Source organism: Mus caroli, unplaced genomic scaffold, assembly GCF_978045245.1.
Source record: "Mus caroli unplaced genomic scaffold, Mus_caroli_1 scaffold_4, whole genome shotgun sequence".
Taxonomy (NCBI): Eukaryota; Metazoa; Chordata; class Mammalia; order Rodentia; family Muridae; genus Mus; species Mus caroli.
Window position 1 is genome coordinate 95949365 of NW_028227259.1, and position 119621 is coordinate 96068985.

Genomic DNA, 119621 nt, shown 5'->3' on the forward strand with positions numbered 1-119621 from the left:
TTGGAAAGAAGTCTGCATGTTGTTCAGAGTTGGATGAGAAGCCAGAAGAGTGATTAGATACACGACTCTCCATAGATCCCATCTCTCCTATGTTGAGAATTGTCTGGGGCAGAGGTCATGAACTCAAGAGACCATATAAGAAGCTATTGCCATGGATCAGACTGTATTTAGCGGTAAAGAAGTTTAAAGCGGTAGGGGTGGAGATGCACTCTGCAGGTAGAGCTAAGAGGACTTAAAACTGCAAATATCTAGGGGATAGAGGAGGAAGAGAAAGAAATCAAAACCAATTCCTGGAAAGGGCAACATGGTTTGCCGAGTTCAAGATGAGAGGAGCAGGTGATGAAAGGCTATGTTTCCTGTGGTCTTGCTGACCCTGAGGTCCAAGTGCACATGCTTATCTATAGGCACGTTCCCCTGGGAAACAGATGTGGTAATCTGGAGTTCCTGGAGCCAGAAAAATATATCTGGTAAACAGCAATGCAAGGAAGTTCAATGTTAAACATGGGCGGCTTCTTATCCTTGGAGCCCCAAAGCACAGCTCTACAGATATGGAATGGATTGACACAACTTGGAAACAAGCAAGGTAGTGAGTCTGCAATGTTCAAGTATCTCCTGCACACCCATTGTCTGCTGAGTGCTGTACTCTGTTGACAAGCAACGGTGGTTGTCAACCAAGGAGCAGGAGGCATGGCCCTGTGTTGCTAGCTGTGTGGTGCTAGATTCTCACTAGCTTGATGATGTCAACAAACCTGTCAGATGTGCTCATAGTCTGGTTTTTATCACAAACACTTTTTTCCTAGACTAGAGAGACATCAATTTAAAGCACTTGCTCTCACACGGGTTCAGATCTTATCACCAACATAGTAGCTCACACGCATCTATAACTCCAGTTCTGAGATATTTGACACCCTCTTCTTATCTCTGAGGGAACCAGGCATACATGTGATAAACATGCATACATGCAGGCAAAATACTCATAAAAGAAATCTAAAAATTCAAAGCAGGAGTCATTTACCCTGCTGACCTCAGCAAGTTAGTACTGCAGTTCAAAGTGTTCATACATGGGGAATATCATAGGCTAATGTTGATTTTCCTTGTTTCAGAGAAGTGACAACCCATTATGTAATCAAGAGATCTACTTTTTTTTTTTAAAGAGATCTACTTCTTAAATGAGCTATTATACATAAATGTATCTAATATGTGATGAGGATGATGGGATTTTGAACTAATGTCACATATCTAAATACCTTCTCATTTTCTCACATGCGGTCTCTTTTAAGAACTTCTTATATTTAACGATAATGCCCTCTTCCTTCTCCCCCATCTCCAGGGTTTCCTGCTAACTCATGAACTGTACCAAGAAAGAGGAAACGCAGCTTCAGCAAGCAGTTAATATCTAACCCAGCACATTAATACATAACCAAGTGGTTGGCAGCAATTGAGGTCGCAGTATAGAGAGGTGATGGACCACATGCTTTCATTATTTCATGATTTCATTATTGACCCCTAGCATCTCCCCATATGGTAATCAGGAGATCTAATTCTTCTCATGCCCAGGGCTTTCTGCAGCTTAGTAGCCCAAGTCAGCTCCTCATGGTTGCCTGGCTCACCTCTGAATGTTCCTATTAAAGCCTTGGAACCAACAACCCAGCAAGACATTTTAAGCCTTTTGATACTCATCTGACTGTGGTTTGGAACAGGTTGGTGGGCAAATTGTTGTCAGAACTAAGTTTTCATTGAGAGAGAATGAAGTAACCGAAGCAGCCAAACCAGGGCCTTGTGTTGACTGAAGCACATCACCATAAATAACAGAGGACTTGTGATTTATTCCGCTCCCACAGTTCTGAGAGACTAACAAGGATGAATTCTGGCCTGAGCTATCTTTTTCAGATTCTGGGGAAATGTCTGTCACAAAGTGAAAGTAAAAATTGCACTAGCAAAGCCATGAACACAAAGGCAAGGCGAGAGTGAACCAAGCATTCCCTTGGGAAAGGCCAGGAGATTCTGCACAAATATTCCCACAGGTCCTTGCCATGTGGGAACCCAACTCCTCAGGCCTTGCCATAAGTCAAGTGTGACTTGCACCACAGTCATGCACCTTTCCAAAGTAACAGCTTGGCCACCGACAATTTGTCATGTGTGTGTGTGTGTGTGTGTATGAATGTATGTATGTATTTTGGTCCCTGGGACTTGAACCAAGGCTTCCCCCACACCCTACCACTAAGCTGCATACCCATGGTGCCCCACCCATCTGTCTCCTATTAATATTCTGGAACTCTTTCCTCCAAACCAGCTGACAACTTCCCGTAGGTACGACCCTGAACTTGGTTGCCTAACACATTTAAGCCTATTCGGGAAAGTGACCTTGAGTACAGCTCACAGCATTGTCTTCTTGGCAATTACCAAGTTAAGCTAGCTGAAGAATGTTATATGCTGGGAGCTAACTGTGTGCCATGAAACTTGCAATTATGGATCTTTGCGTGGACAGGAATCTCTATGGAGGTGATAAAGCTGTCGAATGAACCCAGGTATTGCATTCCTCCTAAACAGGTATGGGCTTAGGGAAGCACAGGCTGAGTGACGGAAGCCAAGACACTGTCCATATGTAGCCACCAAGCCTCTGGATGGAACATGGGTACTAGGTGCTAAGTATTGTTATCTCACATCCCTCTATAACAGCGGTTCTCAACCTGTGAGAAGTGATGGTGTGGAGGTGGAACAACCCTTCCATGAGGGTCTCAAATCAATCAGATGTCCTCTATATCAGATATTTACGTTAGGTTTCATAACAGTAGCAAAGTTTACTGTACAGAAGTACAATGAAAATAATTTTATGGTGGTCACCATAAATGAGGAACTGTATTAAAGGGTCACACAGCATCAGGAAGGTTGAGAACTACTGATTAGAATGAAGTCTATTGTGCCATACAAGTTTGATTGAAAGAACTGCTGACCATTGTTGGTAAAATAATTGTTTTAAGGGTTGATACTCAAAGCCTAACGTCAATTTGTCTCCTACCTTATGGCCAGAAGTGACTCACAGCCATGTGCTGGCCTAAGCGCTATTAAACAAATCGAGACCAGTGGGTACCTTGCCTGATTGCAGTTCACTCATGGCAGTGCTTGAGTAGAAATCTCTTCATGAAGTGCCTAGCTTTATGGGAATGAGGGATTTGTAAATGAAAAGTTTAAGTGTGAGAGGGAAACACAGAGCCCTGGTCTGCAAGGACATGGGCTAGGAAGCCATGTGTGCCCATATGGAAGGCATGTGCACAGGGTATAACAGAATCTACTGTCAAGTCTTCACTTTCAGCTCTTTGCCTAGATGCAGGAGGACCAGCACCAGAAAGCCCTACTTACTAGTTGACCTTCCTGTTAGAGAATTATGTCACAGGCCAGACAGGTACCTCAAGCACCAAGGATTCATTCAGCTTAGACTTCCACCCTGCTGTTCATCACCAAAGGAAGTCAGTGCAGGAACCCAAGCAGGGCAGGAATCTAGAGGCAGAAGCTGATGCAGAGATCATGGAGGGATGTTGCTCAACTGGTTGGCTTCCCCTGGCTTGCTCAGCCTGCTTTCTTATAGAACCTAGGACCACCAACCCAGGGATGGCGCCACCCCCAATGGTCTGGGTCCTCCAATTGATTACTTATTGAGAAAATGCCTTACAGCTGGATCTTATGGAGGCATTTTCTCAACTGAGGCTCCTTCCTCTCTGATGACTCTAACTTGTGTCAAGTTGGCATAGAACCAGCCAGTATGATTACTTTCATACTTCAAGAGGGAACAACCAGGGCATAATCAATGTGAACAAAGCAAAAAACCCAAACCCAAACAGTACTAATATCTGGGGTTCACTCCTGATCATTTGTACTCTTCCAAAAAGCTTGGAAGTCTCCCCCACTGACTCCTCCACTCTTCAGGCATGAGCCCGTTTCCTCCAGCTGAGCTTCCAAACACTTCCCAGAGAAGCCTCTGAATCCTTCATGAACGGCTTGTGGTGACTCCGCATCCCAGAGGGACAGATGGATGAGTAGACTGTTGACATCCTTCACAAATGATGAGCCACGGCTACTATTACTGTACCCTTCCTGAGAGATAGACTCTGTGTTCACAGAGATAGAGGAGACAAGTCACCAGTGATTGCCTTTTTGCTTCATGGGCAGATACAGAGAGCCCTTCCCTCCCAACTGAGGCAAATTTAAATGCACATCCCCTTGACTTTATACATTTAAATCATAATTAAAGGAGTCAGGATGCCCTCTCTGTTTGCTAGACACACCCCATGGAGTCTGCTCAAGGCCTTGAATGCAGGGGTGAGACATCCTCCCTTTACCCACCGCATTCTACAGCATGGAACGTAGGCTGCCCTCTCTGTATTGCTATTTCCATTTTTGTTCTGCATGATGGAATCCCTGATTTCTAGCTAGACCTTTGATTAGGAAGAAAGGAAGAAAGGAAAAAGGGAAGAAAGAGAAAGAAAGAAAGAAAGAAAGAAAGAAAGAAAGAAAGAAAGAAAGAAAGAAAGAAAGAGAGAGAGAGAGAGAGAGAGAAAGAAAGGAAGAAAGAGAGAAAGAGAGAAAGAGAGAAAGAGAGAGTAAGAAAAGTAAGAAAGGGAGGAAGAAAAGACAAGACAGACAAATAAACTATTTCCTAATTGCTTTTATTTTCCTGATTCTTCTACAAAGACCTGGTAATGGTGGGAGACATAATAAATAAACAAATACTTATATATTATATAATTATTATTATTATAGTGTGCTTTTTAAAGATTTATTTATTTATTATATGTAAGTACACTGTAGCTGTCTTCAGTCGCACCAGAAGAGGGCATTAGATCTCATTACAGGTGGTTGTGAGCCACCATGTGGTTGCTGGGATTTGAACTTTTGGACCTTCGGAAGAGCAGTTGGGTGCTCTTACCCACTGAGCCATCTCACCAGCCCCTATAGTCTGCTTTTTGTGCTTGGTAAAACACTGATCAAAACCAGCTTGGGGAAAGAATTTGTATTTAGCTTACAGGTTAGAGTCCATCACTGAGAGAAGCCAAAGCAGGAAGCTCATCGCAGGAACTTTGGCAGAGATGGTTGAGGAAAGCTTCTTCCTGCTCGCTTCCCTGGCTTGCTCTGTTAGCCTTTTTTTACACAGCCCAAGTACACCTGTTATATCACTATAGCATCACCCACGGTACATGGGCCGCCTACATCATTTGAATCAAGAAAACACCCCCACAGGCATCTGCACAGGCCAGTCTGATGGAGGTAATTCCTCAGATGAGATTCCCTTGTCCTATGGCTAGAGAGATGGCTCAGTGGCTATGGACACTGACTTAACCACTTAATGATGGACGCAGGTACAAATCCTAGCACCCACATGGCAACTCACAATTGTCTGTATACTCCAAGACCTAACACTCTCGTATACATGCAGGCAAAACAGCAATGCACATAAAATAAAAGTAGGTGAATTTTTTAAAAAGAGAGATTCCCTCTTCCTGAACATGTGTAGGTTTGGGTCAAGTTGACAAGACCTGCCCGACACAGTTACACGGTACACAGTGTGACGTAAGCTTTTTATTGACGCATCATGTAGGAAGGAGTAACTGTGTGTGGTACAAGAGCTGGAAGCATGATCCGACTGTAGCATGGGCACTGTGTGGGGGAAGAGGCTTCTCTGGGCTGTGAGGAACCCTACTATCTCGAATCTCCCCGCGGGAGTAAGAGGACCCCCAGTCAGGGAAAGGTCAGCTTCTGTTGTGAGTGGAAATGATGGGACCACGGTAGTTCTTCTGTTCCTTGGTGGCTTCCTCTGATAGAAACAAGAATCAAGACAGAAATGCACTTATAAAAAAATGATATATAAAAATCACACAGCTAGTATATGTATTCATAAAAATGACATGGCTATTTTGTGTAATAATGTTTTTAAGTGATATATATGGGAAGGGTGGGAAGAATTCTCAACAAGACCAGACTCTTTTACATTTTGTTCTCCTCTTACTAACTTCTGCTTCCCACATGTGGGGTAATAAGATCCATCTTATCTGTGTGCCGACATGCTGCTGTCAGAAGAGGCCACTAGGCGTCCTCCTCCCTCCCTCTCTGCCTCTCTCCTTTCAGGCAGGGATCTTTCCCAGCCAGGAAGTCATCTTCCTGTCCATCTACCCGGGATCCTAGGCGACAGGTCTGTGGGGACACCCTGCTTGTCATGTGGGAGCTGGGACCCAAAGTCTGGTTCCTCGGAGTTGCAGTCAGAAGAGTGCATCTGATCGTCTGGAATTGGTGTTATGGATGGTCATGATGGCTCATGTAGGTGCTGGAGACCAAACCTGGATCCTCAGCAAGAGCAGCAAGGGTTCTTAACTGCCGGGTCAAGTCTCCAGGTAGGTCCCAAACAAGAACTTTGAAAACATAGTTTTGAAGTTTTTTTGTTTTTGTTTTTTAATTGTAATTATGAGATTTTAAACAAGTGTTCTCTTTCTTTAAAAAAAACCCTCAGATATTTTCATAGATAACAATTGAAAGCCGCCTCCTTTAGCATTTTCAAGAAACAGTATGGTAGTTCTTTATTTGGGGGGGAGAGGTAAGTATTTTAGTTGCTAAATGATGGTTTAGGGCTTTATGAAAAAGAAGCTATGGGTTGGCAGAGTGTCCAAAGTCATCAGATCCTTCTACTCCCCACCTTCCGCTTTATCTCCCCCAAGTCTTCATCCTCTCTGAGCACTAGAGAATAAAACAGAGAATAAAAACTTACACAGATTTTAAAGAATTCACAGAACCTCTGGCAGTGCTGCAAGAGAAGGAAAGGAATGGTCACAGCTCAGTTGATTGTTAGCGACTCTAAGTTTAAGTGTGTTTTGCTTTTGTTTGGTTTTTCAAGACAGGGTTTCCCTGTGTAGCCCTGGCTGTCCTGAAACTCACTCTGTAGACCAGGCTGGCCCCAAACTCACAGAAATCTGCCTGCCTCTGCTTCTGGAGTGCTGGGATTAAAGGGGTGCGCCACCACTGCCCGGCTAAGTGTATTTTCCAATGTTTTGAAGAAAGCTCTCTTAAGAAAACATTTACACAGATTGCTTCAGGGTCATCATACAGAAGTGGAGGGGGCTGGGGGTTAGCTGGGCAGTGACGCACACTTATCTCTGCTCTTCTATTTAAAGTATGAAAGAAGAAGCCACTTGGTAGCTGTCTGAGCATAGTAAGCATCCTCGGGAAGATTTGAAGCATCAGGGGACTGCCAAGAGGCCACCACCTATAGTTTAAATTTGAGTCAAAGACAACAGCTAAAAAAAAAAGTACAGCCGGGCGTGGTGGCTCACGCCTTTAATCCCAGCACTCGGGAGGCAGAGGCAGGCAGATTTCTGAGTTCGAGGCCAGCCTGGTCTACAAAGTGAGCTCCAGGACAGCCAGAGCTATAAAGAGAAACCCTGTCTTGAAAAACCAAAAAAAAAAAAAAAAAAAAAAAAAAAAAGTACAAAGGTGGCTGCCAGATTTCTTGACAAAAAGGGAAGAAAAGAAAAGAGGTTTACTGATTGACATAAAGTTCTCTAAAGGAAACATATTACGTGCAACTTTGAGAGGGATTTGAACATCATAACAGATGTATCTAAGAAACCTAGACTATGAGGCGTGAGTATCTGAGAGGAAAACACAGGTAGACATTAAAGATGTCAAACAAAACAATTTGCTAATTTCTGACTAATTAGTTAGTCACTTGACTTCTGTTTGTTTGTTTGTTTAGTGTATGACAGTGTGTGTGTGTGCCTATGTAACAGTGTCTGTGTGATCCTTTTCTCTAAATCATATCTTTCTAAAGAGGAAGGGAAGAACTGATGCCCGGCGGGGCGGGGGGGGGGGGTGGACTTTACCTTCCAGTTGAAGTAAGGATAGTAAAGGACAATCTTGCCAGGGAATCTTGATACCTGTGGAAATGGAAAGCACAACCACAGTGTCTTATCAAGAAGAATGAGAATCCTCTCCAGACGGCCAGCCCCCGACACAGTCATCTGCAAGTGTGTTGGGCTGTATCCAGAGCTGCCCTGAGACGCCCCAGCCCCCTGACACAGTCATCTGCAAGTGTGTTGGGCTGTATCCAGAGCTGCCCTGAGATGCCCCAGCCCCCTGATACAGTCATCTGCAAGTGTGTTGGGCTGTATCCAGAGCTGCCCTGAGATGCCCATGGGCTGCGAGCCTCGGATTGGACACCACTGTGAGTCTGAGTGACAGTCTCTCTCTTCTTTCTCTGCAGTGACAATAGGGGCTGTATGGTCTAGACTGCCCTGCCTCAGGCTCGCTCCACTCCATGTCCATCACTGAGTGAGTGTGCGTCTTCCTCCATGGTCCTCAGCCCAGCCACCAGTGGGAGAGTCACCCAGGACCTTGTGAACCTCCAGACACTTGGCCCCAACCCCAGACCAGTCAAGCCAGATTCGGGGAGTGGCACCCAGATGTCAGAACTTTGTGAAGTCTCCCAAAGGTGTCCAAAGGGCAGCCAAGATTGTGAACCACAGCTGTGCCCTGAGGCCGGGAGAGCTTCCTGTGTCCATGGCTACATACTGCTCTTGGTTTTCTAACAAGGTCTTTCCAAATAGATTGAAAGATCTACTTCCTTATAGGTCCAGAGAAGCTCCTAAATAAAATGGAGGTGCTGCTTTGCTCTTGGGGTGGTCTGTTGTCCTTATTTCAGGACTGAGTATAAGTAAAGATTCAGGATGTATGCGGTAAAGCTCGTTTGCAGACACGGACATTTGTTCAGAGGTTACTTACTGGTACACAGTGAGCTGTGAGCACAAGAAGAGCCATCAGAATCACCACTTTCATTTTTCTTTATCTACAAGTGAAGCAAGCGTACCATTGTCATCAGCTGAGATTAAGTCACACCAAGTAGCTCAGGCTAGCTGAAGCTCAGGATCCCCTCTCCGGAGGGCTTCTGCCTCCTGACTGCAGGTGGGCGTGTCCAACTCAAGAGCACTACTTAAGAAATGTAGAACAGCGGGGCGGTGGTGGAGCCTGCCTTTAATCCCAGCACTTCGGAGGCAGAGGCAGGCAGATTTCTGAGTTTGAGACAAGCCTGGTCTACAAAGTGAGTTCCAGGACAGCCAGGGCTACACAGAGAAACCCTGTCTCGAAAAAACTAAAACCAAACAAACAAACAAAACAAAACAAAACAAAACAAGAAATGTGGAAGGACTGGCAAAATGGTTCTGTGGTTAATAGCATTGACTACTCTTGCCAAGGACCCAGGTTAGATTCCCAACACCCACATATCAGCTCACAACAGACTGTAGCCCAGCTCTGGGGAATCTGATGCTCTCTCTGGCTCCATCAGGCACCAGGCATTTGTGTGGTCCAAAGAATACATGCAAGCAAAACACCCATACACATACAAAATTTTAAAAAAGCAAAATAAAGGGACACACTTGTTGTGACTTTTCCTGTGTACCCAATGCCAGGTCATGGAAGTGGGCTGAAGATCAGGCTGTTGTGAACCACAGCATACAAAGATAGAAGATTTGTACACTCTGCAGGATTTTACACAACTGGAACTTAGATTCTGACTCAAGTGCCTTAAGAATAATGTGTATCTGTGCTGGTGAGATGGCTCAAGCCTGCAGGCTTGAGTTCAATCCATGGAACCCACTTGGTGGAAGGAGACACCAAACTCCTGTATTGCAAGTTGTCCTCTGAACTCTCCACACATGCAGTGTGGCACAAGCACATTTATATGCACATACTCATACACATCACACATATGTACCCTACACATACACCTTACACACACAGCACATACACACCACACACATACATTACACACACACACAACACATAACATACACACACATGTACCTTATACATATACACACCACACACACACCACACATACACCACACACATGTACCTTACACATACCATATACATATCCCATGCACATACTTACACATACCCATACACACACCACAGACACACACCATACATACACATACACTATGCACACACATAAACATACATATACCACACACACATAAACACACATACACAAACATAGCACTGCGCACACACTCACACACACACAAACATACATACACCACACACACACAATGCAAAAAGAAAAGGTAATGCATATTTCTAATTCAGGATCTGCATGGTTCAAGTGCACTATAACCTTTAAAGTTTGTTAGGAATATTTCCCCAGTGAATTTAAAAGAGGACCACTGCTCACTTCTGTCATTCTTGGAAACACAGATGTGTAATATCTGTAGCTTTGCCTTACTTTTACAATGACCTTGATATGAGGACATTGTTAGAGTAATGCCCTCATAAGGCGGGTATTCATCCCTCTATACAGTGATGTTGACTATTTCATATATCAATAAATACACGAAAAGGGGGCCAAATTTTCTGTTCTCTACTATATTGTGACAAATACTATTCTAATGTGGCAAATTTAAAATGCCAGTGCCTAGTCTTACTATAAGTTGCTATGCCATGTTTGTTTGATACCCCTTGGAAGCCTGCCCTTGTCTGAAGAGAAGGGAGGAGGAGGAATGGATCTGGGGGAGAGGTGAGGTTGGGGGGGGGGGGAATCAGGCTGGGAGGAGAGGAGGGAGGGGTGTAATGTGTGAGAAAAGAATAAATAAAAAAAGAGAACAAATTGTCAAAGTAGGGGCTAATGACATGCGTGGCTCAGGGGTTAAGAACCTTTGCTGTTCTTAGAAGACCCAGGTTTAGTTCCCAGCATCCACATGGTGGCTCACAACAGTATAAATCCAGTTCCAGGGGGGGTGGCACCCTCTTCTTGTCTCACTAGACATCGGGTATACATGTGGTACACAGACATACATGCCAGCAGAACAGACTCACATAAGTAATAAAAATAAATTCATCTGTTAAAAAAAAACATGTTGTCTATAGAGTTCTGTGACTGTTCTATGCTTTGTTTTTAGTAATTAACTCTTTTCTTTTTTTTTTTTTTTAGTAATTACTTTAAAGTTCTAACATAACCTAGAATCATTATCAGAGTAACATATTAAAATACATAGCAAAATAAATAAAAACTTAAAAAATATAAATACATGAGAACATATAGGACAATATTTAAAAAAACAAAACAAAATACTAAGGCTGGTAAAGTAAGCTAAAATGTTACTGGGTGAATTCTTAAATTTGAAGTCATATATTTTATAAGACAAAGAAAGTTATTTATGATTGAAAAAAGAAAGGTTACCAGTATGACCAGGAAGGACGGAGTATCTGGTAATCTTGAGTTCTTTTGAAGTCTCATTTAGACAATCTGGATACGAACATATATATGTGTTTATGTGTGTGTGTGTGTGTGTGTGTGTGTGTGTGTGTGTGTGTGTGTGTGTGTGTTTGTGTAAGATCAGCACAGTAAAAAGCTCTGATGACCCTTATTTACATATGATGAGATGGGTTCCCCGCCTCATTCTTTAAGGGGCTAAGACGTTGCTTCCTAGCCGGGCGTGGTGGCGCACGCCTTTAATCCCAGCACTCGGGAGGCAGAGGCAGGCGGATTTCTGAGTTCGAGGCCAGCCTGGTCTACAAAGTGAGTGCCAGGACAGCCAGGGCTACACAGAGAAACCCTGTCTGGAAAAACCAAAAAAAAAAAAAAAAAAAGACGTTGCTTCCTGTTTGGTTAATACAACTTTGTGGTTATTCATGACACATGAATAATTGTTTCATTGTATTGGGTTTTGTTTATGAATAATTAGAATTGCAACAACTAGAAAATTATTGTAATGCATGAGTAGTTCAGACAGGGGTTATACCTTGAGAATTTCAACCAAAAATATGTAAAATATTTTTTACCATGTTAAATATTTCAACCATAAAATATGTACAGGCTGCATCTGCATGGGCTTTGCCCTGGGTCTCACTGGGTGGGAGACAGAAGCTTGCCATAGATGTATAAGCCTTGCACAAAGGCTCCCCAGTCCCGTCCAACCTCAGCATGGTCTTGTTGCCTCAGGTGTTGGAGGGGTCCCATCCCTACAAAGATCTCCAGAGCTCTCCCAAGTCTAGGCCCTAGCTGAGTTCCGGCCACAAGACTAAAGGCAATGTGTTCTCTTTCAGCAAAATCTCCTTCGATTCTCTGTAGACTTGAAAGGATAGTCACTTCCTTTGTCTTGGTTCTAGAGTCGGGATCAAATGAAGCCTAAAAGTGAGGTGGACTGATGCATGCACTAGCTAACTTTATTCAGAACATCAGACAATTTATGCTCTAGGGGTTAAGCAAGGTCATACAGGCAAAGTTCACACAACATCAAACTGTATACAAACTTAAGAACGGCCATGCTTGGAAACATTTTTGATTAACAAGTATAAGATAATTGGTCATCATAAGTAAACTCACTACCCCTGGAGGGGCACAAAAGCACATTCCAAAAACAATCCCATCTTTAGAAGAAATAGACGTCACAAGACCCCTGTCTTGTTTCCTTGGAGTTTTCTCATAAGCTTTCAGAGTTCTCAGACAGCTTCATTCTTGGTCCGTATTCTGACACCTTTCAGAGACGCCTTCCCTCCACGCTCCACTCTTCCAACGGTCCCTGCAGGTGAGTCCAGTGTCTCCCACACTTTTCTCAAAGTTTAGTTGGGACACAGCCGAGTCAGTAGCCAAGTAGTCAAGCCTGACTCTTCTTCACGGTATTTCCTTCAGAGGAAGCTAAAGCACCCGCAACTATACACAGCTAGATAACGGGGTTCTGGCCCCCAACCCAGGAGAGCATTCCCTGAGTCCTCTCCAAGAGGCAGCTGTGGTGGGATCAGTGAAACTCAGAGCTTGGGTGACTGAATTTTTCAGTTTTAGAGAAATTGAATGGGACAGTCTATACTTAGTCACTGTGGGTTTTTGTCAGAGACCATCCCGTGAGAAAGTGATCCCTTCACAAATCTCTTTAACAAATCAAATGGCCTTGTGCTAAGAGCTGGTTGCCACCCCCTTCCTCCTTATTCCCTTCCTAACACCTAAGGCTGTAAAGTTGAATAATAGTCCCCTCTTCCCTATCTCTTCCTGAGTTCCCATGACATCCAAGGACATGAGCTATGCCTGAGCCCAGCCTAACACCCAAGGCTGTCAAAGAGGATCTATGTTCCAGAGATAAGATGCAGAGTGCCGGCTGTTTGGCGCCTGACTTCAGCCCCCATGTCAGCAGATGCCCACTCCTTTGTTCTTTGTATAATTCTCCCTCCACCCCTCCCATATTCCTCTCGATGTATGCTTTAAAAGAAGGCACCTCAGCATAATTAACGAGACCTCGATAGGTATCCTTCCTGGTCTCCGGCTCTCTTTCTTTTCCTCCCATCTCCTTCCAGGTTTGCGGTCTCCCTCGCACCCACGAATAACTGAATCCCGCGGGACAGGATAGGTTTTCTTGGTGTTTGTGAATGAAAATGAGGGCATGACCGCTCCTAAGTATGGTTGCGGAGAACGTTTTATTGTAGATACTAGGGAAAGAACAGCCAGAGGCTTTTGGAAGGGACCGGACTGGACTGAACCTGGCCCTGGGAGGAGGAGGAGGAGGAGGAGGAGGAGGGGGGGGGCAGGGGGAGGGAGAGGGGGAGGGGAGGGGGAGGAGAAGGAGGAAAAGGGAGAAGGGGAGGAGGAGGAGGAAAGGGGGGAGGGGGAGAGGGGAAAGGGGGAGGGGAGGAGGGGCAGGGGGAGGGGGAGAGGGAGGAAAAGGGAGAGGGGGAGGAGGAGGAAAGGGGGAGGGGGAGAGGGGAAAGGGGGAGGGGGAGAGGGAGGGGAAGGAGGAGAATGGGGTGAGGAGGAGAGAAAGGGACGGGGGGGGGGGGGGGGGCTGGTAAATGGGAAGGGAAGAGGCAAAGTTTGGGGGTAGAGGGCGGGGTGAGAAGTGCTGGGTGGAGCCACTGGTACCAAGGGATGCTGGGAGAGCTGGCCAGCGTCTGCTTTGATATGCTAGTAGACTCCTCAGGCATTTGTTAGGGATGGGGTAGGTTCATTTGAGACTTTATAGTTTGGTTGGTTGCTTGTTTGTTTGAGACAGGGTCTCACCAAGAAACTCTGGTTGGCCTGGAACTTGGTGCGTAGACCGGTCTGTCACTCTGAAGTAGTGGAATTACATGCTTGTGACATGCCAGACTCTCTTTGGGTTGTTTGGTTTGGTTTTGCTTTGTTTTCATGGATCTAGAATGGCCGCTGGGTGCTTCTTGCAGGGACCGGCAGGGAAGCTCACTTTCTTGAGGCTAAATGGAGAAGGTTATTAACATACATTACCTTCAAGATAAAAGAAAGAAACACGTTCAACTTTTGAACAGAATCCAGTAAATGATTTTGATTAATTTTTAAAAATTGTGTGTTTCTGTGTGTGTGTGTGTGTGTCTGTCTGTCATGCATATGTGAGTGACTGTACTCTTAGACACTGGAAGAGGGTGTCAGAACCCCTGGAGCTGGAGACACAGACATTTGTGTCTGGATAAATAAATGTCACCTATGCACACAGGGTATTATTCCCTCATGAAAAGGAGCAAAGTTTCAACATGTGCCACAACACGGCTGTTCCTTGAAAACATTGTGCAAAGAATTAAAACCACAGGACATGAAATCTCACATGGCCCGTGGTTCTGTTCCTATGAAATATTCAGAATAAGTAAGCCAGGAAAGGGAGGGGGGAGCTGGGGAGAAGAGAATGAAGAACTGTTGGTGAATTTTGGATTTCTTTTTTTTTTTTAAGATTGATTTATTTATTTATTTATTTATTTATTTATTTATTTATTTAATGTGAGTCCACTGTAGCTGTACAGATGGTTGTGAGTCTTCATGTGGTTGTTGAGAATTGAATATTTTAGGATACCGCTCGCTCCAGTCAGACTATGTTTGCTAAGTCCCTGCTTGCTCCGGCTCAAAGATTTATTTATTATTTTACATAAGTACACTGTAGCTGACTTCAGACGCACCAGAAGAGGGCATCAGATCTCATTACGGGTGGTTGTGAGTCACCATGTGGTTGTTGGGATTTGAACTCAGGACCTTCGAAAGAGCAGTCAGTGCTCGTCCCTGCTGAGCCATCTTGCCAACCCCAAATTTCGGATTTCTTTTTGGGTGGTGGAAATATTTCTGAATTGTTGAGAAAGAATATGTGCCCCTATGGATGGATGTTTTAAAAACCATTGAAAACTAAATAAGCAATGTGTATTGCTAAAGAACGCATAGATGCTTTGTAAATACTAATTTTAATAGTTGTTAAGCAGTTTGTTGGTTGATCTGGGGGGGGGGGGGAGGGAGGCCAGCACACATTTGTGACCAAGCACCCTGGAGGCTGAGGCAGGAAGTCATCTTTGGCTACACAGTGAGTCGAGGGCCAGTCTGGACCGTACGAGATGATATCAAGGCAAGCAACAAAACCAGAGTGCAGTGTGAATCCGGGCTACACAGTGAATTTCTAGGCCAGCCTTGGCCACACACTGGGGCTAGCCTGGGCCACACACTGAGAACTGTCTCTAAAAACAACAAAAAGGCCAACTGGCTGAGAGGCAAGAATGGAGTAGAGGGGAAGAAAAGTGTCTTAGAAGGCAGAGACAAAGGACAAGGAGCGATTGATTTACAGGCTCCCAGAGCCCACAGTCTGTGTCACGTGGTTCTTACAGGGGAGGGAGGAGGTGCTGCCCGCTGAGCGCTGAGCATTACAACAGGGAGAGCCCTTGGGGCATCCTCAGAACTGCAGAGCTAAACAGAAGCAAGGGCCAAGCTGTGGGAGTACCAAAACCCACTATGAACAGAGCCGCAGAGTTCAGATTAGACTTCCATTAGTCTGTGTGGCGGCAGAATGGACCCGGAGAATAATCCACTGGATTCAGCCCGACATGGTGGCTCACAACCATCTGTGATGGGATCCAATGCCCCCTCTTCTGATGTGTCTGAAGACAGCTACAGTGTACTCATATACATAAAAGAAAGAAAGAAAGAAAAAGAGCCTGCAACTAAATTCTATTTACTTGCCTAAATAAAGAGATGCCCCTGCTTTGATGCAAAGCACTGGCGCCCAGCAGCAAGACGCTGAAGGCAGGAGAGATTTGCATTCGATCTAGATGGTGGTGGTGTAGTGCTGTGGACTGTTGCTATGGAGATCCCAGAGACCAGCCAGCCACACAGAACACTTTACACTCTGGAGCTCAGTCTGAAAATGATGGTAGAGGGTCATTATTGGCAGGCAAGGCGAGTCTCAAAACATGACCTCTGAGTAAGCACTAGCAGTTTCACCAGGGAGCTTCCTAGAAATGCTACCGAGCGTGTTAAAATGGTTTTATGCCCATAAAGTAGATGTAACATAATGTCTATCACTTTCAAGTTAACACTTCAGCGGCATTAAATGTATTTAGGGTTTCGTTTTTGTTTATGTGTGTGCAAAATCATCCCCTCTTGAGAACATTTTCATTTCCCAAACTGAACCCTAATCAGACCTGGAAACAAGTCCTGCGGGTGAGTCACAGGCAAGTTCCAGGCTAGGGGACTTCTGAGTGTGATTAACACAGCCGAGGCTCACAGCTCTGCATCGCTTACCCAATTACTTCATGCCTCAACTCCTCCAAGCTTGCCAGGAATTGAGGAAGTGGCTCCTATCACACACCCCAGGATCCAGTCAAGGGAATGGTCAGGCATTTTACTCAAGGTTGCAGGGATGCAAAGGGACCCTTTGAGCTTCCGTCTGGGTGAAAACGTCTCACCCAGGTGTCCGTCGCATTTGAGGAAGAGTAACCCTTGGATAAAATAAGAAATACTTCTCTCCTTAGCTTCCCAAGGCTTGTGTAGTGGGTAGAGCCTTGGCTGTGAAAGTCTGGACTTTCACAGTGTCTATCTCTCTAGAAACTCTATTCTCTTGCACAAGGCTTTTGTATAGTCCAGCCCAACATAGTCCTCATTTGAAACACTCTGGAGTAGACGGAGTCACCAAAGAGGAAGCTGAAATTGCAAAGCTCTGGGCAGGGTGTCTGGTGTGGCCAGACTCCCTGCTGGTGTCAAGGCTCCCAGGTTCAAGAGCTCTGTGTGACTCAAGTGTATGAGTTCCAAAAGCCCTTGGCCTGGAGTGTGTGTGACTCAGGAGCTGGGCTGGGGTCTACATCAATTACAGAGGAAGCTAAGAGCTTTACCAAAGCCAAAGCCTAGTGTAACCAGATGGGATACAGCCCACAGAGGGCACAGACACACACTGGAAAATTCCACTGGAGACATCTGAAATGAACTGGCTCTTGAGTCAGCAACTGGCAGGTCAACTGCGACCAGATGGGTACAAAGATGAACAACTGACCAGAGCCTGCCCTTCCAGAACACCTGAAGAGCACATCCAGACACTGAAAACTGCTCATACAAGAATGAGCTAAGTGCGAGTGTGTGTGTGTGCATGTGTGCATGTGTGCATGTGTGCTTGCGCGTGCGTGTGTATCCCATGCCTGAATCCCAACACTTGGAAGCTAAAGGATCAGCTTAGTCTAAACATATCTGATCACATTTAAAAATAAAAAGAATGGATTTAAACAAGCCGGATCTTAATGCCTCCGAACTACATAGACCAAAGAGCAATCACATAGTTGACTATATTGCCTAATGGGTAGAACCAGCGCTTGTGATATCATTTACAATTCTGTTTGTTTGTTTGTTTTTGTTTTTGTTTTGTTTTTGAGACAGGGTTTCTCTGTATAGCCCTGGCTGTCCTGGAACTCACTTTGTAGACGAAGCTGGCCTCGAACTCAGAAATCCACCTGCCTCTGCCTCCCAAGTGCTGGAATTAAAGGCGTGCGCCACCACTGCCCGGCATCATTTACAATTCTTGTGCCCAGGACATATTTGAAGAGATTCTGACCTACTCAGTCTAGATAACACTCAAGTCCTGGCATTTTTTAAAGTTCTCTGTGATTGAGAACCACTGAATCAGACAAAGAAGGGCAATCAAGTTGCATTGCTTGGTCTAACCCCAGAGCTTCTCTAGTTAGCGTGCTTGCTTGCCTTCATTGGCCGCCTCTGGTCAGCTAAAGCTCTGGCTTCCTTTAGGATAGACAGGTGTAAAAAAAAAAAAAAAAAAGAAGTCATTTGCTTATGTTTGCAGAGCTAAAGGTTAAGGTCACTCATAGGCCCTGGCCAGCGATGCTTAGGGATCCTTCCCTGGACCTTGTATGCATAGTAATTTACTTTAACAACCTTCCTGACTTCCCTGGAAAATGGTTTATGATAGCCTCTTTCCAGGTGAGGGAATTTTTGCTTAATGAGATTAGGTGCTTTTGTAAGGGTCATGATTCTAAGAATGATACCCCAGACTCAAATAGTATGTAAACGAAAAGAATGTTTTATTCTGCAGAAGTCCAGCATGCTGGGGTCTCTCAATACCAGAATAGAGAGAGAACCAAGTGAGCCAGGCTTGATTTAAAGCATATCAGGGAATTCGGGGTAGGTGACCTCTATGTTAATGTGTTGGGTCCATCTCTATGGACATTTCATTACGAGAGTGTGGGGGCTGGAAACTTGCTGGGGAGGTCTGGAAACTGATGCTGAGGAAGTCTGGAAACTGCTACTGACCCATTGTCCTTGCCTCAGGTGAGGTGTTGGGGCAGCTTCTGAGGCCTGGACTTGCTTGGAATTGTTCAGTTCTTGGAAACAGAGATTTAGGCCTAGTCTCCTTAAGTGCCAATTTGAAGCCTGTCCTGGAATCAGCCTAGCCAATTCACTTTTTCTACTGAAACCCAACCAAATTGAACAACAACAACAACAAAGGTCTCTGTTCAACTCTTGACCACACACAGAGGTTTAGTGATCATGATGGACCCCACCTGGTCACAGCTGTGTCCTGAGGAAGTTTGTACCCCCCCTCCCCCCGTTTGATTTAGCAGGTGTGCTATTTTCTTCTTTCACTCTACATGGAAATCTTTTTTTGTTTTTTTTTGTTTTGTTCTTTCAAGACAAGGTTTCTTTGTGTAGCCCTGGCTGTCCTGGAACTCACTTTGTAGACCAGGCTGGTCTCAAACTCAGAAATCCACCTGCCTCTGCCTCCCAAGTGCTGGGATTAAAGGTGTGCACCACCACTGCTCGGCCTCTACACTGAAATCTAATTTTCATATTTTATTTTATTTTTTTAAGACAGGGTCTCACTCTGAAGTGCAGGTTGCCCTAAAACTAATGATGAGCCCAGGCTGACCGCAAGCTCACAACCCTCCTGCCTTCTCCTCCCAGGCACTGGAATTACTCTTCACGTAACACCACACCTGGCCCTGAAGTGTAAGTTTTAAAAAGTATTTTATAGAAAAATTCAAATGCAAAGCTCCCTCACATAGCTTCTTGGTGATCCAGTCAGGGCAAGCCTGGCTTTGCTCCCACCCCCATCTATCAGTCTCTATTTTGGAACAAATCCCAGCATGTATTTCAGTGTGTATACACACAGTGACTTAAAAATGACCCGGAATCTCACCATGTCTAGAAGAAGAAAGAAGAAGAATGAAGAAGAAGGAGGAGGAAAGAAGGAGGAGGAGGGGGGAGGAGGAGGGGGGAGGAGGAGGAGGAAGAAAAGAAGGAGAAGGAGAAGGAGAAAAGAAGAAGAAGGAAGGAGAAGAAGAAAGAAGGACAAGGAAGGAGGAGAAGGAGAAGGAGAAAGAAGGAAGAAGAAGGAGGAGAAAGAAGGAAGAAGGAAGAAGGAAAAAGAGAGAAGAGAGAAGAGTAGCTGGGCTTCTCTCTCTGTCTGCCAACTCTTGGTGGGGGGAGATGAGAATGGAGCTCCCAAGTTCCCTTCACTTCCAGGCCAGCCCCACAGAGTTCGCCTCCACAACTCTCTGCCCTGGTGCAGTTCCACCAGCTCTGTCTCTAGCTAGCCCCCATCCCCGCCCCCAAAGCGACCAATGGTGTGCTTCCAGTTCTGGTTCACTAGTCTCCCGAGGCCCTGGTTCCCTCTCTCCCATAAACCCCTGCAATCAATACTTCCACATCTCAGTAACCCAGTAAACCAAAACTCTAGAAGCTTATAATTAACAAGTCAGATAATTAATAAATTCTCAGTTCACAAGATACCAATACAATAATTTCAGACCCAATTGATAATGATAAAAGCTGCCCACCTAGATTAGACAAATTACCCCAAATAGTCTACCTTTTATGACACCATAACTACCTGTGGCTATTAAAACCATGCTAGATCTGGCTCTCCTTCCTGTCCATCCATCTTCATCTTGGCTTTCCCTCTCCCCAAGACAGTCTGCCTCTCCAACTCTCAGCACTGCCTCCCTTTCCCCTGTCTAATCACAGGCCTCCTGCTGCACTAATATTTTAATGTAATTGGATAGGGAAAATCCTGTTACAGGGAACATCCATTCTTTTTTTTTTCAGGAAAGAAATGACTTATTAATTTGGATGTATTACTATCGTCATGAAAGGAAGTCAGGACAGAAACTGAAAGGGGCAAGAATCTGGAAGCAGGAGCCAATGCAGAGGCCACGGACAGGTGCTGCTTATTGGCTTACATCCCATGGTTTGCTCAGTCTGCTTTCTTATAGAACCCAGGATGACCACCTGCCCAGGGGTGGCCCCACTCACAGTGAGCAGGAGTCTCCCACATCAATCACTAAGAAAATGCCCCACAGCCTGAGACATTCTCTATACTCTCTATTGGGTGTGTGCACGCGCGCACGCACACACACACACACACACACACACACACACACACACGAACATCCATTCCTTGAGGATCAAATTGTTATGTCCTGTAACAATTTGAGACAGGGTCAGTTGCAGACCAGCTGGCCTCCATGGAACAGGGGTCTGCCTGCTCCTGTCTCTCCAGTGCTGGGACTGAAGGCGTACTACACTACAATGGCCTCCTCATAAACATTTGAAAGTCTGTGGTTGTCTCCTTGCTCTCTTGATATTCCTCTCCTTGGAGTTTACTTGCTGAAGAAGGCTCTCTCAGCATCCTCACAGTCTGTGCGTCTTTAGAAATTATAGTTTTCCTCAAAACTTTACCTCCATCTTTACTAGTGTGCCATTTATATAAAAAGTGAAAGCCCCACCCACCTCAGTCCCAGTGTAAAGCCAATAGCCCACAACAGACCATTCTTTTTAATGGTTGCATAGCATTCGATGGGGTGGAGAGAGAGTAATGTCTATCCCGTTATGCCTCAGATAAAGTAGGCAGCATCTTGGGTGGGGGTGTGGTGGGGGGTATGGACTCATGGACCCCATTTCTGCCTGTTTCATTAAGTCACACATTCAGAAAGTTCTCCTTCACTCACAAATAAATAAAATGAGGGAGAGGAGACAATTTGGCATTAGTCAATGAAACATACAGTAAATTATAAAAGGAACACTATTCATTCACTTCTAGAAAAATTTGAAATGACACCACTCAAGTTGTGAATTTGTGGTAAAATTCACTTGAGAGGTAAGTACCAGAGGATTGGGCGTTCAAAGCTATCCTCAGTCATACACTGAGTCTAAAGGCAGCCCTAGGTCAGGTAAAAGGTGTGTGTGTGTGTGTAGTATGTGTATAGCGTGTGCAGTGTGTATGTTATATGTATGGTGTATGTGTATGTGTGTATATATATATATATATATATATATACATATGTATATATATATATATATACATATGTGTGTGTGGTATGTGTAGTGTGTGCAGTGTGTGGTGTGTGTATGTGTGGTGTATGTATGGTGTGTGTGTGTGGTGTGTGTATGTGTGGTGTATGTATGGGGGGTGTGTGTGTATGGTATGTGTGTGGTTAATGTGTGATGTCTCTACCTATGCCTCTCCATACTTTTTGAGACAAGGACTCTCACTGAGCCCAGAGTGAGGCTAGGCTAGCCAGCCCTTACCTTCTAGCACTGCGTTTAACTTTCCCTGTGAGTGCTGGAGGTCAACTCAGGTGCTTGTGTATGCATGGCACGTGTGCACTTAGCTGACTGAGCCATCTCTCCAGCCCCTTGCCAATTCTATAGAATAAATCTTGTCTATAGCCTATTGTTTCCCCTGAAATGCCTAAATAACACAATATTCTTTACCAAAACAACCCCATTCCTGAGATTTGTATCCTAAGAAAACATTATTCAAAAAATATTTTTACAAATTAGGCATATGAAAAACTAAACAACATATCTGTTTATTAATTGGGAACCAAACAGATTATGGTACATTAATTTGAAAGAAAATTATACAGCCATTAAATGATAGCTCTGAAAATTATATAGTGGCAAGGAAAAAGTATGTATAATTAAGTGTAAATTTATTTAAAAATGAGAACATAAAATCAGAGAAGCGCTATAAGTACATAATGAAAAAATGTATATTTGGGTCATAGGATTATATACAATTAAATTTTTCTTTTACTGATGACATTTTAAAACAATAAATAAAATATATGAAATAAAAACATAAGGATGTTAAATTATCAGTGATAACTAGAATAGATTTGAGAATTTAAACATTTCTACACCTGAGTTCTACTTTGTAAAGATTCTAAAATGAGGTTGGGACCACTATCTATTCACACACACACACACACACACACACACACACACACACATATGCACGCGCGCGCATGCACATCCACCCACTAGCAAATACACAGGTAATTCTTTTTTTTTAATTATTTATTTTATGTATATGAGTTCACTGTAGCTGACACTGTAGCTGTGTCTTCATACACACCAGAAGAGGCTGTCAGATCCTATCACAGATGGTTGTGAGCCACAATGTGGTTGCTGGGAATTGAAATTGAACTCAGGACCTCTGGAAGAGCAGTCAGTGCTCTTAACCACTGAGCCATCTCTCCAGTCCAAACAGGTAACTCTTGATTTGAATGCTTTGTGGTGGCAAATTCTCAGGATAAAGTCCAAGTCCATGTGGAGTCATAAACTCGGCATCGCCTTAGGCACTTGGAGTAATAGACCAGGCTATCCTCAGCATGGGCCTGGACTGCTATGGCCACTCTCAGCAGTGTCTGTGGACTGCAGGCGAGCAGAGGCGTGGCCCTCTAAGCAGGACTGCTCCACGAGGCGGAAGGCCTCCAGGAACTCATTGATGTCGATGTGGCCATCCTTGTTGAAGTCGATGCTTCTGGCAAGGTCACAGATGCCGTCATCTGTGATGTCGATGCTCATGTGTGAGCTGAAGAGCTTCCAAGTCTGCCTGAACTCATCCAGGGAGATGAATCCTTAAGGCAGAGGGGAGAAGTCAGTCCCGTCGTCCCCCCATCCCCCCCACCCCCCGCCATCTAGTTTTCAGGGCTAACACAGTCTGTTTTTTGTTTTTTTTGGGGGGGGGTTGGTTTTGTTTTTTTTTTTTTTTTTTTTTTTTTTCTTCAAGACAGGTTTCTCTGTGTAGCCCTGGCTGTCCTGGAACTCACTCTGTAGACAAGGCAGGCCACGAACTCAGAAATCCGCCTGCCTCTGCCTCCCAAGTGCTGGGACTAAAGGCGTGTGCCACCATGCCCGGCTGGCTAACACAGTCTGACTTGCTAACAGGACACCCGTTCCTCATCCAGTGAGCAGACACAGACCCCAAGGCTCCCGGTGACATATGAACTCCCAAGGGGACCACAGAAAAGCGTGACTCATGAAGTGCTCTTCAGCTGGGAGCAACCAGAAGATGAAGGCCAGGGATACTGCTTAGTACCATAGCACCATATGATGCACAAAAGGAACCCTTGGAATACATTATCCAGTCCAGAAGGTCGTAGGGGACGTCTTCTTATGTCAAGTCATCCCAGATATAAGCGTACTTATACTGATTACAAAATGTGTTTAAGCTGGACACACTGGGGCTGGAGAGATGGCTCAGCGGTTAAAAGCACTGACTGCTTTTCCAGAGGTCCTGAGTTCAATTCCCAGCAACCACATGGTGGCTCACAACCATCTGTAATGAGATCTGATGCCCTCTTCTGGTGTGTCTGAAGACAGCTACAGTGTACTCATATACATAAAATAAATAAATGAATCTTTTAAAAAAAAACAAAAAAAGCTGGGCAGGCTTATCCTAGCTTCCCTGGACTGAGGTCAGGAGTTAGACACCAGCCTGGAGAGGTGACGTGAGACCTCACAAGCAACTAGATCATAATAGAGCAAGAGCCCTTGCATTGTGCACGAACAGTTGGCTGGCCAGAGTTCATTTTCCATTTGGTTTTCTGCAGTTCTGCCAGGGCCACTTTATCCTCAGTTCATCTCAGCAAGGTTTCACTGTAGTTACTAAAAGTCGTGTCTCTGTGCACACATATGCATACTCACATCCATGTGTGCCACAGGAAGCATGTGGAGGTCAGAGGGCAACTTTAAGGAGCCAGTCAGTCCTCTCCCCCCTTCCACAGTGGGCTCTGAGAATGCTCAGGCTGTGTGGCATCTGTTTCTTTTACCCACCAAGCTATTTCATTGACCTTGAATTGATTTTTTTTTTTAAGAAATCAAAGGACCAAGATCACCCAATGAAGTCAGGAATGGTGGTGCATGCCTTTGATACCAGCACACAGGAGGCAGAGGCAGGCAGAGCTCTGTGAGTTCTGGGCCAGCCTGGTCTACAGAGTGAGTTCCAGGACATCCAGGGCTACACAGAGAAACCCTATCTCAAAACAAAACAAAACAACAAAGAGAGTAGTTTTTCTGACACCGTTGGCAACAACTCAACAGCTGCGTGCAACTTGAGAGGAAAGAGTTGTGAAGGAAACTATGGGGTCTGAGGCAAAATAATTCCTATGCAGGGAATGTGAAGGGGGGATGGGCGAGTTTACCTGAATGATCGCTGTCTATGATCCTAAAAATGGTCTCCAAGTTGGATCGGTTTCGATAGAGCTTTTCCAGCAGACTCGACTGAATATTCTGTAAGAAAAAGAAAGAAAAGCTTCTCTCTCCGCCCGAGTCCCCTTTTTCTTTTCCCCACTGCAACTTCCCTGGCCTTGGTCCTTGGGGCCAGTGAACTCACCCACCGGAAAGAAAAAAAAAATTAAAGAAAAAGAAAAAACCCCTCATTCTTGCCAAGCCCATATTTTTGCTCTACTGCATAATGAATACACTGTAGGAGGCCCAGCAGCAATGGGTGTTCGAATCCCTGATACTTCCTCCCCGAGCCAACCTAGAGTAGCTAGAGATGATGGATCAGGCAATGGAGTGATCCAGTGAGAAAGACACAGCGCCACATCTGGCTACTTGAGAGCCAATGAAAGGTTGGGAGGCGGGGCGTATAAAGGTTTGCTCAGTTGCAGCAAAAAAAGTACTGTTTTTGCCACTTGCCTGTCACTGACTCTGCGCCTTCTTACCCCTGCCCTGGAGGATCTTGGTCAGGGTCGCAAGCAACAATACATAATGAACTCTGATAGTTTTACATTGAACAAGTTATTCTTCCACCTCGCTAGAGTGAAGTAGGAAGGTCATTGGTGGTATAAAAACAAAAACCCCAACAAGCAAAAACCCATTCAAAAATAGAATTTGAGCTAGGCGGTGGTGGTGCATGCCTTTAATCCCAGCACTTGGGAGGCAAAGGCAGGTGGATTTCTGAGTTCGAGACCAGCCTGGTCTACAGATTGAGTTCCAGGACAGCCAGGGATACACAGAGAAACCCTGTCTTGAAAAAAAAAAATTGGTAGATGGTTGCATATATTTGCAAATATAGTCATCCCTTTATATCCCTAGGTTCAGCATCTGTGGTTTAGTTTTGGATGAAAACTGTGTCAGTACTGAACGTATACAAACCTTCTCTATTATTATTCCTGCTACAATCCAGTATTTACCTAGTATTTGCATTGCATTAGGTATTATAACCTAGAGAGTAAAGTCCGGGAGGATGTGCATGACCATGCTGTTTTACATAAGGGATTTGAACCTCCCCAGACGTGTGAGTATTACCCTCATGCTAGATACCGAGGGACAAACTTATCCGAAGCATCACTGAGTTGAGTCCTTTCAAGTGGGTGAACTACATAATGTGGGAATTATGTTGCAGTCATGTTGCAATAAAGATGTTTTCCAAAAGTACTTAAGGAAAAGTCTCACTTAACTGGCCTTGTCAGCAACTATTTATTGACTCATGTTTTAAAATAGAGGAATCATCAAGGTGTTGGGAAAAACAAATGGGATTTACAGTTAGAAGACTTGAGTTTGGTTTTGTTCTCTTTTGCTGCTGGAGGTTGATCCGGGGCTTTAAGCACGCTTAGCATAGGCTTTTTCACAAAGTACACCCTTAGCCCAAGCCTGAGTCACCGATGAGAAATTCTATAACCCCAGGCTTATGCATTCTCAGGTCTAAAAGCACAGGTAATGCCTACCTCTAGGTTGTTTGCGGAGATTAACAGAGGCAGCTACACAAACCCCTTAACACACAGTCTGATATATAGGAATGTAACAAATAGTTGCTTCCAGCTTCCCACCCTAGCTTTGGGGCCCTAAATAGCTGTTTCAGAATTTCGGCACCCCTTCATAGGGTTCAGAGGCCACTGTGTGCTCTCAACCACCACCGTCACACCCTCACCTCTCGGCTCAGCTGTTCTTTGGCCAAACTGTCCAACCAGGACCTGTATTCCAACACGTTATCCGCTGAACTATTCACCAGTTGTGGCCGCAGCATCCGCCAGGGCAGCCCCAGGTGCAGCACAGACTCCACGGCAGTCGCCCAGTCACTCAGGGTGATGACACCTGCGGGAAAGACCTGGCTGTCGGCCTGCCACAGAGCAGTCTGGTTTCCTGTCCAGCAGGGTGTGCATGCAGGACATACATTTTAACGCTCGCGTCCTTTAAGTATTGATGGGTAATAAGAATAAAGGCCGTTACCACTATTCTTGTTGGTCATGGCAAAGTTGACTGGAAACTAGGCCTTCCAAATGATACACAAGATGGCTAATTAAATTGGAATTTCAGAGAACAAAGCATAAGTGTATGTCAAATGTGATATAAAACTTTATTCTTGCCCATAATTGAAAATTATGTCTTTTCATGTATTAAATTTGGGTACATTAAGATTTTTGTAAATACCATAAAACAATGTATGTGTGTATGTGTTTTTATGTATATGTGTATATAAGTGTATGTTTGTTTGTGTATGAGTATATATGTATATATATAGTTATATGTGTGTGTATGAGTGTATATAAGTATGTGTATGCACAAGTGTGTATATATGAATGTATATGTATGTGTGTGTATGTCTTGTGTGTATATGTATGAGTGTGTATATGTATGTGCATGTATGTGTATATAAGTATATATGCATATTTTATCTGTATATGAGTTTATGTATATCTATGTATGCAAGTGTATGTGAGTGTGTGTGTGTATGTGGTTGTTTTAAAAGATAGGTGCTGGTATAGCTTAGTACAGAGCACCTGCCTAGCATGTACAAGGTCCTAGGTTCAATCCCCAGTACTGAAGAAAGAAAGAATCAATGTTCTACTTTCCTTGGAATATATTATTCATTTAAACACTTAATAACATATATGGATATATATAGGGCTGCAATTAATCAAAGTTTGGTTGGCTACTCCATCAAGTTGAATAAAAACACTGTTTAGCGTTGACAGTAGAACATGGAGCTGAAAAGCTCAGAAACAAGCAGTCACTGGGCCAGCACCAGCGACTCAGCTCCTCCGCTCACTCCTGCTTGGTTCTGGGTCTGACCCTTCCCATGATTCCATTGCTCTCACCACCTGCATCTGGCCAAGTACATGCTCTGCTATAATCTTAAGGTTTAAAAAAATTACAAAACCGGCGGCAAGCTGAAGCCACGATGTCACGAGATGTCTGCCCTTCACCCCTAACCAGTGCTCCGGCTCAAGCCCCTAGAGGCTTCTAGGTCGGTTTTACTTTGTTCTCACCGCTCTCATCCAGGTCGCGCTTCCTAAACTCAACAAGCAGGTCCGAAGAATGAGCAAATAATTTCTGTCGAAGGGCTCTGAGGGCCGACTCCTCCACCCTGCTGATCCTGGAGCGGGAAGAAGAGGGGTTTGTGAAAAGCTGAGTCTAAGGTAAGTCCTGGGCTCTAGCACATTCTTCCTCATTTTCAGTAACTCAAGCCCAAGAGCTCAACTTTGGAAAGAAGTGTTCCATCTCGTTTCCCCTCTGTGTCCCAAGGCAGCCAGTGGCTCACGGCTAGAGAAAGATCTCCTCTGTAGTCACGTGCTCTACGCAAGCTGTGCCTCAACTGTTCCATTAAAAACAGGTTTAAAAGACCATTGACCTCACAGGGTGAAAGTGGATTAAATAAATCCGTAGTGAGCATCTAGCAGGAAGCCTCTGGCATCCACTGTGTACCATTTGTTGTCATAATAAACCATGTTTTCCTCACAGTTTATGGTTATGATAAGCAGAAAATGAGATTTATATAAAACACAGAAATCACTAAATCCATCTTTTAAATTACTTTTTGATGGGTAGGGGGTCCTGGGATCAAGTTTTGTCCATGCTAAGCAAGTGTTGTAGTTACAAACTACAATCCTAGCCTAATTTTTTCATTTTTTGGAGGGGCGGGTCAATCTCATGATTCTGGGCATAGCACTTGGCTCAAAATAGATATTCGATAAATTGAAACAAGAGATAAAAAGGAGATTTTAAAAAACCAAATCTATTCAGTTTGTAATATTTTATCGAAGGCCAGCCATTCTATAAATAACGAACAGCTAACCTGTCTTTTCAAGTGATAAAGTATTTTTTTTTTAAAAGCATGTTGTCATGTTTGATACAAGTATTTATTGCAGGCCAGAGGTAGTGAGTGGAACTTGCCTATAACCCCAGCACTCTGGAGCCAGAGGCAGACAGTTCAAGGTCAGCCTTTGCTACATAGCAAGTTCAAGGCTAGCCTGGACTACGGGAGACACTCCTGCTAACAAACAAAAAGCAAACAATGGTGTTTTTTTTTTTTAAAGTTGAAAAATGTTCATTGTAATTTATGTTAACTAGTAATGCATATGTAGGCTCCATTAACCTTTTAAAAATTGTGTGAGCTCTCTAAAGCTTGGTCCAAATTGCACAGGTATACGAGCACACAAGCTTTGTCTAGAATTTGTTCCATCAGAAGCTAACAGAAGTACTGATGTCCTTGCAAACACCAGTCATTGATAGTTATGAAAGGCCCTGAGGTAGCAATGCCTGGACAACCTTCTGGATGGATACGTTTCTCTGGAACTATGCATGGAGTGTGTGTGTGTGTGTGTGTGTGTGTGTTTGCCTCAGCAAGAATGTGTTAATCAGAGAGAATTTTTAAGGGCTGATTCTCTCTGATCTCACAGATTCCAGGGGTGGAACTCAGGGTGTCTGATTTGTGTATTGAGAACTTGGTCCTCAGTGTGGTGATGGGAGTTTTAGAGGGTGGAGCCAAAGACAAGGTTCTTAAGTCAAGACCCCCCATCTCCACCCCCTGCCACCACTGCACAAGCGATTAAGGCAGTTTTCTTGGACTCTTGACTGAGTTCTGTGAGGTCTGCCTACCATTTTAGGATGTGATCTTCCCCTTACCCCTGATGAGACGCCATCTACAGTGAGGTCCTCACTAAAGGACAGACTCAAGGGGCTGCCCAGCCTACATGTCCAGCCTCCCACATTATATGTTAAGTAAGCTCACTTTCTTTAAAAATACCTTGCATCAGGTATTTTATTATCATAACTGCAAACGAAATCAGGCAGGTATGGTAGTGCCCGCCTGTATACTCAGCTCTTGGGAGGCAGAGGCTGGAGGAACAGGAGAGTGAAGGCCATCCTTAGCTGTATGTGAGGTCGAGGCCAGCCTGGACTATGTAAGACATGAGACCCTATCCAGAGGGGGGGGGGAGAAGGGGAGGGAAGAGGGGGAAGAGGGGAGAGAGGGGGGAGGGAAGGGGGGAAGGGGGGAAGGGAGAAGGAGAGAGGGGGGAGGAGGACAGAGGAGAGAGCGGGGAAGAGAAAGAGGGGGAGAGGGGAAGGGAGAGAGGGGGAGAAGGGGGAGATGGGGGAGGGAAGGGGAGAGGGAAGAGAGGGGGAGAAGGGGAGAGAGAAAGGGGGAGAGAGGAGAGATGGGGAGAGAGGAGAGAGGGGGAGAGAGAGGGGGAGAGGAGGGGGGAGAGAAAGGGGAGAGGGAAGAGAGAGGGGGAGAGGGGAGAGAGAGGGGGAGAGGGAAGAGGGGGGAGAGGGGAGAGGGGACAGAGAGGGGACAGGAGAAAGAGGGGGGGAGAGAGGAGAGAGAGGGGAGAGGAGAGGAGGGGATAGAATAGTGCTGGGTTTAATCTCACATTTTTAATCTTAGCATTCAGGAGGCAGAGGCAGGTAGATCTCAGCTTGGTCTACATAGCAAGTTCCTGGCTAGTTAAGGCTACACAGTAAGACCCTGTCTCAGAAGAAACAGAGCAACCAAATAAACAACGACAAAAAGACCAATACGGGGGCTCTCGCATAATGTCTATTCTAGATTTTAATACCAATATAGCTAAATTCTGAACTGTCCTGTAGAATTTGAATAACTATAATGACATCTAATGTCTCTAGCCGCTGACATTCATGTTCTGATAGCTACTCGCTGAAAAGTCTTGCCTTTGTCTCATGGTTAGCCTGTGGGTCGTCTTGTTAGCTTGATACTGCACGATATGTGGAGTCAGGGCTGGCCCTAGCTTGACGTAGGCTCCTCTGTTGCTGCCGACTTCATAGTAGTTGGAGGCAGAAAAGATGGTTAACACCTGAGTCAAAGCAGAAGAGACAGGGCATGGAACGTATGCATACTGACAAATCTCCATCCTCAACCCCACAGGCCGGGCCAAGCCCACATCGGGCTGCTTCTCACACTCAACATGGGCCTCCCTCCCTCCCTCTTTCCCTCCCTCCTTCCGACTCAGTTTCTTCTTCAGTTGTTCTCCACCATGTTTGTTGAGGCAGGATCTCACCAGTTCATCTAGTCTGGCCAGTGAGCTCCAGGAGTCAGCCTATCTCTACCTCCCCAACTGCTGGGATTACAGATGGACAATGCCTTGAACCCAGCTTTTTATGTGGGTGCTAGGAAGCTGCACTCAGATAGATCCCCATGTTTTATGTGGCAAGTGCTTTCCTGACAGAGCAATCCTCTCAGACTTTCTGATCTTTTACTTTTGACTTTTAGGACCCTTTGTTTTATTTTTTTGAGACAGGGTTTCTCTGTGTAGCCCTAGCTGTCCTGGAACTCACAGTGTAGGCCAGGATGGCTTTGAGCTCATAGAGATTTGCCTGCCTCTGCCTCCTGAGTGTTAGTTTTAAAGGTGTCACCACAGGAAGCTTTTTGTGACTTTTTAAAATAAAATTTGATGGTAGCCACTGATTCCCAAGAGCCTGAGAACCCTTTTGATTGATGGATATAGGAAGTTAGTGATTACCCAGCCAAATCTTCCCTCTCTTAGTCACATGGTTGGTGGTTGCTTGTCTCAAACATCCCTACAAGGCACTGGGTTTTACATTGTCCAGGCAGATAGTCAGGTTCTGTGTGTATCTGGACATCTCCAAATGTAACAATGTTTGACTTAGTCGATGACAAAGGGTGGGACTCTGTGTTCCCAGAATCCTCTTTCTATGGGAGAACAATGGGTTCGCAGTCAATTAATAGAAGAACCATTTGGCTAAGTTTGTGTTTCCTGGTTGCAAGGCTGAAAACGTTTTCTGCCCTGTGTTCACTGTATGTCTTAAGGAAGAGACATCAGTACAGCACCTCCCAGTGCATCAAGAGCAGAAAGTCTCACAGAGCATCTCTGAGGTACAAAGGCATAGAAAACCCTACTCTGGGCCCTGGAGAGACAGCCCAGCAGTTACTGTGGCTCTGGTTCTGAGGAACCTGACACTCACTTCTGGCCTCTGTGGGCCCTGTACACACACACACACACACACACACACACACTCACGCACACATGCACACTGGCACTCCCACACTTATAAAGTACCCAGCTGCCTCGGGCAAGTGGGTAGCACCTCCCAGGAGCCCTTTGGAACCACTCCTGTGATACAGATACAGAGACAGCTGCAGCGGCTCAACCCACCTTGCGGTTGTGACAGAACTCATAGCCCTCGGGTTTGCATTCATGCGATCGGATCAGGAGTTGCAGCTTGTATTTCTCCATCAACCGTTCTGTCACATCAGGCCCAAAGTAACAGCCTCCTCCTCGGACAGCATTGGCCTTGCAGCCCTCCTGAGCTGTGGGATCACTCCACAGAATATCTACAACCTAGGAAGAAGAGGAGGTTCACATCCACTCCACCATTCCCAAGAACACCAGGAGGGTGGGTGGAAGAAGCGGGTGAGGAGGAGAAAGTGGAGGAGGGAGGAAGAGAAAGGAAAAATAAGACAAAGTAAAAAAGTCTATATGATCAATATTTGACCCATGTTTATATTTTGAAGTTTTTATTTTGTTTATCTTTGTTGTTATTTTTTAAATGTGTATGGGTGTTTTGCCTGAATGTCTGCTTGTGTACCGTGTACATGCAAAGAGGTGTTAGGTTCCATGGGACTGGAATTACAGATGATTGTGACAGGTATATAGGTGCTGGGACTCAAACCCAGGATCCTATGAAAGAGCAACCAATGCCCTTAGCCACAGGGTCACCTCTCCAGCCACTGTGTTTATATTTTGGGTGCTAAAGGCTGAATTTTAAAAGATTTGCCACATCCTTTTATTGTTTGTTTGGTTACAGTTTTGTTTGGTTGAATTTTTGTTTGTTTTGAAACAGAGTCTTTCTAAGCAACCCAGGCTGTCCTTGATCTCACCGTGACCCTCCTACCTCAGACTCCCAGTGCTGCAGATTTCTTGCTTGCTTGTTTGTTTTGAGGCAGGGTCTTGTGTAGCCCAGGCTGAGAATGACTCTGAACAATTCATCCTCCTGCCTCTACTTCCCAAGGATGGGGATCAGAGGCACGCAGCTTACAAATGTTCTATTTCACAAGTGAGTGTGTGCGCCTATTGGCTGGCAAGAACATATGTGGTCTCTTGGTGAATTTTACATGAAAGGGCAGCATGGGATAGAGGTAGTGTTGCTCAGCTGTGCCCAGGGTTGATACCCTCAGTCAGAGCCTGTACCCCAGGCCCCTGCCCCCTGGCTCCAAAATGAAGGCAGAGATCCTGAAAATAGCAGACATTTCTGCTTCATCTCCCCATGGCTTTATACATTTAAATCACAATTAAGAATCAGGATGCCCTCTCTGTTTGCTAGGCACACCCCACGGAGTCTGCTCAAGGCCTTGAATGTGGACAGGTCCTCACTTCACCCACCGCATCCCACAGCAGAGAACGCAGGCTGCCCTCTCTGTATTGCTATCCCCATCTTTCTTCTGCATGATGGAATCCCTGATTCCTAGCTAGACTTTTGATTATGAAAGAAAGAAAGAAAGAAAGAAAGAAAGAAAGAAAGAAAGAAAGAAAGAAAGAAAGGAAGGAAGGAAGAAAGGAAGGAAGGAAGAAAGAAAAAGAGAGAGAGAAAGAAAGAGAAAAAAAGACAGAAATAAACTATGTCCTAATTGCTTTTATTTTCCTGATTCTTCTACAAAGACCTGGTAATGGTGGAAGACATAATAACTATATGTTATTGTTCTAGTTTGTTTTTTATGCTGTGGTAAAACACTGAACAAAACCAACTTGAGAGGAAAGAAGAAGATCTGAGAGTTCTCGGGCAGCAGTTTGGGTTCTAGCCTCTTGTCCATACTCAGGTTAACGACGTTGCGTGTCTGGCACAATGAGGGTGCAGAAACTGTGGACTTAGGATGATGATACAGAATACCTTCTTAATGGACTTTTAAGAAAAATGCAATTGATTTATAAGTATCTGCACATTGGTGGGTCACAGGTTGCAAAACTTCATTTTAAACTTCAAGTATAAGTTGGTCTTGAAGCCCAGAGCAATAACTCTCGGAGAATGTGATGTGTGCTTCTTGCCCTCCTTTGTCCAGACAGTGGCTACTTCTGCCCACTTGAGCTCTTAAAACAGCCTGAACTCTTTTCTTTATTGGATGAACCTTATGAAACACCATTTTTATAGATGACAAATGACTCCACCATCAAATTTTTATATAACTGCCCCCAACCACCAACATCGTCTCCAACCTGGTTACCAGGTGTGCCTGTATTTTTATGTCAACCTGACACAAGCTAGAGTTCTCAGAGAGGAGAGGACCACAGTTCAGGAAATGTATCAGTAAGATTGGCCTCTAGGCAAGTCTGGACTGTTGTCTAGACTAACAATTCCTAAGGGTGGACCCATCCCACAGGGATTGACACCTTTCCTGGATAGGTAGTTCAGGGTGCATTAGGAAACAGTCTGATCATTCCATCAGGAGCAGATCAGGAAGCAGCACCCTCCATGGCCTCGCCATCAGCTCCTGCCTCCAGGTTCCTGCCCTGCTTGAGTTCCTGCCCTGAATTTCCTCAGTGACAAACTATGATGTGGAAGTGTGAGCAAAATAAATCCTTTCCACCCAAGTTATTTTTGGTCATGGTACTGCAGCACAGTAATAGAAACCCTAACTAAACAGCCGCTGGGTATGGTAAATGACATAGTTTTAGAGATCTGGGGAAGCCCTTATTTTTCTGAAAACGGGACAGAAGCTACTGACTAGTTCTGATCCTGTGCGGGAGCTGCCAGCTTGCTGCGTGGGAAAGAATCCATTAAGTGGTACCTAACTTGCATCCTCAGCTGAAGCCAAGTCCCGAAACAGGTATTCTTGGGCAACAGTCCCTAGCAACCTCTCCCCATTCATAACAAAACGTCAACATGAGTTATTAAACAAAAGTTAATGTCCTGGGGTTTTCTAATTCCTTATAGAAAGTGGGGCCTCAGGAAACCACCTGCATTTATACAGGAGTTTTGATCTCTTGCCCCCCCCCCCTTATCGCAGACAAATTCTCAGAAGCAGCACCTGGCCACACTCACCTGCTTCCACTCCTCGGGGGTGGGCTCCAGCACCCCTCCCGCATCAGCAGCACAGTCAGCATCTGGGGCCAGAGGCAAGGACTCCCTCTTCTCTCTGATCCCCAGGAAGCCGGCTTGCTGCCGGCACTGTTCCAGTTCCAGGTCCACTGAGCGCAGCACCTGCCCCCGCTGGGATAGCTCCTTGCTGTTAGGGGAGCCACAGGGGATGCTGCAGGACCTGCCGGCTTTGTAGGCCTTAAAGCCAGAGCCCAGGTGAAAAGGCGAAGAGGGCAGAGAGCGGCTTTGAGGAAGAAACCACGGAGTAGGTTTCTGTCCAGAGCTTGTCTGGTTATCTTTTCTCTTCTGCGCCTCCCGATTCTCACTTTCCTTTCTTGTTTTGCACCTCATGGTAGAAACAATCTAAATGTGTCAAATAAATAAATAAATAAATAAATAAACAAACAAATAAACACACAGACGGACAGACAGACAGACACACACACACACACACGCACACACGCACGAGACTTACAAAAATGAAATGGTAAGTCCTTTTAGACTACTGTTCTGGGATCCAGGTCAGTCCTAAACCTCTGCTCTGTACAGATTTCCAGGGCTATGACAAGCTTGATGGCAATCCTTAGAACTTTGCACAGCAATTCCACCTAGCCACCACATTCAAACACGCAATTGGCAGGCTGATATTTCATGCTTAAATTACTTACATTTAACATATTTTTGCAAAACACATAGTAACATTTTTGTATCACCAACGGAAAATTGAATGCTATGCGGGTCACTCCTGTGTGCAGAGCATCCACGCTGTATACACGGCCTTCAGATCAGTCACATAACCTAGGTTTTCTGATGGACAGACGCAGCATTACCATGCCGTTTTTAAGGACCCTTCTGCTTAAAAAAAATACCCACAAATGGAACGGTAGTGATGTAGAGTCGGGACCTGGGCATGAAACATGGACGGGAAGATCATGATTCTGACAGGGTACCCAGAGAAAAACAAAACATCTAATTTACGCGGGTTTTGGCGCCATCTGCTGGAAGTCCTGGATTGCATGGATTGCTAGATGGGTAGTGTAGAATAGGGAAAAGCAGGCAGGTAACCGGAAATGCTTGACCCGTGACCCTACCTTGTAGCAGAGGGACAGGGGAGAGGAAGCGGGAACCCTCTCAGCTGGAGCCCCACCGTCTCATCGTGGCGCTGGAACCGAGTTGAAAAATAAATACAAAACATTCTGTTCTCGGGAAAGACAGCAATCTGGCACGGAACTGCGTGGCAATGAACACAAAGACAGTAGCCGGGCTTGGGCTACAGGGAAAGCTGAGAAGGCCATCTTTGCAAGACCAGGCATGCACACAGAATGCACCCTCCCCGTCCCGCAAATAGATCCAGAAACTGTGAGGTACAAAGAAGAACCACCCCTGGGTGGGCTGGCCTAGGACAAGAACAAAGAAAGGTCCTGGAGAGGGCCCACGGGATGAATATGTCTTGGAAAGAGACACTCCGTGTAGGGACAGTGAGGCTATCATTTCCTAGCAGTTGGAAGAGAGAGACTGCGACCACCTGGTTCCTACTCAGTCCCTCCTCACTAAAGACTCACAGCAAAAGCCAGTCACCAGTGACACCCCTGTCACCTCTCAGGAAACTCTAAGGATTCTGTCATCAGCTCCTAGCTCTGAGTCACTAACTTTGATTCTTTTTTTTTTTTTTTTTTTGGATTTTTCGAGACAGGGTTTCTCTGTGTAGCCCTGGCAGTCCTGGAACTCACTCTGTAGACCAGGCTGGCCTCGAACTCAGAAATCCGCCTGCCTCTGCCTCCCAAGTGCTGGGATTAAAGGCGTGCACCACCACTGCCGGGCTCTAACTTTGATTCTTAAAGAGACTCCGGATGCTGGTGTATTGAGCCTTTCTGGGGAGGTGCCACGGTGCACAATTTCTGTAAGTCAACCTACTTTCTCACCGGCTCCTAGTGCGAGAGAGAGCTTCATCATTTACAGACAGCCAAGGAATCTGAGGCACAGCGATACCAAGACTCCTCCAGCACTGGATCCAGTTAGTCTGACTGGAGCCCCATCTCTTTCTTTGCACTCTTCCCTAGGGCTCCCCAGGTTATCCAAACTGCCGTGCCAGTGCCACCACAGAGCTTTGCTCATTTAGGACGTTAGCTCATCCTAAGCCATGAAAAGAAATCGTTCCTTCTGCTCTTTTCAAAGTTCCCCACCCCCACTCCTTCTATGTTTTCACAACTACACACGGGTCTCCCGATGAGATAATTGGCTCTCCTGTAGCGTGCTGTCTCTACCTCCAGATGGAAACACTTCTGAACAGAAGGTTTGAGCTCAAAGTTTGTGAAACATCGAGCTTAAAAAAAATCAAGTGCCAGGCAACACGCAGATTTAACAAGGGAAGCACCACGAACTGGTTTTAGGTGTTAGGACCCTATACTCTCAAGATTATAAGTAGGGGTGGGGGCAGAAGATGCAGAAAGGAGAAGAGGGCCAACTACTTACTTTAAAAATTAAGTGTGAGCTGGCTGTCAGTGGCACATCCTTTAATCCTAGCACTGGGGAGGCAGAGGCAGGTGTGGGTCTCTGATTTTGAGGCTAGCCTGAACTACAGAGTAAGTTCCGGGCAAGTCGACACAGAGAAACCCTGTTTCAGGAACAAAACAAAACAAAACAAAACAGAAAAATGTGGAGGCTGAATCGACAGCAGCTAGGAATGAACAGTCTTGCTGTTCTTGTAGAGGCCCAGAGTTCAGTTTGCAGCACGCCCATCAGGCAGCTCACAACCGCCGGTAATTCCAGTTCCAGGGGATCCAATGTCTTATGGCCTGCACAGGCACCCACACCCCATAAAGTCTGCTAAACATCAACGGCCCCTAAGTACAGATGCAAATACTGTAAGGAAACCTGTGACTTTAAGGCTGAAGCTGGGCATGGTGGTGCGCACTTGTAATCCCAGCACTTCAGAGGCACAGTGGTGAAGATCACAAGTTCAAGGTCAGCCTTGACTATACAGTGAGTTCTAGACCATCCCTACATTTTATATATATATATATATATATATATATATATATATATATATATAAACAAATAACACATGTGACAGGCTGAGATGTCCAGAAGCAGAGAGTGAGCCAGGGAATGAACAGAGCTCTCGCCAGCATCTGCCAAAAACCTTACCCTTTCCCTCTTTAGAACATTGAGTTTGGGTATACAGGGATGTGTAACTTGTCCCTGGCCACCGAATCATATGAAGCCACACCCTACCCTGATTGGCAGGACCTGAGTACAAAAATCTTGGACTCTGAGGCAAGGTAAATCCTGAATGAGTCCCATATATACAGCCCTGTGCCGTGAACTTGGTTCTGTGTGTTGTGGAAGAGTGCGCACACAGAAGCCAACATTGTAAGCTAGCTAAATTGGGGTGGCCACCCTAACACACCCCCCTCCCTTAGTAATGGGCATGCACCCTGGGATACCTGGGATAGAGACTGCATTTGCAAACTTTCCTTTCAGGTAAGTATAGCCATTTGAATAAATTCTTGTCAAGTAGGTAGGAAGAGAAACATTGAGTGCCACCCGCTGTCCATAAAAGAAAAGAGCGTAACTTTCTCCTGTCCTTTTTAATTGGCTAAAATGTGGCCACGCCTGGAACTCGAGCAGCCATCTTGGATCATAAGCATGGCGGCAGAGAATTCCCAGTTCTTAAGATGTTGCTATAGAGATCCATTCACTCAAGGAAGGCGTAGGCATTAAACACAGTCATCTGAATCTCATGTCACCTCAAATGTGAGCATGGTTTCATAAGCCATGTGTGACACATTTGACATATTTACATTTAATCTCCACAATGCCAATAATAGAGTTTATTCATATCCCCATTGTACAAGTGAACTCTAAGGTCATACTAAGTTAGGTTGTCCAAGGTCACAAACTCTAAGCAACGGAACCAGGATTTTTATCCCTTTCCGTCTCACTTCTCAGGCCAGGCTTTGTCAACCCAGAAAACACTTTCCAACATGAATATGTCTGTGACAAACACTATCACCCCCCCCCCCCAGAGCTGTCTTCCAATTCTTTCTCACAGGTTGGCCAACCATATACACCCCATTGCCAGCCTCCCTTCAAACATACTCGCAGTCTGATGAGGTGGGTGAAAGTGGACACTTGGTGAGTTCTGGATTGTTTGAAAGGAGCAAGAACACTTGCCTTCCTCTTTCTTCCTAGTGTGCAGAACCTGGGCACAGCAGCTCCTTTTCTTGGCAATACAGATCCAGGCTTGGAGGGGACAGCCTAGGTGATTCCCTAGACAATGTCACAACACTAAGTTGCCATGTCATCTGATAACTGACAACTGCAAGCCTCAAAGCCAGTCCTTATTCTAAAACCACGTGCTGTTGTGTATGTTCATAGCCATTGAAGTCACTCAGAGCTGGGGCTGCTTGGCTTACAGTAATAAGTTCCGTGATGTTGAAGCTTCAGGAAAGAGCCAAAACCTCTTCGATTTAGCAGAGGTGGCCACAAGGGGCAGTTGGAAAGGGGATGCATGGGCTACCATGAAAAGTCAAGAGTCTAATATAAAAAGAATGCGAAGCCTTGGTTTTCCAGGTCTCTATTTCTAAAGTCGAATGGACAGTAGAAAGTTACTGTTCATCACCTATACTCCATTCCCTGTCTCTCCATCCCTCTGCCAGCACGCAGCACTGTTATAGACACCTGAAGGACAGACACAGTCTCTGGGTCCTTTTCATATCTCCTTAGTATCAACTTTGCATGTGGCAAGAGAGCACCCTCCCTTGTGATGCTGAACACACATGGGTTGAACTTAGATAAAGATGATTCGATGCGAATCATTTGGGAAGTAGGGGCTCTTTGGGAAATGGTGCTAAAGGGCAGTGATTGGAATTATCTAGATTGGGGCTGTAGAGATGGCTCAGCAGTTAAGAACACTGACTGCTCTTACAAAGGTCCTGAGTTCAAATCGCAGCAACCACATAGTCGCTCACAACCACTGGTAATGAGATCTGACACCCTCTTCTGGAGTGTCTGAAGACAGCCACAGTGTACTTACATATACATTAGTAAATCCTTTAATGTATATCTAGGTCAAGGATGGCAAAAACACAGCACTAGCTCCACCCTCCTCTTGTGTGTCCATGGCAGACATTGCTAGTGGATTACAGCACACTTGCTCCCTGAGGCCAGCTGGGAATCCTCAATCCTTTCCCCACATTCTCACCAGTCAGCATGCATAGTGACTTCTATTTCACATGGTCAGTGAAACTAGACAGAAGGTGAGATTTGTATTAGCTCATGAATCAGTACCTTGTGCCTGTCTAGTTTTGCCAGAAGTTCCAGGTCTGTCTTGTCTGAGACTCCACCATGAAGAACAAGGACTTTCTCATCAACCAGAGTGGCCAACGGAAGCCAGCAGAAGACATCTTGAAGTGTCCTTAGGATTTTCTTCCCATGTATCTAAAAAACGACAACCTATTCAGCTTCACTGAACTGTCTGAAGGGAGGGAGTGCCAGGCTTTGGAAGGAGCTCACCTTGTATTTATGCATCACTTCCTTGGTGAAGCCATATCTGGACACAGAGGCAAAGCACACATGAAGATGCATTTAGTGACAGATGTCGTGGAGCGGTCACATTTCATAAAAATGCTTATTCTAGTTTTGTGCCCTTAGAATATGTAGAAAGAGATAGAAAGGACCATCAAAAAGTTTACAATTTCTTTCTTGGGTAGAGAAATGATGAGACATTCAAATTCTATTCTTTCTCTTTATCTAGAATTGCTACTTTCTCTTTGTGGATCTTTATTGTTTACAAGCTAAAAATATTGATAAGTAAAAATGGAATGTTCTTATCACAATAGTAAAATAACATGGAATTTAAAAATCTTTAAAAATATTATATACCGTGTATTCTTTCAGAAATTAGAAAACTTATGTTTTGACTTGTACTTGAACCCAGGCCCTTGTGCATTCTAGACAAGTACTCCACCACTGAACAACTCTAGCCCTAGGAAAACTCTGTTTAAAAGACATCTAAAGGACTGGTGAGATGGCTCAGTGGGTAAGAGCACCTGACTGCTCTTCTGAAGGTTCGGAGTTCAAATCCCAGCAACCACATGGTGGCTCACAACCATCTGTAACAAGATCTGACTACCTCTTCTGGAGTGTCTGAAGACAGCTACAGTGTACTTACATATAATAAATAAATAAATCTTTAAAAAATAAAAAAAAATTTAAAATGTGAAAAAAAAAAGGCTTTAAAAAAAAAAGACATCTAAAGCAAGGAACACTAGAGGAAGCACCCAACATCCCGCGAGTCTGGGCTTGTACCGTAGGTTCACTAGATGGTCCTCATGGTTTCCTCTGTTAAGATGGAACTCCTTGGGGTATACCAACATGAAGGCAAAGAGAACCATCAGGACCTCTACAGAGTCCTTGCCTCGATCCACAAAGTCACCGTTGAACACGTATGCTCTCTCTGGTGATGGTAGACCGTTCTTCCGATCGATGATGAGTTCAAAAGAGGCAGTGGGGGAGGGGAGAGAACATCAGGTTAAAGGCATCAGACATCTGACTGCTAAGTCGAGAGCCACAGTTCCTCTACACTGAAATATCGGCAAAAGGGGAAATGTTTTCTGTTGTCTTACGTTTCCTTTCCAGAGACGCTGAGGTTAGGAGATGCTCAGCAAGTCTGGCATTTGATGTAGAGACACAACCATGCGGTGTGACCAAAGGATGCCGGGCTTGTGATATGGAAGCCGCTTTTAAGTTCCAGGTTCATAATGACAATAACAATAATAGTCGTGTGACTGCCATGAACTCATGGGAATTAAATAAGGTAATACCAGGCTGAGCCTGATAGCACACATCTTTAAACCCAGCACTTGGAAGATGGAGGTAGGAAGGATCAGGAGTTCAAAGCCAGTCTGGCTACATAGTGAGTTAGAAGGAGGCCATTCTTGTCTACATAAGACCTTATTTCAAAAAACATTTTAAAACGGAGAATACATATGCATACACACACACATATGAATGATTTGGGAATATATCATACACACAAAGTAATACTGTACTAATAAAATATTGTGTACACACTTGTTATGTGTTCTACTTATAGGTAAAATGGATATAAACAAAGTTTGGATGCCTCCATAATAATCTTCTTTATTTGGAAAAAATAGAAAATCAATTGCTAAATAATGGTTCCTGCTGCTTATCAAGCTGACATTTAGATTTGCCTAAAATTTACAAAAATAAACCGGACTAGAAAGCAAGGCTGACTCTAGACCAGGTGTTACTGTGGAGATACACATATAGAAACCCAAGCAATCGGGCGTGGAGAGACGGCTCAGCAGTTAAAAGCACTGACTGCTCTCTTGCAGACAACACAGGTTTGATTCCCAACACCCACGTGGAGGCTCATCACCATCTGTAACTCTAGCTCTAAGGGGTCCATGCCTCTTCTGACTTCCATGCACTGTGTACATGTGGTGTACAAAAATACATGCAGGAAAACAAAACAAAATATAAGATAAAATTACGTCTTTTTTGTAAGTCTAAGCAACAGTTAGGTATTTGTGCAATCGAGGGTATATCTTATATCTGAACTTTTAAATTAAGCCTCAGAGCAGGAAAGTAACTTAAATTGGATGTTCTTACCTTATAAAATATAAATATTAAATCATCCAACTGGCCATGTAGATCTCCTAACAGAGAAAAGGATGTTAGTTCATACTGACCCATAGTTTAACAAGAAAAACAGTGTCTGGAAGAATGGGACAAGGCTAGAAAGCAACAGTTGCTGATTTAGGGAGAATCACTTTGATCTCCTACCTCATTGCAGATGTAGTTAGTACTGAAAAGCAGAAAACACTGTTTTTGTTTTGTTTTGTTTTGTTTTGTTTTGTTTTGTTTTGTTTATGATTATCACAGTTAATTAGCTACTCTGTTACTGCTGCAAAGACCGGGCAATATAATACAGGGCAGTAATGGGAAGAGAGCTGGGGAGTTCACCCCACCTAAGTTAGAAGTTGTCACTCGTGGACCAGTGTTGGGAGACTGTTCAAGAGACGTTACAAAATCTAACAAGAAATCCCCTCTTCGGGCATTGAAAGGATGATTTTTAAGTTTCAGGTGTTTACAGGGTAAGCAAGGCACATCCGCTGGGCCAGTTCCCACCTGCTCCTCATGTGCTCCTCCCTCAGCTGGGGAGTGGGCTTCTGTCCACACGGATGCTACTGAGCAAACGCAGAAGGCTGGCCACTATGATTCTCTACATGACAGGCATGTGTGTGGATGGAGATAAACACTCTGTAAGCCTTGAAATTTGCTGAAGTACCAAGAAATAAAATGTCAAAAGGCTGGGGTTTCTTTGTTTTTTTTGTGTGTTGTTGTTTTTGTTGTTGTTATTGACTGTTGTGTTGATTCCGTTCTCAGTACAGAATGTGTGAATTTGCAGTCACTATGAACTGCTTCTCTGAACCATGTCTCCTTTAAGTAAATGTGTGACGAATATGGAAACAGTCTGCTGAAAGGGAGCTGATGAGACCTGCTAATCGCCAGCCCCCCTGGCTCAGTTCCTGGCTCCTTTCTATGGCAGGGTTTGTATCTGCCCAGGGAAGGCAGCTCCAGCCAGCACTTACCACACACTGTGACCTCCTCGCTGTAGCAGGTGGAGACTCGGTTGATGTTGGGCAGCTGGGCCAGGTGTTTTCTGGTCTCATACAAAAGATTCAAGACATATCGAGCATGGAGCTGCTACCAGGAGGAAGGGGTGGGATGCCATAAAAAAACACGGATGACCTCACTTTTGCTGGCAAACCTCCAGCCACCCCAGGCCCCAGAAGGAACCCAGTAAACTATAGATCCTCTTCGCGCAACTCTGCTTTCTTCCCTCCTCTTTGAGGTACACCTCCTCTTTCCTGTCGAATCTATAGAATTTTTCTTTGCCCTTAGGAAGTGCATAACTGCAGTAGTAGCAATGTATGAACTGATGGTGTGGACCAAGCCTGCCATTATCAAGAAACAGCTACCTGTAGGCTGAACGAACAAAACCACAAAGGTTACGCTCTTAGAAGCTGGCTGCTGGGATCACAGGAGCCTGGCTAGATTTCCAGGCTGGTTTGGCCCGCCTTTACTCATAAATACAAGTAGGTAGGGACCCAGGTCCCCACTTAAGCTTACTTGTCGCAGCCTGAAAGCTTCCACCAGGGCAGTGGCATGGTCAGGAAGAAGGGGGAAGGAGAGGCGTGGCCCCGTGTAGCTGTCTGGCACCTCTATGGATTCAAAATCTCCGCCCTCCTCTGTCTCCACATCCTGGGCGAATCTCTCCTCGGTGAACATGCGGTTCAGGAAATCTCCTAATTCAGACACAGAGGGCGAAGGCAGGCCAGCTTAGGAACCAACCTTGAAGGACCGTCAATGCTGTGGGACCCTGCCAGTCCGGCACTGGCTTCAGCCCAGGATAGGGCAGAGAAACTGAAGTCAGGTGATTGGGGGGTGCAGGAGGAAGGTTATGTTTCTGTGCTTGTACAATCATTAGTTGGTCTACATTTACTTTTTAAAAAATCACCGGAAACGGGAGATGGAGAAATAATGTCTCTGCTGTTAGGAGTGCTGGCTGCTCTTCCAGAAGACCCGAGTCAGATTCCTAGCACCCACATCTGGCATCTCACAGTGACCTCTAACTCCAGCCCCTGGGGACCTGACACCCTCTTCTGGCCTCCTCAGACACCGGCATTCACAAGGGCACACACACACACACACACACACACACACACACACACACACACTTTTACACATGATTTAAAATAACTATTCTTTTAAAAATCAAAAGATCGGTCAGAGGACGTCCCGACAGGCAGAGTTGAGCAGGGCAAAGCCAATGAGGAAAGGATTCTAGGCCGTTCACCTTGCTCAGTGGGTACAGCAGAGGCTCGCACCATTTCCAGCGTGGCAGCCTTCTCCAGCTGCCAGGCTCAAAAGGTCTAGGCCAAGGGTTTCCCTCCCGGACCGCGGAGGATCATGGGTAGCAGAACCAGAAAGGCTGCGGAGTCAACCACCCTTGTATCTATCACACAGATGCCTTCGACCAGGAACTGGTATCTGGAGGTTCATTCTTTATTATTTCACAGGCCCCCCTGAGCTAGCCTTCGATCCTCCCGTTTTCCGCATCTCTCTCCACCTCCTCCATTTCTCTCCACTCCTTTCTTCCTCCAGAAAGGAGTGTTTCTTAGTAAACCAACTCCTTGAGCCTAAACGCTTATCTCCAGGGATGTTTGTTTATAGGAGAGCCCAGGCTAAAAGTTAACTCGGCCATTCATTTGCCAACCTTCCTACACAATCCCAAGCTCTAGGCAGAGTCCCAGTTACACTCCCGTGGTGACCCTACCACACGGACACTACGGTATTAAGCCAGGACGGCATAGCATGGCGACTCCTACTCACTCTCATGGTGGCTGCTGGGAGTGAAATGGTCCACAAGGTAGCTGAAGAATTCATGGAGCTGTGGAAGAACCAGACGAGGCTAGCTTTAAAAAACAAAGGAAAGAGAATCCGGGAGTGGTCCCATCAGCTGCACCTTCCCACACCAGGACTGCTGTCCTCCCGCTTCCTGTGGCTACCGCCACATACCTTGACCTGATCTTGCTGTCCAGCATACTCTATAGACTGGAAGATGTTCCAGGTACATCGTCTCCTCATCTCGAGGCGGGCCACGTAGCGCCGGTACCATCTCTGGATCAGGGCCGCTGCCTTGAAGGCTGTAACACAGATGAGAATGCGAACCTGTGAGCTGGGACTCCCAAGATGGGGCTGGAAGCACGAGAGGTAGGTGTGTGTGTGTCTGTGTGTGTGTGTGTGTGTGTGTGTATGCACGTGCGCGTCTGTGCGTGCTGTATGTGATATTTCTACAATGTGACAGTGAGATGAATTTCAAGAGATTGGGTTCCTCTGAATTGTCCTGCCAAACTGTGGCATCAACGAATGAGCTTACACCTTAGCATCTTCATCTGGACAAGGAATTAGACTCAGTGGAGAACAGGTACTCTCTTTATGCCACACAACAAGTGATGAGTGTTTCCTACAACCCAGCCTTGTATATGTCACTGTCCTGGCTAGGTTTTTTGTTTGTTTGTTCGTTTTTAGGATTATTTATTTATTTTATGTATATGAGTATAGTGTAGCTGTCTTCAGACATACCAGAAGAGTGCGTCAGATCCCATTACAGATAGTTGTGAGCCACCATGTAGTTGCTGGAAATTGAACTCAGGACCTCTGGAAGAGCAGTCAGTGCTCTTAACCTCTGAGCCATCTCTCCAGCCCATCCTGGCTAGTTTTATGTCAACTCGACACAAGCTAGAGTCATCAGAGAAAAAGGAGCCTCAATGGAGAAAATGCCTCTGTTAAGATCTAGCTGTAGGCAAGTCTGAAGGAGGTTTTCTTAGTTAGTAATTGACGGGAAGTGAGCCCATTGTAGGTGGGGCCATCCCTGAGCCAGCCATGTAAGCAATAAGCTGTGTTCCTCCATGGCCTCTGCATCTGCATCGGCTCCTGCCTCCAGGTTCCTGCCCTGCTGAGTTCCTGTCTTGACTTCCTTTGATGATGAACTGTGATGTGGAAGCACAAGCTGAATAACCCCCCTGCCACCTTCCCAACTCGGGTTTCTTTGACCATGGTGTTTTCATCACACACAAGAGGAACCCTAATGTCGACAACGTTCTCATTTTAAGAATTACACTGAGGGCTGTGGTGGCACACGTTTTTAATCCCAGTACTTGGAAGGCAAAGGCAATCAGATCTCTGTGAGTTCGAGGACAGCCTAGTCTACGTAGTGAGTTCCAGGGCCACATAATGAGACCCTATCAATAATTAATAATAATAATAATAATAATACATTTGTTCTGTAAGGGACTTGGTTACATCTATGCAAAAGTAACTAATAGAGATGATGTTAGTAGCTCTAAAAATTAATTTCGTTCTACTCTTCAATTCTTTTTTTCACAGAAGCCAGGAGAGTGTTCTGAAGAGATAAAAATACTGTTTTAGAATTCCTTATTCTGAATTCTTTCATCCTTCATGCCTGTGGAATGAAGTTTAGAATCCTACAGGAGATTACTGGATGTAGCGGTCCGAGACTACAGTACCAGCACCTGAGAGGCAGAGGTAAGAGAGTTGCGGCAGGTTTGGTTCATAGCAAGCTGCTGGCGCCAGAGATCCACAGCGAGTCTCTGTTTAAAAGACTCCACACAAGGGGCTGGAGAGACTGAGCGGTTGTTAAGAGCACTAGTTGCTCGAACAGAGGTTGCTGAGTTCAATTCTCAGCAACCACATAGTGACTCATACCCATCTATACTGGGATCCGACGCCCTCTTCTGGCATACGTGCATACATGCAGATAGAGTACTCATAGGCATTAAATAAATAAATAAATCCCAAACGAACAAAATCCTGTAAGGTTTGGCTTCTGCCAACCTCCAAAGCTCCACTCCTTCGATTCTCCACCTTGTTCTCTTCAGACCTATGAGTCCCATTCCCTTTGAGGGTCAAAAGTCCTAGGGCTGCGGCTGGAGAGATGGCTCAGCGGTTAAGAGCACTGACTGCTCTTCTGAAGGTTCTGAGTTCAAATGCCAGCAACCTCATGGTGGCTCACAACCATCTGTAATGAGATCTGATGCCCTCTTCTGGTGCATCTGAAGACAGCTACAGTGTACTTACATATAACAATAAATAAATCTAAAAAAAAAAAAAACAAAACAAAAAAAAAACGTCCTAGGGCCATCAGAAAACACAGATATTTATATTACAATTCACAACAGCAGCAAAATTATAGCTATGAAGTAGCAACGGAATACTGTTATGGTTGTGGGTGGCCACACGCTGAGGAACGGCATTAAAGGGTCGCAACAGAGGTTGAGAACCGCTGGTCTACCCCACTCGGCTCCACGAGTGGGCGTTAGTTCTTCCTCCCGCTGACACTGGCACGGTGGACCCTTTACACAGAATTTTTCGCTTCCCTCTTTATCCAACATCATTTTTATCCTCTTGTGTGCAGACTGGATAAAGAGACAACAGCGACTGCTGGGAATAATTTATCAACTCAGATGGTCTACTGAGCACTGTGGTAGTCACTGCCAAGGAGCAACCCAGTTCTAAGAGGCGGCTTGAGAGCAACTGAGCGGCTTTCTACTTCCATCCTAAGAGGTCCCGCCCTACGCAGCAAGGGCTTTGGGTACCAATGCTAGCGCTGAAGCAGAAAAGCACATACCTTTCTCAGCGTTCTGAAACGCAAAGTGGTGCTGGGTGGATGAGCTGCTTCCCATGGCTGAGGGACAGAGCTCCTGCAGGACATGGACGGCAGCGGCGGATCCCAATCCGAGGGAACGGAGAGGTTTGCTGACAAGAGGAAGGGGTGTTGTCAGCGGGAGGTTCACACACAGCATCAGTTCAGGTGCAGCAACTGTCTGTGAGCCCCCACGGGATCACCCCGCTCCTCTCTGTTTATTCCCTGAGAATTCCCTCCCATGCTGTCCTGTCTCCCTCCGAGCGGTTGCTCTTTTCGCCTGTGTGGACTAGAAACACACCTATAGTTTTTGTGGCTTCAAAGCTGCTTTTCATAATCTCTGCCATGCTTAAGCTGCTACCAAACTACTGCTCTGCTTCCTGTTTTTCAGGAGAGCAGATGACATGTTCTCTTCTTAGATACTATTTGTTTTATGGTGCTGGGATTAAACTTGGGGTCTGGGATGTATTAGACAAATGCTCTACTGTTGGACCACATCCACAGGCCCTTTTTATACTTTGCTTGGAGACAGGATTGCTAACCTCAAACTCACTGTGTAACTGAGGATAGCTTTGAACCTCTGACCATCCTGTCTCTGCTATCTGAGTGCTGATGGCAGACAGGCTTGCACCGTTGATGTCTGGTTACGTGGTCAAACTCAGGGCCTTAGGCATGCTACTCTGGCACTCTACCAACTGAGCTACATCCTAAACCTCTTTTCATGATCATTTTCAAAACGCTAACTATCCCAGGCTGGCCTCAAACTTGTGACCTTCTTGTGTCAGTCTCTGAAATAGCTGGGATTACAGGTCGGTGCCACCCATACCTGACTTCTTAGATGCTCCCAGAAATACAATTTTCATCCTTGTTATTGATCAAAACATTTCATGCTAATGTCTCCAATAACTTCACCTTTTCAGTCAGTACCTTGCCAGAACGGCGAAGCCGTCTGGTTTTGCAGGTCCCACCTGAATTACAGTTCTGCCCTGGGGTCTCAGATGCTGGCCAGTTGTGTTTGCTCCCGCCTCTCTAGGTTCTCTTGAAGTTGTTTCTCCCTATCTTTGAAATGCCAGTGTGTGCATGTGTGTGTACAAGTGTGTGTGTGCATGCATTCTTCATGCTTGTATGCATGTGTGCATGCATGCATGAATGCATGTATATGTGTGTGTGTGTGTGTGAGAGAGAGAGAGAGAGAGAGAGAGAGAGAAAGAAAGAAAGCACGCATGCACTCATGTATGTATGAATGTATGTATGTATGTATGTATGTATGTATGTATGTATGTATCTGTATTCTAGTCCTAAATCTCTCCTCTTCGATTTGGTGGTTTAAAAAAAAAAGATTTATTTATTTATATGAGTACACTGTAGCTGTCTTCAGACACACCAGAAGAGGTCCATGTGGTTGCTGGGAATTGAACTCAGGACCTCTGGAAGAGCAGTCAGTGCTCTTAACCACTGAGCCATCTCTCCAGCCCAAATTTATTTATTTATTTTTATATAGGAATACACTGTAGCTGTCCTCAGACACACCAGAAGAGGACATTGGATGGCATTACAGATGGTTGTGAGTCATCACGTGGTTGCTGGGAATTGAACTCGGGACCTCTGGAAGAACAGTCAGTGCTCTTAACCTCTGAGCCATCTCTCCATCTTAGTGGTTTAATCAGCTCTTACATGCTCAACTATTACCTCCCAGCTCTCAGAGCTATACCTATTTTCTAGATTATCACTAAACTCCAGTCTATACACCTGGCTGTGTGCTAAGCAGCTACACTGGGGTGTTTGGTGTATAGAGTGGAGTTTTGTGATACTGTAGTATACACGTGTAGATTTGAGAGGTGGGAAGTGATAGCTGAGCATGTTAAGAGCTGATTAAATCAACCCGGTAGTGGAGGCGCACGCCTTTAATCCCAGCATTCAGGAGGCAGAGGCAAGTGGATTTCTGAGTTCGAGGCCAGCCTGGTCTACAAAGTAAGTTCCAGGACAGCCAGGGGAACACAGAGAAACCCTGTCTCGGAAAAAAAAAAAAAAAAAAAAAAAGCTGATTAAATCACAGAGGGAAAGAGGAGTGAAAGGAAACCATTTTTGGTGTGTGTGTGTGTGTGTGTGTGTGTGTGTTGCTAAGGATTGGACCCAGGGTCCTATACCTACAAACACATGATGTGCCCCAAATGGAGTAGCCATCCTTGGGCAAAGCCCCAACCTTGCACCATTGTCTGGTATTTTATCTCTCTGCCATCACACTGTGGGCTCCTTCAGAGCTAGGCTGTATAAAAATTCATCCCCAGGGTTTAGCACAAATGCTTGGCCCATAGCAGGGATTCAGTACAGACTAAGTGAATAAGCTTGAACCATGCATTATTATACAGCCTAGAGGACTCCAGCTCTGTCTCCAGGAAACACTGTGGGGTTGTCTAGCTTTCCCCTGTGTTTATTTATTGAGCGCAGCACTGTGCCACATACGGGCACTTTCCCACAAGTACCCACTGCCCACTGAGCACACTTCCTGGTCCTCTATTCTTTCCTTCCCCGACTTCCCTCTAAATTGGTCCCCTTTGTCCCTCTGGGAGGTTTAACTTTTCTTTACAAGGCCATGTACCGTGTCACTGAACCATGAACCAACAGCACAGATACTGGTCGCCGACGCTCCGGGATTATAATTGATTAAATTCTTGCTCTAGCAGCTTATTACCTATGAATAAGTAAACCCCAAAGGGTGGTGGGAGAAGATGATCTTAAATAATTTACCCTATTAAAAAACCCAATAGAGATCAATAAACAACACTGCTCCAGAATGAGAAGTAATAACTCTCACGGGTCAATAAACAGGGTTGAAAGCAATGCTGTCTTCCATCAGGTGGCACATCTTATTGTAACTAATTGTGTCACCGTGGAGAAAGGGGATGTGTGTCTACACAGCACATGGAAGGGATGAGGGGGTCCCAGCTGTCACTAGACCTACAAAGGGACAGACATGTATCCCTACTTGGGGCTCCCTGGCCTCTCCTGTGTTGTGCATACGTTACGGTAACTCCACTACAGGGGTGTCATCAGTGAGTGAGGTTTGCAAAGGCTTACCACTGTCGTGAAAAGCACAGACTAAGCTGGGCAGTGGTCGTGCGAGGCAGAGGCAGGCAGATTTCTGAGTTTGAAGCCAGCCTGGTCTACAGAGTTAGTTTCAGGACAGCCACGGCTATGCAGAGAAACCCTGTCTTGAAAAATTAAAACAAAACACATAAAAGAAAGAGAGAGAGAGAGAGAGAGAGAGAGAGAGAGAGAGAGAGAAAGGGAAGAGAAGAGAAGAGAGAAGAGAAGAGAAGAGAAGAGAAGAGAAGAGAAGAGAAGAGAAAAAGAAAGAAAAGAAAAAAAGAAAAAGAATGAAAAGAAAAGCACAGACTAGGAGTTTTCTTAAATGACAACCTCAACAATTTAGAGCATTAGAGCAGGGCATGATGGTATATGCTTGCAATCCCAGTACTTGAGAAGACCACACACTTGAGGCTAGCCTGGCCTATAGTGAAGCTTCAACTCAAAAAAAAAAAAAAAATCTAATAAAACATCTCTCCCCATAAAATGAAAAGTGCTTTAGGTAATTTCCATACAGAATCGACCAGATACATTATGTCATAATAAAAACAGTGGCGACCTATGCCACATGATATGCTGTTTGTGTAATATTTGTGCATGCTCTAAAAATGTCCCCAGATGAATCACACAAGAAACCTGTATGCCCAGTGTGCTCTCATCAACATATCACAGACCAAGCGTGCGAAGACCAGGCTGTACACCCCCAACCCCGCTCTTAAACTGATAAACGAGTCTGAGGACTGAGATAGCTCTGCTCCCTCCAGCTGCCAACTCCCCCTCCTCTCCTCTTCCCACCCCCAATCTCCCCTCTTTGTTTCTTGACTGGGTCTTGATTTGTACTCCAGGCCAACCCGCAGCATATTCTTCCTTCCTCTGCCCTGAGTGCTGGGATTAAAGGCATGTGCTATCACACAGTTTGAGACTTGGGCTTTGCCTACGCCCGTGCCATCTTAAATGAGCCTGGTTGGATCTGACCTCAAAAGCTAAGCAAAAATGAAAAAAAATGACCCTGGTTACTAAGTGGGAAGATTTTAATTTTTAATTTATGGATATTTTTAAAATAACCTTTATTAATGAGATCAACACATGGTATATTTTCAAATTTTTTACATGGGAAGAAAAATAAGAAAGGAACTGTAACTAATTTAGGTCCTACGTTTGGTTACTCAAGAGAAAGTGATGTCACATAGACTAACAGAGTGTTCTAGAAGTCACTAAAAAATATAGACAGAAAGGAAAAATAAAATAATTTTCAAGAGAAACAACTTGAGAGTAAAAACTGCAGGCTGAGGAGATGACTCTGAGGTAAAGCACTTGTTGCCAAGGCCTGAGGGACCTGAGCGTGGGTCACCAGCACCCATGTGGGTCACCAGCACCCATGTGGGTCACCAGCGCCCATGTAAAAAGCCAGGTGTGTTGGGTGCTTCCTGAGAGCAGAGACAGGCAGATGGCTGGGCTTACTGGGTGCATCTTAGGTGAGACAGGAAGTGCTAGTAGGTTCAAGAGAATCTCCGTCTCAAAAACATGAAGTTGAGAATGATTGGAAAGATTGAAGGAAACAAATGATGCCAACCCATAGCCTCCACCACATGTGCACTAACACACACACACACACACACACACCACATACCATACACACCATACACACCACCCACACACCACACATACACACACACAAGCACACCACACATACCACACATACCACACACACACACAAGCATACCACACATCACACACACACACACACACAAGCACACCACACATACCACACACATACACCACATGCACACACCATACACAAACACAGACACCACACACACATAACACACACACAGACACCATATACACCATACACACCACACACACTCACACATCACACACACTCACACACCACACTCACACCACACATACAATGCACCACACACACACACACCACACTCCTGGAAAATGAGGTTGAAGGAGCCTCACAGAACTGAACTGGCTCCTCTCACAGTGACTGATAGCTGCCACGCCTGAGGTTGCTGTGACCCAATCTTTGTAAGTCATAAGTCACGGTGACTTCCACATTATGCCACTCTGTGAGGGAGGTTCCCGTCCCTCTGGAACTTGACAAGTCAGCCAGACCTTACCACGTTCTTTTCAATCTGTTGCTCTGTTCACTAACAGCCTAATTGGTAGAGGGAAAGCAGGTTATCAGGACTTGAAATCCAGAAAACACGAGTGCAGCCTCTCCAAGAGAGGCTTTCTCTGATTGACCTTCATCCCCAAACCAAACGGAAGCAGGAGGGAAAGACAGAGAGAATGACAGTGATAGGCAAAAATAAGTGTGGGGCAGGTGACAAGAAAATGGCCTGTGGTCCTGGGGCCTGGCTTGCCTGTCCTTCTGATTGGGTCAGGAAACTTCTAGCGTCTTTGGTCTGCAGCTGCCTAGTAAGGCACTCTGTGCTTTCCACAGACCTCTCACAAAAGGTGTTGGAGGCAACAGAGAAGCAATCCTTACTCAGGCCAAAATGATACATGAATTCCTACAGAGATCAAGGGTAAATAAATTGATTTATGTAAAACCAAAGCGACCTATAACCTTGAACACGCCCTGAACAGTGCCTCTTACAAACCCACCTTATAACTTTGTTTACTAAGAAAAAGTCTTCAATATTTTGTCTTGTTACAATACTCTTTGGGCAGTATTGAAAAAGTAGTTGAAAAGTGTGTGGTGTGTTTAGTGGACCAGGGTTCAATTCCTGGCACCTCCTCCGCCCCGTGGTGGCTTACAACCATTTATAACTCCAGTGTCAGGGAACCCAACACCCTTTCCGACCTTCACGGGCACCAGACATGCACAAACATTTATATATGTAAAGTAAAAGTGTGCGCGCGCGTGTGTGTGTGTGTGTGTGTGTGTGTGTGTGTGTCTGTCTGTCTGTCATTTGTCCTGGGGGTATTCTTAGCAACCCTTAGAGAGATCACTTGAAAACTACTAAAATCCTATATAAACCTGCTGTAAAGACACTTAAGTTTGACGCTCATCCACAAGGCTACAGCCATGCATGGGAGTGTCTCACTGTTTCCCCACAGTGCCTCTCTCTATTAACCCCTGGGCCTAATATGTACATTAGAAATGTACTTACTATGCAACTCTGCTTATACTGGTTTTCATTCATGGAAGCCACACATCCTGGGTTTGCCTGGATGGAGGTCCCTAGGGCCCAGGGAACCCTTGAGGATGCTCCAGGAGACGGAGGGAGCTATGTTTCCTTCTCTGTTGCCCACAACAAACCTTTTCCCTCCCATATTAAGTTCACTGGCTGACTTCATGGTCTCATCCATTTCTGTCTCACGGGCTGGGAAGTCTGGGCTTACCTTCCAGGAGCTTAGCTGACTCTGAGACACGAGGAGGCAGGCACCTAACCCATGTGTCTGATCACCATCTGTCTTCACGGTTGGTGGATGGAACTGCCTGCTGGGGTCAGGTCTAACCTTTGTCTGATGTTGTCTTCTCAGGGAGCAGGATGACACCGACTACCCTGGCAATGCATTTCAAGTGCCATGTGACAATCACAATATCCACCTTCAAGCCATGGGCAGCAACACCCTGGGTCAAATGAGGCCTGGGGACTGGAGGCAAGTCTGCAGAGTGTGGCATGGCACTTCTCATTGGGGGTGGAGGACCCCTCCCCCCAGTCCTAAATCTTCTTACTCTTCTGGATTAGGAGGTACATTCCCCAAGCCAGCCTGACAAGCCTGAGCTCCTTAACCCAGAAACAAGAGAGTGCTGACCCCACAGAGACCAGCTGCAGGGCGCCAGATGCTCCAGCTGTTCTACAAGAGTCACAAAGGGTGCTTCCTTCAGCCCACACGGAGGCTCCTTCTGTTTGCAAAACTTGATTGAGAGATCATGTCTTTTCAAGGGACAGAATCCCCTCAGAGTGTATACCCAGTTCCCTTTCCTACATCCAGTAGGAAATATAAATAATAAACTATATGTAAAAGCAGAAGCTCACAGTTTCAGGGTAAGCAGGCAGAACACAACACTCAATGCCTTGCAGATTTTTTATTCTCCCTGACAGCGTATTGTAGTGAGAATTTTGTAATTCCGGTTTCTTTTTAAAACACAGCAATATTATATGGATAAGTTTTTGTTTTCACCCTAGATGTCGGTGTTTTTTTTGTTTTTTGTTTTGTTTTGTTTTGTCTAGACTCCGCCCCACAGTTACCTGGCAACAGCCAGGTGTGCCTGGCTCACTATAAAAGGGGCTGCTTGACCCCTCTTTTCTCTCTTGCTCTCCTGCTCTTGCTCCCTCTCCTTACCCCATCTCTCCCCATTCCCCTCCCCCCTCTCTCTCCATGTGTTCATGGCTGGCCTATACTCCTCTATTCTCTCTTTCTCTTTCTCTCTCTCTCTCTGCCTTTCCCTGTCCTGCACAGGAGCGCCCTGCCCCCACACCTGACGACACCTCCACCAAACACATTCCTCCTCTCCTTATCTTTTTATAAAACACAACACCAGATGTTAGGATACAGGGCTGCTTTGTAGCAGACGACTATGATTTGCCTCATGCCCTAGCAGAGGCAGATTTTCTGTAACTGTGTGATGTTTGGAATTCTGGGGACTTTTTAGAGGATATATAAATTCGAGAGCCTGGAAAGGTGGGTTGTTAGTTGACTGCTTGGTTGTGGCTTGTTAAGTAGAAACAACAAGAAGAAATTAGATATCCTGACAGCAGCAAAGGTCAAACTTGCCCCAAGGGACTTGACACCCGTAATCAGCAGGAAGTAGTCTAGTGATAACATCACCCCTTCCCCCTCTATCCTTTTCTCTCTCCTATCTAGTCTTTAGAGGGTTGAATGGTGGAAGAAAAAAGAACCCACAAAGTAGCCAAAGTGCAGCTAGCATTTTTTTTGACGTTTTATTAACAAACGATGACAGGATATTATTTGGTGTCATATACTTTTCAAAAGTAGTAAGAAAGTAGTTTTATTTTTAATAAGGCCCACATTAAAAAATACATTAGAAGTTTACAAAAAATTAGTTTCTACTAAATGGGAACACAAAATCAAAAGTCAGAGTTCATATCTTCAAGAAAATTTTACTCAAATTAGAGGTCTCGGCTCTTCAGAGAAAACTCTCATTCATCTATCTATCTATTTATCTATCTATCTATCTATCTATCGGCGCAAACCCTGCCACTAAGCCTCACCCAGCCTTAGGAGAAACCTGGGTTTGTCCACATGACAGCCATCTTGTCCTGTCCCTTCTTCAGTGGACAAGCAGGAGTGTGAACATAGAATCACAGGACACTTGTGACTAGTTGGGTGCAGCCTGACCTCTGAGACAGTTATGCGAGTTGTTCAAGCCAAGGTGGGCTGTTAGTGAAGCTCAAGGGGACCAGGAAGTCAGGAGGATCAAGACAGGAGGCTGTGCTCCTCTTCCTCCAGATGTGTGTGCGGAGAGATCTCCTCCTCCACAGGCAGAAACGCTCTGTAGGGAGGGAGCCTGCGTTGCTCAGGAAACGGGACAGTCCTTCCAGTCTTAGACTTCTAATGCAGCTTTTTGACAATACATCACCTGGTAGGGAAGTAAACGCACACACGCTTCAATTCAAACAGGAATGATTTTTACATCCCCGTGATAAAAGACTGGCCTAACCATCAGGCCAGGCTTAACAATTCAGACACTTGAGCAGAAGAGCCCTGACAACTGGTGCTGTCCAGAGGTGGCGTTCAGGGACACAGGAAAGAGATGCTGTCTCCTTAGTCTTTCCCTTCCCCGTGGGCTCCCTGGTGCCTTCAGGCAAATTCTATAGGGGTCCTTTGCCTTCAGGATCTGCCTTCTGATGCTCAAAGACACTGGGCCTCACGGTTGCTCTGGAGACACAACAGTCTTCCTAAATATTTGCCCCTCCCTCTGTCTATGAGCAGGTGACAGCTGGCCTTGGGAGCAGGGTTTGTTAAGGGGCGCTGGGCAGAGACGCTGAGAGAGTTCAGTGTCATATAAACTCTTTAAAATAAAATACCTCCTGACTGGGCATCATATGCTAAATGCTTGTCAGAATACACAATGTACTTTTAAGTCTTAAGGAGGTCACCACTGTCTGTGAGAAGCATTTGCCACCCCACCCAAGCAGTGACAAACTGTCAAATTCTTCACAGCACGGGCACACTCATTCACTTGCTCACCTTCAGCTCGGGTTTCTGATCATGGTCAGGTACTTGTCGGGCTCGGCAGCGCTCATCACTGTAGTATAAATTGTGTAGCTGAAATCACAAGACAAATTCTTATATATGAGTCACATTTGCTAATATGATGCTCTCCCGAATCTCCTGGGATGCAGGACAAGGTTGCAGGGTAAGGATGCAGGGTAAGAATGCAAAGAGGCAGAATGTTTAAAACATAAACCAAGAGGTCTAACTGGTTTGTCTTCCTATTTTGAAACACCATTGAAAGCCAAATCAGACTTCTAGATTCTGATTCCTCAAAGTTCACGCTATGGTAGTGAGTGGCAGTCAGCCCATTTGTGGAACTACCCCTAGCAGGACCGATGCCTGTTCTTTGCTTGATAGGGGTCCCTCCCAACTTCTTGCACAGCCGCCCTTCAAAGCAAACCAAGCTTCCTGTGGCCTTCCCTTTAGAAGAGTATGTGAGTAAAATCTCCAGGCCAGAGAAGCCCTAGCTCACACACTGCCACAGTCAAGACCACAGACTAAAAGAGGGAGGAATAATAATTACTAATATCAACAATAATATAAAAACAATATTTCTTAAAACCTTTATTATTGTTTTGTTTTTGAGACAGGGTTTCTCTGTGTAGCCCTGGCTGTCCTGGAACTCACTCTGTAGACCAGGCTGGCCTCGAACTCATAGAGATCCACCTGCTTGTGCCTCCCAAGATGTGGGCTACCACCACCTGACTAACAATAGTTCTAAAAACCAAAAGAATAGATACATGAAAAGAGAAATATGGCAGTGAGCTGTCAGCAGGAGGGGAGGAGAGAGGAGGAGGAAGAGGAAGAGGAGGAGGAAGAGGAGGAGGAGGAGGGGGAGGGGCATGAGAGTGGGGAGCAGAAACTAAGGTGACAAACACTTAGTCCTAACAGGGACTCATGAAGACAGTCCCTGTGCAGATTGAGGGGCAAACATGCCACTGCCCACCTCCCCCCACTATCCAGGTCACCCCATCCTCTTGGCTTTGGTTAGTTTGCTTGAATTCCTCCTCTGATTGTGATAGGTTTACCTGCCCCTCCCCCTCCTCAAACTAGAACATCTGTCCCCTTTGCTTTGCTCACTATTGGCCCCCTCCAGGATATCTCTCTGGGCCCCGACCCCTATCCCCACCCCTACTTCCCCATAACCACCCCCTCCCCCAAGCCAGGAGGTTGTGTGTGAGGTTGTAACAAGGTAACTGAAAAGTAGTCTAAAGCCCTGCAGCCCGCTTTGGACCACTGCTCTCTACTGCTCCCCTCTGCGCACAGGCACGTTCATCTGTCAGGGAGTGCCCATCTAGAAACTGGCGCTTACCTAAGCTATCAACACGCTTCAAGGTTTAACCCTGCAGAACCAGAATGGGGACAGTGAGCAGCCAGACCATGTCCTCACCAGGAGGAGCTCCTCTGGATATCCATTCTTCCTCTATGCAGCCTGCAGTCCCTAGAGGAGCAGCTCTGACTCACAGCGCCCTTTACTGTCGCCCTTCCCAGTGTGCTGACTGAACCTCCTCTCTCTGCTTTCCCCAGGCCATCCATGTCTCTTTAACTGGCATGTAGGACAGGTGGCTGGGCTAGCTTTTGGAGGCTGATATTGCCAGGGCCTTTGGTCTGAACCTCGGGCTTCCTGGCCACAGTAACATTTTTCCTGGTGAAAGGTGAAGCTGACCGTGTAACTTACTTGTTATAAACAGGATACAGGGATAAAACCTGCATAGGAAGAAATCAGAGTATGAAAATATTAAAAGGTAGAAGAGACACACACAGAGGACGTCTAAGAATATAACCAGTGGCGCTGGGAGATGCTCAGTGGGTAAAGGAGCTTGTTCCCAAGTCTGCCAGGCCTGAGGGTCGGAGTTCAACCCCTGGAACCCACATGGTAGGAAGAGAAAACCAACTCCCACAAAGTGTTCTTTGTCCTCTTTGTGTATGGTGTGACATGAACACCATGCACACACACCCACACCCACATACACACCCACAAACACACACACACACCATGTACACCACACACACATACCACACCCACCACACACACACACATGCACACCACACATACACCACACACCACACACACACTACATATATGCCACACACACCACATACACACACACCCTATATACACACACACCATGCACAACACACACACATACCATACACACCACACACACACATCACATACACCACACACACACACACACACACACACCACACCACACACACACACACACACACACACCACACCACACACATACACACACCACAGACACACCACATATGCACATACACCACACATACACCACACACCACACACATACACACACCACAGACACACACCACACCACAGACACACCACATATGCACATACACCACACATACACCACACACCACACACATACACACACCACAGACACACACCACACCACAGACACACCACATATGCACATACACCACACATACATCACACACCACATACATACACACACCACAGACACACACCACACACATACACACACCACAGACACACCACATATGCACATACATCACACACCACATACATACACACACCACAGACACACACCACACACATACACACACCACAGACACACCACATATGCACATACACCACACATACACCACACACCACAGACACACACCACACACACGCACACACACACAGACACACTTTTTATATACAAAAAGAGAATATAACCACTTAACACTTCAGTGTGTCTCAGGATAATTCAGCCCTTGTCCTTTCCTTTTAAAACAATGAACATATTAAAACTATGCTTATTTCTTTCAATATGAAGACAAACAGGTGAAGGCAGATACCCTAACGTACATAGAGCCAAATTCAGAAAACATCACGTGGCTTTTTACAATGTTTTCAGTAGCATAGAACTTTTGCTGCAACGTTTTCCCTAATCTCAGAGGAAGTTTCCACCCAGGTAAGGTAAGCATTGGAAGAGCTACCTACCTGGAAGAGGGTCTCCAGACTGAGGTGAGCTTGCCCTGTGCCATTTAGGGCTTTGATGGCTGGTGTTCTACAAAAAAATGGGCAACAGTCATCAGGTGCTTTTGGAAACCCAGAGTCTCATCAGAGGTCATTTTGCGAGGCCCAGCACGAGGCCCAGATTCTCCTAAGCTTCCTCCCTGTGTCTGCCGGGTCCCACTGCAGCGGTGTCCGTTCCATTGGGCGCCTTCAACCTGATGCTCAAGATAGTTGGGGCAGCTGCTGCAGAAATCAACTATTGCCAAACGTGCGGGGCAGCAGAGATTAGTGAAGTAGACTTACTTTCTGTAACCTGATGACTCATAGGTTTCTACATTAGAAAGGGTGATGCAAGCCCTTGTATTAGCAGGCTAGTTGGCTAATTGGTTTATGGAAAATGACTTCCTTCCAAATAAAGCCTTACAACAGTAGCCCACTAGTTAGCCCTCCGTTGCACTTAGCTGAGCAAAGGCCCCAGTGGCCCCACAGAGTCCACGATAGGATCCAGTGCTCCTTGACCCTGGAGCCAGGGCTAACCTCATCCCTCCAGCCAATACTAACTACTAAGAGATCCTCCCCACTGCTCCTCCACACTCCGTCCAGGCCCTGGGGAGAGGGCACCTGGAGTTCTCTCCTTTCTCTGTTCTAGGAAGGGGACAGTCTCCTGACCATGAGAAACATTAGAAGTCTATGTGTAGGGCTTGCTATCATGCCTCTGATCCTTGGACCAGGCAGGCTGAGGCAAGAGGATTACTCCCAATTTGAGGCTAGCCTAGGCTTTAAAGTGAGTTCCACACTAGCAGAATAAGGACCTGTCTCAATGAAACAGAACAAAAAAACAAAAGAATCTACCTTCGGTCATCCCTCTTGGGTGCAGGCTTCCAATGGTCATAATTTGTCTCAACTCGGAACCACCTGCAGTAGAGGACATTAACTTGTCTTACCCAGCGACATTTAGGAGAATTATTCACTATAAACATAACTCCTACTTCAGCCAATACAGATTAGATAAAGAGACTGTCATTCTACTCACTCTCCATTCAGAGGGTCAAGAGGCCAAATGTCTGCCGGGCCACCTCTGTCCCTGGTGATGACTACTCCCTCCTTGGGCAATGTACCCCCAACAATGTAATAAACATCAGCAATGAGGGGAGTCTTGGCCAGAGTGTAGACAGCTGCTTCAAAGCTTTCTGACTCACTCAGGGTCTAAACAAAAGAAGACAAACCAGTATTGACAACCTCATCCGAGGGAAAGGCCCATATTGCAGGACAAACACATTCCAAAGCAAAGCCTCTTTATGCTAAGCCATGGCTGTAACCTGCAACTCCTCTGGCTTTATCCTGTTGTCATGGGGACTCCCAAGGGAAGAACAAAACAACAGTGACTAACTCCTCAGCCTTGGCTGAGGAATTTCCAACAGCAGCAGGGATTTCTCTAGGACAGCTTGTCAGCCAGTCCTCCGCTGGCCTTGGTAGGAGATAGACCACATTGGTTCTCCCCATAGCCACTGTTTGAACACTGCTCTGTTCTAGGCGATGTGCTGGAGGGGAGCCAGGATCTCATTCTCGCTCTCAAGAAACTTTCCAATAACACAAAGATGTCACCAGGCAACCATTGGCACGGTGAAGTAATGAAGGAAGCCACAGCAGGGAACCCATCTGGAGCGCAAGAGCTCGAGGACCAAGAGACCAGCAGTCGCACTGTGAGAGCGGCTGCAGGCTGTGGAGTGGTTGTGGGACTGAGTTCCAGGCCAATGGCTTGGAACTGTGGCACTGTGACCCTAGAATGAGGAGACAGACTAAGTCTGTGAAGACATGCGAGCGGCGAAGATGTCACTTTACAACTCCCCACTCCCATTTGGGCTCCTTCACTAAACTGAACTGCCAAGAACACCCTGCGGCACCCCATCCACCTTTACAACCACTCCTGGTCACTTTCTGAGAGGAAGAAATTTTATAGTCACCATCCTATTAAGACACAGGAATAAGAAAGGGACCAGATGACAGGACAATTCAGAAGCCAGGGTCTCCAAAGGCCCTCTCACATGGCACAGAAGCCACAAGACCCTGACAAGGCCTTGCGAGTTCCCCAGCCTGGTAACTATTGCTGGAAGGATGAGATATTTTTATTATTCTATTTACATTTATTTCGTGTGTCTTCTCTCTGTCTCCATTCACCCCCTTCCTTATCCCTTTATTCTTCCTTTAAAGCAGCAGGGTGCCTCTTACAGATCAGAGCTGAGCTGTGTACAAATCACACTGGATTCTTGTCTCTATCGCAATAGTACAGAGCTGGTGAAAACCTGCCTGCCCTTGTTACCGCTAAGCAGTATCCAGCTTTATCACTGATGTTCACTAGGGAAACACAGATGCATCTGAAAACACGACAATGCTTCTTCTTAGGGGACAGGGATCATGTGAAGGAGGTGAAGCTGTGCAGCGTGGTCACTCCGTTTAGACGAGTTTGGGTCCGGGTGGAGTCTGCACTATAAGCTACTCACTTTGCGGATAAGCCAGCTGATGGGGGAGTGTCCCAGAGAAAGCGCCGCAATCATATTCTCCCACCACCAGCCTTTATCTGCGTGCATAAAGAAGCATCAGTCAGCCCGTGGTTCAAACACCATCCAAATTAAAAATAATCTTAACTAATAACATTTGTTATGACATTTATTTATATACTTATTTTTACTGTGTATTTAGGGGTGGGTGCACACTTGCCACAGCTTGTACGTGGGTGTGAGAGTCAATTTTCTTCTTCCACTATGTGGGTCTCAGGAATCGAATTCAGATCCTCAGACTTGGCTGCACCTGCCTTTACCTGCTGAGTCAGCTAGCTGGCCCCATTCACAAAATGTGTTTTCTTTCCAATATCATAAGCTAACGTGAAAGAAATTCTAGCTAATGAAGAGTGATTTTACTAGTACCCAGCTTTTGAGGGCCTGAATTTCTTCATTAAAATTTATATATTTACTTGGTGGTGGCAAGGGAGAGAGGTGTTATATGCACGTGCCTATGTGCCACAGTCTGTGTGGAGGTAAAAGGCAAATTGAGGAAGGTTGCTCTCTCTCCTTCTGTCTGGGTCCCAAGGATTCAAATCATTAGGCTCGACAAGAAGTGCCTTTGCTGGCTGAGCCATCTTGGTGGCCCAAAGTCTGAGGGTGAACCAATCATAAAAACATCATAGACACAGTGAAAGTATATATTCACAGGATGACTATAGATATATCTTCTAATAAACAAAAACGAGCAGATATTCACTGATTTTTCTTTTTCCTCTTTCTTTCTTTTTATTTATTTATTTATTTTTTGAGATAGGATCTGCCTATGTAGCCAAGGTAGACGTCTAATGGGATATTCTTCTGCCTCAGTCTCCAGGTACTGGCACAGATGTGTGCCACCATGCTCAGCAGTTTCCCTCGGGTTTTGAAAACAGAATCTTTTATGCCTGATACAATAGTAATTGTGCTGGATAAAATCACTCTAATAATAATTATCTCAGGCAAGATTAAATTTTATTCCTTTCAAGGGAAGCTGCCCAGCAGAGATTAGGAAGAATGTAGCGAACTTGTCCTTCTGCACAGTCTATAGTTTTTGGTTGTGAGCCTAGCTCATCCCTCCAGCCCTTTCTGACATATCTTTAGCAAGTTTAAATATGGTGGCTTTTCATCAAATTGGTGTGTTACAGACTAACCCAGTTACTTTAAATTGTTCCAATAGTCACTTTAATAAACATTTTAACTCACAAGACGGTGAAATCAAAGCCTGTCATTTAAATAAATATATACATTTATAGACATCACACTTAACACACACACACACACACACCTCCTAGCCTTGTCATGCTGTAGTCTGGATATGCTAGCTGAGACTTGCAGAGACTGGCTGAAACTCAGATTCATTCATGACTGATGTTTGAAAAAAATGTTGAATGAATACACAGAAATAAAAAACTGAATACTATGGATGAGAGGGGGGTAAGGGTATGGGGAGAAGGAGGGGGAGAGGGAGGAGGAGGAGAAGGAGGAGGAAGAGGAGGAAGAGGAGAAGGAGAAGGAGGAGAAGAAAAAGAGGAGAAAGAGGAAGAGGAAGAAGAAGAAGGAAGAGGAGGAGGAGGAGGATAAACCTATCTAAATGAGTCAGTAACAGCATGATGCTCATCAGGGGTCATCAGATGAGGAATGTCATGTGAATGTTCTTTGTTCTCCTTAGCACCCTAGGGACATCAGTTGCAAGAGGTCGCCTCTCCCTGGGCTTTCCACATGTTGCCTTGAGGTTTGGGCAATGACATGGAGTTGTTAGCAAACAGAACAACTCTACTAACTGGCTCAGGACCCAGGAGATCAGCCTGAGAAACGCCTCCTGCACCCATCAGCTACCACTTCATTTTGTAGCCTCAGTTTCCAGCCCTGTGTCCTGCATGGCCTCTAGGATCAGCTTGCCTGCTTCAGTGAGAAAATGTTTGCGCATCCGCATGTTAAATCCAAAAGGCTCACAAATGTTGCTTGTGGAGAAGAAAATGGATCTCTGGATGAATTCGATAGCTCTCCTGTGTTCTTCTGACTCTATCTTAACCCAACCCAGTCCAATCTCTACCGAGAAGCCAAAATAAGGGTCAAAAACATAAACCAGGCCTAGGCATGGTGGTGTGTCTGCAATCCAGCATTCAGGAGGCTGATACAGGGGGATCCTAGTGTGTGTGTGTGTGTGTGTGTGTGTGTGTGTGTGAGAGAGAGAGAGAGAGAGAGAGAGAGAGAGAGAGAGAGAGAGAGAGAGACAGAGACAGAGACAGAGAGACAGAGACAGAGACAGAGAGACAGAGAGACAGAGACAGAGGCAGAGAGACACAGAGAGACAGAGACAGAGAAAGAGAGAGAGAGAGGAAGGAAGGAGAGGAGGAAGGGGAAAAACACACAAAGACAGACACACAAAGGGAGGAGGGGAAGGGAAAGACACACACACCACACGGGGAGGGGGGACAGAGAGAGAGAGAGAGAGCTGTTCTCTCTTCAGCCTAAAACTCTCCTATGCCTCTGTTCTGCCTAAAAACCCCAATGCTCATTAGGTTCTGTCTCTTCTATATCTCTGTCCTCCCTGTCATAATGCAAACTGTCCCATTTCTGTGATGTACCAACAGTGACACCTGCGGTCTTTGTGGTGGCTTTCAGACCACCTAGATGATCTCTTCTGGCCTCTGCAGACCCAGACTGGGATCACAAGGGTCAGGGAAGGCCTATTCCCCCCACACACACCCCCCATGCCTCCGTGCCATGCATCAGCTCTTCCTTCACCCCTGTGGTTCTAATCAGCACCCGAGATCACCTTCAGCACTCACAGGCTACTTCCTGTCTCTCCTCAGAGAGTGGAAGTCCCTGGTGCTGGAAGGTTCCTTCCGAAGATTCTGTTGGCTTTGCCAGGGAAGGAATCACCAGAAAACCTCAACAGGGATTCCATTTAAAATGTTCAAGAGTTTGTTTTAATTACCTCGTTCATCACCAGAAATTGTAAACTTGTGTGGACTTTGGCCTGTCCACAGTCCTACATAGCCAACAAAAGTGGTCCCAGTGAATGCAATCTGGAATTGGAAAAAAAAAAAAAGGCATTACTTTACCATCCAACAAAATATATGCTGAAATCACTTAATTTTCCTACACTCTGCTGCAGTTTTTGTTAGTTAGTTGTTAGTTGTTGAGACAGGGTTTTACTATGTAGGCTGGGTGGCCTGGAACTTGCTATGTAGGCAAAGCTGGCCTCAAACTCACAGAGATCTGCTTACCTCTGCCTCTTCTGAGTGCTGGGATTAAACTGTATGCCACCATACCTAGCCTCCTGGATTTTTTTTTTTTTAAAGAAGTTTGAACATAATAGAATGAAACTCTATAACAAAATTCTAGAACAAAAGTTCTGAGCCAACTTGGGGGAAGTGTTCTTGAGGGAACTTGGGGGAAATAGACAGAATTCAGCAAATAAAATAGATGGGTATCTATCTATGTATCTATCTATGTATGTGTCTGTCTGTCTGTCAGCCTGTCTATCCCTCTATCTAGGTTTTTTTGAGACAGAGTTTTCCTGTGTAGCTCTGGCTGTCCTGGAACTAATTCTGTAGATCAGGCTGGCCTTAAACTCAGAGATGGACCTGCCTATGCCTCCTAAGTGCTGGGATTAAAGGTGTCCACCCCCAAATCTGGCTTTCCAAACTGCTTTTTAATAAATGTGCTTGGCGAAACAAGAAGTAACAGCGGTGCCTGTGACTTTATCAGAGGACCTTGCTGGTCCTTGCACACCAGTGATGGCGGATACAGACAGATGACGATGATACCATCCAGTGTCTCTGCACAGGAGTCATGGTAGTAACCAGACTCGCTGCTCAATCAGATTACTAAAAATTTTAAGATAACTGATTGTTTCTAACCCTTTGCTTACTGTGTGTCTGTGAAACATTTTTCACCCAAAAGATTTCCATACTGAAAGTAGCAAATGGGGTCTGACTGGAAACTTGCTTTGAGTTCATGACAAGAGACAAATACTCTACATGCGAGCTCTGTGGGGGAACAAGTGGACCGGCTCACCAATAACATCCACTTTACAGTATAAGTGCTTTAAAAGCCATCCTATGGTCTGGAGAGATGACTCAGTGGTTAAGAGCACTGACTGTTCTTCCAGAGGTCCTGAGTTCAATTCCCAGCAACCACATGGTGGCTCACAACCATCTGTAATGGGATCTGATGCCCTCTTCTGGTGTGTCTGAAGATGGCTACAATAGACTCATATGCTGGGCAGTGGTGGCACATGCCTTTAATTCCAGCACTTGGGAGGCAGAGGCAGGCGGATTTCTGAGTTCGAGGCCAGCCTGGTCTACAGAGTGAGTTCCAGGACAGTCAGAGCTACACAGAGAAACCCTGTCTCGAAAAAAATACCAAAAAAACAAACAAACAAACAAACAAAAAACCCAAATAGACTCATATACATAAAATCAACAAATTAATTTATTAACTAATCATGTAATTTTTTTTTAAAGCTGTAAACCAAGTCACAAGCCAAAGTGGCTGAAAGATACCTCGTGCAACAATCTTCAAAACCAGGCTTTGTTTATTCAAGGAAGAATTTAGAAGGCTGCACAGTTTGTATTGTTTATAAAAGCTAAGTAATATTTCTTGTTTGTTTGTTTTCAAGACAGGGTTTCTCTGTGTAGCAGCCCTGGCTGGAACTCACTCAGTAGACCAGGCTGGCCTCAAACTCACAGAGATCCATCTGCCTCTGCCTCTGCCTCCCAAGTGCTGGAATTAAGACATACACCACCACTGCCCAGCTTGGCTAATTAACATTTTTACATTCTGAGAAATTAAATAAACCTAGACTAATGTTATTTTTATTTTTAAAACAGTATTAAAGTTAGATGTGGTGATGTATGCCTTTAATCCCAACACTCCACACCTAGGAGGCAGAGGAAGGCAGATCTCTGTGAGTTTGAGGCCAATCTTGTCTACATAGTGAATTTCAGGACAGCCAGGGCTACACAAAGAAACCCTGTATTTTCTCACTAACAAAACAAAACCAAACTTGTGTGTGTGGTTTGTCTTTCTTTTTTATTATTATTTATTATTATTATATCTAAGTACACTGTAGCTGTCTTCAGATGCACCAGAAGAGGGCGTCAGATCTCATTATGGATGGTTGTGAGCCACCATGTGGTTGCTGGGATTTGAACTCAGGACCTTCGGAAAAGCAGTCGGTGCTCTTAACCAGTGAGCTATCTCTCCACCCCAAAACCAAACTTAATATTAAACTAACAACCTTGCTTGCAGGGTAATTCAGATTCACTCTACTTGGCTATGAAATAACTTAGGGTGATAGAGCTGTGTGGAAGAAGGCATCGGTTTTCTAAATGACCTTTCCCCTAGAGTGCCTCCTTGAAGACCCCCATCTCCATTCCCAGGGGTGCAATGGGAGCGCATTGACCCTGCGATTGAAACAGGAGAGACGGTTCTGTGTTTAAAAGCATACACTGCTCTTGCAAAGGACCAGAGTTCAGGTCCCACAAAAATTCTACAATAAGCCGGGTGTAGTGGTGCATGCCTTTAATCCCAGCACTCGGGAGGCAGAGGCAGGCGGATTTCTGAGTTCGAGGCCAGCCTGGTCTACGAAGTGAGTGCCAGGACAGCCAGGGCTACACAGAGAAACCCTGTCTCAAAAAACAAAAACAAAAAAAATTCTACAATAGAGTTACAAAAAAACAACAACAACAAAAACCATCACCACCACCACCAAAAACTGCACAAAGCTCTTTTAGGGGCTGGAGATGGAGAGATGAGATGGCTCAGTGGTTAAGAGCATTTGCTGCTCTTCCAGAGGACATGAGTTCAGTTCCATCCTCACATGGTGGCTCATGGTTGCTTTCAACTCCAGTTCCATGGGATCTACTTCCCTTTTCTGGCCCCTGAGGGCACAGGTCATTCACATGATACGCCCTCAGTCCTGAGGGGACACACCCTCACTCCCCAGGAGGCAGGAGCAAGGTTAGGAAACCAAACCACATTTTGCTTGCAATCGTTGTTCAGAGAACTGTAAGGTGTCTTCCTGTGCAGTTCTGCATTTTATTCCTATGTAAATGTACTTCCCAAACAGCAATCCCAAGGCGGTTAACATAAGCCTTTATCCCATGATGCTTATAATCCAACTATGACTGAACAACGGCCCCTGGGAAAACCCTATCAGGGTGCTGAAGGCTGAGGTCTGGTCCACCTTACATAGCTCCACTCCGATGGGGTTTTGGGCACGTGAGTCTGGTAGGCCTGGAGTGTTCTTGCTTGGCCATCTCTCCAGCCCTGTACAATCTGCTCTGAATTTAGCAAAAACATTTTCTTACTTAAGAGTCCTCTGGACAAAAATAACACGCAGGCGTAAGCTGCATGGATTTGGGGACAGTCGCCTAAGCACCATAAACAATGCCACTACACAGACTCTTCCCGTGGACTCTCCAGCATAAGCAGGAACTGATGAAGCAACAACCACCAATAAATACTTCAGGGTGACTACATTTAGTTCTTGGACTCTAAGATGATTTCCTCATTATAGATCACACAAAAGCACAAAGTGGGAAACTAACATAATCGCTCCATCCTTTCGTAATGATATTTTAGCAGATTTTCTCTAAGAATTGATTAGGTAGTCTGCAGAGAAGACAGCAGGTCCTGGGTTTGGTTTTCAGAACCTACTTAAGTCAGCTCACAACCACTGTTACCCCAGTTCCAGGGGACCCCCTTCTGGCTTCTCCAGACTCTTGTATGCACATGGTTTCACACATTTACACATTAAAATAAAAAAATAAATAAACAAATAAGTATTTTTTAAAAGAACTGATTTATGGATTTTCCATAAATCCAACCACCACTGTTGCTGCTTACAACTGTTCTTTTGAAGTGAACAAAAAATTGTCGATGTCAAAGTAAGTGAACAAAACTGAGAAAAGAGAAACGTTCATTAAATATTTATTTCTGCATTGCTTAAATCTTTTCTGGGAGAAAAGTTTTTCTCCATGAAGCAAACATTAATGTCTCTGAGCTGGAGCCTGCGGAACAGGATTGAGTAATTCTCTCTCTCTCTCTCTCTCTCTCTTTTTTTTTTTTTTTTTTTTGAGACAGGGTTTCTCTGTGTAGCCCTGGCTGTCCTGTAACTCACTTTGTAGACCAGGCTGGCCTCGAACTCAGAAATCCACCTGCCTCTGCCTCCCGAGTGCTGGGATTAAAGGTGTGCGCCACCACGCCCGGCAGGATTGAGTAATTGTCAATGGAAATGGTAGAGCTGGGCAAACCCAGGACTACCCCACCTTAAAGCTGGGTGTCCCTCGCCACCGTGAACCCCTCCCTGTTCCAGAAGCCGCCTGAACAATGAGGGCAGAGGAAGGTGCAGATTGCAGATTACACACAACCTTTGCAAGACTGATCATGGCCCCCAAATAATATGCCTAAAGGAAACTGGCTTCTTTAAGCCCACGCCCCTCAAGACAAGGACTGATCCTTCTTCCTATGGCCATAGTTGACATACACCTCTCCCGTTTTTTTTCCACAGGAAGTTGATGATTTTAGGATTATTTTTAATCAAGGGAAGGAGGGCTTGCATGTGCCACCGTGCATGTATGGACGTCAGAGGACAATTTCAATTTCAAGTTTCGCACCTTGCCGTCCATGCTCCTTAAGGTAGGATCTCTTATTCACCACTGTCTATGCCAGGCTAGCTGGCCTCTCTCGGAACACAAGCAATGGAATCACAGTCACCTGCTACCAAGTCCAGCTTTGCATGGTTTTGAGGATCCAAACTCGGGTCCTCACACATGCACAGCAAATACTTCACCCACTGAGCTGTTTGGCTCTTTCAGGGAGAAGCACCTAAGTTAGCAGGCTTCGAAAAGGGCTCCTATTCCAAATGAGACGCACTGCCGATTTCTGCATCTCGTTCACAAGGCTCTTCCTGCCCCTGACCTCTACATGTTGTGCGCATGGCTGTTCTGCCCCTGATCGCTGCATGTTGTGTGCATGGCTGTTCCTGCCCAATGAGCTGAGCATGTTGTGCGCATGGCTGTTCCTATCCCTGAGCTTTGCATGTTGTGCGCATGGGTGTTCCTGCTCCTGATCTCTGTATCTCGCTCGCATGGTTGTACCTGCCCATTCTTTATAAACTGCACGTCCGCTGTCAGCTTTCGTAAGACTTTTCCAAAAGGATAGTCCAGGTTCCGGCCGTGGTAAATACGGCCTTGGGAGTCTTGGGCCACAATACTGGTGCAGAATCTGAGAAAAGGAAAAGACCAACATGGGTGAAGGCAACAAAAACAAAGACAGTGAGATTTCTGTCTTTAAAACAAACCCTCAAAGCATCAGATTCTCTTGCTTATCGCTGGCATAAATGCTATAACGTACTCTTGTACAAGAATATGGAACTACAGTTGGACTCAACACATCTAGACCCTGTCATTGGCCCACAGGATACTGATATAGATATATCAAATGAGAGTTTCATCTTCCCCCATGTCCCCTGTGTATGTAGGGCACAGCTAGACCTCTGAATTCTGTTCTTTACTCGGCTTGCTGGTATTTTACCTATTAACACGTTATTATATAACCCAATTCGCTAGCCCAAGCTAACCCGTCCCCACTATGCATTGCTAAAGCAAACACACACACACACACACACACACACACACACATACACACTCACACACACGTAAAAATACTAATTAAAATAATTAAAAGGAACTCCAGGCTGGGCATAGGGACAGAAATCTTTAAACCCAGAACTTGGGAAGCAGAGACAGGTAGATTTCTGTGAATTTGGGGCCAGCCTGGTCTACATAGAAAATTTCCAGGCCAGACAGGGCTATCCTGTCACAAAATCAATCAATCTTTTTTTTTAAAAAAAAGATTTATTTATTTAATGTATATGAGCACACTGTAGCTATACAGATGGTTGTGGGCCTTCATGTAGTTGTTGGGAATTGAATTTTAGGACTTCTGCTCACACCGGTCAGCTCCATTCCGGCCCGAAGACTTTTTTATTATTATACATAAGTACACTGTAGGTGTCTTCAAATGTGCCAGAAGAGGACATCAAGTTTCATTACGGGTGGTTGTGAGCCACTGGTTGTGGTTGCTGGGATTTGAACTCAGGACCTTCGGAAGAGCAATCAGTGCTCTTACCCGCTGAGCCATCTCGCCAGCCCCATCAATCAATCTTTTAAACCAACTTTTCTGTATTACTGATTTTCTGTAATGATTCAAGATTACTTTTAAAAAATTATTTTTTAAAAATTTAATTTAATTTTTAAATGAATTTTACTTTTATATAGGAAAAACCAATTATTACCTCGCTGGTTTGGCTAAAGAAGAAAGCTTGGTGAGCTTCAACTCTTAAAGTTTCTGATCTTGACCTGGAAGACTCGCATACGGTTGGGGACCCAGGTGAACTGGTGAATGGTTAACATTAGTAGAAGTTTTCTCCAAGTTGATTATTTTCTAAATGGTGGCAAGGTGACCACCATTGCCACATCATTTTGCGGCATGCCCTGGAATTCACCATCCAGACTAGACTTGGCTCAGACTTTTCCTGCATCTGACTCCCAAGTGCCAGGATCATGCACCACCATTCCTGGCGTGCAAATCATTCAATGTGATCTTTCCTGCAGGAGCGCAAGGGACAAGGGCATGCATGCCTCTGCTATGGGAGAGGTTCACTGGGCATGGGGAGAGTTGTGGTGAGCAGCCTTGGAACTCACCAGCTATGGGACAGCCAGCAAGGTCCCCTCAGAGGTTTGGTTTCCACAGCACAGCACAGCACAACACAGCACAGCACAGCACAGCACAGCACAGCACAGCACAGCACAGCACAGCACAGACAATCCCACCCTCCCCACAGGGCTGTGCTCCTAGGCAGCCTGCCACCAGGAAGACTCAGTAGTGCACAGTTAGCACCCACACACACCCAGCCTTCAGGAGTGAGAACAGAGCATTTCCTACCTGAACCTGAGGGTGCTTTAAAAAGAAAATTAGGCAATTTAGGAAACACCTTAATCCGGGATAAGACATTAGAATAATTTTACTGGAATATCTACTTTAATCTGCTTGCATTATAGACTCAATGAGAGATGCTCTCGGAGTTTTTCATTGAGTAAGCCATAAAAGAGGATACAGTTGGAGGTGGGGGGGGGCAGGGTGGTAAGGTTAACTGAGTCCCATTTGAGCACCTGAGTTTAGCAGAGGCTCCTTCCCCAGGGAAAGGCAGTTAAAATGCTTCTTAGGAACTGTGTTCCTCTGGTGCTGGGAAGTTGCCATAGAAACTGTTATCCCAAGGACATCCCCTCCTTCATCTTTTTAAAAAAAAATCTTTAAAATTAATTAAATCATTAATTTTCGAGAGAGACAGAGATAGAGAAACAGGGTTTCTCTGTGTAACAACACTGCCTGTCCTGGAACTTGCTTTGTAAACCAGACTGGCCTCGAACTCATAGAGTTCTAGTGCCTGCATCTGCCTCCAGAATGCTGGAATTGAAGGCATATGCCACACACACCTCCACATTGCTCCTCCTTGTCCTTAAGGTAGCCAGAAGCTACAAGCAGCTACTGGATGTCCATGCAGGGTGTAGCACTTCGTAGTCTAAGCACTGCAGAGGCTGAGGCAGCAGGACCAACAGCAGGAGGCCAGTCTCAGTCACACAGGGCGACCGGGACTCAGAGAACCAACAAACAAAGCAATCAACCATCTGAAAGGCAGAAACCTAGGCGGTCTTCTCCTCACCCCAGGACCTGTTGCAGAATCCACCACAAACATTTACAGACCCTCCTGCACTCTGCCTAGGATGTGGGTGTAGGATGCGCAGAGTCCTCTGTGACCTTGGCCCTGCAAAAGCAGACTCCTAAAGAGCAGTGTGAATCAGCACCGAGAGGTCGCAGTGAGGATCATACCAAGGGCTAAGGAGAGCCTCTATAAGCGGAAGGTGAGCCAAATCAAGGTCATAGCAGGAGGGTGTGTGCGAAGAATATAGTTCCCAAAACTTATTGGGCAGTGCATTCTGAGCATGGTTTTTAGGGGAGTGGGTGGGTAGATTCTCACCTTCTTGTAACGTGGGTGGATGCTGGAGGACAATGGGATCTTCCTCAACTGATTTTCTATCTTATTGATATTTGTGTGGGAGAGGGGAGTGTGCATGTGTCACAGTGTGCTTTTGGAGGTCAGAGGACAAGCAGTGGGGATCAATTCTCTCCTTCCATGACGACATGTTTCAGAGAGTGAACTCAGGAGCTCACACTGAATAAGCTCTCTTAACTCACCAAGCTTTCTCTGCGGCCCTCCACTTTCCTTTTTGGAGAGGTTCTCCTATTGAACTTGAAGCAGCAAGTTCCCACAATCCTCCTCTCTTCTCCCACCCCAACGATTGGGTTACAGGCACATGCGGCATACCCAGCCAGGGCTCTGAATTCAGGTCCACTCTGGCTACAGCAGGGACTCTTATTATCTACATAGCCTTCTCCCCAGCTCTTGAGTAGCTTTTACAAGGTCGCCTCACAAACCACTCAGACACCATTCTCAGTCAAACAGGGCTTGTGTATTGAACACACACCCCAAGACTGGTCTATCAGGGATGCAGTCTTAACTCAGGAGGAGCTGAACTGCAACCACCAGCCAGAATCCTATATAGCTTTTAAGCCTGAAATCTACAAACATCTGTGTTAAGTTATTCCACCAATCAGGATTTAGATGGGGAATTCCCATAGGAACACATCCTACATTTTATATCCAGTTCTCACTGGTTGGGATGTTCAACAGTGGTGGAGAACTTGCCTTGCCTTCATGTCTTAACCCATCTACAAGGATGTACACATCTCTTTCTGTCCAATAGAATGTCAATTATATTTTAAAAATCGTAGCATTTTCTACATCCAGCCAATTGGGGTGAATGATAGTAACCCTAGGAATCAACCAACCACATCTAGCCTTCCTACATATCCCAGGGAGGTCTTAGGAACTTAAGCTTTATTCTATCCCTACTCAAAATGCAAGTCTTATTCTAAATAGCGTCTTATATTGGTGCAAGCATCTCTTTTATGTAGGGGTCCATCTCAGGAGCAGTTTATAAAGGCAAGAAACCGTACATTTAAAAAAAAAAAAAGCTCATACACAGGTGGAGGAAGTGCTGCTGGGTGGTTGGTTCGGGTCCAAGCTTACATCAGCTAACTATACAAAGCAGTTCTAATTGCCTTCTATTGTGAATGGTTTCCAAGAACACCAAGGCACAGAACATAACAGAATATTGCAACTAGCTCAGGCCTCAGAGTTTCCTAGTAACAAGCTCTTGAGAAAGTTTCTTTATATCATTAGTAGCAGTGCAAACCGGCTGGCCAGACAGGTGACAGTTCCTAGGCCTTAACAGTTTGGAAAGTGGGATGTCATCTAGATCCCTGACAAGATAAAAGTAAGCTTTGGGTAGAGCGGATGCTTCCCTCTGGAAGTCCACCAGACACATGCTGCTCTGATTTCCCTAGGGAGTCAGAAACCTAAGGTGACATGTAAACTTCAGTCGTTATCTCATCTTAACCAAGCGAACATATCTCCTTCATTCATTATGGGTGTCAGGAGTCCCCAGTAGGTGGCAATTAGTTGACTTTAATCCATCTAGCACGGGGCACTTACGCGGAAGCCTCGTAGGCCAGGTTGACCAAGATACCGTCAGCCAGGCTGAGGTTGAGCGAGTCACAGATGCCGCGGATCTCGTCGGTGAAGGGCTGAGGCAGGAAGCTCTCCACCTTCGACACAATTTCTCCGACCATCCCGAGTACCCACTGGGGAACCCTGTCGCTAGAAACGAAAAAGTACGAAGTTTGTTTCTCATCTCAGAGCATGGACAGTGCACGTATGCGTGGACGAGGCGGGAGGAAAGTTGGGAATCTAGACTATTTTCAGAGCTGAAGCGCTGCGCTGTGCTGCTCCATTCCCGGTGTTCAAACCGGCGGGAATAAAGTGGGCATGGTAGTGCAGGGCTGTAATCCCAGGTACTCAGGAGGCTGAGGCAGGAGGATTGTAAGGGCAGCTTATGTTTCACAGCGAGATTCTCTTTTTTTTTTTTCTCACATCATAACATTTATATTCATTATTTGGGAATTTCATACAATGCAACCTTTCCAATGCACACGTTTCCAGTTCCTCTCGGGTCCACCCTCCCACCTTTGCCTTACCCCTCAAAAAAAAAAAAACAACAAACAAACAAACAAACAAAACAACAACAAAAACAAACTACCAAATCCAATTTATGTCGTCTATACTCATTGGAGTATAGTCAAACTCCCAGAGAGACTTTCGAAATGAAAAGTATAAGGGCTGAGATACACCCAATGGTAGTGCAATCACCACATTGCCTCCAGTGCCAACCTCCATGTAAGGCCACCAGGCTGGTCCACGATGCGGACTTTCCTGGACTGCATGCCCTACTCTGCAGCTTAGCATACTGGGTGACACCTTGCGCGTTACCCTGACCCGGAAAATGTATGGTAAACGCGCGCGCCGCCGGAGACTCTGAACTTGAGAGCCGAACCCGCCTTGCTGGGTCAGCCACCCGCTGGGCGCTGCGCAGAGCAGTGGGGAGGGCGGCGGTGCAGCGGTTCAGCGGTGAGAGGACAGCGGTGCTGCACCGAGGGAAGAGCAGAACTTGGAGGAGGAACTACAAGTTCACCAGACCAGTCCCGCGCTCACCCAATGACCTGCGCCACCGCCGTGCGCACGAAGTCTGGGTCGTAGTGCTGCAGCATCGGCAGCCAGCGCTCCTCCGGGGCCGCGTCCAGACTGACGTTGAAGAGAGGCGGAGTCCCGGGGACGACAGCAGACAGCCAGGGACCCGACAGCGACAGTAGCAGCAACAGAGCCAGGGCCAGGTGTGCCCCATGGCACGCGGCCCTGGTGGCTAGGGTCCCCATAGCTCCGTCTGCTGAGGCCACCACCGGGCCAATGAGTCTTTACTGTCCTGGGGAGGCGGAGTGGGAGGTCTGGGGCGGTGCTAGCACTGAAGGCGGGGCCTGCGCTCCACCGGGTCAGGAACCCAAGCACTGACACCGCCTCCTGCCCCAGCGGGATTAAGCCTGCTTCTCACTCACAGCCTCTGCATCAGCTTCTGCTTCTAGGTTCCAGCCCTGCTTGAATTCCTGTCCTGACTTTCTCGGATGATGGATTATGATCTGGAAGTGTAAGCCAAAGAAACTTTTTCCTCCCCAACTTGCTTTATGGTCATGGTGTTTTGTCGCAGCGATAGAAACCCTGACTAAGACAACTGACTACTGAGTCGAGCTGAATTGGATTTCTTCTTCCCTGAGACAGAATGTTTCAAAGCTGGCTGTAGCATTTGCAGAGACCCCCACATGGCTCTAAACAACAGAAAATCTAACTGCCTTTTATTTTCTTTTTAGCAGAAAAATAATAAATTACTAATGATTGAATAAAAAATAAAATATTTGAAAAAAATGGGAAATTCATTTATGGGGAATTTAATGCTGGGTCTTGGGCGGGGGGGGGGGGGGGGAGAACCCACTTGGAAAAGTATCTGCTGCACAAACATGAGGACCTGAGATTGGATCCAGCACCCGTGTGAGAAGCCAGACCTGAGATCTCAGTGCCAGGGAGGCATAGACCGAAGGACCCCAGGACTAGTCCGCCCCAGTGGCCTCTTGCTGGGATGGAGCTAAACTGCACATTCAGCTCACCCAAGTCAAGTGAGCAGCATGTTCAGCGAGAGAGCAACGCTGCCTCAGGAAAAAATCCCTGCCTGCAGTGGAAAGTAACAAAGACCCCCGATGTCAGCCTCTAGCCTCCATTTGCACACACACACATGTGCACCGCCACACAACACACACACACACAAGCTAATGCTGAGTTATAGTCAGCAAAAGCACAAACTGATACTCTTTATGCCAAATTTTAAGATACTAAATAATACTGTGCTGAAGACACACACATGAGCACACACACACACACACACACACACACACACACACACACACACCTGAGATTAGCAGCACTTGAGGGAGGGGTCATGGTGAGTGCTTCAGTTCCACTTTTTGGTTCTCTTCTTATACTGAACTTCCTCTCTGTATGCAGTACATAGCCCAGGCTGACCCCACCCTCCTGCTCCTCCCGCTTGAGCCCTGGGTACTGGGATGACAGGTGTGAGCCATAAAGCCAGCCTCTCATGCTTTCACTTATAAAACAAAAACAACAAAAAAGCCAGGATATTAACATTGGATTGGTAAATGTTTCCTTGTGCTCTATATATTTGTATGTTAAAAAGTCATGATTATAAAGTGTTTTTATTGGGCTGGAGAGATGGGTCAGTGGTTAAGAGCACTGACTGCTCTTCCAGAGGTCCTGAGTTCAAATCCCAGCAATCACATGGTGGCTCACAACCATCTGTAATGGGATCCAATGCCCTCTTCTGGAGTGTCTGCTACAGGGTACTCATATACATTAAATAAACAAATCTTTCAAATGTTTTTACCTTAAAAAAAAAAAAAAGGTGCAAGCACCCCTGAAACAGGAAGCTGTATTTTTACTCCCTTAGTGATTCCTTTAAACTTTCACTCTTGCAGCCCTTCCTGGAATGGCAGTTCCCATTTTGCCTTTCTGTTTTACAACTTGGCCCAATTTCCTTTTAAGGCCTCTTTGATGCTGATTTGGGACTAGCAGGCCCGTTCCAGCTGCCTCTGGCTGAGACGGAACTAGAGCTGTTCCTGGTTCTGCAAAGGATGCTTTCTATATAAATGCTTAACATACAAGTTACCAAAGTGTCCAAAGCAGGCAAAGAGAAGTCACTCAGATATATCCTTTCCACTCCCATCCAGCAACCATTTCCACATGGCCGTTTTATTTATAGGAGAAACACCAAGACTGTATGTGCCTCAAGGGAAAACCACCGTTACTTAAAGATTGGCTTGTTTTCTTACCAGTACTCTGTTTGCATTCAAAGAACAATTTTAAGACTCTATAGAAATAACATATGTATAAGAGTACACACACACACACACACACACACACACACACACTCTTGTACATTAAAAAATTAAAATTGCGATATAGCTTAAGCTTCTTTTCCTTCTGGGTTAATTTTCCCGAATTGTTGTCATGTGAGTTGATGAAGACACCAATGTGTTGCCCTCCACACTACCCTCTGTGCCACTCAGAGCTTTGGGGGATGGACTGGGGAGGGGGGGTAGCTCAGTGGGTAAAGCACTTGATGTTTAATTAAGCACGAGAACCTGAGTTTCAATCTCCAGCCATGTGGAGATCCTGCCATCCAATCTCCTGCCCTACACATGTTCATGTCTGTATTCCCAGAGCTGGGGTGGGTGAGGGAGAGACAGGTGGATTTCAGGGACCATTAGCAGGCTGGCCTAGCCAACCAGTGAGCTCGGTTTCGGTGAAAGACTTTCTCGGAGATTCCATGTGTGCATTGGTGGACACATACACTGCACCTTGGGAGTCTGCTTTTGAGACAAAGCCACACTACCTGAAACTTGCTTCATAGACCGAGCAGGCTATGAATTTAGTCTATGCTCCGGAGCGTCTGCCTTCCATCACCAGGGTAGCAAGTTGCCAAATGCATACCACTGCCTGTCCAGCACCCAACAGCATCTAGGAGTTCACTAAATGTGGGCTCCACACTGTGCATGCTCCCTGCTTAGGTGCATACCGTCATGTGGTTGTAAAGTTGGCTAAGTTTAAGTGTCCTTAGTGTTGTGACACTTTTTTGAGTGGAGTCTTGTGTACCCCAGGCAGCCTTCAGGCTTGTTATGAGGTACTGGGAACACGGAAGTGTATAACCATGCTAGCCCTTATGTGGTATTGGGAACTGAAACCAGGGGTTTGTATATGCTACAAAAGCTAAGCTTATATACTCAACCCTGGGACTTGTACTTTTATGTCTGTTATGACAATAGCTTAAAATGTTTTATCATTTTTTCTTGTATTTTCTTACCAGCTACTAAGCCCCATTCTCTAAGGCTGGATGCTAATGCCTGTGTGATCTTAACAGGTGACAACTGAAGATCTGAGATTGAGTTTGTGAATGTGTAAGCAAGAACAATATGCTAATAATGTCATATGGATTCAAAAAAATTAGACACATTCCAATTTTAGAGACTAATACAAAAAGCTGTAGTATCTAATGTATATTTACATATATATATTATATATGGGCCCATTGCTGGGGTGAAGTGCCAAGACACTGCTCATGGGGTGGAAAAAAGCAGTCTAAATGTGGGAGGTCAAGGCTGGGGTTCCCTGACTCCCAGGCATCCAGTCACTGCTGGAAAACCACACAGAAGAGTCAAGAATGCAATGAAGAGCCTAGGACCAGGAGCTCCCAAACTCCTGGACATTCAGGTGCTGCTGGGCCACGAGGGGGTGGGGGAGTGACAGAGTTAGGGACCCTGGGGCTGAGGCCAATGAGCCCTGGGAGGGGTGGGTGGGGGTGAGAACTCCGGCTTAGTTCCTTGGCGATTGTCCTTAGCTTGGTGACAGTTGTCTGGGATCACAGAGAGGCCTTTTACTGGAGACTTAGGCTGTAGCTCACAGTCAAAGGCTTTCTCCATGCTCCATCTTTATCCATACCATTTATTGACTGCTCATCGTGGAAAATGGGTGCATACCACCTTCTCAGGGTGAACCCAAGATTAAATACCTTTTGCAGGAAGGAATGTCCAGGAAGGAAAGCTTATTGGCTAAACACTTGGGACCTCTAGATACCTCATTAGCATGGAGAACGCTGTGACCATAGGTCACGATTCCTACACACGTGTTCTGGGCCAGGAACCTGGTAGGGAGCAGGGAGATGGCCTATCATCTCAGGTGGATGCCTGTGTGCTGGGGTCTCAGACCCACTCAACCTGGTGTGTCCTGGCACGGTCTACTGTCCCACACTTTTAAATATATTACATATACTATATAGAGACATATGCTGCTTTAAAAACACTTTTTCCCCCCTACATTACTAGTGTTTATATCTCCTGTGTATGTTTTGAGACAGGGTGTGTGTAGCCCAGGCTGGCCTTTAAATTCTCTATCCCTTTAACCTCAGCCTCATGAGGACTGGGATTATAGGTGGGTATCACACATCCCGCCTTGCCTCTTAGCTTAAAATAATGTTCACTAACAATTGTTACCTGGGCATCAAATGTTCCCCACAGCCTCACTAGCTGGCAGTGGTAGTTTTGGAGTTCAGAACTTTAGGAACTGGGGGCTGGCTGGGGGACCTGGGCTGAGGTGCAGTGAGGGCTTCAGGCGTTTGTTCTGTCTTCTGGCTGTGGAGATGAGGAGCCTTAGTCACACATTGGCTCCAGGGAGTTGCCTTCTGCCATGCCTCTCTCTATGAAGGTTGTATCCCTTCACACTGGGAGTTTTTCCTAAGTTGCTGCTTCTCAGGTATTTGGTCACAGCAAAAAGTAACCAGTACTCCACCCAACTATAGTGTGCAACATTGTCCACAGTTTAGAGATGCTGTATCTATTTCTGTCATTTAGTAAGCTGTGGCAGACCCAATCATGTTCCATGTACATCCTCCTAGCTAGAAAGCAGCCCAGTTCTCTTGGGATGACTGTGCAGAGTCAGACTTCCCACCTTCTCTTAGGAAGAGTGGCCGTGTATCACTCTGGTAGGCTGCAGGACGGATTCTGTGGACCTGCTTCCCTAGGAAAAGGAGTTGAAAGTTGAGGCTTAAGTGCTGAAGAATCAGCACAGTGCACTCAAATGAAAACTGGATGAGAAATGAGCCAACTGCAGCCACACTGGACCTGCATCTGAAGTCAGAGACCGGCCTCAGCATACGGAGGCTGACAAAGCAGTTTGTTATCTGTCCACACCTAGACTTATGGGAGACAAGCTCTTGTTTGGTTAGGATATTTAAAATGCACTTTCTGTTACCTGCAGGGAAACAACCACAGATGTATGTTTACAAATTGTAGCTCAAAACAAACAAACTGCAGCTCTTGCGTACTTGGGATTTCTTTGAGCTGAAGTTTATGCTTTTCTTCTTTAGACTCTTGTGCAAACTGGAAGCCAGTTTTTTGTTTTTGTTTTTTTTTTTAAAAACCAACATGGTAATAGTACTTTTAAAGGATTTTTTAATGTGTATGGGTGTTTTGCCTGCATGTATGTCTCTCCAATACATGCATGCCTGGTGCCCTTAAAGAGGGCACTGGGTCACACAGACTGATTCAGCTCTCCAGCCCCTAGCTAATGGTCCTTCTGACAACATTGAGTATTGCTGGCAGGGCTCAGACAGGGTCTTATAGGATCTTTCTAGACACCGGGAAGCCAGGGAAAGAATGAGGAAGGGGAGAACGCTTAAAGCCCACAGTGCCTTGGGGTTGACAGTGCAGGCCTGTCTAGGCTGAAGTATAGCTTGGTGGTAGCTCACTTGCCCCACATCATGTGGGGCCTTGGCTTGATCCTGACATCACTTGGCAGTGTGGGTGGGTGGGGGGGGGGGGTGAATGCTGCTCCTTCTAATTATGGAGAGATTTCACAAGGACGACTTGCCACAGACCTTTATTTCTCACCTCATTTTTACTTTTTGGTTTCTTACACAGTGACATTAAGTAAAAACATATATACTGTGAAAGACTCAGAAAGTAGAAAGAAAATACAGCTTACACACGGTCCCAGCACCAACCCCCACCCCCTAATATTTGGCACATTTTCTGGATTTTTTTTATAATTACCTACATGTACACTGGATTATGCTACAAATCCTTTTCAAACTTTAGCCACTTATACACTGAGATGAGATGGTTAAAACACACAAGCAGAATCTGCAGGAGAAAATGACAGACAGCCTTATGGAAACAGGAGTTGTGCTGTTAACTGTTGCTGAAGCCGCTGTGCTCTCTGTTTTCCTTTGTATCTTTACATGGGTGAGAAGCAGAGACGACGGAAAGGCTTAATCCTGGAGCTCTGACCTGACCCAGAGTTCCAGCTGCTGCCAGCTTTCTTCTTTTGGTCAAGTTCTCTCTACTCTCCCCCATTTCATATCCTCACCCCACCCCCAAACCCCCAGACAGGGTTTTGCTCTCTTGCTATGTGGTTTCAACCACAGAGCACCCCTGCCTGCCTCATTCTCCCAAGTGCTGGTATTACTGGTGTGTGTCCCCATACCTGGTAAAGCCTCCCTAAATCTCGAGAGATACACTCCAAACCATGTAAGGAATGAGTGGATACTATTTGGGAGAAAACATCATCTAGAGAGAGTTTAAACATATGTCACCTAAAAGAGCTTCAATAGGACACTCAGAACAATTAAACGCTTTAAAGTTTCAACGTAATACTCTACATACATTATACATTTGAAACTGAAATTTCAATGTAATACTCTACATACATTATACATTTTCAACGAATTAGAAAGGAAGGAAACAAAATTTGCATTAACTGTAACAGTTAAAAATTACTCCAGTAGCCACCGGATTTAGGAACTGTTTTCTACAGTGCAGTCTGCCTACCGCACGCATTGGGAATAAGTTTCAACATGACACAAAGACAGCCACAAACATCTAGCAGTGCTTTATACACAATGGATATTCAATATGGACTTTACACTAGCTGCCTAGACATTGGGTTGGATGGTTAAAATAAACATAGCAACTGTAACTATAAGGGGAAAAAAAACACCAACAAAAAAAAACCCCTCCCAAAACACAATTTACTAAAAGAGAGGTAGGTGGTCTAACATTTACAGATGGAAACCCTGGCAGGCTGGGGTTAATCCTCATGTTCAAACAGCTGCTGTGCCCTCTATATCCTAGGAGACCCTTAGCTAGCACCAGAGATGCAGCAGGGAACAGGCGAGAGTGTCCTGTGAACTTTGCTAATGCCATGCATGTGGCATGCTGGCATTCTGGATTTCTATGCCAAGCCCTGGGTATGACCTAGCAGCCTAGAAACTGGCCTTGGTAGTGTGTGCCTGAAGTCCCAGAAGCTGGAGCTGAGGGAAGCTCCAGCTCCAGCTGCTTTCAGAGCTCTGGCTGCTTAGAGCTGGTGCCTAAGCACACACCCGTGAGGAACACAGGAAGAAAGCGAAGGGACGGCTTCAGGTCTCACACACACAGATATGCACCAGAAACTTCCTCCACAGCTGTGCTGGGTGAGGCTGATGGGCAGTCCCCTAACAGTGACCTGGGCACCGTTGGGGAAAGCAAGGGACAAATAAACCCAAGTCGACCTCAGAAGCTGAACAGAGCGATTGAGAGGAAGGCAACCAGCAGCAGCTGCTCTCCAGCCGAGGGGCAGAGACTGCCCTTCCTCTACCGTGAACATCAAACCCGTTCTCATGACAACAGCACCTAGGAAGTCTGATGCAAAAGGCATCAAACTGCTTCTCAACCAAGCAGCCTGCATGCAGACTGGTCCTGCAATGCATTCACATGTGGCAACAGCAGCACACACCGCGGTACACACCCATCTGACTACTAACAACCTGTAGCTTTGGTTGAGAACAAGGCACGGGAACTGGTCAAACCATGTGAAGAGTAGGCACTCAGGGGTGGGGTGAAGCCCAGCGGGAGAACCTGCTCAGGGTAAGCATGAGGGCCCGGGGCTCATCTCCAGCACAGGAAAGAAAGGAAAACAAAACCCCCAACAGGCAGCAGAGAACCAGCCACCCAAAGATAGCTCAAAGATAGCTTTGGTTCTCAATTATAGCTCAGGCTACCCTGAACTAACTCAGGATGTCAAGTTGGTTCTAAACTCACGAGCCTCCTGCCTTGGCTTCCCAAGTGCTGGGATTATGGGTGTGTGCCACCACACCCTGCTAGGCATTTCAAAATCACTATTTAGACTTAAGGCAATTAAAAAAAAATGAGAGCTTAGCCAAAACTCTTTACACTAAAAAATAAGAGTGGAGCTCAACTGTCCACCCGAATCTGTACAGCAGGAGCCTGTTTGAGCAGGCAAGCCTATTTACAAGTAAGAACCTCTTACTCTTGTAACACTGTCCTGATCACAGAGCATGAATAACTCCCATCCCTGCACAGTTAGTCCAAGAGCCCAGGGACCCCAGGAAGACGGACTAGCTGCCACCAGGGAACTATGTACATCTTACTATAAACACCGTATGTACATCTGCCCTCAGCCAAGGGCTCTGGCTCATTCAGCTACATACACAGCAGCAATGAGTAGGTACTCAGCACTTCTTAACATTGCTACTATTTACATTACACATCCCACCAGCCCCACCTCCCAATTAAGAATACCAAATTGCTACAAATGTTACTGTGGTTTACAAAATATAGTGTTCCTCGACTCTTTAATGTAAGCAAAAGTTTACTAATTTTCGGCATGCTGATTCACACAGCATGGGGCAGGAAATGGATAACTTGCTGATAAGTTACTTCATTCTTTTCCTCTTTTTCAGAAGTGCATCTCGGAGTGCTAGCTGCAAGAGAAGAGAAAGACTATGTCAAGAACCTGTAAGAACCCTGTTACATCAACTCCATCATCAAGGTACCAGACAAGAACGACTCAGTCAAGAACTCTCATAACAACATCACTTAATAAAATATTCCCTAAAGGATCCAATCCAAGTCAGCAAGATGGCTCAGAGGGCAAAGTAAGACAATCTTACCATGTGTCACCTGTCATCTCTCTTCAATAGCTCCAACTTCAAGACAATAACTTAGGAGTTAAAATCCAGGGAATTAAGCTCAAGGCAAAGATATCTTCCTAGCTAATTCAGGCTCTTACTTTAATTTTTTTTTTTAACTGTATTCTGTGTGTGTGTGTGAGAAGGTGCACATGCCCTGGTGCCCTGGTGGGCTTCACAGCACATCTTGGTTGAACTAATTCTCTCTCCTGCACATCATGGTTCCTGAATTTTACCTCATGCGCCATCTCACCAACCTAGGCTGTTAAATTTTTTAACTTTTTTTTTTTAAAACGATTTACTTTATTTTATTTATATGAGTACACTGTAGCTGTCTTCAGACACACCAGAAGGCATCAGATCCTATTTACAGATGTTTATGAGCCACCATGTGGTTGTTAGGAATTGAACCTCTGGAAGAGCAGTCAGCGCTCTTAACCACTGAGCCATCTCTCCAGGCCAATTTTAAAAAATTTTAAATCACTTTGTGTTGAAATACATCAGGTGGGGTAAAAGCAGTGGTGTGTGTTGTAGCTGGTTGTGATTCTGTCTTCAAGCCACAGGATCTGTGATGATGTCTGCAGTGACCTTCTGCAGAGGACGGGCACCTAGTACCTCTCTGCTTGACTTAAGAGTACAGCTTCCACCCAGGATTTCTAATTCTTCACAGATAACAACAATACTAAAGGCTATCAAGAACAGCGAGCAAGGCCAAGGCACTGTCTTACATGTGCTGAACACAGTTTAATAATTCCCATAACACTCTTTGTCACACACTCCTGAAAAACAATCTGGCTTTCCCCTTTACTTTGTTTTGCTCTGTTGGGAGCCAGGCTGCATGAGAAAGACTCGGTGGCCTGGGCTCCCTCTCATCTGAGACCCTGTCTCAAGAGTACAAACCCACTCTAGGATAGCTCACCTGGCTCTACAGCTAATGTCCTAAGGTTTTGGATTTCATGTCTGTCTCCATGCTTTCAGCTTCCAGCTTCCAGCTGGGACTATGAGTCTCTTCATAGGTTGTTGGGACATTGAGAGGATTTAAAACATCTCACCATGTCCAGCTAAAGAGGTATCCTATCTCTTTCCAGTGTCTGTTGGCTGTTTGTGCTTACACTTCACTTCTAGGACCTGCTCATGTGAGCTACCAAGAAGCTCTGAGTAGTTATGCAGCAGGCCAACGCCTGCTGGCTATAAACTTCAGACAGCACAACTACTGCCACAACTATTCCCTTCTGTCTTCAAACAGCACTAGCCAAATAGATGGTGTGTCTACAGTCCATTCTCTCCACATGGTCCCGGTTCCTTTGGGATCCACAGCAAGGCTTCTAAATTCTGTCAGGACAGTGACACACTGGCAAGGGGTGAAGCTTGCTGCTCTTTCCCAGACAGTCCAGGCTAATAGGAAGTTTCAGGGACAATACATAGTGCATCTTGGTCTAAGTGCAGCTGAGACAACAGGGAAAAGCAGGAACCAGGGCTATGGTTTTGTTGCCCCCTCCCCACCCACCACCCCCATCCCACAGACAGGGTTTTTCTGTGTAGTCCAGGAACTCACTCAGGCTGACCTCGAGGATAGTCTGCCTGCCTTTGGCTCCCGAGTGCTGGACTAAAGGTGTGTGTCACTACTGCCTAGCTAAGGGTTAAGTGTTATAATGAATAAACCCTGGAGAAACTGCAGGGCAGGGATACAGGCAGAAATGCTCATTCATTTCTCAGTCTAAGCAGCAAGACAACTACAGGATGAAGAAACAACATTCTTCCAGGAAAGATAGTTCAGAGACCATGTAGTTTGGAATTGGTTTTCTACAGTTGCTTCAGAATGATATGTGATAAGATCTGATATACATCCACGAGAGGAGGCTGCAAAATGTCCATCACTGAGATAAGCAGGCCAGCCACACAGCATGACCCTTGGGCCATGCATGGTACCATGGTGCCTGCAATCATAAAGCAAAGCAACACCTAGCTGGCTGAAGCAAGAGAATCTCCAAGAAAAGCCAGCCTGGGTGAGTTCACACAGTAGCCCCCCCCCCCCTTTCTCTTACTTACAGAGAAGATCCTGGGTCACCCACAGGTCACATGGTGACTGCTATCAACTCAGGTTTGAGTCTTTCCTGCCCTGACTGCTCCCAGCCTCAGAGCACTCAGTTGAACCACAGAGCACACTCGGCACGTGGTCCTCAGAAAGCACCCTTCCTGTCAAACATAGGGCTGTCTTGAACACAGGCTTCACGCTAGACCCACCTGCTTCTCCCGGAAGGAGCGTGCTGTTTTTGACCGGACATTCTGGCTGTACCGCATCATCATAAAGTTCTTCTGCTTTTTCTTCTCTTTATTTGTGGAACTGGAAAATGGGTTTATTTTGGTTTTCTTCCTCACAAACTCCTTCCGGTCTGTCCTTCCAGCCTATCAGCACAAAAGGATTAGTGATCAGTGTTTCTTCATAGATAACACAGCTCAGGAATTCTCTAATGGCCCCGTTGGATGCCAAGGACGAGACGGGGACAGAACACAGCTCTTGCTCCCTAGACGCAGTCCAACAGAAACAGGCTTTGAGCTCAGTGGAAGGAAATGGCCTGATTCACCCTGATTCCCAGGAAGCAAAGCTGTTTTTGGCACGGTAGGAAAAGGAGAAAGGAAAGACATCAGAGTGTGAAGCGTGTAGAGGAGAGAGCATGGGCTCTGAACTATCTAACAGGTCTCCCTTCAGACAGAAGCAAGGTGAGGCAGGGCTTGTGTCTGATGACTCCGCAGGGCAGTTAAGGCACAGGAGCAGCTGACAATAGTCGCTGTACAAACATGAGCAGCGACAGCACGAGTCAGAGGCTGACGCTGTGAACATAAGTTTCTACTGCTTTAAAAAATGTGCTAAGCCCTCTGATACCATGAACGTGTAACGCTGCACTTTTATCCTCTACGTTTTGTTTTTGAGTGGTAGTCACAAGGCTATATAGAGTTGTCAAAAGTCTAATGTAGTAGTATATATTTTTAATCCCAACACTCGGGAGTCAGATACAAGCTGGTCTTTAAATTCAATGGTCTATACGGAAAGTTCCAGGACAGCCATAGACACATAGGGAGAGCCTGTCTCAAAACAACAACAAAATACAGCAAAACACAAAACAGAGCCACTAGGGCTCGGCTGTGGCTCAGCAGGGAGAATGCTGCTTGGCACAGCACCAGGTCCCCTCCTAGGCACCACATAAACCAAGAGTGGCAGCACCTGTCTGCACCCACCTTCAAAGTCGAGGCAGGAGCCTCAGGCAGCCAAGGGCTTCCTTACTTAAAGCTTTAGACCAGCCTGGGTTATGGGTTATATAAGATTCCACCCGTCTCAAAGCAAAACAAAAAAACTTAGTCAACTCAACACCTAATAATGGCGCATCTTATTCTATGTTTATATAAGTCTATCTTTCACGGATGAAAAGAGAGACGGGAAGTTTATGGCTACATCACTGGGGCATTATCATTCATTTTATTTGCTTTCTGTTTGCAAATGGTAGAATGATGTATGCCCCACTCACCATTGCAGTTGCTAGTCTCGTCTCCTTGTCAGACTTGGGCTTTTTATGAAGGCGTTCAATGTCCCGAAGAGACAGCAATTCACCCCTGTGGTGAGGGAAAAATAAAATACAAGATGGGGTGGGATTTGTCTGCCTGCTGCCACCACTGGCACACGGGTTGACAGCAGGCTGGGCCAGCCTTACCTGGACTCCTCGTCACTGTCAATTTCTAAGTATTTCCTTTTCTGGGCTTTCCCCGGGGCAGCATCCATTTCCTTCTTCATCTGGGCCATGCGGATTTTCTGGAAGTCATCCTGCGTTAAAACTCGACTGGTGCTGACGGCTGCAGCCTTGGCTTTCCGTTCCTCCATGGGCATGCTGTCCAGCTTCGTGGCCTTGAAAAGCATACAGCCAAAAGGAGAATTGACTACCAGCTTAAGTGACAGACAGCTCAAGTCGTTTAAATTTTAACATGGCCCAGCAAAAAATGGCATCTAGGTAACTATGAGCATGCCGCAGTCTCGAAGCCATATGGACTTACAATTGCTTGCTGCTCCTCATCAGAAGAGTGGTGCACATCAACCCACTCACCATCCTCCTCCTCCTCACTGAGGCTGGCGCTTTCCCATTCATCTGTGGGAATGAGCACAGCAAGATGAGGTAAGTGAGCAAGGTTGGAAAGGAAGTTAACGAGCTCAGATGCGCCACTGACCAACAACAGGAGTTGATGTGTGCTATGCCACATCAATTTAATTTAAGGAACAGGGACTAGCACTGACTAAGAATCTACTAAAAGCCAAAATGTTACAGTGATTTACCTAATTCTTACAGCTCAAAGAGGAACGGATTCTGAGTAAGAAACATGCCAGAGGCTGGGTGTAGCGGCACAGAGCTTTAATCCCAGCACTCAGGGGCAGAGACAGGCAGAACTCTGAGTTTAAGGCTAGCCTGGTCTAGAGTGAGTTCAGGACATCTAGGGTTTTGTTAAACAGAGAAATTCTGCTCAAAATAAGAAAAGGGGTGGAGGGAAAAAAGGAAAGAGGGAGGGAGGGAGGGAGGAGGGAGGGAGGGAGGGAGGGAAAAAAAGAAGGAAGGAAGGAAGGAAGGAAGGAAGGAAGGAAGGAAGGAAGGAAAGAAGGGGCCAGAAAAACACAGCCTGTCCTCAGACCACAGGGAGCCTGTCTGAGTCTGTGGTCTGCCATTTTCACTCGTAAGCAGCTCCCTAGTCCTGCCAGGCAGCTTCCCTAACATCAGTAGAGACTGAGCAAGGTTCAAACCGCAGCAAAAGGCAAGGCAAAGGGCAGGCAGAGGAACCTTCATCATCTTCTGTAGTTTCCTTCTTCTCGAGCTCTAGAACCTCTGCTCCTGGGATGTAATCTTTAGCATCTAATTCCCCATATTCCTGTATTCTTGCTTCGATGGAGGCTTCAGTGGGTTTACCCTAAAAGAGAAAATTATTTAAAAATAAGGTGCTTAGAGTTTTTAAAAATTCATTATGAAAGGCACTATAGGGTGTGAGCACTATTAAACATAGAGTCAAATAGGGGACGGCCTGCTTACATGTCAGAAACAGCGTAACCCCAGGTACAGCAGGCTCACTTCTTCCTCACTGTCTCTTGATCGAATTTGAGAAACTGGCTTTGTAAAGAATACCAAACTGCTCTGACATTTTAAGTCTCAACAGTGCTATGTCTTTGTATTAAAAACACACCTCCCTCTCTGCTGAAAGAGGCAGCACCTGGTGGGGCTGTGTGTCAGCTGCTCACTGCAGCCTGCTGACAGTATCACACACTGTCAACTACACACAGCCCAGCAGACCTTTCGGACTGAGCTGTCCATCACAGAGCACATGCCAGCAGCAAGGGCCGAGGACCAAGGAACTCAATCAAGTCCCCCCCTAAGCTTGAAGAACAGACCCACACACATCACAGCCACTCTCCAGGAAAGCTAATCTAACATGTGAACTGCAGGCATTACCCTCCCTTTCTGAGACCACCATCTTTAGATTAACCTACCCGGAACTTCTTCTGCAACATCTGAGGGTTCAATGTCCGGAAGAGATGGATCAAAGTTCTGGCAGACATCATCACATCTAGGAGACACTGCCTTTGATTAGAAATTCTGAAGCAAAGGCAGCAGTGAGGCAAGAGTGAGCCACACTGCACTCACTGCCTACAGAGAACGACCTGCTACTCACTCTTATCTTTGTGTGTCTTATACTGAGCCAGGTCCTGAAGAAGCTCTTCAGTCATGGCCAGAGGACATCGAGCTGTGATCTCTTTTATAGCATTGATCCTGGAAAAGGAAAATGGATGTAAAATAAGCGTACTACTAGGCTTAGGCCCCCTAAGCCTGCAGTGTGGCAGAGACTGTGAGGGCAAAGGGCCCTACAGACTGACATTCCCAACAGTTGCACTTCCTCTGACAGTGGTGTAACAAGGATCAGTATTGGCCACAACAAATCATGGCAGTATTGGCTTCCAGCTAAGGAGAGAGGGCGTGAAGTCTGACTGGAAGGGTTAAAGGTCTTCAGGGCTGTTACCCCAGCAGCAGTTTGCAAGGGAGACACCAAGACACTGCTTAGCATATCATTTACAGGTGCACAGATTAGATAAACTTTTGTGTTACCCAAAAGGGCAATTGCAGTTCTCTAGAATTAAAGAGTGATTCATTAACAAATCTCTTGCGCCTGCAGGAGACAAATCCAAGGTGGAAGAAAAAGAAAAACTTAGGCTAATGAAATCATTCTCATAAGAATAAAACTATAAAACATCTAAAACTATAAAAATGGCTGATCGGGACAAGTACTGTTATCTAGTTCCCTCTTCAGAATTCTCACCAATAAATGAAATTACAAAGCCTCCTGAGGAAACCACTTTTCTAGACACATGCACAGCGTAACTGTCCATCTTAATACATTATAAACACGGACTGTCCCCAAGTATGTTTTACATACCCTACGGTCATGACTTCCCCAGAGTTCTTGTCAGTAACAAAATTGTTGGCCACTGTCACAAGCAACGACTGAATAATCTGAGTTGGAAACAAAAGAGCTGAGTCAGGCGGAGTTGGAAACAAAAGAGCTGAGTCAGGCGGAGGTCCCTGCTTCCCCCGCACGAGGACTGCAGTGCAGCAGCAGGAGGTCAAAGGACAACTTGTAGGATTCGCTTCTCATCCTCACAGAAGCTGCTCTCCCGTTTCTACTGAGCTGCACTTCCAGGCTCGCTGGCCTTTGCTCTCTGGGGAGATCTTCCTGCCTATCATCTCTTGATAGGAGTACCAGATTAGATGTGCAGAGTTACATTTAGTTTAAATGAGTTCTGGGTATCAAACTCATGGTGTCAGTTTTCTGGTAAGTACTTTTACCCACTGAGTCATGTGACTGGTCTCGTCTGTTCATTTAAAGAAGGGTCAGGAGAGACCCTAACTCTGGGAAGTAACCGTAACATGCCAACGGTGGCACCCCTCCATACACACAACCTGGAAGTTAGGGGAAGTGTCTCACCTCTGGGGGCACCAGGTGATGAGAGGCTTGTGCAGCGAACAGAAGGATCTTCGTGACTTCTAAAAGCACAAGAGATAGAAAGGGCAAATGTTGTCACTACCAAGGACTACCACAATGTGGCAAGCAAATCCACATGTCATGACTGCCACTTATGTATCTACCTCAACCCCAGCCCCAACCTGTCTGCATGGTTCACCCGCTGCCACATTCAGGCCCTTGCTCAACTGCTGCTTATGAGAAAGGTCTGCCTGACCCTACAGCCTAAACAGCACCCGCCCCATGCTTGCTCCTGTCCTTCCTCTGCTTTCCTCTTCCAAACACTCCGCCTGGATATTCTACCCAGTGAGGACGTCTAGACTTCTGTCTAGAGCGCAAATCCGCTGAGTTAAGGAAGGACTCTGCTTTAGGGTCACTGTAGACCTCAGCGTCTCACAGACGTTCTGCTCTCCTTGGCTTCCTGCGCATGCACAGAAACCACAAAGAAGGCCATGAGCAGTAGGTAGCTCACACCTACAATCCTAGCACTTAAGAATGGTAGCAGAAACGGAAGGACCCTGACATCGGGCCATGTCTCGGGTTGCATACCAAAATCCAGTCTAAGTCCCAAACTAACCAAACAAGTCACAAACAAACATTTGTTGAACAAACTCAATATACACATATCACATACTCTTGTCCAAGAGGCAGCATAGTATATGTAAAGAACAAGGCCTTGGAACCAGACACGGTGATTCAGGCTGTAACTACAGCACACAAGAGGCCAGTGTAGGAGGTTTGCTGAAGTTCAAGCCAGCCTGGGCTACAGAGACTGTTTCAAAAACAAACAAGCATCAAATTGGGTTCCGGTGCATGCCAGAGACAGGCAGATCTCTGTGAATTCAAGGCTGGCCTGGTCTACAAAGAAGTTCCACACTAGCCAAGCAATGTATAGTGAGAGTTTCTCAAAAACAAAACACAAAACCAAAACAAACAATAAGCCATCACCAGTCAACAAACAAGGAAAGGAGGGGCCTTTGGGAAAGATGGGCAAATGTTGATTTGTCATTTATTTGAAATGTTCTTGGATACTTTCTTTTTATACTTCAAAGAGGCCATTTAACAACCTGACCCAGTGATGTAGAGAGAGCTCTTAGCACAGTATCAGGCTCCTGTCATAAGCTCGCCTGTTCACTTCCTTCCTGTTCTGGTTAAGTTCCAAAGGTAAAACAGGCAACCATCCTTGCCTGCCTCTGTGCCACCGCTGACTGAGACTGCACACAAGGCCACGGAGAACATAAAGTCCTCTACCACAAAGCTACAGTTGAAGGTGAAAACTACACTTTCTCTCTTTTTGCCATTTATTTATTTATTTTTATGTGTACGGATGTTTTGCCTGCACTTGTGTACCTGCACCACATGCTTGCCTGGTGCCTGCAGAGGTCAGAGGAGGGTATCAGATCTCCTAGCTGGAGTTTATGGATGGCTAAGTCACCATGTGGGAGCTGAGAAGAAAATCCAGGTCCTAAACAAGAGTAGTACGTGCTCTCAACTGCAAAGCCTTCCCTCCAGCCCCCAAATTAGAATGTTCAACAGGAGAATTTATATTATAAAAGGACTTGCTAAAAAATTTATCTTTAATTTTTATTTTACTTAAAAAAAAAAAGAAAAAAAGAATAGTGGTATGTGTGTGTGTGTGTGTGTGTGTGTGTGTGTGTGTGTGACTTTGTGCACTTAAGTGCAGTGCTCACAAAGACCAAAAGAGGGCACTGCATTCCCCCAGAGCTGCCTGAAGTGGGTAATGGGAACTGAACTCATCTGATCCTCTGCAAGAGCAGTACTTGGAAAATAACCCCAGCTTGTCGTTAACGAATAGGAAAAGAAAATGTGCTGATTTAAGGAAGAAACATAGGCCTCTCTGTCCTCCTTTGTCATGGTTTTTGCTGGGAAGGTTAGGGTTGGGTTTTATCTTCTGTTTGTTTGAGAAGAGCTTTGATGTACTCCAGGCTAGCCTCCAATCCAGCATGTAGTTGGGGCTGGCTTGAAGTTCTGATCCTCCTGCCTCAGCATTCCATTTTCCCTCTCTATATAGAACACACATAACTCCATCTGTCCTTAATGACACAAGAACCACAGACCAGTCACCCCTAAGGCTGAGGCCAGCAAGGAGCACACACAGAAGGTTACCTCTCTGGTGGGGCTGCAGAAACCTTTGCACAAAAGGGTAGAAGTTGAAGAGGAAAAGCTGTGGAGAGAAGAGCACGGCAGCTTTAACATTTATAAACCTAAGCATGGGATTTCAGTTCCATCATGTAACCTCATTTCACGACAAATGCACTTGACTTGTTCTGTCTCAGTAAGCATTCTTGCCACAGGCTAACTCAATACGCTGCAGTAACCCAGGGAAAGAATTTCCTCCCCAACACTACCCTGCTGTCTCACCACATGCAAGAGAAAGGGCAGAATGAAGTAGGCAAAGGCAAACAAAACCCACACTCTTTAACTCTGCCACTGGCCTGGCTGCAGAGCTCCGTGTTGGTGTTCACAGAGAGAAGCAAGACCAGAACCAGCTGGTATCAAAGGTCCTGGGAACAGAACAGGGCAGATCTGAATAGCACAAACTGACAGCCCTGACTCTATTATATTCCAGCTCAACCACATTGGGGGAAGGAGAGCAACACATTCAACCATGTCACAAAACTGGATTGGAGAGATGGCTCTGCCACTAAGAGCTGTTCCCAGCACCAACATGGTGACTCTCCAATCCCAGAGGACCTAAGCTCTCTTTTGGCTTCTGTGGGCACTGAACACATGCACTGCACATTTCTCTGTGGTCTAAATTTTTAGTAAAGGCAGCTACTCTAAAAGTACCAACATTACAACACACACCCACACCCACACCAACAAGCAGGTAGGGAACCCAGCATTGCAAACATATGACTCCCCACCAGAGACACCTAGAAGTCAAGAATGTCAGGAAGGGTTAGTTAGGCACACTGAGAGGTAGCAAGAGTCAATACAAGTGTGTGGTTCGTTCTGGCTCGGGAACTTGTATGTGAAAGTAACGTATATCTGAAAGTAACAAGTGCAAACAGAGCACAGAACAGTTACATGTGAACGGAGTGTGCACACATCAGTATTCATATGCACTGGGGAAACAGCAGTAGATAAAAGCAGCTGCCTTCAGAAGGATAGGCTGCACTTGCTGCTGACTCTAACTGCAAACGACTTGGGGACTAAAGCTGAGACAGTGCTCTACATAACCGCTTTCCTTTCCCAAGCCCACCCCACCTAACCCCCCAGGAGAAGCCACGAGCTCCATACCTCGTGAATCCCCACCAATCTGGAGATGAGGTTCATGAGCATCATCTTCACCTCAAACCTCTCCTTACAGTTCTCCAGCTGCTTCAGAAGCTTCTCTGCGAAGTCTGGAAAGAACCAGAGAGTCGCTGTAGGTTCCCGGCTGCAGAACAGTGCTCTACAGGCACAGCGGAAGGGACAGCAAAGTCTTATTGGTGCAAACACCAAGTTCAGCACTCCAAGCTCAGCTTCACGAGTCCTCAGATGTTTCTTAAAGGACGGTCTCACTATGTAAGTATAGTTTTCCCAAAGTTCACTCTGTAGACGAGACTGGCCCGGAACCAGAGACCTGCCTGCCTCTGCCTCCTGAGTCAGGGATTAAAAGCGTGTGCCACCATTCTAGATGATCTTTTACGTTTCTTTAGAGAATTTATTTCTATTTTTGTACACGCTGGCATGTGTGTATGAGAGCACATGTGTGCAGGTGCCCACAGAGGCCAGAAGAGGTGTTGGATCCCCTTACAGCTGGGTTGGTACCGTGAGCCGCCTCCTGTGGGTGCTAGGAACCAAACTTGGGTCTTCTACAAGAACAGACAATGCTCTTACCCCCTCGGGCGGCAATTCAGCCCAGGATTCCTAAGATCTACTCTTAAAATCATTCCTTTTACTTTTTGAGGTTATAATTTATCATTCCCCCCTTCCCTTTCCTCCCTTCAAACTCTCCCTTATACCTACCTTTCCCTGCCTTTTTTTGGTGTTACATGCACATATATGTATGTATGTACACGCATATTCCTAAATACACAAATACAGATTCCTGAGATGTGTGTGTATTAACCTCTACAGTGACTCTGGATGTAGTTTGCTTCTGATGGTATGGTCTGCAGCCAAGCTACTTGGACTTCCTTGGGAGTGCAGACTCTGAAGCCACACCCACAGCCTGATGAAGCAGAACCTGTACTTTACCCAGCTCCCTAGGTGATTTGATTAAGGCACCTTGACCAAAAACAAGACAAAGAACAAAGGAAGTAATACGGCCAACAAGGAACTTAAAAGCACTAATTATGGTACCTTGGGGATCATGAATCAAGTGAATAGCTGAAAAGTTAAACACTTCTGGTTTCTTCTTCTTCTTTTGTTTCTGAAAGAGAAAACAGTTCAAAACCCCTCTGCTCAGAATTCTTTTCACATGACCTACTAGCTGGACCGAGCCTGCCTGTTAGATTGTGCGTGTGCTGTCTGCTGAATCCACCAGGGGAAGATGTCCGTGTGCAGCTCTATCACTCTGCCTTGTCTCACTGAGACCGGGTTTCTTACTGAACCTGGAGCTTGTTGTTTTCCAGTGACATTGGCTGGTTATTACTTTCCAGGGACCCACCTGTCTCTTCTCCCACCAGAGATAGATATCTGAACTCAGGCCATCATGCCTGGGCAGCAGCGTTCTTACCCTCTGAGCCATTTCCCTGCCCCATTACACTAATCTAAAAGAAAAACAAAACCAAAACAACAAAACAAAACAACAAAAAAGACCAAGCTGCCGGGCAGTGGTGGCTCACGCCTTTAATCCCAGCACTTGGGAGGCAGAGACAGGCAGATTTCTGAGTTCGAGGCCAGCCTGGTCTACAGAGTGAGTTCCAGGACAGCCAGGGCTACACAGAGAAACCCTGTCTGAAAAAAACAACCGACAAACAAAAACAAAAAACCCAAGCCAACCAAAAAACTCTTTGATGTAAACAAATCTCATTTCATTGTTAAGAATTAAAGTGTGTGTGTGTGTATGGGGGGGTTGGGGGTGGGGAGCTGGAGAGATGGCTCAGCAGTTAAGAGCACTGACTGCTTTTCCAGAGGTCCTGAGTTCAATTCCCAGCAACCACATGGTAGCTCACAACCATCTGTAATGAGATCTGATGCCCTCTTCTGGTGTGTCTGAAGATAGCTACAGTGTTCTCACATACATAAAATAAATAAATCTTTAGGAAAAAAAAAAGAACTAAAGTTGTTTTTTTGCCTTTTTAAATTAAGCTTTGAGAAGTCAGGTATTGTGGCGCATTCCTTTAATCCCAGCACTTGGGAGGCAGAGGCAAGTGAATTACTGTGAGTTTGAGGCCAGCCTGGTCTATAGAGTGAGCTCCAGGACAGCTGAGTGATACCTTGTCTTAAAAAACATTTTAAAACAAAAGCTTTGAAAATATACCAGCTATTAAAATGTGAGACTTAAAACAAATTTAAAGATCCAAAGACCACACAGAGGCCAGGGAGATGGCCCAGGTGGAAAAGCAATTGCTACATGAGCCTGAGGACCCGAGTTTGATCTCAAGAAGGGTGTGGGGAACTCTGCAGCCCTAGCACTGGGATTCCTGGAGTGCTCTGACCAGCTAGCCACAGTCAGTGAGGGATGCAGAATGATGGAAGATACCCAGTACCGACCTTGGGCAACCCATACTGTGTTCACATGTGCCTGCATCAACCACACACACACACACACACACACACACATATACACACCCCTCACAGAAATAAACTGTAATCCCACCACCACTACTTTAGAAGGATCAAACTATTGATTGTTGGGATAACCATCACCAAACACCAAATGCTTTTCCATGTTGTTCTAAGAACTCAGGTCTAGTTAAGGGAAAGTTAACCGAATTAATTATTTCAAGTTACGAGTTTTGTCATAGCTGAACGTACTAGAATGTTAATGCTTACAATTCTTCACACTATCTAAGGTTTGTTTTTAGCACTATCTCTTGGTTTCAAAAACTTAAATGTGCTGGCTAATGCTCGTGCATATTCTGTACTCTAGGAAGGTCACTGCATTCTCAGGCACAGCCTCACCTTCAGCACTTTCATCGCCTTTTCCAGCTTCTTCTTGTTTTTGGAGCCCTTCTTTCCCGTGGCGTACTGCACCAGCAGGTCTCTCGCTGTGGGCCCATCGTCCTGAAGAACAAAGCACACTGGGAAACTGGACACAGGCACATCTGCAGAGTCAGCGTGGGGTCCTTTCAGCCACATCCTTTCGTTCTAGACGTTTATTTACTTTGACTTTCATGGCAGCATGTGTTTATATGTGTGTGCGCATGTGAATGCAGGGGTCGTCAGTCCCCAGGACCTGCAGTTACAGGTGTTTGGTATATGCTTCACAAACACCAACACCTTCATCATCATCAACGCGTGTGCTTGTATGTAACAGTGCTTGTGCAGACATCAGAGGACAGGACTGCTGAGCTGGCTCTGTGCTTCCATCTTTACTTGGTATATGGAACTCAGGTCACTGGAACTGCACTGAAACTGTCTTTATCTGCTGAGCCTTCTCTGTGGAGCCTACATTTTGGTTCTTAAACTTTTTGCACACACACACCAATGAATATAACTTTCAAAATCAGGAAATATGCACACGTACAAAAATGGGCTGTATATTTTCACTGCAGTGCTGAATTCGTGCTTAGATTTAGTATTACTTTTCATTTCAGTATAATATGCAGATACAGTGTTGCTTTTATTTTCAGGAAACTATCAATAGAAGAATGTTTAGTGTATAATACATTCATATTCTGGAATAAGTTGTGGATATCCATAGATCTAAACAAAACAGTAGCTCTGCATACACCAACATAAACAAAGCACACTGCAGCATGTACGTGCTATGTACACAGCTTCTAAAAGCTTACAACACATAAGACTATTTGTACAAACATACATAAATGCACTGGAAAAGAAATGCATTATCCAGAAGGAAGAAAATATGACAGAAATAACCCAAGGTCAAAAAAGCCTTTACCCAAGCTGGGCAAGGTAGTACACGCCTTTAACTCCAGCACTTGGGAGGCAGAGATAGGCAGATCTCTTAGTTTGAGGCCAGCCTGATCTCTAAAGTGGAGAGCTCAAGGACAGCCAGAGCTACACTGACAGAGAAACCCTGTATGGAAAAACCAAACTAATAAATAAATAAATGAGTAAATAAATGAAAGAAAAGACAAAGACAAAGAAGGAAACCTTTACTCTGTGTAAATTATTATCTGAAAGTTTTTACAATGAAATATAGTAAGAATTTATCAGACATTACTGATTGACTTATCGATGCTAAAAGGATTTCAGTGTATGTGTGTGAGCCTATGTGCACATGTGTGTCTGTGTGTGAGCCTGTGTGCACGTGTGTGTGTGAGAGCCTGTGTGCACGTGTGTGTCTGTGTATGAGCCTATGTGCACATGTGTTTCTGTGTGTGAGAGCCTGTGTGCACATGTGTGTCTGTGTGTGAGAGCCTGTGTGCACGTGTGTGTCTGTGTGTGAGAGCCTGTGTGCACATGTGTGTCTGTGTGTGAGAGCCTGTGTGCACATGTGTTTCTGTGTGTGAGCCTGTGTGCACGTGTGTGTCTGTGTGTGAGAGCCTGTGTGCACATGTGTGTCTGTGTGTGAGAGCCTGTGTGCACATGTGTGTCTGTGTGTGAGAGCCTGTGTGCACTTGTGTCTGTGTGTGAGAGCCTGTGTGCACATGTGTGTCTGTGTGTGAGCCTGTGTGCACGTGTGTGTGTGAACCTATGTGCATGTGTGTCTGTGTATGAGCCTATGTGCACATGTGTTTCTGTGTGTGAGAGCCTGTGTGCACATGTGTGTCTGTGTGTGAGAGCCTGTGTGCACGTGTGTGTCTGTGTGTGAGAGCCTGTGTGCACATGTGTGTCTGTGTGTGAGAGCCTGTGTGCACATGTGTGTCTGTGTGTGAGAGCCTGTGTGCACATGTGTGTCTGTGTGTGAGAGCCTGTGTGCACATGTGTGTCTGCACATCCCTGCAGATCCCTGTGGAGCTCCTAAGGTGCTGAATCCTGGAGCTGGAGTCAATGCAACTGTAAACTGTCTAACATGATGGTGTGAGCAACTCCAGTGCTCTGCAGGAGCAGCAGGTGCTCCTCGCCACTGCGGCATCACTCTAGGCCTGTATGTATCTACACATGTATTTCTAGGATGTTTACTGAAAAGAACTTTTTACTTCTTCTAAGAAAAATTGCTTATCACACATCTTGATTAAAGGCACTGCAGCATCATTCTCCTTTCTCCTACTTTTGTAATGTTGGCATTACCTACAAAACTGCTAGCACTTTTTCCTAAAGGTCTTACAGTCTGAACTCAGAGTTGTCGCACACGAGCAACTGTGCCGTGGGGACTGCATTAACTCACCTCGGATTCTGAGTCACTGTCCTGCTTCTCTTCCTCATCCTTCCCGAGGAAGAACGTCAAAGCAGCAACCAATATCTAAAGACCAACAGGGAAAACAATCAACGTATCCAGCTTACAAATGCACACTTCTGTTTACATTCCCATCACACACACATGCACTGTTGTGTCTGAAGGGCAGGAGGAAGGGTAATTGCTCCTTTTTCACGATTTAACATATTCCACAATGTCATGTATTTCACAAATATGCAGCATCGTCTTTACCTAGTAGAGGAGAGGGATACAGCTGGGTGGCAGAGCATAAGCTTGGGAGTAAGTCCAGTCCCTGACCCCGCGCCCAGCACTTCCCAGTCATTTACTAGATTATGTCATACGAAAGGAGAGTTAGCTCTCCCCTTGACAAGGATGGAAGGGCCTTGAGCCTCAAACACACATGTACTTGAGGCACAGGCACCAAGGTTGTGGCATCTAATCACTGTCTTCATATACCTGTGTCTAGCCTTAAACACTGTGACTTAAACATACATCGGCCAGGCTTTATACAGTTACCCTTTGGTAGACTGTCAAGAATGTCTACATGCCACCAAGAAAAGAGCTACCATAGCTCTTACTCTAAGTTAAACATTGTCTCTGAGTTTCTTTCAACTGCCGGAGCTCAACAGAAGACAAGTCAGGTATCAAAGGCAAATTTCTGCCAATTTTTTTTTTTGGCCAACATCATACAGCTGATTGTCATGGTGTTTGTTTTTACAGAGCTGCTCTCCTGCCTCTAAACTGGAACTGCAGGATTGTTAAAGCACGATGCAGGAAGTGGCAGCCCTACAGCTCACCTTGGTGATCTTGGAGAAACACGCAGTTGTGATAACATTGACAGTTTTGGCATCATTCCTGGAAGAGAAAACGATATAAATGCCACGGTGAGTCCTTCTGGCATTAGAATTTAAAGTGCTACGGCACTAAACGCGTCAGCAGAGGTACAGCACTTCATCAAGTCTCATCAAGGGGAACATCTGCTGCCAAGGAACTCGCTCAGAGGAAGTTATGAAAACAAAAACTAAAATTCATACAATTCTGTCGGAAAAAGTACAATATAGCAAAGCCAGGCTAGGGAGACAGCTAGTGGGGAGAGCGCGTGGGTGAGCATGAGACCGAGCTCAGATTCCACAACTCTGAGAGGCATGGTGTCTGCTGGCAGAGGCAGCTAGGTTAGCTAAATTAACTCAATCAGCTTCAGCCAGATTCCGATGAGAGAGCTTGTCCTGATGTATAAGGCAGAGAGCAGATGAGGAAGACAGCTGATGCCAAACTTGGACCTGCAATCCCACCCGCCTCCACACACATAGCATGTACAAACCTGTACACACACACAAGAAAAAAATAAAACTAAATGTTTAAAACTTAAAATAAAAATTAGCAAAATTAACCACAGCTAAAAAGAGAAAAGCTACTTCAGCTCATACTTCATCACCGAGACGTGAGAACAGGAAGTGAAGTAGAGGCGTGGTACAGAGCTCTCATGGCCGTCCTCCTGTTCTACCCGCCCAGGGACGGCCCTGCCCACCGCGGGCTGCGCCCCCCTCCATCCATCACTAATTAAGAAGACGCACCACACACTGCCTACATGCCATCTGATGGAGACATTTTCTCAGTTAAGGTTCCTCTTCCCAGGAAATGCTAGCTTGTACTGAGCTGACAAAAAAGAACCAACCAATCAGAGTGCCTCTGTATTTTATGCCCAACTTTAATGTCTTATAAGTATATTAAAGTATGTAAGATAAAAAAAGATACATTTATCTCTGAGTTCTATAATCAATCATTATAACTTTACAAAAGTAAGCTAGTTTCTCATGAGAAAGATTCCCGTCTGTGTTACCAGATGTTCCTTCTGTAGAGTTCGATCATCACATCCAATGACATCTTGGCTGCGGTCGCATTGCTGTCTCTCAACATGGTGTACATGAAGTTCTGCAGCACCTACGGACCCGGGGAGCAGGGCGTCAATGCACGGCTGGCAACATACCGGGAGCACTGGGTGTGTGGGATGTGTTAGAGGGCGGAGGGCACTCACCACGTTCACTTTGTTGTTCTTGTGTTTGGCATTGATGTTCTTGATGTCAGTCACAATGTGTGTGTACAGAGTCTGGGGAAACAAAGCACACACATCAAACCTAGGAGCACTGTGGACCTCAGAGAAACGCACAAACCACATGACAGCTTTGCTTTCCACTACATTCTCCAATAGAAGAGATCCAAAACAAGCAAGCGCTCGGAAAAAGCTGAAGGGGTAAGACTGCTGCTCTCCAGGGGTTAAACATGGAGTCATCCTCGAGAAAGAAGAGCCGTCACCCTGCCCGCTATGCGGATAGTCACAACTCCTTTATTTGTACCAGGCAAGAGGAGAAGCAACCCAACGCCATTTGCTGATGAACGGGCAAGCATGTGGCAGAGTCACATGATGGAATATTATACAATCATACATACTACAGTATGCATTGAAACAGCATGCTAAGACAGCCACAAAAACAAACCATGTATGACTCCACTTAAGTGAACCATGAGGAACAGGCTGAACTATGTGGTAGTGCTCCACTCTTCAGACAGGCAGAGGCTCAAGGGAGCAGGGTAGTTACATCAAGGGCAAGGGCAAGGTCAGGCTGGACTACTCAGTGAGATCCCGCCTAAAAACTCCAGGGCTGGGATGCACTCACTGAACCAGCACTTCTAGCAACTGCAAGGCCCCGGAACTCAATTTGTTTCATAAGCCTCAGCTCTTGGTCTTAAATAAGCAAATAAAAAGTCATGGAAAAATGCGAAGAGCAACAGAACATTAAGTTTGAGAGTCTCTTATGTAACCGCTCAGTGTAGCGTGGTCGTGGAGATTAGGTTTGGGCACCAGACTGCCTGCAATTATAGTCCAGCCTAGCACATGGATGCTGCTTGACCATAGACATGTCACTCATCTGTGTGTCAACCTGTCTGTCTGTAAAGCACAGCAATGCAGAGTCTTCTTGCCCATCTCTATCTTAGGCTTTTGTAAGGAGAACACATACTTGAGATTAACCCCTGTCCAGCGTGGCATTCAGCCTATTTCCTAGCCTAGGATCTCTAGCCATAACTCTGCTGTGTAAGCTCAGGGAGGAAGGGACAGCGGGCGATGCTTTGCTCTCTACCTTCCGCAGGAGCTTGTCGTGGCAGCGCAGCAGCTCAAAGAAGAGCTCTAGCAAACTTGATGGATTGATGAGATTCTTGTTTCTCAGTAAGATCAAGGCTTTGCAAAACGTCTAGGAGGTGAAAGAAAACATACCAAAAGGGTGAGGTTAATCAAATGAGAAACACAGCATACATCCCATCTCTGCCCTCCCCCACCAACCACAAGCACAGGACGGGGTGCGACCTTCCTACCATGCGGAGATCTGGGTCTAAGACAGTGTGGTTGTAGGAGAGCAGGTCCTTCAGCTCCTGCGGGAAGTTACTGAGATGCTCCGGGTAGCACTGGCCAATCTGTGACAAAGCAGAGCTGTTACAGAAACAGCAACCTTTCTCCCCTAACTTCAGGCACACATTCACACGGTCAGGGATCGGCTGGGTCACACAGGCAGGTGACTCAATCAGCAGCTTTGTTCCTGCTGCTTTCAGTGTCCTTGCAGATTCTGTAAGGTGCATGTGACACAACTGAGAGCCTGCCAGCATGCTGAATGGAAAACCCTTTTCTGATGATTTTGGTCTGTTTGGCTCTGTGCTAAAATTCATCTAAGTACTCCAACATATCTTAGGAAGAAAATAAGATCGACAAGAGGGAAGGCTGGAAAAAAACTTAAGTCTTCACACAGAGAGAGGGTGGGAATAACCAGGTGAGGGAACCTCTGCAAATTATGGTAGTGCCAACCTCTGTCTCACTGAGAAACCTTCTTACCTGTGCCATGAACATCACCAGCTCTGCCAGTTCTTTGCTGGGTTTATTTGGTTGTAACTTGAAAATCTCCATATTGGATTTATAGTGATTATATTGCTGAAGGAACTGCAGGGGAAAAAAACAGAGTTTAACACAGTCTCACACAGAATAACAAGCTGGCACACACCCTTGCCAGTGGCACAGAGAATCAGATCTAGACTCTCAAGCACAGCACGGTTCACACAAACACTTGTTTTTAGAACAGAACTCTAAGCAGTGGTATAAATGTGCATCAGAAACTCAGCTTCTGGCCTTGTTCTGCCATTTTACTATCATATGACCCATGTATGAAGGGCAGAAAAATGCCGGGTCAGGCCTGCAAACGTGAAGTATGCCTGAAGGACATGAAACTTTCTAGTCAAATCTTTCCTTTAAATCCCCAGTAAGGCTTTATATTGGTGTTCCAGATGAGATATGCTACCAAACACAGGCCTCAAAAGGCGGCTCAGTGGTTAGGAGCTCTTGTTCTTGCAGAGGACCTGGTTCACGTCCCAGTGATTTGAAACCACCTGTAATTCCAGTTCCAGGGGATCAGAAGCGCTCTTCTAACCTCCAGGGGTACCAGGTGTGCACACAGTGCACATTGCAGGCAAGACACACACACACATTCTTTTAAAAATGGAGAAAAAAGAAAAACAGAAAAGACCCAAAACCAGGGCTAGCGATGGCTCCGTGTGAGTGCCAGCGCCCACGGAAAGCCAGGGAGGGGGTGGGGGAGAGGTGCATGTGTGTGCACACACCAACCTCGGCCCACCTCCCCCCACCTCAAGCCTAAACAACAAAGCCAAGGGTAATAGACACATGGAGTATGTATAAGGCCATAGCACACTCTCTAAGCACTTGGTTTGTGCTAAGCTTTTTATATCTATGACCCCATTTCTGTTTAACCACTGTAACTGTAAATGAAGTCAAGCCCGCTCCATGTCCCATAGCTATTATCCTTCCATAGGTTTCACTGCTTCTGTGGGGCTAGGAATGGAACTTGGGGTGCTCAGGTATGTGAGAGAAGTGTTCTACTGCTCAGCTACACCCCAGCTTGCCATAGTTAGTGTGTCAACAACCACTCACACACTCACTCACTCACAAACTCTCACACACACCAAGTACTCCTTAATCGTCAGCCTTTTTTGAAGGTTTTTGAAGGTTTATGAAAATATAGGAGTTAAAGGGCCAACACCGCAGGAGCAGGGAGGCCCCAAACTCTTCATGTTCCTAACCCCAATTCCTTCACTGCCACACCATGGACAAGTTACAGACTCACGGTCTCGGGTCTGCTTGAGATGAGCAGGACATACCACACTCTGCCCCTGATGTACATTTGTCACAAACGCCCAAAACCCCAGACACTCCCTCCTTCCTCTCATCCTAACCTCTATACCAGTACCCCAAAGTAGTTCTGTGGCTGACCCCAGGGCATCCAAGCTTGGATCCTCCACTGTGAGCACTGCTGCATCATTTCCTTGCCCGTGGCTGAGTTGGTCAGTATGACCCCTCTGTTCCTTACTGATACTGGTCACTTTCCAGAGGGAGTCCTTCCTCTTCTCCGTGACTGTCCCACTTGGCTTTGAGTCCCGCCTCAATCACTGCCCAATCAGCAGGCCATGGGGTGCTATGACTTCCACCATCTTGGGAGAAACTCTGGACTCTGCTCCCATTTCCCTTTCTTCTTGTCAGAAAAAAACCCCTAAAAACTGTCTTACGTGGTACCGGGATAATCTAAACTCCTCAGTGGCTCCTAGAAACACTGGAAGTAAAACCTAACCGCTTACCACTATCAAAAAGGCTCTGACCTCACTGCATTTTCCACGCTACACTTAAGTGACAACGTTTCTGCTTCATTTATTTCCACGACAGCTTCTGTGAGTCCTGTTCTGCCTGGAATGCTTTGACCTGCCTGGCCCAATACTACCACTGCAGGACAAGGCTTCCCTGCCCTCAACAGTCTGCAGCCGTCTATTCTAACATCCTCACCTAGCCTTATCGTACACAGGTACCGTCCTCCTAAGAACGAGAGTCCAAAAGACGACACGGCTCCATTATCTGTCTTACTTGTCCCTGTATACTCAATATCTACAAATATATTGCAGCGTGTGTGTTTGTGTCTGCACTAAAGCGGATGGAGGAGGCGGCCATTACCTTTCTTGAATACTAAAATACAAAAGTTGTTATTGAGCCTTCCTTGGTTTCACAGCAGGTCAGAAATAGAACCAGAGCTTTGGGTTAGCTGTAAAACAAACGGTCTCAAGCACCCGCTGAGAGGATTTCGACAGTACAAAAAAAGAACGGAGAAAAGGGGGTGTCTACGATGAAAAAGAAAGCGGGGCCAGGCCAGTGAAGACAACCCTAGAATGGCAGGAAAGCTTCACCGCTCTCTCTCGGACTGGAGGTTAGCAGGTAGAATACGTCAAGAACCATATAAACAGCAAAACACACCTTCCACTCAATAAACAGACTAAAGGATTGAACTGACAACTCTCAACATAAATACAAAGGCCGGTTACTATGTGAAAAACTGTGCAACATGCAAATTAAAATAATCTGAGATTCTATCTCACCTCATCGGAATGGCTGTCAGCAGGGAAAAGACAGACAGCGAATGTGGGAAAACAGAAACTATATTCTCCTCTCTCACTCCACACACACATGCACACACATGCACATACACACACACCACTGGTGGGGTGGAGAGTGGGAGAAGCGCGCGCGCGCACACACACACAGCCCATGATGGGGATGTTCATGGTAGAACCACTATGGACAAACTAAAACTGGCCTTCTACGGCCTGGTTTATTTTATTTATTTATTTTTTTTTGGTTTTTCGAGACAGGGTTTCTCTGTGTAGTCCTGGCTATCCTGGCACTCACTTTGTAGACCAGGCTGGCCTTGAACTCAGAAATCCGCCTGCCTCTGCCTCCCGAGTGCTGGGATCAAAGGCATGCGCCACCACGCCCGGCTTACGGCCTGGTTTATAATAAAAGGACTCTGGTCAAACACCATAGACACACTTGCACATTTGTGTTTACTGGTGCACGATCCACACGACAGCAAAGAAACAGAGCCAGCCTTTAAGTCCATCAACAGAAGAATGTATAGTGAAAATGTGGTAAATGTACTTATTTTTTTCCCAGTCATGAGCTGAAACCATGACAACAGGAGGAAAGACGCTAAGAAATTAAACCAGACTCAGAGAGGTAGCCCATTTCCTCTCAGAAGCAAAAGTCAGATTTCAACTTATGTTTGTGACACAAGTTAGAAAGGGGAAGCCAGGAAGAGTTTCTGTTTAATGTGTATCAAGAGCTTGCCTACTTGTATGTGTGTGTATACATATGCCTGGTGTCCAGAGGCCAGAAGTCGGGTGTCGCATCCCCTGAAACTAGAGCTACAGATGGTTATGAGCTATCATGTAAGTCCTGGGTACCGAACCCAGGTTCTCTGGAAGAACAGCCAGTGCTCTTAACCATTGAGTCAACTCCCCAGCCCTGGAAGAAGAGATCTTAAAGGGATGCAGGGAAATAAATGTGACGTGTATACAGAAGTGGGGGCTGTCTGAGGAGAGAAGGGGACCAGTAAGGGGAGGGAGACAGGGAGGATTGGGAAGGGCGGTGTAGAAGGAGACAAACAATAAAGGCAAAGGCGCGTCTTAATCTATCTACCAGGTTAAGAGTACAAAGTCATGGCCTTCATTTCGTGGTTCTTATTAGTTCACACACTTGGAGTATGCCATGCCCCTCACAAACTGGACCTAACAGAATTTTCGACCGCACATTTCCCTCAAAGCATTTTTACAAATCTAGCTCAGGGTAGCTCCCAGGGAGTTTGAACCGTGGCTTAACTACATTTTCTACACTCCTGCCTGTGGGGTGGCCTTGCCATCTGAGAACTCCTTGCTCTTCTTGGCAGAGCTTGGGGCACTTGGGAGCGGCCGTCTGTGGAAACCACGTTTAACACACGACTCATCGTGTGCTAGGGGCTAACTCGAGTTTTTGCTCCGAGGCGGCCGACGGCCGTCACCGGTCCACGTCGGCCAGGCGGGCGGATAAACCCGGAGGCAGCAGGTTTGAGGGTGTGTTTCAGTGTTGGTGGGGTCTGCATGCCCCGTCCCTCGTATCTCCATCCCCCGTCCGTTTCCTGCCCAGGCCCCCGGAAGCACGCCGGAGCATCCCGGAGAGCCAGATCCCGGTCCCACCTCCTCCACGTAGGCCGGCGGGTCCCGTTTGATCAGGTTCTGTAACTGCGGCAGGTTGCTGGGCAGCTTGTTGTTGTTCCTGCCGGACATGGTGGCTGTGGGTGGGCTCCCTGGCGAGCAGTGCTTGGAAATCGTCCGCCTCTGTCAGTCGCAGCCCCGCGGCAGCTTAGACTCGTGGGTCCCAGTGTAACCGGAAACGGCACGTGGGACAAGCCGCTGGCACAACCGAGCTACGGAACGCTCAGAGGATCAAACTTCACCACCCTGATGCAACGCTTTGTAGGTGTCTGTATGCTATAGGCCCCTGTTGGTGGTCAACCGCTACTACGCTATCACCAAACTCTGGAGCAGGTTTCCTTATCTCAACATTCTTTTCCACTGAAAGCAATTTTTATACAATATATTTGATCATGTTCTTTTTCCTCCGCCAGTTCCTCCCAGTTCTCCCCATCTAGCTCAGCATTCTTATGGTGGCCCAAATAAATGAGGATTAATAAGGGACTCAGGTATGACAGCGTACAACTGTAATCCCTGTACTCAGGAAGCTGAGGCAGGAGGATTATATTTGTTTGGGGCAAGCCCGAGGCTTACTCTGTCTCAAGAAAAACTACAGAAATTAAGCAGGGGCCTGGGGACTGGTTCAGGTGTCCTATCTCATAGGAGACCCTAGGCTTCTTCTCCAGCTCTCCATAAACTGTGTGTGTTGGCTCATGCCTGCAACCCGCATACTCAGAGAAGAGGAGGCGGGAGGGTTGAGACTCCAAGGTCATCCTCAGTTACATAGGAATTTGAGAGAAACCTGGATACAGGAGACCCTGTATTATAAAATGAGGATTAGGGGCTAGTGATAGTTTAGCAGCTAAGATCTGGTATTACTGTAGGGACCCAGGCTCAGTTTGCCACACACGGGTGGCTCTCAACCATCTATAGTTAACTCCACCTCCTGAGAAATGTGTGCCCTCAGCAGGTATCTGTGCTCACAGCACACATACCCACACAGAGATGCACACACATCACTAAAACAAAAACCTTGACAGAAATGAGAATCATTTTCTTTTAGGCTGTACTAAAGTTAGAAGAAAATTCCATGAGGAGTATGCTTAGAGAAAATGTTTTAGAGAATGGCAAAGAGCAGGGGCAGAGGTTAGATTGGTTTTTGTTGGTGTTTGTTTGTTTGGTTGGTTTTGTTTTTTGAGACAGGGTTTCTCTGTGTAGCCCTGGCAGTCCTGGAACTCACTCTGTAGACCAGGCTGGCCTTGAACTCAGAGATCCATCTGACTCTGCCTCAGGAGTGTTAGGTCTTAAAGGTGTGTGCCACCACTGCACCCAGGCAACTCTTAATTCTAAACACAGAGGGGAAAACATAGCTGTTGGATGGTAACTAGGTTTTTTTGTTTTTGTTTTGTTTTGTTTTTTTCGAGACAGGATTTCTCTGTGTAGCCCTGGCTGTCCTGGGACTCACTCTGTAGACCAGGCTGACCTTGAACTCAGAAATCTGCCTGCCTCTGCCTCCCAACTGCTGGGATTAAAGGTATGCGCCACCACTGCCCGGTAGACGGTAACTAGTCTTACACTAATAGATGAATCAAGGTGTTATTATTCTGTGTAACCTAAGCAGTTTCCTAGATCAACGTCATCCAAGGTCACCTGACACCATGTTAGAGCCTAAATCAAAAGAAATGTATAATCATATCTGGATAAGTCCTGAGGACAGTTAGATCAAGAGTGCTCATGAGGGGGTTAGTGTTCTATGAGGGATTTTTCCTTCCAGAGCCCGTCAATGTTTGTGGAATGAACAGGTAGATGGCTAACTTCTAAAGTTTTTCCCAATTCTTTAATCGTAAGATTAAAGCAACATTTTAATTTTTTGAAAATTTCCTAAAATATGTTTTTGATCATATTACTCTTCCCCTAACTACCCCAGACCCATCTCTCTCTCTCTCTCTCTCTCTCTCTCTCTCTCTCTCTCTCTCTCTCTCTCTTCCTCCCCCCTTTCCTTTCCCCTCCCCTTTCCTCTCCCCCTCCCTCTCCTTTTCTGTCTTCATCAAGTCCAGTTTGTGCTGTTTGTATATTTTTGGATGTGCAGCCGTCCGCAGAACATGGTCATCTTCACAGGCACTACATTGCTGAAGAAAACTGACTCCCTTGTCATCCAGCAGCTATCAGTGAGCATAGGTCCTTGCAGAGGACAGGTTCAGTTATCAACAACAACATGGTAGCTCACAACCATAGGGAACCCAAGTTCCAGGGGATCTGATGCCCTCTTCTGACCTCCTTGGGTACCAGGCATGCATATGGTGCATATACATTCCTGTAGGCAAAACGTCCATATGTATTAAATACATACATACATACATACATAAAATCTGAAAAGAAAAAGAATTTTAAAAATTATCTCAAAAGGTGGTCAACAGGAATTTTCATTACTCTCACTTGAAACCAAGAGAGAGGAGACTAGAGAGATGGCTCAGCTGTTAAGAGCAAGCACTGACTGCTATTGCAGAGGACCTGGGTTCAATTCCTGGTTGCCCACTTGTCAGCTCACAATCGTCTGTAACTCTAGTCCCGAGAATTCTGACACCGTCTTGTGCCTTTTGCAGATACTCTGCGTGCATGTGCTGTACAGGCACAGACACAGGCGAAACGCCGTTCACATAAAAAAGAAAAGAAGGAAAAGAAACCAACATTGAGAATGTTCATGTCTGCTTAAAATACATTGTTTTGAGAAACTGTTAAAGTCGCCACTAGGGGGAGCGCCTGCTCTTGTTTTAACAACAAACCAAAACCCACAGGCTTGATAAAATGACCACCTGCAGATCAAATCAGCTAAGACACTTCCGCCTTTTCTAAAGCTAACTTTAGAATCCAACTCGAGTTGCCCTGCTGGGCAGCAAGCTCCAACACCCGCTGAGCCACTCACTGGCCAATAGCTTGCTTATCCATTGTTCCTTCCCTTCTCCACTACTTTGTATATTTATTATGAATTTTGCCAGCAAGCCCATCGATTTCTTTCTTTCCTAGAAAAAGAGAACCGAGTTGTTATGGATGCCCCTAAAACCCTAGGCATAACTCAAACTCATCTGGCATCATCCTTTTATTTTCTTAATACTTACTGCCAGGTCCTTAAAAATATTTTTTTTTTTCCTCAAAACCCCATTGAATAGTTTGTTGGGTTTTGTTGTTGTTGTTTGTTTGTTTTTCTGTTTTTACACCTGAGAGCTTGAAGAGTAAAAACATATTGTGATTTCTTTCAGCATTTATTAATTTCTGTGCCTGGGGATATGGTTCAGTCTTTAACTGGTTTGCCTTGTGGACATGGGGACTGAGTTCCATCCCTAGAAAAAAGAAAAAAGAAAAGCTGCCATTATGGTACCTACAGTGGCCTGGTGGGGAGTGACGTGAGATACAGGGCAGGGGATGGATAGACCTTTGGTGCTGACTGGCTGGGCAGCCTGGCTTACCTGGTAAGGTCCATTGTCTGTCTCAAAAACAAGGTGAACTGTACCTAAGAAACTTCTCCTGAGACTGTGGTCAGGCCTCCACTTGTATTCGCACACTCAGAAATACACAAATAGGAACATGTACACGTATGTACAAATACACGCACACATATTACACACGCACACACACACACACACACACACACACACACACAGAGAACTGAGCTAAGGATGCAGCTCAATTGCTGGAGTGTGGTACACCTGCCATCCTGGAAGTCTGAGATTTGTCTGGGCTAGAAGAGACCCTGTCCTAAACAAACAGACAAGCAAACCAAACAAATACAACTTTATTGATGTGTGAGGGATAAACGAAAAAATGTATGTATTTAATGGGTACAAGTGTCAGAGTTTGGACATATTCGTAGGCCTGTACATCCATCTTCATAGCTAACATGACACACAGCATCACCTCCCAAAATTTCCTTGAGACGCGTGTGTCTAAAAATAACCTGTCTACCTTTTGCACAAACTTTAAATTAAGTGCATAGACAATATTACAGAGGGCATGCATGTGCTATACAGTAGATCTTTAGGGTGGTGACATTTTAGTTGACCTTGAAAGATTTAATGATTGTGAGAGTCAGGAAGGAGTCACTAGTTCCTTAGTGGACAGCCTATGTTTAACATGGGGCCAATGGTTAACCTCAGAAGGACAACAGGAACAAAGGCTGGCCCTTATCTGCCAGTTACCTTGAGGAAGCCAGATGAACCGGACACTCTTCACTGCCTTGTTCAGGAGATCTGCTGTTACTCCTACATTCAGCCCAGCCATGGGAAAGCTATTGTTGTGGCTGCATTCGGGTGTTACTCATTTTTGTCATAATAGGAAACGAGCAGGAAAATTCCCCCAAAGGCCCCAAGGTCGCAATACTCACTGTATGAAAAATTATCCTCTGTGAAATACAATCTGTGAGTAGTATTTTTAAACCAAGGTATATAAGGCTTTATGCATTTCTTTACAGAGGACAGGTCACGATAAGGAGAGAGAGCATGCAGTGCCTAATTTGTCCACTTCTGTCTTTGTTGTGAGTCATACTTACCTGTTTGTTGGCTTTAGTTGGTTGGTTTTTGTTTTGCTGTTGCTGGTTTTCCTTTATTCCTCTTTGATGGGAAATCCAGGCCATTATGTGTGCTAGACACCCGCTCTATTACTGAGCTACACTCCCAGCACGATATAAGTATATTTAAAGGCACATTGCGGGGAATCTTTAGAAAAACAGCCAAACATCAACATGGCTGTCTATCTGTGGTGTGAAAACCATGGTGTGCTGAGAACGCTGAAATGGAAGAACATTCTGGAACAAACCTTAGGGCAGTGGTTCTCAACCTATGGGTCATGACCCTTTGGGGTCCCCTAAGACCTTTGGAAATATCAAGGTTTTTACACTACGATTTGTAACAGTAGCAAAGTTACAGTTATGGAGTAGCAATGAAAATGATTTCATGGCTGGGGTCACCACAACACGAGGAACTGTATTAAAGGCCACAACAATAGGAAGGCTGGGAACCACTGCCTTAGTGAAGCCCTAGTGGCAATCATCTCCCTTCCTTTACTCTGCAAATGAGGTCATTACTCTGCTGAGAGCCAAGGTACTTGTCAGACTCTAGTCAGCCAGGAAGAGGCAAGATCCAGACCGCCATCTGTTGCAGTGACTATTAATTGGGGGTTTCTACTCCACCTTAGATCATTTAGTTCCCAAATAAAAAAACCAAAACCTTTATATTTATAATGAGCCTTAAAGCACTAGAGCTGGGCAGATACCAGCCCTCTATGCTGTTTTGTGTATTTCGTTGTCATTAGCCCCGAGGTATGACTTGGCATGCTCTGCCAGGCTCTTACTCCACCTGGACAGCCCTCCTGGCCATGCTCTCATGACCCACCTACTCTTCTTCCTTCTTCTCCTCTCCTTGGACCCCAGCCTGGCAACCGAAGCCCCGCCTACCTCTCTTCCGCCCAGCTACAGGCTGTAGGCTCTTTATTCAACAAGTAGTTTTAAGGAGGAAGGTTACATAGCATCACTTGGTGTACAGAGGATCTCCTCCTCCTAAGGATCGCCTCGTTGAGGGCAATCAGAGCTCAGGGCCAGTATTAACATTACAGTGCATAGCCACAGACCAAACCTCAGCAGCCACAGACTCTAAACCTCAGGCTCCTACTTAGACTTCCATTTCTAACTTTCCTTCTAGTGTCCAAAGTGTAAATTAGGAAATAAAGGATATAATGAAGATAACTATTAAGACTCATAGAAAGCATTACTAATAATGATAATGTCTTAGTTAGGGCTTTACTGCTGTGAACAGGCACCATGACTAAGGCAACCCTTATAAGGACAACATTTAATTGGGGCTGGCTTATAGGTTCAGAGGTTCAGTTCATTATCATCAAGGCAGGAGCATGGCAGTATCCAGGCAGACATGGTGCAGGAGGAGCTGAGAGTTCTACATCTTCATTTGAAGGCTGCTAGGAGAAGACTGGCTTCTGGGCAGCTAGGATGAAGGTCTTGAAACCCAAGCCCATAGTGACACACCTACTCCAACAGGGCCACACCTTCTAATAGTGCCACTCCCTGGGGAGTATTTACAAACCATCACAGATAACAACAACAACAACAACAACATGTGTCATTTAGATCCTCTGAGAAACAAGCCCAGAAACAGAATCAATTAATTTAATTGGGAGGGATTCCTATGAAAATGAAATGGGGAAAGCAGATTGGCAGAGAAGCTTCAAACATGATAAGTCTTTTTATGTTGTTGTTTAAGATTTATTTGTTTTATGTATATGAGTACACTGTGGCTATCTTCAGACACACCAGAAGAGGACATCAGATCCCAGCACAGATGGTTGTGAGCCACCATGTGATTGCTGGGAATTGGACTCAGGACCTCAGGAAGAGCAGTCAGTGCTCTTAACCGCAGAGCCATCTAAGTCTTATTAGAATTATACAGGTAAGTCTTAGTCCATGGACTGGCAACTGTGTCATGTAATCGCAGCACTGGGCAAAGACTGAAGAATCAGGAAGCTTCCTGGAGTCCCTGATAAGGCCATCTGGGTTCAAGTTCCATGAGAAAGCCTGCCTTGAAAAATACTGTGGAACTGGGTGTGGTTGTGCACATCATTAATCCCAGCAATCAGGAGGCTAAGAAAGGTGGGTCTCTATGAGTTCAAAGCCAGCCTTATCTACATAGTAAGTTCCCAAACAGCCAGAGAGAATAGAGTCTGAGACTCTGTCTCAATATATGTATATATGTATGTACACACACTCAGTGGAGAAGCAGTTGAGGAAACATCTAACATTGACCTCCAGCCTGCACACAAGCATACATCACCCCCGCCCTGCCCACAAACAGGCACACACATACTAACTCAGGCATATACATACACACAAAGTCTTAGTGAACCTGACATGAAGCCCTTGATTAAAATCTCTATCAGAGGAGTCTGGTTTTGCTCTTTGACACTCTTCCTAGCTACTAGAGACACATTAGTCTACTTTTTACTGTCATGGTATATATAAATGTCCATGCCAGTATATCCCTTATCAAAAGCCACACATAAAGAGATGTCTACTCTAAGATAAAGTCATCCTACTTTCAATCTTGTAAAAGTGATTGTTGCATTTAAAAACAACTAAACACACACACACACACACACACACACACACTACAGAACTTCGTTCCATTCTGGTATATAGATTATTACGGCAAATCTCCTTTTTCTTGATAGATTTTGAGTTTTAATTTCTTTCCTGAGCAAGTGCAGGCTGTCTGGTTGAAACTTAAAGGAAGGCAGCCAAGAGTGAACTGTTCTCTCTTCTGTTCTGGTCCCAGCCTGTGCACAGAAGACCAAGGCTAAGCCTAGTGGCCCTGAAGATGATGACGCCAGCAATTATTTTTCTATTTTGAAAAGTCAAGATTAATTATTTATTAGAATAGCCTCAAGACAATATAGTGCATTCAAGGGATAAGATTTCACTATTTGTATAGTAAACTTTTATTTTTTTCCTGATATGGGGTCAGGTTGCATATCCCAGACTAGTTCTGAATTCATAAACTTTCTAACTCTACTTCCAAACGCTGGGATTACAGGTACAAGACACTATGATGCCTAGTTTATGGGAGACTTGTAAGGAAAGCCAAGAGTTATGTATAATCAGCACCTTACCCTCTAATCTTTTCTTTCTTTCTTTCTTTCTTTCTTTCTTTCTTTCTTTCTTTCTTTCTTTCTTTCTTTCTTTCTTCCTTCCTTCCTTCCTTCCTTCCTTCCTTCCTTCCTTCCTTCTTTCCTTCCTTCCTTCCTTCCTTTTCACCCCTTCTATGATGGTTTGAATAAGAACGGCCCCCACAGGCTCATACATTTGAATGTTAGTGATAAGGGGAGCAGTATTACTTGAGAAGGATTAGGAGGTGTGGCCTCATTGGAAGAAGTGTGTCACTGTAAGTAAGCTAACCCCAGCACTAAGGAGGCAGAGGCAGATGGATCTCTGTGAGTTCAAGGCCAAACTGGTCTATAGAGTGAGTTTCAGGGACAGCTAGGGCTACACAAATCCTAACCACTAACTCTTCCCAAAAAAGCCCAAGCGAAGCCCAGTGTTCCTCTTTCTTCCTGCTGCCTGCCAATCCAGATGTAAAACTCTCCCGTGTCGTGCCTGCCTGTCTGCAGTCATGATTCTCGCCATGATGACAATGGATTAATCTTCTGAAAGTGCAAGCCAGCCCCAATTAAATGTTTTCCTTTGTAAGAGTGGCCATATCACCCTGCCTCTTCAGATCGATAGAACACTGAGACACCTTCTCTCTGAATCTTTTTTCCCTCCTCCTTCTAGTCTTATTGTTGTTGTTGTTGTTGTTGTTGTTGTTATTATTATAAGTACACTGTAGCTGTCTTCAGACACACCAGCAGAGGGCATCAGAACTCATTACAGGGGGTTGTGAGCCACCATGTGGTTTCTGGGATTTGAACTCAGGACCTTGGAAGAGCAGTCAGTGCTCTTAACCACTAAGCTATCTCTCCAGCCCTCCGCCCTCTAATCTTTTATCAGTTGACTACAGATCCTAATCTTACTCACAGATGGAGACTAGACTGTTCAGTTGCCGAAAGCCCTGTTGCTAGGCTTGACGTGTGGAAAAGCACCAGGCTGTCATGCCCAAGGCCTGGGTTCTAGCGTCAGCAGTGAGAAGGAAACAGCTTTCCATTTTCTCACACGAACATCTTTCCCAATTAATTAAGTGAGAGCATGCCAGTTTAAATAAAAAAAAAATTATACAGCCAAGTCTTTTTTAGTTAATTATTTAGGAATACAATAATTCTTGGTATAGGAAAACAATTTTTTTTAAATAATAACGTAAGATCTGAGTGTTCTCATTTCATTCACTACTTTTATACACATGCTCTATGTTCGAACCAGTGAAATAGTGGAGTCAAGAACAGGGTGGCTATTTTACTGAAAATGAGAAGACCTTGAAGTTACATTCGCCTACATTAGTTTGAGTGAGAACGCTACCCAGTTACCCATAGGCTCGGATGTTTGAAATTTGTTTCCCAGCGGCTGGTACTGTTTGGATGCTGGAATAAGTATGATGTGGGGGTGGGGTGTTGTGGATGGTGTTGAGGTGGGGCGGGGTTGGGGGTGGGGGTAGGGCGGGGCTGGAGGTAGGGTGGGGCGGAGCTTTGAGGTTTCATACGCTACACACCATTCTGAGTTCACTCTTAGCTTCCTGTTTTCAGTTCAAGACAGGAGCTCTCAGCAGTTTCTGCCTGCCACCGTGATGAACTCTCATTCCTCAGGAGACATAAGCCCAAATAAATCCTTCCTTCTATACGTTGCCTTTATCACAGCTCTAGAAAAGTCACTCACAGATAAACTGAAACCTAATTTATGGAAACAATCCTTTATTTATTTATCAATCAATTTTATCAATCAGGGAACAGACTCTATTAGACATGGTGGGAACAAAGGGTTTGCTACGGGAATGAAGAGAGGATGTTGGGAAGTGAGAGTCCCAGTGGGAAAATCAGGGGACTGGAGGAAGAATTATTGACTAGTCTAGCAGAAGCGCTGGGCCAGCTGGACAACTCAGCTTGCAAGAAAACTCAAGAGAATGAGCCCTGCTTGCAAAGGGTTGCACAAGTTTACCGGAAGCAGCTACTTCTGTATCGGTATGGCCGCTATAGATCCACTGCCTCTCTTGGGGGATCTGGGAGCACGAGTGATTTCAGGTCAGCAATGGGGAAGATGTGCCAGCTGTGCAGGAAGAGACCAAGCCAAGCTGAGGGCCACGGCGTTCCGGTTTGCCTAGTGGTCCTCTGAAGATCAGCACCGCCCTTTTGCTCTCCCAAATCTCACCTGTTCCTTGTAAGCTAACCCTGAGAAGCACGCCGTCAAAGAGACGCCAGGAATCACAGAGCACGGTCCCACCAAGTTGATGGCACAGTCCAGCCCAGCATGAAACAGAATCTACCCAAGGCCTTGAAAAGCAAATGAATTCAGTGTGCCCAAGACACAGAAAACTGAGGCTCATACATGAAGAAACCATGATCAGAGAGGCAGGCAGAGCCCATCAGATAGGCTGCAGCCACCCAAGACCCATTTATAAATCCCAAGATTTTAGGCATTTTGAATTATTAGTTTAAAAGGATCGTTCTGCCTGCCGTGGGTAGTAGAGAAGCAAGAGAAACTTTAGGAGACCTCTGGGTAGCCCAGGAAGAGGTCATGATAATCTGGGTTCAGGCTATGAAAATGTCCCTAGGAAGAACTAACTGCTCAGGGAATCTCATTTTCCCAACATAGTCTTTGATCTATGCACACCCCTCTCTGCCCATAAGACTTGGGGTTGTCTCTGATGAGAGGCAGGGATGGCCGTGATAAGCTGGCAAGGAAGGCCTAGAACTTTGTATGCACCAAAGTCTATATGCATTTTCTCTCTCACAGTGATCCTGGATGAACAAATGAATGCGGAGAGATTCCAAGGC

General features: G+C 45.6%; 3 protein-coding genes and 1 pseudogene across 3 annotated transcripts; 1 reads left to right on the top strand and 3 right to left on the bottom strand.

Moving 5' to 3' along the window:
- Positions 1–22900: 22900 nt before the first annotated feature.
- On the bottom strand, positions 22901–48273 carry Ppef2 (protein phosphatase with EF-hand domain 2). Its single transcript, XM_021163683.2, has 16 exons — positions 48102–48273; positions 45470–45597; positions 45284–45341; positions 44021–44196; positions 43480–43594; positions 42497–42543; positions 41168–41334; positions 40373–40409; positions 40148–40297; positions 34820–35218; positions 31939–32124; positions 30476–30618; positions 27793–27899; positions 26454–26617; positions 24721–24808; positions 22901–23154 (listed from the first exon to the last, which is right to left on the bottom strand). Exons 1-16 carry the CDS (start codon positions 48154–48156, stop codon positions 22901–22903), a joined length of 2274 nt encoding a protein of 757 aa, XP_021019342.1. The 5' UTR covers positions 48157–48273.
- A 7818-nt stretch (positions 48274–56091) lies between these two features.
- On the bottom strand, positions 56092–76909 carry Naaa (N-acylethanolamine acid amidase). Its single transcript, XM_021163253.3, has 11 exons — positions 76630–76909; positions 75574–75738; positions 71054–71180; positions 65881–65971; positions 62901–62977; positions 61433–61605; positions 61252–61314; positions 60385–60451; positions 59086–59114; positions 57381–57458; positions 56092–56769 (listed from the first exon to the last, which is right to left on the bottom strand). Exons 1-10 carry the CDS (start codon positions 76848–76850, stop codon positions 57383–57385), a joined length of 1089 nt encoding a protein of 362 aa, XP_021018912.1. The 5' UTR covers positions 76851–76909; the 3' UTR covers positions 56092–56769; positions 57381–57382.
- A 5542-nt stretch (positions 76910–82451) lies between these two features.
- Sdad1 (SDA1 domain containing 1) lies at positions 82452–109338 on the bottom strand. The gene is made up of 22 exons (XM_021162607.3): positions 109149–109338; positions 104923–105027; positions 104412–104510; positions 104180–104290; positions 103078–103149; positions 102883–102983; positions 101840–101897; positions 101013–101087; positions 98678–98779; positions 96911–96980; positions 95864–95967; positions 94727–94784; positions 92564–92622; positions 92015–92091; positions 91256–91353; positions 91074–91150; positions 90373–90499; positions 89600–89691; positions 89263–89453; positions 89080–89164; positions 87800–87961; positions 82452–85348 (listed from the first exon to the last, which is right to left on the bottom strand). The coding sequence occupies exons 1-22, from the start codon at positions 109236–109238 to the stop codon at positions 85301–85303; spliced, it is 2061 nt and encodes a 686-aa protein (XP_021018266.1). The 5' UTR covers positions 109239–109338; the 3' UTR covers positions 82452–85300.
- Positions 101375–101493, top strand: LOC115031238 (U6atac minor spliceosomal RNA; annotated as a pseudogene).
- Positions 109339–119621: the final 10283 nt, after the last annotated feature.

Bases quoted from the DNA above. Each gene is read 5' to 3' on its own strand.
- Ppef2 (XM_021163683.2), bottom strand. From the start codon at position 48,156: ATGGGAAGCAGCTCATCCACCCAGCACCACTTTGCGTTTCAGAACGCT. The intron at 26,618-27,792 runs GTGAGAACAAAG...TCTTTCCCGCAG, and splicing joins GCGCGACCTGGATGAGAGCG to GTGTCATCACCCTGAGTGAC. The intron at 24,809-26,453 runs GTGAGGGTGTGA...TTTTTCTTACAG, and splicing joins AAGAACAGCTGAGCCGAGAG to AATATTCAGTCGAGTCTGCT.
- Naaa (XM_021163253.3), bottom strand. From the start codon at position 76,850: ATGGGGACCCTAGCCACCAGGGCCGCGTGCCATGGGGCACACCTGGCC. The intron at 65,972-71,053 runs GTACAACCATGC...TTCCAATTCCAG, and splicing joins AGTTTATAAAGAATGGGCAG to ATTGCATTCACTGGGACCAC. The intron at 59,115-60,384 runs GTAGGTAGCTCT...CTTCCTATGCAG, and splicing joins GTCTGGAGACCCTCTTCCAG to GTTTTATCCCTGTATCCTGT.
- Sdad1 (XM_021162607.3), bottom strand. From the start codon at position 109,238: ATGTCCGGCAGGAACAACAACAAGCTGCCCAGCAACCTGCCGCAGTTA. The intron at 95,968-96,910 runs GTACCATAATTA...GGTTCTTTCCAG, and splicing joins CTTGATTCATGATCCCCAAG to ACTTCGCAGAGAAGCTTCTG. The intron at 87,962-89,079 runs GTGAGTGGGGCA...TTGTGCTGATAG, and splicing joins CGAGACTAGCAACTGCAATG to GCTGGAAGGACAGACCGGAA.